A 144179-nucleotide genomic window follows, 5' to 3' on the forward strand; every position below is an offset into this window, starting at 1 on the left:
TGTTCAGAAGACAGAGCTTTCATACGGAGCAAATGTTCACGTGACCAAACCTTAGACATCTCCTGCATTTCGGATGAGACTCGTCTACACAAGTCTATGAGTGCGCAAAAAAAAAACAAATTCTATTCGGATACATTGGAATTCTTAAATTGCATTTGGTCTGGAAAAATCGCCATTTTTTCTCGATTAAAGTCGGATAATTTCTTATTCGGTTGTGTGAACTGAGCCTGAGGGTGGTCTGCAATTTTAGACATGTCCAGAGAAGTCTAGCGAGATCAGTACAAGAGCGCCCCCTCTCTGCTCCTGGCCACGTGAGATGGTGGCCCATTCTGGAAATAGGAGCAGGTCTGAGGTGGGAACCGCATCAATCTGCACCTGTCTGAGATGGGAACAGCAAATTAGAAAGTGCCAACAGTGCAATTCCCTACTAATTATACAATGTTGTCTCTCCTCTCATTAGCTGTGGTTCTCTAGTCCAGCAGGAGGATGCCTTCCTTGTTATGAGAACTCCTGATTACTCCAGCAGTGGCTGACCAGGACAGACATCTGTGACAGGAGAACTCCTCAGTCCTCCAGCAGTGGCTGACCAGGACAGACATCTCTGACAGGAGAACTCATCAGTCCTCTGGCAGTGGCTGACCAGGACAGACATCTGTGACAGGATAACTCCTCAGTCCTCTGGCAGTGGCTGACCTGAACAGACATCTGTGACAGGAGAACTCATCAGTCCTCTGGCAGTGGCTGACAAGGACATAATCTGTGACAGGAGAACTCATCAGTCCTCCGGCAGTGGCTGACCAGGACAGACATCTGTGACAGGAGAACTCCTCAGTCCTCCGGCAGTGGCTGACCCGAACAGACATATGTGACAGGAGAACTCATCATCAGTCCTTCGGCAGTGGCTGACCCGAACAGCCATCTGTGACAGGAGAACTCATCAGTCCACCAGCAGTGGCTGACCAGGTCAGACATCTGTGACAGGAGAACTCCTCAGTCCTCCGGCAGTGGCTGACCCGAACAGACATATGTGACAGGAGAACTCATCAGTCCTCCGGCAGTGGCTGACCCGAACAGACATATGTGACAGGAGAACTCATCAGTCCTCCAGCAGTGGCTGACCAGGTCAGACATCTGTGACAGGAGAACTCCTCAGTCCTCCAGCAGTGGCTGACCCGAACAGAGATCTGTGACAGGATAACTCCTCAGTCCTCCGGCAGTGGCTGACGCGAACAGACATCTGTGACAGGAGAACTCATCAGTCCTCCAGCAGTGGCTGACCAGGACAGACATCTGTGACAGGAGAACTCATCAGTCCTCTGGCAGTGGCTGACCCGAACAGACATCTGTGACAGGAGAACTCATCAGTCCTCCGGCAGTGGCTGACCCGAACAGACATCCGTGACAGGAGAACTAATCAGTCCTCCAGCAGTGGCTGACCAGGACAGACGCCTGTGACAGGTGAACTCATCAGTCCTCCAGCAGTGGCTGACCCGAATAGACATATGTGACAGGAGAACTCATCAGTCCTCCGGCAGTGGCTGACCCGAACAGCCATCTGTGACAGGATAACTCCTCAGTCCTCCGGCAGTGGCTGACCAGGACAGACATCTGTGACAGGAGAACTCCTCAGTCCTCTGGCAGTGGCTGACCCGAACAGACATCTGTGACAGGAGAACTCATCAGTCCACCAGCATTGGCTGACCAGGTCAGACATCTGTGACAGGAGAACTCCTCAGTCCTCCGGCAGTGGCTGACCCGAACAGACATATGTGACAGGAGAACTCATCAGTCCTCCGGCAGTGGCTGACCCGAACAGACATATGTGACAGGAGAACTCATCAGTCCTCCAGCAGTGGCTGACCAGGTCAGACATCTGTGACAGGAGAACTCCTCAGTCCTCCGGCAGTGGCTGACCCGAACAGAGATCTGTGACAGGATAACTCCTCAGTCCTCCGGCAGTGGCTGACGCGAACAGACATGTGACAGGAGAACTCATCAGTCCTCCAGCAGTGGCTGACCAGGACAGACATCTGTGACAGGAGAACTCCTCAGTCCTCTGGCAGTGGCTGACCCGAACAGACATCTGTGACAGGAGAACTCATCAGTCCTCCGGCAGTGGCTGACCCGAACAGACATCCGTGACAGGAGAACTCATCAGTCCTCCAGCAGTGGCTGACCAGGACAGACACCTGTGACAGGTGAACTCATCAGTCCTCCAGCAGTGGCTGACCCGAATAGACATATGTGACAGGAGAACTCATCAGTCCTCCGGCAGTGGCTGACCCGAACAGCCATCTGTGACAGGATAACTCCTCAGTCCTCCGGCAGTGGCTGACCAGGACAGACATCTGTGACAGGAGAACTCCTCAGTCCTCTGGCAGTGGCTGACCCGAACAGACATCTGTGACAGGAGAACTCATCAGTCCTCCGGCAGTGGCTGACCCGAACAGACATATGTGACAGGAGAACTCATCAGTCCTCCAGCAGTGGCTGACCCGAACAGACATATGTGACAGGAGAACTCATCAGTCCTCCGGCAGTGGCTGACCCGAACAGACAGCTGTGACAGGAGAACTCATCAGTCCTCTGGCAGTGGCTGACCAGGACAGACATCTGTGACAGGAGAACTCCTCATCCTCCGGCAGTGGCTGACCCGAACAGACATATGTGACAGGAGAACTCATCACCAGTCCTTCGGCAGTGGCTGACCCGAACAGACAGCTGTGACAGGAGAACTCATCAGTCCTCTGGCAGTGGCTGACCAGGACAGACATCTGTGACAGGAGAACTCCTCAGTCCTCTGGCAGTGGCTGACCTGAACAGACATCTGTGACAGGAGAACTCATCAGTCCTCTGGCAGTGGCTGACAAGGACATAATCTGTGACAGGAGAACTCATCAGTCCTCCGGCAGTGGCTGACCAGGACAGACATCTGTGACAGGAGAACTCCTCAGTCCTCCGGCAGTGGCTGACCCGAACAGACATATGTGACAGGAGAACTCATCATCAGTCCTTCGGCAGTGGCTGACCCGAACAGCCATCTGTGACAGGAGAACTCATCAGTCCACCAGCAGTGGCTGACCAGGTCAGACATCTGTGACAGGAGAACTCCTCAGTCCTCCGGCAGTGGCTGACCCGAACAGACATATGTGACAGGAGAACTCATCAGTCCTCCGGCAGTGGCTGACCCGAACAGACATATGTGACAGGAGAACTCATCAGTCCTCCAGCAGTGGCTGACCAGGTCAGACATCTGTGACAGGAGAACTCCTCAGTCCTCCAGCAGTGGCTGACCCGAACAGAGATCTGTGACAGGATAACTCCTCAGTCCTCCGGCAGTGGCTGACGCGAACAGACATCTGTGACAGGAGAACTCATCAGTCCTCCAGCAGTGGCTGACCAGGACAGACATCTGTGACAGGAGAACTCCTCAGTCCTCTGGCAGTGGCTGACCCGAACAGACATCTGTGACAGGAGAACTCATCAGTCCTCCGGCAGTGGCTGACCCGAACAGACATCCGTGACAGGAGAACTCATCAATCCTCCAGCAGTGGCTGACCAGGACAGACGCCTGTGACAGGTGAACTCATCAGTCCTCCAGCAGTGGCTGACCCGAATAGACATATGTGACAGGAGAACTCATCAGTCCTCCGGCAGTGGCTGACCCGAACAGCCATCTGTGACAGGATAACTCCTCAGTCCTCCGGCAGTGGCTGACCAGGACAGACATCTGTGACAGGAGAACTCCTCAGTCCTCTGGCAGTGGCTGACCCGAACAGACATCTGTGACAGGAGAACTCATCAGTCCACCAGCATTGGCTGACCAGGTCAGACATCTGTGACAGGAGAACTCCTCAGTCCTCCGGCAGTGGCTGACCCGAACAGACATATGTGACAGGAGAACTCATCAGTCCTCCGGCAGTGGCTGACCCGAACAGACATATGTGACAGGAGAACTCATCAGTCCTCCAGCAGTGGCTGACCAGGTCAGACATCTGTGACAAGAGAACTCCTCAGTCCTCCAGCAGTGGCTGACCCGAACAGAGATCTGTGACAGGATAACTCCTCAGTCCTCCGGCAGTGGCTGACGCGAACAGACATGTGACAGGAGAACTCATCAGTCCTCCAGCAGTGGCTGACCAGGACAGACATCTGTGACAGGAGAACTCCTCAGTCCTCTGGCAGTGGCTGACCCGAACAGACATCTGTGACAGGAGAACTCATCAGTCCTCCGGCAGTGGCTGACCCGAACAGACATCCGTGACAGGAGAACTCATCAGTCCTCCAGCAGTGGCTGACCAGGACAGACACCTGTGACAGGTGAACTCATCAGTCCTCCAGCAGTGGCTGACCTGAATAGACATATGTGACAGGAGAACTCATCAGTCCTCCGGCAGTGGCTGACCCGAACAGCCATCTGTGACAGGATAACTCCTCAGTCCTCCGGCAGTGGCTGACCAGGACAGACATCTGTGACAGGAGAACTCCTCAGTCCTCTGGCAGTGGCTGACCCGAACAGACATCTGTGACAGGAGAACTCATCAGTCCTCCGGCAGTGGCTGACCCGAACAGACATATGTGACAGGAGAACTCATCAGTCCTCCAGCAGTGGCTGACCCGAACAGACATATGTGACAGGAGAACTCATCAGTCCTCCGGCAGTGGCTGACCCGAACAGACAGCTGTGACAGGAGAACTCATCAGTCCTCTGGCAGTGGCTGACCAGGACAGACATCTGTGACAGGAGAACTCCTCATCCTCCGGCAGTGGCTGACCCGAACAGACATATGTGACAGGAGAACTCATCACCAGTCCTTCGGCAGTGGCTGACCCGAACAGACAGCTGTGACAGGAGAACTCATCAGTCCTCTGGCAGTGGCTGACCAGGACAGACATCTGTGACAGGAGAACTCCTCAGTCCTCCGGCAGTGGCTGACCCGAACAGACATATGTGACAGGAGAACTCATCAGTCCTTCGGCAGTGGCTGACCCGAACAGACATATGTGACAGGAGAACGCATCAGTCCTTCGGCAGTGGCTGACCCGAACAGACATATGTGACAGGAGAACTCATCAGTCCTCCAGCAGTGGCTGACCAGGTCAGACATCTGTGACAGGAGAACTCCTCAGTCCTCTGGCAGTGGCTGACCCGAACAGACATCTGTGACAGGAGAACTCATCAGTCCTCCGGCAGTGGCTGACCCGAACAGACATATGTGACAGGAGAACTCATCAGTCCTCCAGCAGTGGCTGACCGGAACAGACATATGTGACAGGAGAACTCATCAGTCCTCCGGCAGTGGCTGACCCGAACAGACAGCTGTGACAGGAGAACTCATCAGTCCTCTGGCAGTGGCTGACCAGGACAGACATCTGTGACAGGAGAACTCCTCAGTCCTCCGGCAGTGGCTGACCCGAACAGACATATGTGACAGGAGAACTCATCAGTCCTTCGGCAGTGGCTGACCCGAACAGACATATGTGACAGGAGAACTCATCTGTCCCCCGGCAGTGGCTGACCAGGTCAGACATCTGTGACAGGAGAACTCCTTAGTCCTCCGGCAGTGGATAACCCGAACAGACATATGTGACAGGAGAACGCATCAGTCCTTCGGCAGTGGCTGACCCGAACAGACATATGTGACAGGAGAACTCATCAGTCCTCCAGCAGTGGCTGACCAGGTCAGACATCTGTGACAGGAGAACTCCTCAGTCCTCCGGCAGTTGCTGACCCGAACAGACACCTGTGACAGGTGAACTCATCAGTTCTCCGGCAGTGGCTGACCCGAACAGACATATGTGACAGGAGAACTCATCAGTCCTTCGGCAGTGGCTGACCCGAACAGACATATGTGACAGGAGAACTCATCTGTCCTCCGGCAGTGGCTGACCAGGTCAGACATCTGTGACAGGAGAACTCCTCAGTCCTCCGGCAGTGGCTGACCCAAACAGACATCTGTGACAGGAGAACTCCTCAGTCCTCCAGCAGTGGCTGACCCGAATAGACATATGTGACAGGAGAACTTCTCAGTCCTCCGGCAGTGGCTGACCCGAACAGACATATGTGACAGGAGAACTCATCAGTCCTCCAGCAGTGGCTGACCAGGACAGATATATGTGACAGGTGAACTCATCAGTCCTCCAGCAGTGGCTGACCCGAACAGACATATGTGACAGGAGAACTCATCAGTCCTCCGGCAGTGGCTGACCCGAACAGACAGCTGTGACAGGAGAACTCATCAGTCCTCTGGCAGTGGCTGACCAGGACAGACATCTATGACAGGAGAACTCCTCATCCTCCGGCAGTGGCTGACCCGAACAGACATATGTGACAGGAGAACTCATCAGTCCTTCGGCAGTGGCTGACCCGAACAGACAGCTGTGACAGGAGAACTCATCAGTCCTCTGGCAGTGGCTGACCAGGACAGACATCTGTGACAGGAGAACTCCTCAGTCCTCCGGCAGTGGCTGACCCGAACAGACATATGTGACAGGAGAACTCATCAGTCCTTCGGCAGTGGCTGACCCGAACAGACATATGTGACAGGAGAACGCATCAGTCCTTCGGCAGTGGCTGACCCGAACAGACATATGTGACAGGAGAACTCATCAGTCCTCCAGCAGTGGCTGACCAGGTCAGACATCTGTGACAGGAGAACTCCTCAGTCCTCTGGCAGTGGCTGACCCGAACAGACATCTGTGACAGGAGAACTCATCAGTCCTCCGGCAGTGGCTGACCCGAACAGACATATGTGACAGGAGAACTCATCAGTCCTCTGGCAGTGGCTGACCAGGACAGACATCTGTGACAGGAGTACTCATCAGTCCTCCAGCAGTGGCTGACCCGAATAGACATATGTGACAGGAGAACTCATCAGTCCTCCGGCAGTGGCTGACCCGAACAGCCATCTGTGACAGGATAACTCCTCAGTCCTCCGGCAGTGGCTGACCAGGACAGACATCTGTGACAGGAGTACTCCTTAGTCCTCCGGCAGTGGCTGACCAGGTCAGACATCTGTGACAGGAGAACTCCTTAGTCGTCCGGCAGTGGCTGACCCGAACAGACATATGTGACAGGAGAACTCATCAGTCCTTCGGCAGTGGCTGACCCGAACAGACATCTGTGACAGGAGAACTCATCTGTCCTCCGGCAGTGGCTGACCAGGTCAGACATCTGTGACAGGAGAACTCCTTAGTCCTCCGGCAGTGGCTGACCCGAACAGACATATGTGACAGGAGAACGCATCAGTCCTTCGGCAGTGGCTGACCCGAACAGACATATGTGACAGGAGAACTCATCAGTCCTCCAGCAGTGGCTGACCCGAATAGACATATGTGACAGGAGAACTCATCAGTCCTCCGGCAGTGGCTGACCCGAACAGCCATCTGTGACAGGATAACTCCTCAGTCCTCCGGCAGTGGCTGACCAGGACAGACATCTGTGACAGGAGTACTCCTCAGTCCTCTGGCAGTGGCTGACCCGAACAGACATCTGTGACAGGAGAACTCATCAGTCCTCCGGCAGTGGCTGACCCGAACAGACATATGTGACAGGAGAACTCATCAGTCCTCCAGCAGTGGCTGACCAGGACAGATATATGTGACAGGTAAACTCATCAGTCCTCCAGCAGTGGCTGACCCGAACAGACATATGTGACAGGAGAACTCATCAGTCCTCCGGCAGTGGCTGACCCGAACAGACAGCTGTGACAGGAGAACTCATCAGTCCTCTGGCAGTGGATGACCAGGACAGACATCTGTGACAGGAGAACTCCTCATCCTCCGGCAGTGGCTGACCCGAACAGACATATGTGACAGGAGAACTCATCACCAGTCCTTCGGCAGTGGCTGACCCGAACAGACAGCTGTGACAGGAGAACTCATCAGTCCTCTGGCAGTGGCTGACCAGGACAGACATCTGTGACAGGAGAACTCCTCAGTCCTCCGGCAGTGGCTGACCCGAACAGACATATGTGACAGGAGAACTCATCAGTCCTTCGGCAGTGGCTGACCCGAACAGACATATGTGACAGGAGAACGCATCAGTCCTTCGGCAGTGGCTGACCCGAACAGACATATGTGACAGGAGAACTCATCAGTCCTCCAGCAGTGGCTGACCAGGTCAGACATCTGTGACAGGAGAACTCCTCAGTCCTCTGGCAGTGGCTGACCCGAACAGACATCTGTGACAGGAGAACTCATCAGTCCTCTGGCAGTGGCTGACCCGAACAGACATCTGTGACAGGAGAACTCATCAGTCCTCCGGCAGTGGCTGACCCGAACAGACATATGTGACAGGAGAACTCATCAGTCCTCCAGCGGTGGCTGACCCGAACAGACATATGTGACAGGAGAACTCATCAGTCCTCCGGCAGTGGCTGACCCGAACAGACAGCTGTGACAGGAGAACTCATCAGTCCTCTGGCAGTGGCTGACCAGGACAGACATCTGTGACAGGAGAACTCCTCAGTCCTCCGGCAGTGGCTGACCCGAACAGACATATGTGACAGGAGAACTCATCAGTCCTTCGGCAGTGGCTGACCCGAACAGACATATGTGACAGGAGAACTCATCTGCCCTCCGGCAGTGGCTGACCAGGTCAGACATCTGTGACAGGAGAACTCCTTAGTCCTCCGGCAGTGGCTGACCCGAACAGACATATGTGACAGGAGAACGCATCAGTCCTTCGGCAGTGGCTGACCCGAACAGACATATGTGACAGGAGAACTCATCAGTCCTCCAGCAGTGGCTGACCAGGTCAGACATCTGTGACAGGAGAACTGCTCAGTCCTCCGGCAGTGGCTGACCCGAACAGACACCTGTGACAGGTGAACTCATCAGTTCTCCGGCAGTGGCTGACCCGAACAGACACCTGTGACAGGAGAACTCCTCAGTCCTCTGGCAGTGGCTGACCCGAACAGACATCTGTGACAGGAGAACTCCTCAGTCCTCCGGCAGTGGCTGACCCGAACAGACATATGTGACAGGAGAACTCATCAGTCCTTCGGCAGTGGCTGACCCGAACAGACATATGTGACAGGAGAACTCATCTGTCCTCCGGCAGTGGCTGACCAGGTCAGACATCTGTGACAGGAGAACTCCTCAGTCCTCCGGCAGTGGCTGACCCAAACAGACATCTGTGACAGGAGAACTCCTCAGTCCTCCAGCAGTGGCTGACCCGAATAGACATATGTGACAGGAGAACTTCTCAGTCCTCCAGCAGTGGCTGACCCGAACAGACATATGTGACAGGTGAACTCATCAGTCCTCCAGCAGTGGCTGACCCGAACAGACATATGTGACAGGAGAACTCATCAGTCCTCCGGCAGTGGCTGACCCGAACAGACAGCTGTGACAGGAGAACTCATCAGTCCTCTGGCAGTGGCTGACCAGGACAGACATCTATGACAGGAGAACTCCTCATCCTCCGGCAGTGGCTGACCCGAACAGACATATGTGACAGGAGAACTCATCAGTCCTTCGGCAGTGGCTGACCCGAACAGACAGCTGTGACAGGAGAACTCCTCAGTCCTCCGGCAGTGGCTGACCCGAACAGACATATGTGACAGGAGAACTCATCAGTCCTTCGGCAGTGGCTGACCAGGACAGACATCTGTGACAGGAGAACTACTCATCCTCCGGCAGTGGCTGACCCGAACAGACATATGTGACAGGAGAACTCATCAGTCCTTCGGCAGTGGCTGACCAGGACAGACATCTGTGACAGGAGAACTCCTCAGTCCTCCGGCAGTGGCTGACCCGAACAGACATATGTGACAGGAGAACTCATCAGTCCTTCGGCAGTGGCTGACCCGAACAGACATATGTGACAGGAGAACGCATCAGTCCTTCGGCAGTGGCTGACCCGAACAGACATATGTGACAGGAGAACTCATCAGTCCTCCAGCAGTGGCTGACCAGGTCAGACATCTATGACAGGAGAACTCCTCAGTCCTCTGGCAGTGGCTGAGCCGAACAGACATCTGTGACAGGAGAACTCATCAGTCCTCCGGCAGTGGCTGACCCGAACAGACATATGTGACAGGAGAACTCATCAGTCCTCCAGCAGTGGCTGACCCGAACAGACATATGTGACAGGAGAACTCATCAGTCCTCCGGCAGTGGCTGACCCGAACAGACAGCTGTGACAGGAGAACTCATCAGTCCTCTGGCAGTGGCTGACCAGGACAGACATCTGTGACAGGAGTACTCCTCAGTCCTCCGGCAGTGGCTGACCCGAACAGAAATATGTGACAGGAGAACTCATCAGTCCTTCGGCAGTGGCTGACCCGAATAGACATATGTGACAGGAGAACTCATCTGTCCTCCGGCAGTGGCTGACCAGGTCAGACATCTGTGACAGGAGAACTCCTTAGTCCTCCGGCAGTGGCTGACCCGAACAGACATATGTGACAGGAGAACGCATCAGTCCTTCGGCAGTGGCTGACCCGAACAGACATATGTGACAGGAGAACTCATCAGTCCTCCAGCAGTGGCTGACCAGGTCAGACATCTGTGACAGGAGAACTCCTCAGTCCTCCGGCAGTGGCTGACCCGAACAGACACCTGTGACAGGTGAACTCATCAGTCCTCCGGCAGTGGCTGACCCGAACAGACACCTGTGACAGGAGAACTCCTCAGTCCTCTGGCAGTGGCTGACCCGAACAGACATCTGTGACAGGAGAACTCCTCAGTCCTCCGGCAGTGGCTGACCCGAACAGACATATGTGACAGGAGAACTCATCAGTCCTTCGGCAGTGGCTGACACGAACAGACATATGTGACAGGAGAACTCATCTGTCCTCCGGCAGTGGCTGACCAGTTCAGACATCTGTGACAGGAGAACTCCTCAGTCCTCCGGCAGTGGCTGACCAGGTCAGACATCTGTGACAGGAGAACTCCTCAGTCCCCCGGCAGTGGCTGACCCAAACAGACATCTGTGACAGGAGAACTCCTCAGTCCTCCAGCAGTGGCTGACCCGAATAGACATATGTGACAGGAGAACTTCTCAGTCCTCCGGCAGTGGCTGACCCAAACAGACATCTGTGACAGGAGAACTCCTCAGTCATCCAGCAGTGGCTGACCCGAATAGACATATGTGACAGGAGAACTCATCAGTCCTCCGGCAGTGGCTGACCAGGACAGACATCTGTGACAGGAGAACTCCTCAGTCCTCTGGCAGTGGCTGACCCGAACAGACATCTGTGACAGGAGAACTCATCAGTCCTCCGGCAGTGGCTGACCCGAACAGACATATGTGACAGGAGAACTCATCAGTCCTCCAGCGGTGGCTGACCAGGACAGATATATGTGACAGGTGAACTCATCAGTCCTCCAGCAGTGGCTGACCCGAACAGACATATGTGACAGGAGAACTCATCAGTCCTCCGGCAGTGGCTGACCCGAACAGACAGCTGTGACAGGAGAACTCATCAGTCCTTCGGCAGTGGCTGACCTGAACAGACATATGTGACAGGAGAACTCATCTGTCCTCCGGCAGTGGCTGACCAGGTCAGACATCTGTGACAGGAGAACTCCTTAGTCCTCCGGCAGTGGCTGACCCGAACAGACATATGTGACAGGAGAACTCATCAGTCCTTCGGCAGTGGCTGACCCGAACAGACAGCTGTGACAGGAGAACTCCTCAGTCCTCCGGCAGTGGCTGACCCGAACAGACACCTGTGACAGGTGAACTCATCAGTCCTCCGGCAGTGGCTGACCCGAACAGACACCTGTGACAGGAGAACTCCTCAGTCCTCTGGCAGTGGCTGACCCGAACAGACATCTGTGACAGGAGAACTCCTCAGTCCTCCGGCAGTGGCTGACCCGAACAGACATATGTGACAGGAGAACTCATCAGTCCTTCGGCAGTGGCTGACCCGAACAGACATATGTGACAGGAGAACTCATCTGTCCTCCGGCAGTGGCTGACCAGGTCAGACATCTGTGACAGGAGAACTCCTCAGTCCTGGGCAGTGGCTGACCCAAACAGACATCTGTGACAGGAGAACTCCTCAGTCCTCCAGCAGTGGCTGACCCGAATAGACATATGTGACAGGAGAACTTCTCAGTCCTCCGGCAGTGGCTGACCCAAACAGACATCTGTGACAGGAGAACTCCTCAGTCCTCCAGCAGTGGCTGACCCGAATAGACATATGTGACAGGAGAACTCATCAGTCCTCCGGCAGTGGCTGACCAGGACAGACATCTGTGACAGGAGAACTCCTCAGTCCTCTGGCAGTGGCTGACCCGAACAGACATCTGTGACAGGAGAACTCATCAGTCCTCCGGCAGTGGCTGACCCGAACAGACATATGTGACAGGAGAACTCATCAGTCCTCCAGCGGTGGCTGACCAGGACAGATATATGTGACAGGTGAACTCATCAGTCCTCCAGCAGTGGCTGACCCGAACAGACATATGTGACAGGAGAACTCATCAGTCCTCCGGCAGTGGCTGACCCGAACAGACAGCTGTGACAGGAGAACTCATCAGTCCTCTGGCAGTGGCTGACCCGAACAGACAGCTGTGACAGGAGAACTCATCAGTCCTCTGGCAGTGGCTGACCAGGACAGACATCTGTGACAGGAGAACTCCTCAGTCCTCCGGCAGTGGCTGACCCGAACAGACATATGTGACAGGAGAACTCATCAGTCCTTCGGCAGTGGCTGACCTGAACAGACATATGTGACAGGAGAACTCATCTGTCCTCCGGCAGTGGCTGACCAGGTCAGACATCTGTGACAGGAGAACTCCTTAGTCCTCCGGCAGTGGCTGACCCGAACAGACATATGTGACAGGAGAACTCATCAGTCCTTCGGCAGTGGCTGACCCGAACAGACATATGTGACAGGAGAACTTATCAGTCCTCCAGCAGTGGCTGACCAGGTCAGACATCTGTGACAGGAGAACTCCTCAGTCCTCCGGCAGTGGCTGACCCGAACAGACATATGTGACAGGAGAACTCATCAGTCCTCCGGCAGTGGCTGACCCGAACAGACATATGTGACAGGAGAACTCCTCAGTCCTCCAGCAGTGGCTGACCAGGACAGACATCTGTGACAGGATAACTCCTCAGTCCTCTGGCAGTGGCTGACGTGAACAGACATCTGTGACAGGAGAACTCATCAGTCCTCCGGCAGTGGCTGACCCGAACAGACATATGTGACAGGAGAACTCATCAGTCCTCCGGCAGTGGCTGACCCGAACAGACAGCTGTGACAGGAGAACTCATCAGTCCTCCGGCAGTGGCTGACCAGGACAGACATCTGTGACAGGTGAACTCATCAGTCCTCCAGCAGTGGCTGACCCGAACAGACATCTGTGACAGGAGAACTCATCAGTCCTCCGGCAGTGGCTGACCCGAACAGACAGCTGTGACAGGAGAACTCATCAGTCCTCCGGCAGTGGCTGACCAGGACAGACATCTGTGACAGGAGAACTCCTCAGTCCTCCGGCAGTGGCTGACCCGAACAGACATATGTGACAGGAGAACTCATCAGTAGAGTTGAGCGAAACGGGTCGAAAAAATTCAAAAGTCGCCGACTTTTGGCAAAGTCGGGTTTCATGAAACGAAACCCGACCCTAGGATGAGGTCGGCCACGAGGTCGGCGACTTACGCGCCAAAGTCGCGTTTCAAAAGTTTGTTTTGCGCTCTTTTTCAGCCAATCAGGATGCACGGACACTGTGGGCAACGTGATGACATAGGCACGGGTCACCACCATCTTTCAGAAGGGCATGCAAGTGATTGGCTTGCTTTGGTGGGCGTCACAGGGGGTATAAAAGGGCGTGCACGCCGACCGCCATCTTACTTCTGCCGATCTTAGTATAGGGAGAGGTTGCTGCTGATTCTGTAGGGAGAGCGTTAGGCAGGGAAGAAGACAAAAAAACTGCTTCTGCTGCTAGCGATTTGGCCTGCACAACACACAAGTCACTGTGTGTGCAGTGCAAGGGGAGGCTATATTGTGGTGTATCAGTGGTGTTGGTTGTTGGGCTGCCTTCTAAGGCTTCCTGACACGCTGGCATTGCTGTTTACCCACTGCTCTGCAAACTGCTTTTTTAAAAGCAATCCAATCTCCATTATCCTCTCGTCACTTTGGTCACAGGCAGCTGTGCCATCGAGCGTGTCACATAGCGCTCAGATATCAGTGGGCCGCACAAAATCCACAAGTGTCCAGTGTCCAAAAGTGTACGCAGAGATTCAAAATCTCCATTATCCTCTCGTCACTTTGGTCACAGGCAGCTGTGCCATCGAGCGTGTCACATAGCGCTCAGATATCAGTGGGCCGCACACAATCCACAAGTGTCCAGTGTCCAAAAGTGTACGCAGAGATTCAAAATCTCCATTATCCTCTCGTCACTTTGGTCACAGGCAGCTGTGCCATCGAGCGTGTCACATAGCGCTCAGATATCAGTGGGCCGCACACAATCCACAAGTGTCCAGTGTCCAAAAGTGTACGCAGAGATTCAAAATCTCCATTATCCTCTCGTCACTTTGGTCACAGGCAGCTGTGCCATCGAGCGTGTCACATAGCGCTCAGATATCAGTGGGCCGCACACAATCCACAAGTGTCCAGTGTCCAAAAGTGTACGCAGAGATTCAAAATCTCCATTATCCTCTCGTCACTTTGGTCACAGGCAGCTGTGCCATCGAGCGTGTCACATAGCGCTCAGATATCAGTGGGCCGCACACAATCCACAAGTGTCCAGTGTCCAAAAGTGTACGCAGAGATTCAAAATCTCCATTATCCTCTCGTCACTTTGGTCACAGGCAGCTGTGCCATCGAGCGTGTCACATAGCGCTCAGATATCAGTGGGCCGCACACAATCCACAAGTGTCCAGTGTCCAAAAGTGTGTGCAGAGATTCAAAATCTCCATTATCCTCTCGTCACTTTGGTCACAGGCAGCTGTGCCATCGAGCGTGTCACATAGCGCTCAGATATCAGTGGGCCGCACACAATCCACAAGTGTCCAGTGTCCAAAAGTGTACGCAGAGATTCAAAATCTCCATTATCCTCTCGTCACTTTGGTCACAGGCAGCTGTGCCATCGAGCGTGTCACATAGCGCTCAGATATCAGTGGGCCGCACACAATCCACAAGTGTCCAGTGTCCAAAAGTGTACGCAGAGATTCAAAATCTCCATTATCCTCTCGTCACTTTGGTCACAGGCAGCTGTGCCATCGAGCGTGTCACATAGCGCTCAGATATCAGTGGGCCGCACACAATCCACAAGTGTCCAGTGTCCAAAAGTGTACGCAGAGATTCAAAATCTCCATTATCCTCTCGTCACTTTGGTCACAGGCAGCTGTGCCATCGAGCGTGTCACATAGCGCTCAGATATCAGTGGGCCGCACACAATCCACAAGTGTCCACTGTCCAATAGTGTACGCAGAGATTCAAAATCTCCATTATCCTCTCGTCACTTTGGTCACAGGCAGCTGTGCCATCGAGCGTGTCACATAGCGCTCAGATATCAGTGGGCCGCACACAATCCACAAGTGTCCAGTGTCCAAAAGTGTACGCAGAGATTCAAAATCTCCATTATCCTCTCGTCACTTTGGTCACAAGGAGCTGTGCCATCGAGCGTGTCACATAGCGCTCAGATATCAGTGGGCCGCACACAATCCACAAGTGTCCAGTGTCCAAAAGTGTACGCAGAGATTCAAAATCTCCATTATCCTCTCGTCACTTTGGTCACAGGCAGCTGTGCCATCGAGCGTGTCACATAGCGCTCAGATATCAGTGGGCCGCACACAATCCACAAGTGTCCAGTGTCCAAAAGTGTACGCAGAGATTCAAAATCTCCATTATCCTCTCGTCACTTTGGTCACAGGCAGCTGTGCCATCGAGCGTGTCACATAGCGCTCAGATATCAGTGGGCCGCACACAATCCACAAGTGTCCACTGTCCAATAGTGTACGCAGAGATTCAAAATCTCCATTATCCTCTCGTCACTTTGGTCACAGGCAGCTGTGCCATCGAGCGTGTCACATAGCGCTCAGATATCAGTGGGCCGCACACAATCCACAAGTGTCCAGTGTCCAAAAGTGTACGCAGAGATTCAAAATCTCCATTATCCTCTCGTCACTTTGGTCACAGGGAGCTGTGCCATCGAGCGTGTCACATAGCGCTCAGATATCAGTGGGCCGCACACAATCCACAAGTGTCCAGTGTCCAAAAGTGTACGCAGAGATTCAAAATCTCCATTATCCTCTCGTCACTTTGGTCACAGGCAGCTGTGCCATCGAGCGTGTCACATAGCGCTCAGATATCAGTGGGCCGCACACAATCCACAAGTGTCCACTGTCCAATAGTGTACGCAGAGATTCAAAATCTCCATTATCCTCTCGTCACTTTGGTCACAGGCAGCTGTGCCATCGAGCGTGTCACATAGCGCTCAGATATCAGTGGGCCGCACACAATCCACAAGTGTCCAGTGTCCAAAAGTGTACGCAGAGATTCAAAATCTCCATTATCCTCTCGTCACTTTGGTCACAGGCAGCTGTGCCATCGAGCGTGTCACATAGCGCTCAGATATCAGTGGGCCGCACACAATCCACAAGTGTCCAGTGTCCACAAGTGTACGCAGAGATTCAAAATCTCCATTATCCTCTCGTCACTTTGGTCACAGGCAGCTGTGCCATCGAGCGTGTCACATAGCGCTCAGATATCAGTGGGCCGCACACAATCCACAAGTGTCCACTGTCCACAAGTGTACGCAGAGATTCAAAATCTCCATTATCCTCTCGTCACTTTGGTCACAGGCAGCTGTGCCATCGAGCGTGTCACATAGCGCTCAGATATCAGTCGGCCGCACACAATCCACAAGTGTCCACTGTCCAATAGTGTACGCAGAGATTGAAAATCTCCATTATCCTCTCGTCACTTTGGTCACAGGCAGCTGTGCCATCGAGCGTGTCACATAGCGCTCAGATATCAGTGGGCCGCACACAATCCACAAGTGTCCAGTGTCCAAAAGTGTACGCAGAGATTCAAAATCTCCATTATCCTCTCGTCACTTTGGTCACAGGCAGCTGTGCCATCGAGCGTGTCACATAGCGCTCAGATATCAGTGGGCCGCACACAATCCACAAGTGTCCAGTGTCCAAAAGTGTACGCAGAGATTCAAAATCTCCATTATCCTCTCGTCACTTTGGTCACAGGCAGCTGTGCCATCGAGCGTGTCACATAGCGCTCAGATATCAGTGGGCCGCACACAATCCACAAGTGTCCAGTGTCCAAAAGTGTACGCAGAGATTCAAAATCTCCATTATCCTCTCGTCACTTTGGTCACAGGCAGCTGTGCCATCGAGCGTGTCACATAGCGCTCAGATATCAGTGGGCCGCACACAATCCACAAGTGTCCACTGTCCACAAGTGTACGCAGAGATTCAAAATCTCCATTATCCTCTCGTCACTTTGGTCACAGGCAGCTGTGCCATCGAGCGTGTCACATAGCGCTCAGATATCAGTGGGCCGCACACAATCCACAAGTGTCCACTGTCCACAAGTGTGTGCAGAAATTCTAAAACTCCCCTGTCCTATAGACACCTTGTACCTTGTTTTACATTACTACTATATAGTTTGTTGGATTTTGTCTACATTTCTACCAAAAATGAGGAAGGCTGGTGGAAGAGGCCGTGGAATTGGGCGGGGGTTGGCAGCTGGTAATGATGGTGTTGGTGGTGGATCTGATGGTAGTGGCAAGAGCAAAATAGGACCAAATGCAGGAGGTGCTGACCCTGCGTCATCGTCTGTCTACATAAGGCCTCGAACGCTTAGTTTTCTAGGAGTTGGCAAACCGCTTTTAAAGGCAGAGCATCAGGAAAAAGTTTTGTCTTACATTGCTGACTCAGCCTCCAGCTCTATCGCCTCCTCTTCTTCAGTTGTAAAAAGTAAAAGCACTGAGTCGTCATTGGAGGCTCATGTTCATGAACCACACCTTTCCTTGTGTCCTTCACCCCAACCAAGATTGAAGGATGACGCAGGCCATACTACTGATTACTCCATGGAGCTGTTTTCACATACCATGCCTGGATTATCAAGTCAAATGGTGAATTACCCAGGCCAAGATGAATCTGACATGGAGTGCACTGATGCACAGCTGCTGATGGATGATTCTGCTGGTACATTCACTCAGAGCACTACATTGTCCTCGCAGTGTACAGAGCCAGATTTTGACCCTGATGAGACTCAGGTGCCCCTTCCCGCACACTATACCACCATACATGGTGACACAGAGAAAGGTGCACATGACATAGAAGAGGAGGTGATGGATGACCCAGTTGTTGACCCAGATTGGCATCCATTGGGGGAAGAGGGTGCTGCTTCCAATAGCTCAGATGAGGAGCATCCACAGCAGACATCGACATCGCAACAGCTGTTATCTGGCAGGCCCGGAGCACTCCAAAGACAGGTTCCAAACATCAAAAGAGTTGCTGGACAGCTTGTCCAGAGGGTCAAAAGATCACAGCGTGCTAGGCCGCAAAATGTCTGCCAAAGTAGGAAGAGTGCAGTGTGGCAGTTTTTTGACCAAAATCCTCATGATCAGGCCAAGGTTATCTGTAAGAAGTGCGCAAAGACCTTTAGCCGAGGGAAAAATCTGAAAAATTTGAATACCAGTAGCATGCTTAGACATTTAACCAGCATGCACTTGCAAGCGTGGACACAACACCAAACCTCAAGTGCCACATGTGCAACTGATCACAACGAAGGTAGTCAGCAACGCTACATTGTTTCCCCCACTGTAAGCCCACCGGTTAGCACAGCAGCAAATGTTGAGGTGTCGTTGCAAGGCCACAGCAGTCAGGGAATCCCACTGTTATATCAACGAAAGACTGATTCTAGGCCATCAGAAAGAACACCAACTCCATCACCATCATCAACCCTCTCTCAGTCCGCCCTGTCCACCGCTACTTCCACCATATGCAGCTCTCAAGTCCAGCTCACCCTCCCAGACACTATGAGTAGGTCAAGAAAGTACTCAGTCTCTCATCCGCGTACACTGGGTTTGAACGCCCACATTGCCAAACTAATCTCGTTTGAGATGATGCCCTTTCGGTTGGTGGAAAGCACAGCTTTCCGCGAACTCATGGCCTATGCAGTACCACGCTATGACCTACCCAGTCGCCACTTCTTCTCTCGCAAAGCCATCCCAGCCCTCCACCATCATGTGAAAGACCGCATTGTCCATGCACTCAAGCAGTCAGTGAGCGGAAAGGTGCACCTCACAACTGATGCATGGTCCAGTCGGCATGGCCAGGGCCGTTACGTGTCCATCACTGCGCACTGGGTTAATGTGGTGGATGCAGGGTCCACAGGGGACAGCGGTGGTGGGACAGTGCTGCCTAGCCCACGGTCTAGGAAACAGTTGGCTGTAGGCGTTCGACCCTCCTCCTCCTCCTCCTCCTCCAGAAGCGACAGCTCGTCCACAGAGCGCAGTCGTACGAGCACTCCATCTGCAGCTGCCACTGTTGCACACGATGTGTCCCCCTATCGAGCAGCTAGTGGAAAGCGTCAGCAGGCTGTGTTGCAGATGATGTGTTTGGGCGACAGACACACCGCCGAGGTGCTGGCCGAGTACTTGAAGCGACAAACTGAGTCATGGCTGGGCAGTGTACATCTTGAGGCAGGCAAGGTAGTTAGTGATAACGGCCGTAATTTTGTGGCAGCCATAGCCCTTTCAAAACTCAGCCACATACCTTGCTTGGCTCACACCTTGAACCTGGTGGTGCAGTGCTTCCTCAAAAATTATCCGGAGTTAACAGCCCTGCTCCAGAAGGTGCGAAGACTGTGCGCGCACATCCGCCGGTCGCCTGTACACTCCGTTCGTATGCAGAAGCTGCAGCGATTGCTCCACCTTCCCAACCACCGCCTCATTATCGACATTGCAACAAGGTGGAACTCCACCCTGCACATGGTGGAGCGGCTGTGCGAGCAGAGGCAGGCCATAATGCATTTGTGGGAGGATACACGGCCAGGCACTTTGAGAGCAGACATGGAGTTGACAGGCGTGCAGTGGTCGAAGCTGAAAGACCTTTGTAAAGTCCTTCAGTGTTTTGAGGAATGCACACGGCTGGTAAGCGCAGACGACGCCATCCTAAGCATGAGCATCCCACTTATGCGTCTGCTCATGCAAACTTTGACGCACCTTAAGGAGCAGGCGTCTGCAGCCAATGTTGATGAGGAGGAAGAGGAGGAGGGAATCCTTGATGACATTCAGCCATTGTCTGCTCAGGGACCTCTCCTGGACGAGGTGGAGGAAGAAGAGGAGGAGGAGGAGGAGGATGATGGGGATGATTACTTAGGGGAGGAGGATGCATCTCGTGGGGCAAGTGAAAATGTTGGCGTGGCAAGGTCTGGTACAGGGTTTGTGCGTGACTGGAGGGATGTGGATTTGCCAGAAAGTGCTCCTCCACCCAGCACTCGCAGTGCATCATTGACACCGGGAACATTGGCCCACATGTCAGATTATGCCTTGCGGATCCTAAAAAGGGACCCCCGCATTGCCAAAATGATGAACGATGACGACTACTGGTTGGCCAGCATCCTGGATCCACGCTATAAAGGCAAATTACAAAACATCATGCCACAGGAGAACCTTGACCTAATATTGGCTAATAAACAAGCAACTCTGGTAAATCAGTTGCTTGAGGCATTCCCAGCACACAGCAGCGGTGATGGTTCTCACACGAGCCGTACGGGCCAGGGGCAGCTTGGCAGAGGTGTTCGTGGTGCACACAGCAGAAGTGGCGTTGGAGACAGGGGTTTCATGACAATGTTGTGGACTGATTTTTCAAATACCGCTCACACAACTGGTAATACTGCATCGATGGAAAGTGACAGGAGACAGCAGTTGTCAACTATGGTTACAAACTACTTTTCCTCCCATATCGATGTTCTCCCACACAGGTCATTCCCCTTTGACTATTGGGCCGCTAAACTGGACACCTGGCCTGAATTGGCCCAATATGCCTTACAGGAGCTCGCTTGCCCAGCTGCAAGTGTGCTATCGGAAAGAGTCTTCAGTGCAGCTGGATCAATCCTGACAGAAAAAAGGACCCATCTGTCAACCCAAAATGTGGATGATCTAACCTTCATTAAAATGAACCACGCATGGGTTTCCAAGGATTTTGTCCCACCTTCCCCTGATGACACATAGGGTGACAGAAAAATGGCTTGCTTTGGTCCACCTCTTCCTGGTACTTCACCTATTTCGCCTTTTGCATCAGTTGAATGTCCAACATCAACATATGCCACTTTCTAAAACTCCCTAACTGTGCTGCCTCCCCCCCCATGGCCGGGGTCACCACCTAGCGCACGACACCGTGCGAGTGCCGTTGCCCTGGACAGGTGGGTAGGCCGACTCTTGGGCGCGGGCACTGACACAGGGTCCCTCATAGTGCAATCAAGTGTCTCTGACGGTGGTGGTGCACACCCGCCGTCAGACACACCGCTGTACTATGAGGGGCCCAGTGCCAGTACCGACGCCCACGAGTGGGCCCCCCTTGCTTGGCCAGGGCCCCAGCATTTGCAATCTTTACCTCTCCCTGCTCCTCCACTGTGTAATCTGGGCCGTCAAATCCATACTGTGCCTGACACCGTCTGAGCCTGCCTCCTGATGTATAGACATATATTTTGAATGTGTACGCTATCCATACATGTTATTCGTGGATACGGTACCCCTTCTAACCTTTGTGCAATGACGTGCAATCCATACTGGGCCTAACACCGTCTGAGCCTGCCTCATGCTGTATAGACATATATTTTGAATGTGTACGCTATCCATACATGTTATCCGGGGATACGGTACCCCTTCTAACCTTTGTGCAATGACGTGCAATCCATACTGGGCCTAACACCGTCTGAGCCTGCCTCATGCTGTATAGACATATATTTTGAATGTGTACGCTATCCATACATGTTATCCGTGGATACGGTACCCCTTCTAACCTTTGTGCAATGACGTGCAATCCATACTGGGCCTAACACCGTCTGAGCCTGCCTCATGCTGTATAGACATATATTTTGAATGTGTACGCTATCCATACATGTTATCCGGGGATACGGTACCCCTTCTAACCTTTGTGCAATGACGTGCAATCCATACTGGGCCTAACACCGTCTGAGCCTGCCTCATGCTGTATAGACATATATTTTGAATGTGTACGCTATCCATACATGTTATCCAGGGATACGGTACCCTTTCTAACCTTTGTGCAATGACGTGCAATCCATACTGGGCCTAACACCGTCTGAGCCTGCCTTATGCTGTATAGACATATATTTTGAATGTGTACGCTATCCATACATGTTAGCCGGGGATACGGTACCCCTTCTAACCTTTGTGCAATGACGTGCAATCCATACTGGGCCTAACACCGTCTGAGCCTGCCTCATGCTGTATAGACATATATTTTGAATGTGTACGCTATCCATACATGTTATCCGTGGATACGGTACCCCTTCTAACCTTTGTGCAATGACGTGCAATCCATACTGGGCCTAACACCGTCTGAGCCTGCCTCATGCTGTATAGACATATATTTTGAATGTGTACGCTATCCATACATGTTATCCAGGGATACGGTACCCTTTCTAACCTTTGTGCAATGACGTGCAATCCATACTGGGCCTAACACCGTCTGAGCCTGCCTCAAGCTGTATAGACATATATTTTGAATGTGTACGCTATCCATACATGTTATCCGGGGATACGGTACCCCTTCTAACCTTTGTGCAATGACGTGCAATCCATACTGGGCCTAACACCGTCTGAGCCTGCCTCATGCTGTATAGACATATATTTTGAATGTGTACGCTATCCATACATGTTATCCAGGGATACGGTACCCTTTCTAACCTTTGTGCAATGACGTGCAATCCATACTGGGCCTAACACCGTCTGAGCCTGCCTCATGCTGTATAGACATATATTTTGAATGTGTACGCTATCCATACATGTTATCCGGGGATACGGTACCCCTTCTAACCTTTGTGCAATGACGTGCAATCCATACTGGGCCTAACACCGTCTGAGCCTGCCTCATGCTGTATAGACATATATTTTGAATGTGTACGCTATCCATACATGTTATCCGGGGATACGGTACCCCTTCTAACCTTTGTGCAATGACGTGCAATCCATACTGGGCCTAACACCGTCTGAGCCTGCCTCATGCTGTATAGACATATATTTTGAATGTGTACGCTATCCATACATGTTATCCAGGGATACGGTACCCTTTCTAACCTTTGTGCAATGACGTGCAATCCATACTGGGCCTAACACGTCTGAGCCTGCCTCATGCTGTATAGACATATATTTTGAATGTGTACGCTATCCATACATGTTATCCAGGGATACGGTACCCTTTCTAACCTTTGTGCAATGACGTGCAATCCATACTGGGCCTAACACCGTCTGAGCCTGCCTCATGCTGTATAGACATATATTTTGAATGTGTACGCTATCCATACATGTTATCCGGGGATACGGTACCCCTTCTAACCTTTGTGCAATGACGTGCAATCCATACTGGGCCTAACACCGTCTGAGCCTGCCTCATGCTGTATAGACATATATTTTGAATGTGTACGCTATCCATACATGTTATCCGGGGATACGGTACCCCTTCTAACCTTTGTGCAATGACGTGCAATCCATACTGGGCCTAACACCGTCTGAGCCTGCCTCATGCTGTATAGACATATATTTTGAATGTGTACGCTATCCATACATGTTATCCAGGGATACGGTACCCTTTCTAACCTTTGTGCAATGACGTGCAATCCATACTGGGCCTAACACGTCTGAGCCTGCCTCATGCTGTATAGACATATATTTTGAATGTGTACGCTATCCATACATGTTATCCAGGGATACGGTACCCTTTCTAACCTTTGTGCAATCACGTGCAATCCATACTGGGCCTAACACCGTCTGAGCCTGCCTCATGCTGTATAGACATATATTTTGAATGTGTACGCTATCCATACATGTTATCCGGGGATACGGTGCCCCTTCTAACCTTTGTGCAATGACGTGCAATCCATACTGGGCCTAACACCGTCTGAGCCTGCCTCATGCTGTATAGACATATATTTTGAATGTGTACGCTATCCATACATGTTATCCGGGGATACGGTACCCCTTCTAACCTTTGTGCAATGACGTGCAATCCATACTGGGCCTAACACCGTCTGAGCCTGCCTCATGCTGTATAGACATATATTTTGAATGTGTACGCTATCCATACATGTTATCCAGGGATACGGTACCCTTTCTAACCTTTGTGCAATCACGTGCAATCCATACTGGGCGTGAGAACGGCTGGCGAGCTGTTAAGCAAGCTACAGCACCTGTCCAGACGAGTACAGGGATTCCCTAGCGAGGAGACTTATTTGATTGTTTTCTTTGTTGGGACAGCAATTTTTGGGGAGCACTATACTCTGGAGAATGATAGATGGGGCCCACCATACACTGGAACATTCCAAAGGTGGACATCAGACACTGGAGCAGCATTTACAGGGCCCATTATACACTAGAGCATTAGAAATGGGGCCCATTATGTTTGGAGCATTATTTGGGCCCATAAGACAGTGGAGCTTCATCCATGGGGACCAACATATACTGTAGCATTATGTGGAGCTCATCATATACTGTTTCAAACATTATATGGGACCAATGATTTTGTATAGAGAAATAGATGGGCCTCGTCATGAGATGTAAAAAGTGAGGTATTTTTCATTGTACTATACCGCTATTTCTCTGCCGTATCGGAGCATGATGAGTTGTGGTATGTGTTAAAAGGGGCGCTCTTTCGCCCAGGGCACATGAAAACCTGCAGCCAGCCCTCCCCCCCCACAACTTTAGCCAAATAACCCCCATTTTTCAGTGCGTAACTTGTATTATGAAGTTAATTAAGGTTGACAAGCTTAAGTAAGAAGAATTGATGCTTTTGGCATTCAAATGGGCACTGTAGGTGTGTTTCCTGTCCTCCTCTCACTGCCGACTTTTATTCCCCATTGACTTACATTGGGTTTCGTGTTTCGGGACGACCCCGACTTTTCCCTATAATCGGACGATCTTGCTCGACCCGACTTTTGGAAAAGTCGGGTTTCACGAAACGAAACGCGACCCTAAAAAAGCAAAAGTCGCTCAACTCTACTCATCAGTCCTTCAGCAGTGGCTGACCCGAACAGACATATGTGACAGGAGAACTCATCAGTCCTCCAGCAGTGGCTGACCAGGTCAGACATCTGTGACAGGAGAACTCATCAGTCCTTCGGCAGTGGCTGACCCGAACAGACATATGTGACAGGAGAACTCATCAGTCCTCCAGCAGTGGCTGACCAGGACAGACATATGTGACAGGTGAACTCATCAGTCCTCCAGCAGTGGCTGACCCGAACAGACATCTGTGACAGGAGAACTCATCAGTCCTCCGGCAGTGGCTGACCTGAACAGACAGCTGTGACAGGAGAAATCATCAGTCCTTCGGCAGTAGCTGACCGGAACAGACATATGTGACAGGAGAACTCATCAGTCCTCTGGCAGTGGCTGACCCGAACAGACATATGTGACAGGAGAACTCATCAGTCCTTCGGCAATGGCTGACCCGAACAGACATATGTGACAGGAGAACTCCTCAGTCCTCTGGCAGTGGCTGACCCGAACAGACATGTGACAGGAGAACTCATCAGTCCTCCAGCAGTGGCTGACCCGAACAGACATCTGTGACAGGATAACTCCTCAGTCCTCCGGCAGTGGCTGACGCGAACAGATATCTGTGACAGGAGAACTCATCAGTTCTCCAGCAGTGGCTGACCAGGACAGACATCTGTGACAGGAGAACTCCTCAGTCCTCTGGCAGTGGCTGACCCGAACAGACATCTGTGACAGGATAACTCCTCAGTGCTCTGGCAGTTGCTGACCCGAACAGACATATGTGACAGGAGAACTCATCAGTCCTCCAGCAGTGGCTGACCAGGACAGACACCTGTGACAGGAGAACTCATCAGTCCTCCAGCAGTGACTGACCAGGACAGAAACCTGTGACAGGTGAACTCATCAGTCCTCCGGCAGTGGCTGACCCGAACAGACATCTGTGACAGGATAACTCCTCAGTCCTCCGGCAGTGGCTGACGCGAACAGACATCTGTGACAGGAGAACTCATCAGTCCTCCAGCAGTGGCTGACCAGAACAGACACCTGTGACAGGTGAACTCATCAGTCCTCCGGCAGTGGCTGACCCGAATAGACATATGTGACAGGAGAACTCATCAGTCCTCCGGCAGTGGCTGACCCGAACAGCCATCTGTGACAGGATAACTCCTCAGTCCTCCAGCAGTGGCTGACCAGGACAGACATCTGTGAGAGGATAACTCCACAGTCCTCCAGAAGTGGCTCACCAGGACAGACATCTGTGACAGGAGAACTCCTCAGTCCTCCGGCTGTGGCTGACCAGGTCAGACATCTATGACAGCTCACCAGAAATGACTGGACGAGCCTGTCAGTTTTTCTGCATCAGGCGCGATGCGGCGAAATGTGTAAAAACCGGATCTGGCGCCTGTTGCCACCGGGTCTGTTTTTTTTCCCATAGTTTCATTATTGCGCTGGATGCTTATGCTGCGCGTCCGTTTTTTGCCGGATCCGGTCAAAATTGCCGGTTCGGCGTCTGGAAAAAATGTTGCATGCAACGTTTTTTCCAAACGCCGGACCGGTTTTTCGCACTGCGCATGACCAGAAGACCTTCTCTACCAGGAATATATCCGGCAGAAAAAAGGATCCGGTAGTCCGGTTTTTCGCCGCATTGTGCCGGGACAAAAAAACTGACATGTCAAAGTAGCCTAAGGCTACTTTCACACTTTTTTTGGAATACGGCGCTCTGCGACGAAAACTCTAAAAACCGGATCCGGCGATGTGTCTCGCCGGATCCGTTTTTTCCCGATTGACTTACATTGGCACCGCATGGACACGCGGCGCATCTGGCTTCGGCAAAAAGTGATGGTGCAAAAGTGACGGTGCGGCGTCTGGAAAAAAACATTACATGTAACGTTTTTTGTCTCTCTCTCTCTCTCTCTACAGAGTCCTATTACTTTAAATTTCAGACATTGGTGACGGAAACGGATCCGTTTTTTTAATCTTTGCCGGATTACAACTGACGGCAAAAAGCTGAAGTGTGAAAGTAGCCTTAGGCTACTTTCACACATCAGTTTTTTGCCGTCAGGCAGGATCCGGCTATTTTTAGAAAAAACGGATCCGGCATAAATTTTGGAGAACTGTAGAAACGGATCCGTTTTTTTGCTGGATCCGTCTAGCAGGTTATATCTGTTTCCTGGGGGCTGGCCAATTGGATCTGAGCATGCGCAGACTTAAAAAAACGGATCCGGTGGCTGGATCCGTCTTTTTCTGGATCCGGCGCATTCCGGCGCCCATAGACTTTCATTGTAGCAAAAAGCTGGAAGCGCCGAATCCGGCGCTTTCGGCTTTTTCGCCGGAGACAAAAAACGTTACAGTAGCCGTTTTTTCCAGATGCCGGAATGAGACAAGTAGCCGGATCCGGCAAAAAACGGATGAAACGCAATGCCATCCGGCGCGATCCGGCGCTAATGCAAGTCAATGGGGAAAAACTGGATCCGGCATTGCATTTTGCCGGATCCGGTTTTACAAAAAAAAAGCCGGATCGCGCCTGAAGGCAAAAACTGATGTGTGAAAGAGGCCTTACTCTGGCTCCTTTAAAAAAAATTTTAAAAACCCCTGAGCAGTTGCAGCGCATGCGCAGCTACTCATTGCGGGCCGTCCAGGATGCGCGCTGACGTCACGAGGGTGCTACGTCCCTTCTATTATGTGGTGCTCGCTGTGCGGAGAGCCTTCGTCAGCCGACGGCTTTACTGGTCGCTCACGTTCGGTTTCATAACTAGGATTTTTAACTAAAGCTTGGTTATCGGTAGGTGCCTCCTTATGTCCTCGTATTGCGCATGTGCCGTTTACATCTCCATACGGTGTCACGCATGCGCCTTTAGAGGTCCAACTGCGCAGGCGCGGTTTGCCATCCCCTTGAGCTTGAACTGCGCTTGCGTAGCGTCTACTATTTCCCATATGGAGGAAAGAGCGATGGTCGTATGCGCAGGCGCATTAACGCCTTTCGTCTTACGCTTGCGCAGTGCAGCGCTGCAGGGTTTCTCTCTTGCCAGATAGTGAGCATTCGTTGCTCCCCATATGCTGCTACATTATGAGCTGCCCTGCCTGGTGAGGCTCTAGGGGCTGTTGAGCGGTGGTCACTAGGGGAAGCTGCCTATTACCGGGGTATTGGTACCGCGTAGCTCGAAGAGGAGTGTGTTGGGGCCCCTGGGAACCTGAAAGGGGAGGGGCTACGAACCAGGAACTGACAGCTGCTTAATACATGGAAAGAAGACTTCCTGTGGGTGGTCAGCACTGAGCTAATACTGTCAGGACAGAGGTAGAGTGGCTGAGTGCTGTGTGTGTGTCACTGGTGACAGTATATACCCCTGATGTGTGGTATATAGGGGCGGACGGATGTGGGCATCCCTGCGTGTCGCGTGTGATCGCCGGACCCATTTCCTCCACAATTGTCACTTTCCCTTCCTTATTTTTTCAGTTTCGCCTTTTTATTCTAATTTCTATAATGTTTAATCATCCAAGTTGTTGATCGTTCTGATTGGCGTCCATCATAATCCCTGCAGCGCCTCCTCCTAGTGATAGATCGTCATTTGATGTGTTGGACCATGTCCAGCCCACATGTCCTGCTTGCAAAGTTGCAGGGGTCGGGGTGGGGGGAACGCAGTCAGGGATTGGGGGCACGCAGGCCATTGGTAGGTCGTAACGACACCATTCCTTGCTGTTACAGTGGTGCCTGCGCTCAGTGTGTGGCGCCTGCCTACATCTTAATATGAGATTTACTAACTCTGTTTTGTTTTTTAGGTTACTTTGATCAAAGATTTGGGTTGGAATTTAATCGTCAACAATTGCTTATTTGGCGACTGCTCTGAGTTTTCTACGGTGTTGAAAGGTAAGTTAAAGGGGCTCGTCACCACCTGTGTGTTGGGAGGTGTGAAGCACCAGCAACATTAGGTCTTGCAGGCAGGCAGCGGTTAACAATCCCGTGTCCTGTTCTCATTGGTAGGACAGGTAGATGATACCTGACCGGATGTGAACAAGACCTGCTACTATCTGCCACGTAATCCCCACCTCGTGCATCGAAATACAGAAGTGAGGGGTAAAGGACAGCCCTGCTTAATGTTAGGTGTAAGGGGGCTAAATACTTGAGGTGCTGAATCACCTAATGATGCCTTGAATGGAGGAACTGTGCCTCAGCGCTGCACCCCTTCATTTGAGAGGTTCGAAGGGTTCATGTGTATCAGGAGGTGTGGGGCAACATCACACATATTCATTAGAACACGACAGATGCAAGCTAGACGGCCCGTCACTGGCCCCACTCTCCTCCCAGTATAGAAGTGAGCACAGCCGAATGACCCCTTTAAGATCATGGCGTTTAATGCACTCTGTTGTTTGCCTTCACTTCTTCTGTGAAGAGATGACTAAACATGACAATCCTCCGCAGAGCATTACAACACCTTCATCAATGGTGGTTGCTACTCCAGAGGAGAACCCAATGGCAGGAGTTCTGTATACTTTTAGGTACACGTCACGGACATTGTGTTGCACCCCGCTTTTCCACATTATGTGCTGAAAGATGGCACATGTCCAATAGCAGCCCTATCCACTGACCTTCCTGACGTGTGGTGCCTATCATCTACCAATGTGGAAATGAGAGGTGCACTACAACCCCTTTAAGGCCTCTGTATTACTGCACAGTGTGTTCTGGTATACAGAAAGAAATATCCCCCATAACGTGTGCCGTATCCCAAGTCTGTAGAAAACCGATTTATGGCCACATGGATTAGCCCTAAAGATTCTTTGTTTCCTCAGGAGAAGGCCCTTCGGGCTCCTTCCTCCGCTTCACAAACGCCTTCAAGCTGGCGATGTCGCGAGTTCCAAGTCCCCCTCCCCCGGCTGAGATGTCCAGTGGTCCCGTGGCTGAAAGCTGGTGTTATACTCAGGTGAGTTACCGTACCTTCTTCTACCAACCATTTAATGAAAAGTGTCTCAGACTGCGGATCCACAGTCTAAGGATGGTAATTGTCCTCTTGTATTTCTCACCGCAGATAAAAGTTGTGAAGTTTTCATACATGTGGACAATCAATAATTTCAGCTTCTGCCGGGAGGAGATGGGCGAGGTGATAAAAAGCTCCACGTTCTCATCCGGAGCTAATGATAAATTAAAATGGTAAGAGCACGGCTTTTTTTGCATTTTTGAAGATTCTGCAGTAACGGACATCCAGGAATTCCATAAATTACCATTCCTTAAATGATCTTTTAAGCGGGCAGCATGGTGGCTCTGTGATCAGCGTTTTTGCCTTGCAGAACTGGGTTCAAATCCCACCAGGGTGAACATCTACAAGGAGTTTGGGTGGGTTTCCTCCGGGTTCTCCGGTTTCCTCCAACTCTCCATAGTCATACTGATAGGGAATCTAGATTGTGAGCCCCAATGGGGACTGCAGTGATGATGCCTGTAAAGCGCTGCGGAATTTATAGCTCTATAAAAGCAGACATAATGTAAAATTATCTGTATCACTGATGGAAAAAAAGGAGCTTTTTAGTGTTAGTGTATGAAACAATTATGGGATTCATGCTCTCTTGGGTCTCTCCTATTACATCCTGAGGGGTAGATGTATGGATATATATGCTGAGTGGCAGTGAGATCCATTTCTTTATCCAGATGCGCATACTTGTCACTCATGCTGTGCCCATGTAATCGAGAGGGGGACAGTGACTGTCATGTAACCCTCTGATCCCCGCCTTTTAACTCCTGTGAATCCTGCAATCACAAGGGAGTGATGGAGTGAGGTGCACTTTGGTCACATTACATGAAATACCAATAATGTATACGAGGTCCATATCTACAAATAACTTTTAGTCCCAAAATCTTGAATAAGATGCCTGTGTCTGGTATCGTCATGATTGTAGAATAAAATTATAGAATCTTTTTTAATATTTAAATAACCAGTGTAAGCCATAAAAATAGAAAAAAAAACATGCAGCAGAACTGCATTCCTCTAAGTTGAAGAGTAACTGAACCTTTCTAATGTTCTTTCATATTGTAAGCAGATCAGTGGTGGTCCAGATCCTTAGACCCCCTCTGATCACTCAATCTCCCTCCTTTCTATTTAAGTGCCCAGCTCAGGAGGCATTTAGCCCATGCTTACTATAGATGGTACTCTGTGCTGTGAGTGCGTCCGGGCAGGAGCTGTTGCTGCTGCCTCCTGAACTGCATCCCTTTTTGATGTTTTTTGGCAATAGGTGGGGGTTCTCAGGCCCCCGACCATTATCGATCTGCTTGTAGTTAAGCCAAAGAAATTAGCATAAATGTTACAAATGTTTAGTTACTTTTTAAAATGATGTTCTCACCCATATATTCCCCACAAAAATGGCATACAACTACGGAGATATCAAACAGCTGGAATGCAAAAAGAAGAAGATAGAAAAATTATTCTGGTTCTCAAGTCCAAATTGGTCCAGTCTACAAGGGGGGGGAGTTAAAGGGATTTTCTGGAGTTTAAGACAGCACTCGGGTATGATTATTGGTGGTCAGGCCAAGGTACCCCGCTTGTTGTATTAAATATAGATTACTTATTAATGTTCCTTGAAGTATGTTAACGTTGTCTCCTCTTATTTACAGGTGCCTACGAGTCAATCCGAAAGGTTTGGATGAAGAAAGTAAGGACTATTTATCGCTCTATCTGCTTCTAGTCAGTTGTCCAAAGAGTGAAGTGCGCGCCAAATTTAAATTTTCCATCCTCAATGCTAAAGGAGAAGAGACCAAGGCAATGGGTATGTGATTTTGATGTCCTCTCCCTTTTCTCCTTGTCATTCTGCCCGCACCTTGATGTGACCATACTGTCATGTGTTCTCTTCCAGAGAGTCAGCGGGCGTACCGCTTTGTCCAGGGGAAGGACTGGGGTTTTAAGAAGTTTATTCGTAGAGATTTCTTGCTTGACGAAGCCAATGGTTTGCTCCCTGATGACAAATTGACGCTATTTTGCGAGGTATGAAATTGTGCTAAGCACGGACCCTTAAAGGGAATCTTTCAGCAGGTTTCTGCATTGCAGTCTGAAGACAGCAGGAGATGGAGGCGGAAACCTTATAATCCAGGGATGTGTCACTTGTCAAAGTGTGTGCTCCTGTATACTAACTGTGAAGGATTTATCTCTGAGAGATTAACATTGCCAGAGTAGTCCGACTCCGCCCCCTCGTGATAAGTAACTCACTGTCTATGGACTCTGTACACAGAGAACCTGGTGTGGGCGGGGTTAGCTTCCTCAGCTCTGCTTTATTCTAAATCTAAAAGCTCTGTGTGAGAACTGCTGCACCCAGTAATCTAAGTGGTACATCGTTGGATTCAACTTCTCTTTGACTACATCCGGCTGCTCTCAGATGAGGTATCAAAATCCTGCTGACAGATTTCCCTTTAAAGGGAATCTGTCACCCCTTTTTAGTGATGTCATGTAAAGATGTCACCCAATTGTGCGTCCCATAAGGATTCTTTTAGGATTTTTTATTCCCCCCGACCCCGCACCTTTGATGCAAAAATACCTTTGTTATGTTGGTGAAGAGGTATGCAAATCGCTGCGGTGCGGTCCGGTCCAATGGGCGTGGCTTAGTCGGCTTCCCCCCCCTCCTCGGCTTGCTGAGTGTAATCTTCATCTGTGAATATCACAGATAATGTCGTTTGCCGCGCTTGCGCATTCAAAGAGGCCTCTGGTGCTGCGCAGTATTCTTTGCCCAACTGTGGGCGAAGCATATAAGCGGTACTGCACGTGCGCCGGAATTTTCCAGCACGGTCTATGCCCCGGAAGTCTTCACATGCAGGACACACTTCTGAGGCATAGACCACGCTGGAAAATTCCAGCGCATGTGCAGTACCGCTTATATGCTTCGCCCACAGTTGGGCAAAGCATACTGCGCAGGCGCCAGAGGCCTCTTTAAATGCGCAAGCGCTGCAAATAACATCTGTGATATTCACAGATGAAGATTACGCTCAGCAAGCCGAGGAAGGGGGGAGAGAAGCTGACTAAGCCACACCCATCGGACCAGACCGCGGCGATTTGCATACCTCTTCACCAACATAACAAAGGTATTTTTGCATCAAAGGTGCGGGGTCGTGGAGAATAAAAAATCCTAAAAGAATCCTTATGGGGCGCACAAATGGGTGATATCTTTAGATGATATCACTAAAAAGGGGTGACAGATTCCCTTTAAATGGAGGATACTTTCAGTTAAACGGGAGTGAAGTCTGTAATATAGTGGGAGCACATCAAGTGATTCCTCATTTTGTGTATAGTGTCACTACAGGAGAATTGAGCAACAGGTTCCCCCCTCAGACTAACAGCTTGGGGTTCTCAAAATAAGGGCCACCCAATATGTGCATACTGTCAAGACACTTTTCTAATAAGGGATTGTCTGAAGTGAATAACCTCTTTTAAGGGTTCTTCATTTTATGCAAATGTTACTTAAAGGGTGACCCTCATTTTAATTTTAAAAAACAATAGTACATGTGAAAATAAGAAACTTTATTTTATATATTATCAGAGAAATCCGCTTCTTTCTCCCTCTGCATTAACTATTCAATCTCAAAATTCTCAATGGATGGCTATATCTATTTTCGGTGAATAGAGATTTTCCTTCTACTTAGATGACAGTTAAATATTCAGAATTGAGAGTCCTCAGTGGTTGATACCTTTTAATGGCTAACTGCAAGGATGGTAACACATTGGAAGCTTTCCAGACTACTCAGGTCTCTTCATCAGGCATAGAATAAAGCAAAATCTGAAGAATCACATATTTATACACAACACAGCACAGATATTATTTCTGTGCTGTGTTGTGTATAAATATGTGATTCTTCAGATTTTGTATTAGTGCAGCCTGATGAAGGGACCTGAGTAGTCTCGAAAGCTTGCAATGTGTTACCATCCTTGCAGTTAGCCATTAAAAGGTATCAACCACCGAGGACTCTCAATTCTGAATATTTTTATATCTACTGGCTAACACGATACAAAGATATATATCTTTCCTGTATCGTAGATGACAGCTGGTATTTATAAATTTCTATGCAGAACTGTAATCATCGTCTCAGGAGAACTGGCAGCAGAATGTGTTTGCCTATAGCTCCTTCTCCCTGCTCTCCATAGACTTTAATAAGCACCAACTGTCATCTCCTATCTCAGTAATGGGAAGTTCTGTCTTCACTTAATACAGATTTTACCCTTGAATGATCAGTCGTGGCATTGAAAGAAGCAGATTTCTCTGAGATACATGAAAATAAGAAACTTTTTAATATGTACTATTGATTTATGAAATACAAATTAAAACTATAGATCTTCTTTTAAGCATTGTAAAAGAAACTCAATCTAATATATTTTGTCTTTTGATCCTTTGGCCTTCTCAAGATCTCTGCTGTTACTTAAGAGTAAATTTTGTGTTTAGACTCAGAAGCTGAAAACTGTGTGTATAATGTCTGCAAAAATGTATCTCCTGTCCTGATGGTTACAATGTCCTGGCTCTTTAACTCTCAGATGAATGCCTAGATTAGATACAATTGTATTTAAAGGATCATTCCGAAGATAGTAAGCTAATAACTCTATGGGACTGCTGGAGAAAGCTGAGGACAGCGCTCCTCTATCTGTCAGGTTCATAGACCATGAATGAAGCGGCGGTCGAGCATGTGCACTATAGACGGGACTCGGTAGAGGATCATTGAAGGTCCCAACGATCAGACATCCCCAATTAGTAATGCATTGGACTAATAGCTAGCCATTTTGGCGGCTATGAGTTCAGTCCGGTGACGATAATCGTAAATGAAGTTGAAGGCTTTGCTGTAATGCTCTGATTATTAGTACAGCTGTAAATGATACTATTCACTGACCGCAAGCAGAGATCTTGAAAATAGCGGCCTATTGGACCACAATGTTCGGAATATTAGACGGTTGCTTGACTTCTTCATTATGGCGTGCTTGAATAATGATGTAACCCGTGTTTCATCCCCTAGGTCAGCGTGGTTCAGGATTCTGTCAACATTTCTGGTCAGAACACAATGAACATGGTGAAAGTACCAGAATGTCGTCTGGCTGATGAGCTGGGAGGGTTATGGGAGAACTCTCGCTTTACAGACTGCTGCCTGTGTGTGGCCGGCCAGGAATTTCAGGCGCACAAAGCCATCCTTGCAGGTCGGTGTATTATATGTGCCGTGGTCCTATGTATAACGTGTGTCTCAGCCGAGTTTAGAATAACATACAGTCTTAAAGGGGAACTCCTTTTAAAATGTTTTCTGATATCACTTACTTGACATAAAGAAACCCTAATTAATTTTCACCTAAAGGTGCACTTGACAGAGTATATACCCCTTTGGCGCTGCGCAGAGATTTCTAGTACAGGGAATCTCACACACTGCCATTGATTTGAATTGATTTTGGATAAGAAGTTTGTCAGATTTCTGGTAACAGAAACCCTTAGGAAGCCACAAAATGGGGTGTACAAGACACCAAAGCCTTTTATTCTGCAATAAATGATGATCGGAGATCTTAGAAGTCACCAGTGTGATATCCTCATATGTAGCTATGCCAGGATAGGTGGATCTGCTGGATTTACCCTCTAAACCGCCATATATAAAACATGATCTAGCAGTAATCTCTGCAGTCAGGTGGAAAGTCAATTGAGAGGTTGCTGTGTGTATCCGTGATTCCCTCCATTCACTTCTATGAGAAATCTCTGTTCATTCTTGACCAGTGGAAGTTGTATCCATCAGCTTAGTCCTGTAGATATATCCATTAATATTTGAGAAATATTTATACACTTTACACCTTCTGTCCAAACGATTAAAGATAAGTTTCACGTGTCTTTAATTCTTGGCATGTCTACGGCCTGATGAATTTGGGTCTGGAGATCCATGGCTGGTCCAGACCTTGCAGTCTGCACATGGATCAAGAATGAAGCCGGCCTCAGATGAATAAATTCCTCCTTTTATTGAGCATATATCATGGTGATAATCTAGAACTGTAGCTGAAGGAGACATCCCTCATCCATGAAGACAGAGGAAATCAATACTCAGCCCAGGCCTTATTCGTTATATTCAGGGACATTTCTTTAATCCGGCATTTGATAATCCAACTTGTCACCAGCACAGTAATACAATGTGTCTAAGGATTGCAGATGATGGATCAGAGAGCAGCTACTAGGAAAGTCCTAAATATAGGAATACACACAGAACCATCCCTTTAATATCATGATCAGTCCATATAACCCAGTGATAAAGTCCTGACTGCAGAGTTTTGCTGGTTTTTTAAGAACGCGTCCACAGTTTTCCCTGGTGTCTGATAGGTTGCCGTCTGATTTCCTTCTAATTAAATCCATGCAGTGATAAATTATTCCATCATTGTTAGAAGTAAGTGCGAGAAGAACTGATAGGAACTGCAGCAGTAAAATATCTAAATGTCGCCCATTGTTGTTTATAGGTAATTCATTATAAGAGTGGAAGGCTTAGAAATTGTCTTTTTCCAAAAGAATTAAAGTGTCAGCCTCTATCAGAGTCAGGACCCAGCTTTCCAAGAAACCTGAAAGGCACATGTGTATCGGTATAGAGATGATTGCTTTTCAGTCTCTGTGACAACTAGTGATGAGCATATGTGCTTGGATAAGGTGTTATCCCAGGATGCTCGGGTGCTAACCGAGTGTCCGGTGTGTTTGAAAAATATGTTTGAGACCTCGCAGCTACATGTCTCGCAGCTGTTCGGCATCCTCAACACATGCAGGGATTGGCTGTTTGTTAGACTTAGTTATCAATATTTTTTGATCAAAACGGTGTAAAAGCCATCCCACTGCGACAAGGTGACCCAATCAGGACGGAGATAATGTAACGAATGACCGCTATCACTTGTACATTTATGGCCAATCTAAGGGTACTGTTACACTACGTGAGCACCAGCGATGCCGACAACGATATGACCTGGTAAGGATCGCTGGTACGTCGCTAAATGGTCGCTAGTAAGCTGTCAAACAGACAGATCTACTCAGCGACGCAGCAACGATCCAGCGATCCGTATTACGATCTCGGCGGTCGTTGGGACCTTGTCACACAGCAGCTATTCTGATGACTCACGCTGCGTCCCTGTGTTCTGCGTCGCCAACGAGGTCGCTCGTTGGCGTCAAACACAAAAATGCATGCTGGCCAGCGGGACACCAGCAATCAAAAAATGGCCCAGGATATTCGAGCATGATCAGCGAGATTTCAGCTGGGGCCTGATCGTTGCTATGTGTCACATGTAGCGAGGTCGCTGTTGCGTCACAAAATCTGTGATGTTTCAGCGATCTCGCTAACGATCTCGCTATGTGAGACGGGGCCTTAACACTGGTGAAGTTTCTCATATGTGGCCCACCTACACTCTCACACAAACAGACTGGGGCCAGCTTAAAGGGACACCGATTGACCTACAAGCAGTTTTTAGTCTGAGGGTGGAAGACTCGGACCCACAGGAAGGAGAAGTATACAAACTTCATGCACATGGTGATAATAGAGAGCAACACAATGGTGACCAAGCCATTATGACAGATGATTGGGATTTAAAGGTAGAAGGCGAAACAATATGTATTCCCCTCCCCCATTCTCTAATTTCCTCGCATGTATTGGTATATCAGCATTATTGGTAGTGTGGACTTTAGTGCTCATACTCACTTGCGAGAGACTCGCACGATTCTCATGCGAGTCTCTCGCATGAAAGCCTGGCATTGCCGCCGGCACTGGGACCCTAGTGTGCCGCTGCATAGAAATGCATGTAGCCGCACGCTCCTGTCTGAGTGCCGGCGGCAGTGCCAGGTTTTCATGCGAAAGGAAAAAAAAAACGAGTTATATTATACTCACCCAGGGGTGGTCCTGGTCCGATGGGTGTCTCTGTCCGGTCCAGCGCCTCCCATCTTCTAGCGATGACGTCCTCTTCTTCGCTTTGTCGCGGCTCCAGCTTAGTCGCACTGCTCTGCCCTGTTGAGGGCAGAGTACTGTAGTGTGCAGGCACCGGACCCCTCTGACCTTTCCTGGCGCCTGCGCACTGCAGCAGTACTCTGCTCTGCGTTCAACAGGGCAGAGCAGTGCGCCTGCGTCTGAGCCACGACGGGAAGCAAAGAAGAGGACATCATCGCTAGAAGATGAGAGGCGCCGGACCCGACCGCGACACCCATCGGACCGGACCACCCCCTGGTGCGTATAATATAACTCGTTTTTCTTATCTTTCAGGTTACATCGGGGGCTTATCTACAGCATTACAGAATGCTGTAGATAAGCCCCTAATGGCGGTGGCCGCATCTTATATACGAAAAAATAGGTGACAGACTCCCTTTAATAAAAGTTCTTGTCTTCTGGTTGGTTAGTTTAGTCTTGTCATTGGCGCACTGAAGGGATTGAACGATCTCTCCGCCATCGATATCAGATCAGTACTTGCATGTCACCGTTTTCTGAAAAGTGAGCGACAACCATGGCAGCTTATGCAGTTGCTGGCACCCAACTTTCCTAGGTGCCATAGTGGCAAGTGATGGACTGCCTTTGTGACTCTCGCTGTTGCCAGTTTGCAGCTTTTGTAATGGGAGAAGGTTTTTTCATTTGAGGAGTGTTTGTGTTCTCAGTGTTTTCTCAGTTTTCCTCTTGGGTTTCAATCCAGGGGGAATAGCGATAATGTACGGAAAGTGTTGGCAAAGTGGTTTTACCAGCTGTGACAAACCTTCTACCGCCTCAGAAAGAGAAAGACATGGGCCCCGATTCATCAGATGGTTTACACCACTTTTCTGGCATAAAACTGCTTGTATTGCTGCAAAATGTTGCGTGTCTTGCACCAGCACACATAAAAAAAAAAAATGCTAGACTTTAAAAATTGAGAGTTGTCTCAAATTTTAATTTTTTTAAAAAAATTTTTTTTTTTCCCCCAAAATAGCGCCATTCCTCTCCACAGGCTGTGTCTGGTATTGCAGCTCACTCCATTCAAGTCAAAGGGATTAAAATAAACCCTATTCCTATCATCAATTGGGTCATGTGGAAGCAACCCCTTGCCTTTTGGTTTCTCTTTGAGACCCCTGGTTGACTCGAGCTGTTTTTCTATATCTGAATAGCTGCCATATAATACTTCATTTGGTTTCTCCTGGCAAAATCAGCTATTTAATCAGAAGCCCCTTAAAGGGAATCTGTCACCCTTTTTTTTTGCCCTATTAGCTGCCGGCATAGACATCGGGGGCTTATCTACAGCATCCTGAAATGCTGTAGATAAGCCCCCGATGTAACCTGAAAGAGAAGAAAAACACGCAAAATTATACTCACAGAGGTGGGCGGTCCAGTCCGATGGGTGTCGCCTTCCGTCCGGTGCCTCCCTTCTTCATGTGATGACGTCCTCTTTTCCCGTCCTGAAATGGCTCCGGCGTAGGCGTATTGCTCTGCCCTGTTGAGGGCAGAGCAGAATTCTGCAGTGTGCAGGTGCCAGACCTCTCCCGACGCCTGCGCACTGCAGGACTCTGCTCTGCCCTCAACAGGGCAGAGCAGTGCTCCTGCACCGGAGCCATTACAGGACGGGAGAAGAGGACGACATCGCATGAAGAAGGGAGGTGTCGGACTGGACCGGACTGCCCACCTCGGTGAGTATAATATAACGTGTTTTTCTTCTCTTTCAGGTTACATCGGGGGCTTATCTACAGCATTACAGAATGTAGATAAGCCCCCGATGTCTATGCCGGCAGCTGAAAGGCCAAAAAAGGTGACACATTCCCATTAAGGGGACTGAGCTGCATTACCAGATGCAACCTGTAGACAAGAGTGGCGCTCTTTCCCTTATGAAGTATTTGAAGATGGTTGCAACTTTCTATAAGGCCTGTTTCACACATCCATTTGTCAGCATCAGTCAAGATCCGCCGATTTGGAAAAAAAAACGGATCCGCCATTTTTCTTGGCGGATCCGTTTTTCCCCCATAGACTTGCATTATCGGCGGATCTTGACGGATGTTCATCCGCTGGATCCGATATTTTGCGGATCCGCCCAAATTTTGGGGTCCGCTGACATCACTGGACGGACAATGCAACGTCGGATCCGCATTTATGCTACTCACCGGTGTGTCTCTCTCTCTCTCCCTCTCCCTCTCTCTCTCCCTCTCCCTCTCCCTCTCTCTTTCCCTCCCTCTCCCTCTCTCTTTCCCTCCCTCTCCCTCTCTCTTTCCCTTCCTCTCCCTCTCTCTTTCCCTCCCTCTCCCTCTCTCTTTCCCTCCCTCTCTCTTTCCCTCCCTCTCTTTCCCTCCCTCTCCCTCCCCCTCTCTCTCCCTCCCCCTCTCTCTCTCTCCCTCCCCCTCTCTCTCTCTCCCTCCCCCTCTCTCTCTCTCCCTCCCCCTCTCTCTCTCTCCCTCCCCCTCTCTCTCTCTCTCTCTCTCTCTCTCTCTCTCTCCCTCCCCCTCTCTCTCTCTCTCTCTCTCCCTCCCTCTCTCTCTCTCTCTCTCTCTCTCTCTCCCTCCCCCTCTCTCTCTCTCTCTCTCTCTCTCCCTCCCCCTCTCTCTCTCTCTCTCTCTCTCTCCCTCTCTCTCTTCCCCCCCTCTCTCTCTCTCTCTCTCTCTCTCTCTCTCTCTCTCTCTCTCTCTCTCTCTCTCTCTCCCCCTCTCTCTCTCCCTCTCCCTTGACACCGCGAATTGCCCGCTCTCGGATCCAGCTACATTGGCAGTATTTTTTCAGCGCGGTTCCTTTAACTGTCCCCGGTCGGCGGATCCTGGCGCACCAACGGTCCGGCGGCTCCCGTTGGTGTTTCCATGGCTACGGATCCGTTCTCCGCCTTTTTGGCGGATGACTACTGACAAGAAAAACGTAAGTGTGAAACATGCCTTAGGCTAGTTTCACATTAGCGTTTACGGCCGCAGCTAAGCACCGCCCCCGCCGGTAGCTCCGCCTACGGACGCATGACGCTGCATGTGTCCTGCGTCCCCTATCTTTAGCACTGGGGACGCAGGCCGTGCGCAGTATGCGTTTGGCGGCGCATGCGTCCTTTTGACACTGCGCCGAGTGCACCAAATTGCAACCTGTTGCGTTTGGCGCTGGTTGGCGCAGCGTCAAAAGGACGCATGCGCCGCCAAATGCATACTGCGCACGGCCTGTGTCCCCAGTGCTAAAGATAGGGGACGCATGCAGCGTCATGCGTCCGTAGGCGGAGCTACCGGCGGAGGCGTGGCAGGGGCGGGGCTTAGCGGCGGCCGTGCGCAGCCCGATGCTGCGGCCGTAAACGCTAATGTGAAACTAGCCTAAGACTGCAATACAAATAAGCAATGACATTTTTTTCCTTACACTTTTTTTGTTTAATCCTAGAAATCCCATTGAATGTTGTTCCCAGAGCTGTATAATGTTGCACCTGTGTATTTGCGCTTTTTGCCATAAAAATATAATTTTCATTGAAATGGGAGCTGTTTGCAGCTGGTGCTTTAGTCATTTTATAGAGAGAATTGACAAGAAATATGGCCGCATGTGGGTTTAGCATATTACTAGGCATATCCTGAGTGCAGGCTGATGAGCAGGGGAGGGGGATTTATCTGCTTATTGTCGTTCTGGTGGGGAGGTAGATGGGGTTTAGCTTCCATATACAAATCTAGAAATTCAAAGAGCAACCAATACCTGGAAGATTCTTTTTAAGGGATAAGCCATAAATATCTTGACAGGTGTGTGTGTAGGGGGCGGAGGGTGTCCTTACTTTGCAACCCCTGATCATTATTGCTGCGTGTTGTTACTTTCTATAACTCCCAAAGGATTGAATGCTGAGCGCTACATTCATAAATGGCCATTTTATTCATAGGGTTGGGGTCTACCTCCTTATGTCTTCTTGGGGTATATAGACTTCATAAAGGGGGCTTCCGTTCTGACAGATTTAACGACCAAGCCATTTTGTAGGTTAACCCCTTCCCGACCAATGACGCCACATAGGCGTCATGAAAACCTGTGCCTATCTGACCAGTGACGCCTATGTGGCTTCATGACTTCAAAGCCCCCCCCCTGCAGGTCGGGTGACTGGGGTCACTAAAAGGTCACCCGACCCGCAGATACAGGGGGCTTTGTTCTTCACCACAGGGGACGTGGCTTCGCCCCCACTTGGCTACGCCGCCGTCATCATCTCCTCCCCTCCCCCTTCCCCCTAAACTCATAGTGATCAAAATAGAATGAAAAGTATATAAATCCCCCCTTTATTACCTCCATAGGCAGGAACAAATAATAAAATAAAGAAATTAATTTTATTTTTATTTTTCCATTAGGGTTAGGGTTGGAATTGGGGTTAGGGTTGGAATTGGGGTTAGGGTTGGAATTGGGGTTGGGGTTGGAATTGGGGTTGGGATTAGGGTTAGGGATGTGTTGGGGTTAGGGGTGTGTTGGGGTTAGGGTTGGAGTTAGAATTGAGGGGTTTCCACTGTTTAGGCACATCACGGGGGTGTTTACACGCAGTGGCAGTTCAAAACCATGACGTGCGCAGTCCGTCCTGGTGCGGTAAGTTACAACCGCCCATGACGGACTGTTCACGTCAGTGGACATTAAGGGGTTAAGCTATTAGTGTTTTGCATAGGCCGCCATCCTACACTTAACCTGCAGTGTAATACACATGTGGTCAAAATTGTTGGTACCCCTTGTGTAATGACAGAAAAACCCACAATAGTGACAGAAATAACTTGAATCTGCCAAAAGTAATACAGTTAGGGCAATATATATTTGGACAGAGACAACATTTTTGTAATTTTGGTTCTAGACATTACCACAATGAATTTTAAACAAAACAATTCAGATGCAGTTGAAGTTCCGACTTTCAGCTTTCATTTGAGGGTATCCACATTAAAATTGGATGAAGGGTTTAGGAGTTTCAGCTCTGTAACATGTGCCACCCTGTTTTTAAAGGGACCACAAGTAATTGGACAGATTAAATAATTGTAAATAAAATGTTCATTTCTAGTACTTGGTTGAAAACCCTTTGTTGGCAATGACTGCCTGAAGTCTTGAACTCATGGACATCACCAGACGCTGTGTTTCCTCCTTTTTGATGCTCTGCCAGGCCTTCACTGCGGTGGTTTTCAGTTGCTGTTTGTTTGTAGACCTTTCTGTCTGAAGTTTAGTCTTTAACATGTGAAACGTATGCTCAATTGGGTTGAGATCAGGTGACTGACTTGGCCATTCAAGAATATTCCACTTCTTTGCTTTAATAAACTCCTGGGTTGCTTTGGCTTTATGTTTTGGGTCATTGTCCATCTGTAGTATGAAACGACGACCAATCAGTTTGGCTGCATTTGGCTGGATCTGAGCGCACAGTATGGCTCTGAATACCTCAGAATTCATTTGGCTGCTTCTGTCCTGTGTCACATCATCAATAAACACTAGTGACCCAGTGCCACTGGCAGCCATGCATGCCCAAGCCATCACACTGCCTCTGCCGTGTTTTACAGATGATGTGGTATGCTTTGGATCATGAGCTGTACCACGCCTTCGCCATACTTTTCTCTTTCCATCATTCTGGTAGAGGTTGATCTTGGTTTCATCTGTCCAAAGAATGTTCTTCCAGAACTGTGCTGGCTTTTTTAGATGCTTTTTAGCAAAGTCCAGTCCAGCCTTTTGATTCTTGATGCTTATGAGTGGCTTGCACCCTGCAGTGAACCCTCTGTATTTACTTTCATGCAGTCTTCTCTTTATGGTAGATTTGGATATTGATACGCCTACCTCCTGGAGAGTGTTGTTTGCTTGGTTGGCTGTTGTGAAGGGGTTTCTCTTCACCATGGAGATTATTCTGCGATCATCCACCACTGTTGTCTTCCGTGGGTGCCCAGGTCTTTTTGCAATGATGAGTTCACCAGTGCTTTCTTTCTTTCTCAGGATGTACCAAACTGTAGATTTTGCCACTCCTAATGTTGTAGCAATTTCTCGGATGGGTTTTTTCTGTTTTTGCAGCTTAAGGATGGCTTGTTTCACCTGCATGGAGAGCTCCTTTGACCGTTTGTTTCCTTCACAGCAAAACCTTCCAAATGCAAGCACCACACCTCAAATCAACTCCAGGCCTTTTATCTGCCTAATTGAGAATGACATAACGAAGGGATTGCCCACACCTGTCCATGGAATAGCCTTGGAGTCAATTGTCCAATAACTTTGGGTCCCTTTATAAACAGGGTGGCACATGTTAAGGAGCTGAAACTCCTAAACCCTTCATTCAATTTTAATGTGGACACTAGGGGTCTCATATGGGGGGGAAAAAATGTCAGAATCTTGTTCGTCTGGACCCCACAAAACGATTCCCCTTTCCAGATATTGAGAGAGCCAAAATTTGAGCTCGATCAAACGACGTTAACCCGTGCCGCTCGTCGCTCAAAATTTAAAAAAATCCAAATTGAGGTATTTTAAGATTTAGGTATTTTGCATAGTCTGTTAGACTATAAAGAATGTGACAACAACATTGCAGAAATAGCCCTGACCAAATTTTCGAACCATTTGTGGTATTTGAATGCAGAGTTGGTGGGATTATCGTTTTTTGATCCCACCATTACAGACAATGAAAAGTTGTTAATGGCTAATAAATTGCTCAGTAGCACAGATGAACCATCAGAGCACGCTAACCGACATGAGTTGATAATTTTACATAGTTATCTAATCTATTCTAGAGCTTTTGTTAAAGTAGTTTTTGAAACGTCAGAATATAATGCTCGGCATTTGCTTACAACTTGCAGGACATATTGCTTTTGTTCTTCATCTTTTGTCAGAAGGTCGTTAAAGTCGGTTACTTCCTACCTCTTTTAATTTTTCTTTCCTAACTTTTGGATTTACAACCCTAGCGTGCTCTGATGGTTCATCTGTGCTACTTAGCAATTTATTAGCCATTAACAACTTTTCATTGTCTGTAATGGTGGGATCAAAAAACGATAATCCCACCAACTCTGCATTCAAATACCACAAATGGTTCGAAAATTTGGTCAGGGCTATTTCTGCAATGTTGTTGTCACATTCTTTATAGTCTAATAGACTATGCAAAATACCTAAATCTTAAAATACCTCAATTTTGGATTTTTTTCAAACTTTGAGCGACGAGCGGCACGGGTTAACGTCGTTTGATCGAGCTCAAATTTTGGCTATCTCAATATCTGGAAAGGGGAATCGTTTTGTGGGGTCCAGACGGACAAAATTCCGACATCGATTTTTTGCGGTCACCCTAGTGGACACCCTCAAATGAAAGCTGAAAGTCTGAACTTCAACTGCATCTGAATTGTTTTGTTTAAAATTCATTGTGGTAATGTCTAGAACCAAAATTAGAAAAATGTCTCTCTCCGAATATATATGGACCTAACTGTAATAAATGAAAAATCTATAAAATTAACAAATGAAAGTCAGACATTGCTTTTCAACCATGCTTCCATAGAATAAAAAAACTAAATAAAACTCATGAAATAGGCCAGGACAGAAATGATGGTACCCTTAGCTATTTTGCTGCACAACCTTTTGAGACAATCACTGCAATCAAACGATTTCTGTAACTGTCAATGAGACTTCTGCCCCTCTCAACAGGTATTTTGTCCCACTCCTCAAGAGCAAACTGCTCCAGTTGTCTCGTGTTTGAAGGCTGCCTTTTCCAGACGGCATGTTTCAGCTCTTTCCAAAGATACTCAATAGGATTTAGGTCAGGGCTCATAGAAGGCCACTTCAAAATAGTCCAATGGTTTCCTCTTAGCCATTTTTGGGTGTTTTTAGCTTTGTGTTTTGGATCATTATCCTGTTGCAAGACCCATGAACTCTGACTGAGACTAAGCTTTCTGACACTGGGCAGCACATTTCTCTCTAGAATCCCTTGATAGTCTTGAGATTTCATTGTACCCTGCACAGATTCTAGACACCCTGTCCAGATACAGCAAAGCAGCCCCAGAACATAGCAGAGCCTCCTCCATGTTTAACAGTTGGGACAGTCTTCTTTTCTTGATATGCTTCATTTTTCCGCCTGTGAACATAGCGCTGATGTGCCTTGCCAAAAAGTTCCATTTTTTTTTCTCCTCTGTCCATAGGACATTCTCCCAGAAGCTTTGTGGCTTGTCACCATGTAGTTTGGCAAATTCCAGTCTGGCTTTTTTATGATTTTTTTTTTTTTTTTTTTCCCCAACAATGGTGTCCTCCTTGGTCGTCTCCCATGAAGTCCACTTTGGCTCATACAACGACGGATGGTGCGACCTGACACTGATGTTCCTTGAGCTTGAAGTTCACCTTTAATCTGTTTATAGGTTTTTCTGGGCTCTTTCGTTTCCATTCGTATTATCCGTCTTTGATTTGTCATCAATTTTCCCCCTGCAGCCACGTCCAGGGAGGTTGGCTACAGTCCCATGGAGCTTAAACTTCTGAATAATATGTGCAACTGTAGTCACAGGAACATCAAGCTGCTTGGAGAAGGTCTTATAACTTTTACCTTTAATATGTTTGCCTATAATTTTCTTTCTAATCTCCTGAGACAACTCTTTCCATCGCTTCCTCTGGTCCATGTTGAGTGTGATACACACCATGTCACCAAACAGCACAGCGAGTATCTGTAGCCCTCTATACAGGCCCACTCACTGATTCCAAGATTGTAGACACCTATGATGCTAATTAGTGGACACACCGCGATTTAACATGTCCTTTTTGTCACATCATTCTCCTTACTGGTACTGCTCAGGGTTCCAAGGAGAAGGGCAACCGGGACCCCAATTCATAGAAAGTATAAATCTGAGGGAAGGTCCAATCAGAGACATATTGGAAAAACGCCAATCTTTCCACCCCCCCACCTCTTGAGTTCATCAATGTGTTTTCATGATGCCCACTGATAAGTGATCTGGGCAGACAATGTAAGCTGGCCATACACACGAGATGACTGTCAACCAACATATCGCTGTCTCTCCTGATTCCCCCCATACGCACAAGCACTCGGACAAGCGTTCATGTGTTTTCAATGGAGAAAAAGTAGAAAGCTGCTGCTGGCAGAGGGTCATCTTCCCTAAAGGGTCCGACTTTGGAATTCCAACTTCCTAATCCTTGTCTCCCCATCATCTGTTGGGGAAGAGTCAGGAAGTCCCCATACACATCAGATGATTTCCCCCCCCCCCTTCCTAGTCTGACTTTCACCTAATGTGAAGCTCAGGCTGTTCTCTCTAATAGATATGCTATACTAGTGATGGTATCCTTTAGGGAATTGTTATCTAAGCACTTTTCTGTTGCAATCCTCCATACTGGAAGTGTATAATAAAGTCTTTGTGTGCATGTTCCTTTAAGATAGCTAGCAAGCAGCAGCTCTGCATTTGCTTTGCGTCTTCCTGACAAGTCATCTGGTTACTTCTGCTCTAAGGAAATTCCCGACTTGTTTTTGTAATCCCGCTCGGTGGTTTCACAAAGTTTGCAAATGAGTCATCATGGCGGCCATCAGTGAGTTATTTCTCTGTTGTAAGCACTGCCTGGGACTGTGATCATTGCAGGTGACCCTGAAGCGCGTTAACAGTACGACATTACGAGCGCTCTTGTCATATTGATCTGTGCAGAGTTCAGTGTCACCGTGAACGTGGGCCTTTAATGCAACGGATAATTTCAGCCTTGCCTCTATATTCTGTGACAGATGCAAGTAATGAAGTAATGCGCTCGTTGTGGAGGTTGGAACGGCTGCCTGTCCCTGCAAAGTGCTATGATTCACAGGGAGAAAGCTTCACCCTGTGAACTACCTACAGCCGCCGTACTGTACCCCACATCCACATACAGCCAATTATGATTGTCACCAAGCTTTTCCTGGTTCCTTAATAGTAGAACTTTATCCTCCAGCTCCCACATCCCTGCAGAACTAGACACTTTTGTCATCCTAGAGTTTAGCAGTAGTAAACATGGTGTAACTGGATTTAAAGGGATTTTCTGGGATAATTTTCTGGGATAAATCTGATTAGTGGAGGTGTGACACCTCGGAGGGGCCCAGCAATCCTATATCTGGATTCTGAAACCCCAAGAACAGGGCTCTGCTGCACCCTCCCAATTGGAGTGGAGATGCTTTTGTTCAGCCGCCGCTCAATTCATTGTCTATGGGACTGCCGGTAATAATAATCTTAATATAATCTTTATTTTTATATAGCACTAACATATTCCGCAGCGCTTTACAGTTTTGCACAAATTAATAGCTGAGTTCTGTACTTGGCAGTCTCATAGAGCGAGCATGCGCATGTCTGCACCATTGAGGTCGAGATGGCAGAGCCCCAAATCAGAAGGTAAAGGATAACTTTATTTTTAGGAATAACCGTTTAGCCTAACGGCTCGCTCACTGCTGCACATTTTGCATTTTAATGCCAAGTGCACAGTCACACCAGGATGCTCGTACAGCACAATGTGGTGGTTAATTCGATTAATGCTACATCTATATGATGTGTTTAACTCAAAAGTAAATCACCCTCTATACATGCCCTAACACCACATAGGGGTTCCCTAGGTCTCACTTCTCTGCATGGCAGAATAAAGATCATCTCTGATGAGCCTCGGTGGCCATATATTACTTGCCAAGCCCACTGCTTGGGAAATGTACCGTATATACTCGAGTATAAGCCGAGGCACCAAATTTTGCCACAGAAAACTAGGTAAGCTTACTGACTCGAGAATAAGCCAGGTATGCATCGTCCCCTCATCCCTCTCCTGGTATGTGTGGCTCCCCCATCCTCCCCCTGCTGTATGCATGGCTCCTCCATCCCCTCCCCGTTGTATGTATGGCTTCTCTGTCCCCCCCCCCCAATTGCATGCACAACTCCCCCTGTCATACCCCCTCCTGATGCGGTCTCTGCACTTCCATGTTTCTCCGATGGTCTACGGCGCCGACACCTTTTTCCTGTGTTCAGCGGTCATGTGGTACCGCTCATTAACCCCTTCCTTACCGACGACGGAATAGTATGTCATCGGTAAGGTCTCCTCCTTTGAGGTGGGCTCCGGCGGGGAGCCCACCTCAAAGCCGCAACATGTCAGCTGTTATGAACAGCTGACATGTGCCCGCAATAGGCGCGAGCGCAATCGCCGTCCACCCACTCCTATTAACTAGTTAAATCCCGCTGTCAAAGCTGACAGTGGACATTTACATAGCATTTCCGGCCGCCGGCTTCGCACCCAAAAAATAAGCCCTTACCCGACCCCAGATCACGAAAAATGGAGACACTACAGGTCTCAGAAAATTGCGCAATTTTTTTTATTTTTTTTTTTAAGCAAACTTTAGAATTTTTTTTCACCACTTAGATAAAAGAGAGCATAGACATGTTTAGTGTCTATGAACTTGTAATGACCTGGAGAATCATAATCGCAGGTTAGATTTAGCAACTAGTGAACCTAGCAGAAAAGCCAAACAAAAAAACAAGTGTGGGATTGTTTTTTTTGCAATTTCACCGCACTTGGAATTTTTTTCCCGTTTTCGAGTACACTACATGGTAAAACCAATGGTGTTGTTTAAAAGTACAACTCGTCCCACAAAAAATAAGCCGTCACATGGCCATATTGACAGAAAAATAAAAAAGTTATGGCTCTGGAAGGAAGGGGAGTGAAAAACGAAAAATCGAAAAAAGCTCTTGGAGTGAAGGGGTTAAAGTAATGCATATTCGCTCCACGCCTATGGGAGTGGAGTCCCGTACATATTCATTACATTAATGAGTGGTACCACGTTACCGCTGAACACAGGAAGAAGCTACTGGTGCCGTAGACCATCGGAGAAGCAGAGAAGTGCAGAGACCGCACCAGGAGGGGTGAGTATGATGTGACAGCCGCTGACCCCCGGGACAACGACGGTAGTATAAGCCGAGAGGGGCACTTTCAGCCTAAAAAAATGTGCTGAAAATCTCAGCTTATACTCGAATATATACAGTATGTCTATTGCCTAGAGCCCCCTACACTGTAGTGAAAATAGGCCAATCGTGCCAACTACAGTTAGGTCCATATATATTTGGACAGAGACAACATTTTTCTAATTTTGGTTCTAGACATTACCACAGTGAATTTTAAACAAAACAATTCAGATGCAGTTGAAGTTCAGACTTTCAGCTTTCATTTGAGGGTATCCACATTAAAATTGGATGAAGGGTTTAGGAGTTTCAGCTCCTTAGCATGTGCCACCCTGTTTTTAAAGGGACCAAAAGTAATTGGACAATTGACTCCAAGGCTATTTCGTGGGAAATCCCTTCGTTATGTCACTCTCAGTTAACCAGATAAAAGGCCTGGAGTTGATTTGAGGTGTGGTGCTTGCATTTGGAAGGTTTTGCTGTGAAGGAAACAAGCGGTCAAAGGAGCTCTCCATGCAGGTGAAACAAGCCATCCTTAAGCTGCAAAAACAGAAAAAACCCATCCAAGAAATTGCTACAACATTAGGAGTGGCAAAATCTACAGTTTGGTACATCCTGAGAAAGGAAGAAAGCACTGGTGAACTCATCATTGCAAAAAGACCTGGGCGCCCACGGAAGACAACAGTGGTGGATGATCGCAGAATAATCTCCATGGTGAAGAGAAACCCCTTCACAACAGCAAACCAAGTGAACAACACTCTCCAGGAGGTAGGCGTATCAATATCCAAATCTACCATAAAGAGAAGACTGCATGAAAGTAAATACAGAGGGTTCACTGCACGGTGCAAGCCACTCATAAGCATCAAGAATCAAAAGGCTAGACTGGACTTTGCTAAAAAACATCTAAAAAAGCCAGCACAGTTCTGGAAGAACATTCTTTGGACAGATGAAACCAAGATCAACCTCTACCAGAATGATGGAAAGAGAAAAGTATGGCGAAGGCGTGATACAGCTCATGATCCAAAGCAAACCACATTATCTGTATAACACGGGCAGTTTGATGGCTTGGGCATGCATGGCTGCCAGTGGCACTGGGTCACTAGTGTTTATTGATGATGTGACACAGGACAGAAGCAGCCAAATGAATTCTGAGATATTCAAAGCCATACTGTGTGCTCAGATCCAGCCAAATGCAGCCAAACTGATTGGTCGTCGTTTCATACTACAGATAGACAATGACCCAAAACATAAAGCCAAAGCAACCCAGGAGTTTATTAAAGCAAAGAAGTGGAATATTCTTGAATGGCCAAGTCAGTCACCTGATCTCAACCCAATTGAGCATGCGTTTCACTTGTTAAAGACTAAACTTCAGACAGAAAGGCCCACAAACAAACAGCAACTGAAAACCACCGCAGTGAAGGCCTGGCAGAGCATCAAAAAGGAGGAAACACAGCGTCTGGTGATGTCCATGAGTTCAAGACTTCAGGCAGTCATTGCCAACAAAGGGTTTTCAACCAAGTACTAGAAATGAACGTTTTATTTACAATTATTTAATCTGTCCAATTACTTTTGGTCCCTTTAAAAACAGGGTGGCACATGTTACAGAGCTGAAACTCCTAAACCCTTCATCCAATTTTAATATGGATACCCTCAAATGAAAGCTGAACGTCTGAACTTCAACTGCTTCTGAATTGTTTTGTTTAAAATTCATTGTGGTAATGTCTAGAACCAAAATTAGAAAAATGTTGTCTCTGTCCAAATATATATGGACCTAACTGTATATGATATATTTGGGATCCGAATCACTCTTCCCTGTCAGATGATGTTGAGGAAAGAAAGGATTGAGATTAAGTTGGAATTTCAGGGTCCAGTCCCTCTTTCAGGGGAGAGGAGAGAATCTGCGGCCACAGGTGTCAGACACGGCTTTCTCTTCGCCAATGAAAATGTGCGCTCTTGTTTTAAAGGCGGACATACATATTGAATGACTGTCGGCCAGTCGTTTAGCCAGCTGCCAAGTCTGCCACATTTTTTGCAAATGGTTAATTTTGGGAAACAACGTGATTGGCAGTGCAAAATCGGACATATTCATTTTGACATTTTCTCCGGAGATCACTTGGCCAGTACCGCCATACACACTAGACTGTTGGCAGAACCACTTTTTGGAAGTGCATTGAGCAGCAGGGTGGTGTGCTGGTAAAAGGGAAAAAAAAAATCATTTAAATCTTCTGCCTGAGCGAGTGTGAACGAGCTGAGTGTGACCTGAGCGAAAGTGCGAACTGTGGTAAGTGTGTGACTTGTGATTCAGTGAAGAGGTATTTGGAAAACCTGTAACAAATACCTGTGTGAGTTGCTGAATTGTAGGTTGCTGAGTGCTTTCTACCTGTTCAATTTTTGGGGGGCTTGTTTAACCTATTTTTTCTTTCTACAGGGTTAATCTCTTATTTTACTATCTGTGTTTTTAAGGGTTAACTATATTGCATTTAAATCTTGAGGTGTAACTATATTCACAAGGGGTTAATTAAGGGTGGGAGTTCATAAAGTAATTAAGGGTTTATAAGGGGCAGCTGGTTGGGGCTCAACTCCTTTTTGAAGTGCATTGAGCAGCAGGGTGGTGGTGCTGGTAAAAGGGGGGGAAAAAAAAAATTCTTTTAAATCTTCTGCCTGAGCGAGTGTGAACGAGCTGAGTGTGACCTGAGCGTAAGTGCGAACTGTGGTAAGTGTGTGACTTGTGATTCAGTGACTTTGGATTCAGGAAGTTTCCAAGGGAGGTATTACTGAATTGCTGTTATATTTTATTAATACTTTTTATTTATTTTTGCTTATCTTTTTGTCTGGTGCAATCCCCATTAGGATGTGCTCCACTATTGCCAATGCCATCCAGTGCACGTCTTGCCGCATGTATGCAATCCTTGAACAGCCGGTCAAGGGTGCATACTGCTGTGCGAGATGTAAGCACGTTGTGCATTTGGAAGCCCAGATACTGGATCTGAATGTGCAGCTGGCAACACTGACATCCATAGACAATATGTAAAGGAATCTTCTGCTCACTGAGCAGACGCTCAATGGGATAGATGAGTGGGGGGATGCTAGGTTGGAGCTGCAGGACAATGAAGCAGCTAGCTGGGTGACAGTTAGAAGGCGGGGTAGAGGGAAGAGCACCAGGGAGGCTAGTCCTGATCTGGTACACCCCAATAAGTTTGCTAAGTTGGCAGATGAGGGGAGTGTTAGTGCAGGAGTAGCACTGCTGCAGCAAGACATGTCCTCTGAAAGCCGGAGGAGTGTCTGCTCCAGTAAGGGGGGAAATAGGAGAGCAGGGCAGGCCAGACAGGTTCTGGTAGTGGGAGACTCAATTATTAGGGGAACAGGGCAATCTGTCACAAAGACAGGGATCGTCGAACGGTGTGCTGCCTACCTGGCGCTCGAGTCCGACACACCGCTGATCGGGTTGACAGATTACTGGGAGGGGCTGGTGAGGATCCAGCGGTCATGGTGCACATTGGCACAAATGACAAAGTTAGAGGTAGGTGGAAAGTCCTTAAAGATGATTTCAGGGAATTAGGCTGTAAGCTTAAAGCAAGGACCTCCAAGGTGGTATTTTCGGAAATGCTTCCTGTACCACGTGCCATGCCAGAGAGGCAACGGGAGATTAGGGAGGTTAATAAGTGGCTCAGGAATTGGTGTAGGAAGGAGGGGTTTGGGTTCCTGCAGAACTGGGCCGACTTCTCAGTTGGCGTCAGGTTCTACGCTAGGGACGGACTGCTCCTCAATGGGGAGGGTGCAGCTGTGCTGGGGGAGAAAATGGCTAGAAGGTTGGAGGAGTGTTTAAACTAGGGACGGGGGGGAGGGTATTCCTTTTATGGGAGGGGAAGACAGTGCAGCTAGAGACCTGGGCACAAATAATGACATTGGGGGTGGGGGTGGCATGGGGGGTGGGGTTAGAACAGTTAATAATTTAAGAAAGAATAGAGGTACAGAGAGATACATAAAGTGCATGTATACTAATGCCAGAAGCCTCGCCAACAAGATGGAGGAATTGGAGTTAATGTTGTTGGAACATAATTATGACATGGTGGGGATATCTGAGACATGGCTGGACGAGAGCCACGACTGGGCGGTTAATTTACAGGGCTATAGTCTGTTCAGAAATGACCGTACAAATAAACGAGGGGGAGGCGTGTGTTTATATGTAAAATCATCCTTAAAACCCATCCTTGGTGATAATATATATGAATCTAATGAAAATGTAGAGTCCCTGTGGGTAGAGATAAGGGGAGGGGGGAAAAATAATAAATTACTGATAGGAGTTTGTTATAAATCTCCAAAAATAATGGAAGCAACAGAGAATATCCTCATAAAGCAAATAGATGAAGCAGCGACTCCAGGAGAAGTCATTATTATGGGGGACTTCAACTACCCTGAAATACATTGGGGAACCGAAACCTGCAGTTCCAGCAAAGGTAATAGGTTTTTGACAACTATGAGAGACAATTGCCTTTCACAACTGGTTCAGGACCCAACAAGAGGGGGGCACTGCTAGACCTAATATTATCCAACAGGCCAGACCGCATATCAAATGTAAGGGTTGGGGGTCACTTGGGTAATAGTGATCACAAATTAATAAGTTTTCATGTATCCTTTAATAAGTTGTGTAGTAGAGGGGTTACAAGGACACTAAACTTCAGGAAAGCATATTTCCAACGGATGAGAAATGATCTTGGTGGAATTAACTGGGACGATATCCTGAGACATAAAAATACACAAAGAAAATGGGAGACGTTTATTAGCATCCTGAATAGGACCTGTACACAATATATACCGTATGGGAATAAACATGCGAGAAATAGGAAGAAACCGCTATGGCTAAATAGAGCTGTAAGGGGCACAATAAAGGACAAAAAAGAAAGCATTTAGAGAATTATTTAAACAAGTAGGTAGTGATGAGGCATTAAATAAATACAGAAAATTAAATAAATTCTGTAAAAAGCAAATCAAGACAGCAAAGATTGAGACAGAGAGACTCATTGCCAGAGAAATCAAAAATAATCCCTAAATATTCTTTAACTACATAAATAGTAAGAAGCTAAAAAATGTTAGTGTTGGTACCCTTAAAAATAGTCTGGGTGAAATGGAGGATGAGGAAAAAGCCAATATGCTAAATGACTTTTTTTCAACAGTACCGCATTTTTCGCTTTATAAGACGCACCCCAAATTTTGAGGAGAAAAATAGGAAAAAAACTTTTTTTTTTTTAATAAAATGGTGGTGCATCTTATAATCCATGCGTCTTATTGCTTACCGGGGGTGGTGATGGAGGAGGCCGGAGTGGAACATTGCTGCTGGGATGAGGGGGTGTTTTGATGTGCAGCGTGCCGCTGCCGGTGTCTGATACTGCCGCTGCCCTCTGTCCCCTGATGCTGCCCTGGTGCTGTTCCTCGGTGCTTGCCACCACCGCCGCGCTCTGTCCCATGGTGCCTGCCACCACCGCCGTGCTCTGTCCCCCAGTGCTTGCCGCCGCGGTGCTCTATCCCTGGTGTTTGCCACCACTGCCGCGCTCTGTCCCCGGTTCTTACCGCCACTGCCGCGCTCTGTCCCCCGGTTCCTACCACCACCGCCGCGCTCTGTCCCCCGGTGGTTACCGCCACGCTCTGTCCCGTTCAGCGTGGGGGGGTCTCTGCCGCTCCATGCCAGGCTTTCCTGTGGATTTCTTCCTGGAAAATGGGCGCTGTGCATGCGCAGATGGAGATCTCGGCACGGAAATCTCGGGAGATGAGGGGGGGACAGCGCGGCGGCAAGTACTGGACACTCTTAGCGGCAGCATAGAAAAGGTATATCCTCTTTGTAAGACGCCCCCCCATTTTCCCCTCAAATTTTGGGGGAAAAAAAGTGCGTCTTACAAAGCGGAAAATACGGTATTTACACAAGAAAATCCCATGACGGATAACCTGATCAGGGATAAAAATTCTCCATTAAATGTCACCTGCTTAACCCAGCAGGAAGTATGGCGGCGTCTAAAAATCACTAAAATTGACAAATCCCCGGGCCCGGATGGGATACACCCCCGAGTACTGCAGGAATTAAGCACAGTCATAGATCATTATTTTTTATCTTTAAAGATTCCATAATAACAGGGTCTGTACCACAGGACTGGCGTATAGCAAATGTGGTGCCAATATTCAAAAAGGGGACAAAAACTGAACTTGGAAATTATATGCCAGTAAGTTTAACCTCAACTGTTGGTAAAATCCTGGAGGGTTTTCTAAGAGATACTATACTGGAGTATCTGAAGAAGAATAACCTCCTGACCCAATATCAGCATGGGTTTACAAGGGACCGTTCTTGTCAGACTAATCTGATAAGCTTTTATGAAGAGGTAAGTTCCGGATTGGACCAAGGGAATGCAGTGGACGTGGTGTACATGGACTTTTCAAAAGCTTTTGATACGGTGCCACACAAAAGGTTGATAAATAAAATGAGAACAGTGGGGATAGGGGAAAATATGTGTAGGTGGGTTAAGAGCTGGCTCAGGGATAGGAAACAAAGGGTGGCTATTAATGGAGCACACTTGGACTGGGTCACGGTTAGCAGTCAGTGTTGGGCCCACTTCTTTTTAACATATTTATTAATGACCTTGTAGGGGGCATAGAGAGTAGAATTTCAATATTTGCAGATGACACTAAACTCTGCAGGGTAATCAATACAGAGGAGGACAATTTTATATTACAGGAGGATTTATGTAAACTAGAAGCTTGGGCTGATAAATGGCAAATGAGCTTTAATGGGGATAAATGTAAGGTCATGCACTTGGGTAGAACGAACAACATGTATAATTATGTGCTTAATTGTAAAACACTGGGCAAAACTGTCACTGAAAAAGACCTGGGTGTATGGGTGGACGACAAACTCACATTTAGTGGCCAGTGTCGGGCAGCTGCTGCAAAGGCAAATAAAATAATGGGATGCATTAAAAGAGGCATAGATGCTCATGAGGTGAACATAATTTTACCTCTATATAAGTCACTAGTGCGACCACTCTTAGAATACTGTGTACAGTTCTTGTCTCCGGTCTATAAGAAAGACATAGCTGAACTGGAGCGGGTGCAGAGAAGAGCGACCAAGGTTATTAGGGAACTAGGGGGTCTGCAATACCAAGACAGGTTATTACACTTGGGGTTATTTAGTTTGGAAAATCGAAGGCTTAAGGTACTGTCACACTTAGCGATGTATCAGCGATCCCGACCAGCGATATGACGCGGTCAGGATCGCTGGTACATCGCTAAGTGGTCGCTAGTGAGCTGCCACACAGGCAGATCTCACCAGCGACATCGCTGGGGACGGGGGTCACTACTTACCTGTCACACTAGGCGATCCTGATGTCCTCCCGCCCGGCTCCACGCTCGTCTCTCCACAGGAAGCTGACGACGAGAAACAGTCCAGCCTGTTCTCGCGCGATCAGCAGCGGGGGAGCGGGTCGTAGGTAAGTATCAGACACAGCGATGTCGCTAGCAATATCGCTATAACGTCACAAGTTTAACGATATTGCTTGCGATATCGCTTAGTGTGACAGTACCTTTAGGGGTGATCTTATTACAATGTATAAATATATGCGGGGACAGTACAAAGACCTTTCTAATGATCTTTTTACTCTTAGACCTGTGACGGGAACAAGTGGGCACCCTCTACGTCTGGAGGAAAGAAGGTTTAAGCATACTCACAGATGCGGATTCTTTACTGTAAGAGCAGTGAGACTATGGAACTCTCTGCCATATGATGTTGTAATGAGTGATTCCCTACAAAAATTTAAGAAGGGACTGGATGCCTCTCTTGAAAAGTATAATATTACAGGGTATATACACTAGTTTCCTTAATATTGCGTTGATCCAGGGAGCTAGTCTGATTGCCGAATGTGGAGTCGGGAAGGAATTTTTTTCCCCAATGTGAAGCTTACTGTTCGCCACATGGGTTTTTTTTTTGCGTTCCTCTGGATCAACATGTTAAGGCAAGTTAGGATAGGATATGGGTTGAACTAGATGGACTTAAAGTCTTCCTTCAACCTTAATTACTATGTTACTGTTGTTACACCGCTCCGCCATACTCACCCGGCCTCCGGTCCCACGCCGCAGTCGCCCTCCGCTCCCACGCCGCAGCCTCTCTCCACCCGAAGGCCGCGGCGGTCACCTGAGACAGGTCCGCGACCGATGCCTTCCCTGCATGCTATGCGCATGCGCCATAGGCCGCGGCCGCGCCTCCTTCCTGCTTCTTATGCTCCGGCTGTGCCCTAACCCGGAAGCACCTGTGGACCAATGGCTGACCAGACGGGGCCATATCAGGCCGCTTCCCCCTGAGGGAGGCGCCTGATCGTTTTGTTTCCTGACACTCTGGCCTCGCTCCATCGTGCACACACTGCTGCTGCAGTTCCTGTCTCAGCTGCTCCTCACAGCAGCTTCTCAGTCCCGCTACCTGTGTTCCTGCCGACCTACTCCAGTCCTGCCTTGTGTTCCTGCCGACCTACTCCAGTCCTGCCTTGTGTTCCTGCCGACCTACTCCAGTCCTGCCTTGTGTTCCTGCCGACCTACTCCACTCCTGCCTTCAGTGTTCCTGCCGACCTACTCCACTCCTGCCTTCAGTGTTCCTGTCGTCCTACTCCAGTCCTGCCTTCAGTGTTCCTGTCGTCCTACTCCAGTCCTGCCTTCAGTGTTCCTGCCGACCTACTCCAGTCCTGCCTTCAGTGTTCCTGTCGTCCTACTCCAGCCCTGCCTTGTGTTCCTGCCGTCCTACTCCAGTCCTGTCTTCAGTGCTCCTGCTGTCCAACTCCAGTCTCAGTCTTACTCCGGTCCATCCTGAGCCGCCCCTCTCGGTACCGGCTACCGTGGTACTCGAACCCCTGGGCCTGCTCCTAACGGTCCCTGTATAGGGGTCGGTTCCACCTGGCAGCTCGCCCGGGGCCCCTCGGTGCCACGGTCCAGAGGGTCCACTCTCGGAGTTCCCGCTCCTGACCACCCGCGCTAACAGTACGATCAGGCCATGGACTCCGCCGGTACTACGGCTGCTACCCAGAAAGAGTTGCTATTCCTACGGGAGAATCAGGGGCGCATTATGTCAATCATGAAGTCCATGGACACCCGTTTGTCGGCCTTACAGGTGGCCGATCCTGGAAATGCCACTCAGCTGGCCAGTCTCCAACAGGAGCTGGGTCAGCAGCAAGATACTCAAACCCACATTTTGTCCTACATGGCCTCCTTTGATAGTCGCTTGTCGGCCCTCCAGGCTGCCGCTGCAGTGCCGACACCTCCCCCTGCGTCTACTGCTCCTCCGACGCCCCGCCTCACCAAGCCGCCTCGTTTCACTGGGGATCCCAAGCTCTGTAGGGGGTTCTTAAATCAGTGTAGTCTCCACTTTGAATGGCTGCCGCAGCAATACCCCTCGGACCGGGCCAAAGTGGCCTTCATCATGTCCCATCTGGAGGGAGAGGCCCTTTCTTGGGTAAACCCGCTCTGGGAACGTGACGACCCAGTCGTTTCGAGTCTCCCGGTTTTCCTGGATACGTTTCGTAAGGTTTTCGATGAGCCGGGCCGGTTAGCCTCTCTCACTGAGTCACTCTTTAACTTACACCAGGGCTCTCTCACGGTCGGACAGTACGCTATTCGCTTTCGCACTATTTCCTCCGAGCTCGGCTGGAATAACGCAGCTTTGGTGGGGGCATTCTGGCGCGGTCTTTCTAGTAAAATAAAGGATGAACTCGCAGGTCGAGATACCCCGTCCACCTTAGAGGACCTTATCTCGCTGGCTACCCGCATTGACCTGCGCTTTCTGGAGCGCGCTCGGGAGTCAGTGAGAGACAGGCGCTCCTCCAGGTCAGTTTCTCCTTTCACTCAGTCGGCCAGCTCACGTTCAGTCGGATCTTCTTCCCTCTCTTCGGGTGAGCCCATGCAGATAGATCATCTCAGGTTGGCCAAGTTACGTCAGAGAGAGAGACGGGCACAAGGTCTGTGCCTCTATTGCGGTCATTCGTCACACTATATCCGCACCTGTCCTAAGAGACAGGGAAACGACTCCACCTAGGTCAGGTAAGAGAGGCCTTCCTAGGTGATGATGATGATGATTCCTCTCAACCCCTTACGATTTCTGTGCTTTTGGTTTCAGGAGGGAGGCGTGGTTCCGAGGTGGCCTACGTGGATTCGGGCTCAGCGGGTAACTTCATTCGGCCGGAGGAGGTAGACAAATACCGAATTCCTGTAGTCACTCTACCTAACCCAATTCAGATTGCCACCGTGGATGGCAAACCGCTACAGGTGTCCGTCACCTTAGTCACTGAAGAGGTGGAATTGCAAATCGGAGCCTTACATCGAGAGAAGATAGCCTTTTACATTTTACCTAAGCTCTCTCACGCCATTCTACTCGGCCTTCCATGGTTAAGGACTCATCAGCCTGTTCTCGACTGGTCTTCTGGGGAGATACTCCGCTGGGGGCACCCGTGCCAAGCTCGCTGTCTGATTCCTGTCCGCCTGGCGGCCGCTCCACGGTCACCTCCAGACCTCCCGGGTCTTCCTCCAGCTTACAGCTCCTACGCCGATGTTTTTGATAAGAAGGAAGCGGAGGTCCTCCCTCCACACCGGCCGTTTGACTGCCCAATTGAACTTGTTTCTGGTTCAACCCCTCCAAGGGGCAGAATCTACCCTCTGTCTCCCGTGGAGACCACCGCCATGTCTGAGTACGTCCGAGAGAACCTCGCCAAAGGCTTTATACGGAAATCCTCTTCGCCCGCAGGAGCCGGGTTCTTCTTCGTCAAAAAGAAGGACGGGACTCTTCGGCCATGCATTGACTATAGGGGCTTGAATGAGATTACCATCAAGAACAGGTACCCTCTTCCACTCATTCCAGAACTGTTTGACCGTCTCAGAGGGGCTCGGGTCTTTACCAATCTGGACCTCAGAGGAGCCTACAATCTGGTCCGTATCCGTGCAGGTGACGAGTGGAAGACCGCTTTCAACACTCGAGATGGCCATTACGAGTACCTGGTCATGCCCTTCGGTCTTTGCAATGCTCCTGCAGTCTTTCAAGAGTTCGTCAACGAGATCTTCCGGGACCTCTTGTACTCCTGTGTGGTCGTGTACTTAGACGACATCCTCGTCTTCTCGCCGGACCTCTCGTCCCACAGAAAGAGTGTCCCCCTGGTGCTTCAGCGGCTTCGGGAGAACCGTCTGTATGCAAAGATCGAGAAATGTCTCTTCGAACAGACCTCTCTGCCATTTCTGGGATACATTATCTCCGACGCTGGTCTAAGGATGGACACCGAGAAGTTGTCTGCCATCCTCAAATGGCCTCGCCCCGTCGGATTAAAGGCGATATAACGATTCCTCGGGTTCGCCAACTATTACCGGCAATTTGTCTCCCACTTCTCCGCGATCACAAGACCCATTTCTGTGCTCACCCGTAAAGGGTCTACTTCCAAGGATTGGTCTCCTGAGGCAGAGCAGGCCTTTCTGACCCTAAAACGGGCTTTCTCCACGGCTCCGGTCCTGCATCGCCCTGAGAGCGATCGACCTTTTGTACTCGAGGTGGACGCTTCCTCGACTGGTGCCGGGGCGGTGTTGTCCCAGAGAACCGTCTCCGGTCGCAGCACCCTTGTGGCTTCATCAAGTTGGCCTGGGAGGAATGGCGCCACCTCCTGGAAGGAGCTGTACATCCTTTTGTCATCTTCTCAGGCCAGATTCTTGTGGTCCATCTCCAGTCTGCCCAGAGACTAAACCCTCGCCAGGCCAGATGGTCTTTATTTTTTGCCCGATTTGATTTCGAGCTCCGATTCCGTCCCGGCAACAAGAATTCCAAAGCCGACGCCCTGTCCAGGGTCTTCCAACCACACGAATCCACGGAGGAACCGTCACATATCATTGATCCCACTAGGATCATCACCGTGGCTCCAGTGAACTGGCTTACTCCTCCGCCTGGCAAGACGCTTGTGCCAGAGAATCTCAAGCAAAAGGTTCTTCTATGGGGGCACTCCTCCAAACTGGCCGGCCATGCCGGAACTAAGAAGACTCTTGACCTTATCAAACGTCACTACTGGTGGCCCTCACTTCGCCAAGATGTACTCGACTTTGTGGCTTCTTGTCCATCCTGTGCAAAAAACAAGGTGCCACGGAGATCTCCGTCCGGCTTGTTGCTTCCGTTGCCTGTCCCTACGGTTCCTTGGGAGAACATCGCCATGGATTTCATCACCGATCTACCCTGCTCTGCGGGCTGCACAGTCATCCTGGTGGTGGTGGATCGTTTTTCCAAGATGGCTCACTTCATCCCTCTGCCGGGTCTTCCCTCAGCGCCAGAGCTGGCCAAAATCTTCATTCATCAAGTCTTCAGGCTTCATGGTCTACCTCGACGCATTGTGTCTGACCGAGGGGTTCAGTTTACCTCCAAGTTCTGGCGTTCGCTTTGTAAGCTCATGAACGTTTCCCTCGACTTCTCCTCGGCCTACCATCCACAGTCCAACGGACAAGTAGAGCGTACCAACCAGACGCTTACGGGATACTTACGCCACTTCTCTAACGCCCACCAGAACGATTGGGTCAACTTACTCCCCTGGGCAGAGTTCGCTTATAACAACCATGCTGGTGAGTCTTCGGCCAAGTCTCCGTTTTTCATTGTTTTTGGCAGACATCCTGGTGTTCCTCTTCCGATAACCCCTGCCTCTGAGGTACCCGCGGCCAATGCCTTGTCCTCGGAATTTTCTAAGATTTGGGCTGAGACCAACACATCACTCGAGATCCGCTGATCAGATGAAGAACTATGCTGACAAAAAGAGGTTGGATTCTCCTCCGTATCGTGTTGGCGACAAGGTCTGGCTCTCCTCCAAATTCGTCCGACTAAAACTGCCCTCTTACAAGTTGGGTCCACGCTACATTGGTCCGTTTGAAATTCTGGGACGTATTAACGAAGTTGCCTACAAATTGAGGTTGCCTGCTTCGCTCCGGATCCCGAACACCTTTCACGTCTCTCTCCTGAAGCCTGTGGTGCTGAATCGTTTCCACTCCTCGCTTGATCTTGGTCCTCAGCCGGTGGGGGCCGACAACATTTTTGAAGTACAGGACATCCTCGCTGTGAAAAGGGTTAGAGGTAGGACTTTCTTTCTCGTTGATTGGAAGGGCTTTGGTCCTGAGGAGAGATCCTGGGAGCCTCGGGAGAATATTAATGCTCCCCGTATCCTCAAGAGGTTTCTTGTTAACCTCCGGGGGGGCGGCTTAGGGGAGGGGGTACTGTTACACCGCTCCGCCATACTCACCCGGCCTCCGGTCCCACGCCGCAGTCGCCCTCCGCTCCCACGCCGCAGCCTCTCTCCACCCGAAGGCCGCGGCGGTCACCTGAGACAGGTCCGCGACCGATGCCTTCCCTGCATGCTATGCGCATGCGCCATAGGCCGCGGCCGCGCCTCCTTCCTGCTTCTTATGCTCCGGCTGTGCCCTAACCCGGAAGCACCTGTGGACCAATGGCTGACCAGACGGGGCCATATCAGGCCGCTTCCCCCTGAGGGAGGCGCCTGATCGTTTTGTTTCCTGACACTCTGGCCTCGCTCCATCGTGCACACACTGCTGCTGCAGTTCCTGTCACGGCTGCTCCTCACAGCAGCTTCTCAGTCCCGCTACCTGTGTTCCTGCCGACCTACTCCAGTCCTGCCTTGTGTTCCTGCCGCCTACTCCACTCCTGCCTTCAGTGTTCCTGTCGTCCTACTCCAGTCCTGCCTTGTGTTCCTGCCGACCTACTCCAGCCCTGCCTTCAGTGTTCCTGTCGTCCTACTCCAGCCCTGCCTTGTGTTCCTGCCGTCCTACTCCAGTCCTGTCTTCAGTGCTCCTGCCGTCCAACTCCAGTCTCAGTCTTACTCCGGTCCATCCTGAGCCGCCCCTCTCGGTACCGGCTACCGTGGTACTCGAACCCCTGGGCCTGCTCCTAACGGTCCCTGTATAGGGGTCGGTTCCACCTGGCAGCTCGCCCGGGGCCCCTCGGTGCCACGGTCCAGAGGGTCCACTCTCGGAGTTCCCGCTCCTGACCACCCGCGCTAACAACTATGATATCGACAGGTTCAGCCATCATTAGTCTGTGTATGACAGGCTTTTAACAGAGTTGGCAGAGAGCTTTCTGGTTATCTCACGTGTATAGGCAGCTTTCCCCAGTTGATTACATCTGATCGTGGAGGCAAGTCCCATACTAAATTGGGGTGGTCTTGGTCCCATGTCACTTTTAACATTTTTTACTGTAGGTAGATGGGTGGCATCAACTTGTATGTTCACATTGCTATATACATGGTATACCGTATATATTTACTTCTAGTTAAAAGAAAAAAAAAGGGTTTGGTACCGTGTTAGCCAGTTGAAAAAATAATGCTCTCCGTGTGAAGAACAAGATAATTTTGTAGTTATACCTTTTTAATGGCTAACAAAAATAAAATAAATGTTACAAAGCAAGCTTTCGGGATTTCTTAGGTCCCTTCCTCAGGCATGGTGTAGTGAAGTTTCTGAAGAGACACAAATATATGCACAAACAAAAAAAGAGGGGCATAGTATAATGAACATTTTACATAAACTAACTGAGCTCAGAGAATGAATCCTTAATTGGATTAGATTAGTGGTGTGAAAGTTTTATAGTCCCAATATCCAAGTAAGATCAGAGGCCTGATGCCCTCAACTTTGGAGCAGATTCCTCAGATTCTGTAGTCATACATCCTCCTGACAGATCTAGTCAAGTATGGATGGAATCAAAGATTCTAAAGCCCCCGTTACACATAACGATGTCCCAGCGATCCCACCAACGATCCGACATGGATGGGATCGCTGGGACATCGTTAGGCTGATCGCTGGTGAGCTGTCACATAGCCCCTCCAGCGATCAGGACCAGCGAGCAAGCTGGTTTCTATTGTAAACATTGGGTATCCAGGAGCCGCTGCTCTTGGATACCCGATGTTTACCTTGGAAACCGGCGTACACTTTTCCAAGGTAAACATCGGGTATCTAAGAGCCGCGCGGCTCCTGGATACCCGATATTTACATTAGAAACCAGCGTAGCTGATCGCTGGTCACTCGCTGCCACACGCAGCGATGCGTGCTGGCCAGTGGGAGACCAGCGATCAAAAAAATGGCCCAGGCCGATCGAGCACGATCAGCGATACCCGGCAGGGGGGCCGGTCGCTGATCCCCACTGGCAAGATCGCTGTGGCGTCACAAAATCAGCGATCTTGCTAGCGAGATCGCTGTGTGTGACGGGGCCTTAAGGGTACTTTAACACATTTTTTTGCCATCAGTCATGATCCATTGGCTAGTGGATCCGGCGAACAAACACATCTGTTGCATCATTTATACCATCCATTTCTCGACGGATCCGTTTTTTAAAAGCCGGCAATTCAGTGCGCTGTACAGTAAAATCACACTTACATGTTAATCGAAAGAATAGATATATACCCATAGAATACGTGTGTGTATATATATGTGTGTGTGTGTGTGTATATATATATATATATATATATATATATATATATATGTATGTGTATATATATGTATGTGTATATATATGTATGTGTATATATATATGTATGTATGTATGTATGTATGTATGTGTGTGTATATATATATATATATATATATATATATATATATATATATATATATATATATATACACTCACTGGCCACTTTATTAGGTACACCTGTCCAACTGTGTGTTAAGACTTAATTTCTAATCAGCCAATCACATGGCGGCAACTCAGTGCATTTAGGCATGTAGACATGGTCAAGACAATCTCCTGCAGTTCAAACCGAGCATCAGTATGGGGAAGAAAGGTGATTTGAGTGCCTTTGAACGTGGCATGATTGTTGGTGCCAGAAGGGCTGGTCTGAGTATTTCAGAAACTGCTGATCTACTGGGATTTTCACGCACAACCATCTCTAGGGTTTACAGAGAATGGTCCGAAAAAGCAAAAAAATCCAGTGAGCGGCAGTTCTGTGGCCGGAAATGCCTTGTTGATGCCAGAGGTCAGAGGAGAATGGGCAGACTGGTTCGAGCTGATAGAAAGGCAACAGTGACTCAAATTGCCCCCCGTTACAACCAAGGTAGGTAGAAGAGCATCTCTGAACGCACAGTGCGTCGAACTTTGAGGCAGATGGGCTACAGCAGCAGAAGACCACACTGAGTACCACTCCTCTCAGCTAAGAACAGGAAACTGAGGCTACAATTTGCACAAGCTCATCGAAATTGGCCAGTAGAAGATTGGAAAAACGTTGCCTGGTCTGATGAGTCTCGATTTCTGCTGCGACATTCGGATGGTAGGGTCAGAATTTGGCGTAAACAACATGAAAGCATGGATCCATCCTGCCTTGTATCAACGGTTCAGGCTGGTGGTGGTGGTGTCATGGTGTGGGGAATTTTTTCTTGGCACTCTTTGGGCCCCTTGGTACCAATTGAGCATCGTTGCAATGCCACAGCCTACCTGAGTATTGTTGCTGACCATGTCCATCCCTTTATGACCACAATGTACCCAACATCTGATGGCTACTTTCAGCAGGATAATGCGCCATGTCATAAAGCTCGAATCATCTCAGATTGGTTTCTTGAACATGACAATGAGTTCACTGTACTCAAATGGCCTCCTCAGTCACCAGATCTCAATCCAATAGAGCATCTTTGGGATGTGGTGGAACGGGAGATTCGCATCAGGGATGTGCAGCCGACAAATCTGCGCCAACTGTGTGATGCCATCATGTCAATATGGTCCAAAATCTCTGAGGAATGCTTCCAGCACCTTGTTGAATCTCTGCCACGAAGAATTGAGGCAGTTCTGAAGGCAAAAGGTGGTCCAACCCGTTACTAGCATGGTGTACCTAATAAAGTGGCCAGTGAGTGTATATGTATGTATGTATATGTATGTGTATATGTATATATATATGTGTATATGTATATATATATATGTGTATATGTGTGTGTATATATATATATATATATATATATATATATATATATATATATATATGTGTATATGTATATATATATATATTTTACATGTGATTGAGATATATATATATTTATATTTCATAGAGTTCTATGTAGCATAATAGCTGCTAAATCAATTGCCGTCTTCTGTAAAATCGTGATATGACACATGGTTTACATATAGTGGACCATGCCATATCAAAACAATTTGTATATGTCAGTGTTTAATTAATTTAGTAGTTTGTGTTAGGAAAAATTTGGCACTCTAGGGGTTAAATTTAAGGCTATAATTGTGGAAAAAATTTGTGTTGGCTCCCCCGCAATTTTCTCTGCCAGGAAGGGAAAGCTAGTGAGTGAGGGCAGATATTAACAGCCTTGAGAGGGACCATTGTTTTTGGCTAAAAAAAATCTGCCCCCAGCCACCCCAGAAAAGGCTATAAATATGTTTCAATGACGTGTGTGTGTGTGTGTGTGTGTATATATAAAATTTCTTTTGTTTTAACCTGTCAGGAGCATGCTCAGTTAAAAAAAAAAACGGATCCGTCGATGTCATTTGACAGACGACGAAGGTTCCTGCTCCCATAGGCCTTCATTCTAGCAAACGACGGACAGTGACGGATCCGTTGCTGACCGATTTTTCGATGGACACTAAAAACGTTGCTTTGCGCGTTGTGTTCGGCCGCCAGACAAAAAATTTTCAACGGATCCGGTGAACGACGAACGAAATGTGAGGCCATCCATCACTAATACAAGTCTATGAGAAAAAAACAGATCCAGTGGCATCAGTCGCCGGATTCGTTTTTTTAAAAAAAAACGACGGATTGTGACTGATGGCAAAAAACCTGATGTGTGAAAGGGGCCTAATGGTTTTTATTCCCAAACCCTGCAATGTTTTTGTGATTTAAAATTATCTTTTAATAATACAAGTTTCAGATTGTTTATGTTGTGTCCTGGACTACAGAAATGTTTGGCCACTGGTAAATGTGTTTTTTTTTTTTTTCCAATCTTTAATTGTGTGATGATGAGACCTCATCTTTGTTTTCAGTTTCTGTCCTGTTTCTCCCACATAGAGGCCCCCAATAGGACATATAGTGCACAGAATTAAGTTCTTTGGAAGAGCATGTGACTGTCCCAGGAATCTGCACTTCGGATCTTGTTTCTTAGATTTGAAGATTGCCTGTAGCACAGCAATAGATGGTCTTTAAATATTATTTTTAGCCCGTCATCCTTGTGTTGGATATGGTGACGTTTTTTAGCAGTTTTTCTCGGTACCTCAAGCTGTGGGTTGTAGGTCACCACTTGATGTACACAATTATTTTCCTCTTTTTCTCCGTATTGAAATAATTGACTTCTAGGGATCCTTGTGGCGCTAATGATCTGATCATCAATGGAGATGGGGTGGTAGACTTGATTCAAAAATGTGTTTTTAATATGTGTTACGTGTTCATTCCTATTCATTGGGCCGGAACAGATACGATTATATCTAAGGGCCTGGCTGTAGACAATGGACTTTTTAATGAGTTTTGGGTGGAAGCTGTCCTATGTGAGGTATGTCGGACGGACATATTGTCTACCTCGAGTGGTGACTTTAGGCTACTTTCACACATCTGGTGTTCGGAGTCCGGCGCCGTGCGGTGAAAATTCATACCGCCAGATCCGGGCTGAATCGCTGACACCGGATGTATATGCGTGGCCGGATACGGCGTCTGACACATTTAAAGGAGCCAGCTGCACAACACACAGGTATGGAGAGAGAGAGATTTTCGCCGGGCATGTGTGGGGTTAAAACTTAGTGTCCGGGCGATTCCTGGCATGAGGAACTTATCCATGCAATGTGAAGAGTAGAGTTGAGAGAATTTGTTCCGAATACGCAGCGAATCATTCTGTAATGCTGTAGATAAGCCCCCATGAAACCTGAAAGATAAGAAATACAAGTTAGATTATACTCACCAGAGGTGGGGCGGTTGCGGTGGGTGTCGCGGTCCGGCGCCTCCCATCTTCATACGATGATGTCCTCCTCCTTGCTTCTCCCTCGGCTCCTGCACACGCGTACTTTATCTGCCCTGTTGAGGGCAGTGTAAAGAACTGCAGTGCGCAGGTGCCGGGAAAGGTCAGAGAGGTCCGACGCCTGCGCACTGCAGTACTCTGCTCTGCCCTCAACAGGGCAGATAAAGTACGCGTGTGCAGGAGCCGAGGGAGAAGCAAGGAGGAGGGCATCATTGTATGAAGATGGGAGGCGCCTGACTAGACGGCGACACCCATCGGACTGGACCGAACGCCCGGGTGAGTATAATCTAACTCTTTTTTTCTTTCAGGTTACATCGGGGGCTTATCTACAGCATTACAGAATGCTGTAGATAAGCCCCTGATGGGGGTGGCCGCAGCTGATAGGCGAAAAATAGGGTGACAGACTCCCTTTAAAGACAATATTCAAAGACCATCCTTTGCTGTAACCTCAAATTTAAAAAGCATCATGATCCGAAGTTCAATGCCCTCAGATGCACTAATACACTGAGAGGAACTTATCCATGCAATGTGAAGAGTAGAGTTGAGAGAATTTGTTCCGAATACGATCGGCAGCGAATATTGTTTTTGCAATATTCATCGAACACAGCCGAACGTCATTAGGGTCAATGGGCGTAGAAATTACCGTATATGTTCGGAAACAATAATCAAACATACATTCGGCACGAATAGGGTACCCATATGGCACGAATATGGCACATTCAGATTCGGCAACCGAATCCGAACAAATTTGCTCAACTCTAGTGAAGAGCTGCAAAACCTGCACTGTTATGAATGGGTCACCGAGGAGGATAGCAGGACCAGGCTAAGCCACCAGAAAACCAGAGAGGTTGGTAACTAAGCGGATTGCAGACCCCTGATCCTATCCACACAACTAGCAGTAGTCATGGAGCGTACCTACGATGCCCTAGACGCCTCGGCACAGCCGTAGAACTAACTCAGCCTAAAGCAAGAAAGGTGAAAACTAAACTGCCCCGGAGCAGACCCCAAAGGAATAGACAGCCCCCAAACATATATTGTCGGTGAGACAAGATGAAATCACAAAGGCAGGTAGAAAAATAGACTGAGCAAATGATGGGGCCCAAACTGACTAGACAGGACAGGAAAGGAAACACACTGTCTGCAATCACGCAAAAACCCTGAAAAATCCAACACGTCTGATGCACAAAGAAACACCGAAGTCAAACGACTTCGCCCCCACTATATCAGCACTCTGGTATATACTGAAAGCAAAAAGAGACCAATATAACAGGGGACAGAACAAACTGACACAAGCAGTAGCATATGGGCGGTGATCCAGCACAGCCCCAGCAGGAGCAAGCTGACCCGCACAAAGCAGAGATAGACAAAACCAGATCAAATACAAAAAGATTAGCAAATGAACACTTAGCTGAACCATGCAGGAACAGAGCAGGTGACATCAGACCTCAGAAGGCACAGGAAGAAAATCACCAGCAGGGACTGAAGGAAGTCGGCTGTCTTAAATACACCAGTCAGAAGCCCCAGATCTCCAATTATCATTATCAGGTGGCAAGCCTCTGTCAATCTGACCAGCTCCACTACCTCCAGTAACCACCAGAGGGAGCCGAGAAGGAGAACTCGCAACATCTCTGTCAATCTGACCAGCTCCACTACCTCCAGTAACCACCAGAGGGAGCCGAGAAGGAGAACTCGCAACATCTCTGTCAATCTGACCAGCTCCACTACCTCCAGTAACCACCAGAGGGAGCCGAGAAGGAGAACTCGCAACATCTCTGTCAATCTGACCAGCTCCACTACCTTCAGTAACCACCAGAGGGAGCTGTTATGAATGAGTCACCGTAGGAGGCAAAAACAGAAATACTAGCTAAGTCCAGAAAACCAGAGAAGTTGGCAGCTATCGGATTGCAGACCCCTGAACCTATCAACAACAACTAGCAGTAGCCGTGGGGGGTTCCTACGGTGCCCTAGACCCCTCGATCACAGCCGGAGAACTATATAGCCTAAAGACAGAAAGGGAAATCTAAACTGCCCCAGAGCAGACCCCAAAGCAATAGGCAGCCCCCAACATATAATGACAGTGAAGCAAGATGAAAAAACTTTCACACAGATAGAAAGATAGGCTGAGCAAATGATGGGGCCCAGGCTAACTAAATAGGACAGGATAGGAAAGCTGCTGTCTGCAATCCGCCAAAAACCAAAACAAGGCCAACAGGCTGATAGGGAAAAAAGGCCCTGAAGACGCTAGGCTTCAAAAAGACTATATCAGCACTCGGGTATTTTCTGAAGACAGAGCAAAAAGGAATTCAACTCACCCCAGCAGGGAATGGCAGAAATTCAGAAAAACAAGGCAAAACAAAACACAAATGCAAAAAGCAGTGCAGAAAACTTAGCTTTTGAGGAGCAGGAATCAGACTGGTCTCCTAGAATCCCTCAGAGAGATCACCAGCAAGGCAGAAGGGCGTCGGCTGCCTTATATCCAGTCAGCGATTCCCGTCACCCAGTCATCATCATCATACCCAGGTGCTTGGTAATCAGCCTCACTACCTTCCTTCACCAGAAGAGGGAGTTCATCAGACCTCAATGGTGAAAGGGAAAATGAACTCACAACAGGGAGCCCAGAAAGACAATTCACAACACTGCACTCATGTAGAAACCAAAGACAGGATACAGATTCCCAACACATAGCAGAACTATAAGATTCTTGTGACAGTCACGTTCTTTTTCCAATGTTGTGTACTTATTTGGGTGCACTATATGTCCTGTTGGGGCCATTATACTTTATAGAACACTGTGTAGGGTCTATTATGCTGTATAGAGCATTATGTTGGTCCATTATACTGTATGGAGCACTATATGGGTCCATTATACTGTATGAAGCACTGTGTAGATTCATTATACTGTATGAAGCATTGTGTGGGGCTATTATACTGTATGAAGCACTGTGTAGGGTCATTATACTGTATGAAGCACTGTATGGGGCTATTACCATGGGGGGGGGGGGGGGGTTAGTATTTAGTCAACCACCAATTGTGAAAGTTCTTCCACTTACAAAGATGAGAGAGGCCTGTAATTGACATCATAGGTAGACCCACAACTATGAGAGTCAAAATGAGAAACCAAATCCAGAAAATCATCTTATCTGATTTGGCAAGATTTATTTTGCAAATTTATGGTGGAAATGAAGTATTTGGTCACCTAAACATGCAAGATTTCTGGCTCTCACAGACTTGTAACTTCTTTAAGAGGCTCCTCTGTCCTCCACTCGTTACCTGTAGTAATGGCACCTGTTTGAACATCTTATCAGTATAAAAGACACCTGTCCACAACCTCAAACAGTCACACTCTAAACTCCACTATGGTGAAGTCCAAAGAACTGTCGAAGGACACCAGAAATAAAACTGTAGCCCTGCACCAGGCTGGGAAGACTGAATCTGCATTAAGCAAGCAGCTTGGTGTGATGAAATCAGCTGTGGGAGCAATAATAAGAAAATGGAGGACATACAAGACCACTGATAATCTCCCTCGATCTGGGGCTCCACGCAAGATCTCACCCGTGGGGTCAACATGATCACAAGAAAATCCCAGAACCACAAGTGGGGGGACCTAGTAAATTACCTGCATAGAGCTGGGACCACCGTAACAAAGGCTACCATCAGTAACACACTATGCCGCCAGGGACTCAGATCCTGCAGTGCCAGTCCCCCTGCTTAAGTCAGTACATGTCGGGCCTGTCTAAAGTTTGCTAGAGAGCAGTTGGATTATCCAGAAGAGTATTGGGAGAATGTTATATGGTCTGATAAAACCAAAGTAGAACTGTTTGTTAGAAACAAAACTTGTCGTGTTTGGAGGAGACACAATCCTGAGTTGCATCCAAACAACACCATACCTACTGTGAAGCATGAGGGTGGCAACATCGTGCTTTGGGGCCGTTTCTTCAAAGGAGCCAGGATGACTGATCTGTGTACATGAAAGAATGAATGGGGAAATGTATCGTGAGATTTTGAGTGCAAACCTCCTTCAATCAGCCAAGGGCATTGAAGATGAAACGTGGATGGGTCTTTCAGCATGATAATGATCCGCCAGGGCAATGGAGTGGCTTCGTAAGAAGCATATGAAGGTCCTGAAGTGGCCTAGCCAGTCTCCAGATCTCAACCCCATAGAAAACCTTTGGTGGGATTTGAAAGTCTGTGTTGCCCAGCGACAGGCCCAAAACATCACCTCTCTAGAGGAGATCTGCATGGAGGAATGGGCCAACATGTCACCCACAGTGTGTGCCAACTGTGGGGATGTGACTCGCTTAGGTGCAGCGGGAGACAGGTTCTTCCACAGTGCTTGCAGTTTATTCACGGCATAAACGCACAAGGCAACGTAACAGCAAACAAATAGCCTTTTAGCTCAGGCAAAATAACACAACGTCCGTAGTTGTAGACTCAGAGCAGGAGTCTCAGCACACATGGGAGGCTTAGTCCTCCCCACACACAGCTCCCTGGTTCAGGAGCAGGTCACATTATAAGGCTGTAGCCACACCCACGTTCCCAGCAGCTGACTGGTCACCTGACTGTGACCTCACCACAGGTCCTTCAAACAAAAACAATAACAATATCTGTTATGCTTTACTTCTGCCTTACATTATGGAGATAAGCCATTTATGAGACACATATCTCCCATCAATTACACGACCCTTAGCCCTGCCACATACCTCCCCCCTCTGCCTAAAGCCGTGGGGCTTGGCACTTTCACCTACCAGGCAAGGGATTCTGGAGAGGGCATCGGCATTACCATGTAGCTTCCCGGCCCTATGCTCTACATGGAAACTGAAGTCTTGTAGGGCTAAGAACCAGCGGGTGACCCTAGCATTCTTGCCCTTGGTTTCCCTCATCCACCTGAGTGGGGCATGGTCGGATATTAACCTAAACTTCCGTCCCACCAGGTAGTACCGTAATGTGTCCACTGCCCATTTTATGGCCAAACACTCCTCTACAACTGAGTAATTTCTCTCACAAGAAGTCAACTTCCTACTCAAGTAGAGAACAGGATGCTCCTCCCCACGTATCTCTTGGGAAAGGACTGCACCTACCCCGACATCTGAGGCATCTGTCTGGAGGACAAATTCACGTTTAAAGTCTGGGGCCACCAAAACGGGCTGCTTACAAAGAGCTCCCTTCATTTCTTGGAAGGCTGACTCTGCTTCTTCGGACCAGCTGACCATCACTGACTTTGTCCCTTTAAGCAGATCAGTTAGAGGTGCAGCCATTGTGGCGAAGTTTGGGATAAACCTCTTCTAAACCGCTTCTTTGACAGAGGTCTCGGCCATGTTTGAATTGCCTCCACTTTATTGATTTGGGGTTTGATCTCGCCACGCCCCACTACATATCCGAGGTACTTGGCTTCTTCTCTCCCCAAGGCACACTTCTTCGGGTTTATTGTAAACCCCGCCTCTCTTAGAGCATCAAACACTGCTTGGACCTTTTCCAGGTGAGTCTCCCAGTCCGGGGTAAAGATGACGATATCATCCAGGTATGCGGCAGCGTATAGCTTATGAGGTGCAAGGATTCTATCCATCGCCCTCTGGAAGGTTGCTGGAGCTCCCTGTAGGCCAAACGGCATCCGGACATACTGGAAGCACCCGTCTGGTGTGGAGAATGCAGTCTTCTCCTTGGCTTCCTGTGCCATGGGGATCTGCCAATATCCCTTGGTCAGATCCAAAGTGGTTATGTACCTGGCAGGTCCAAGTCTCTCGATGAGCTCATCAACGCGTGGCATGGGATAAGCGTCGAACTTGGAGACCTCATTCAGCTTCCGGTAATCGTTGCAGAACCTCCATTCACCATCAGGTTTTGGGACCAGGACAATCGGGCTCGACCAGCCGCTCTTGGATTCCTCAATGACCCCGAGCTTCAACATACGCTGCACCTCCTTGGAGATTACCTCTCGCCGGGCCTCAGGAATACGATATGGTTTCACGTTCACCCGCACATGTGGCTCGGTCAGAATTTCGTGCTCCACCACCTTCGTGCACCCCGGCAACTCTGAGAACAGGTCGCGGTTTTTCTGGAGTAACTCCCGGCACTGCTGCTTCTGGGCCTTCGATAGAGTCTCCGCTATGGTAACGGCTCCAACCTCCCCTTCTAGGTTGCCCAGCAAGCACGGAGTTACCGCTGGCTCTCTATCTTGCCACGGCTTGATAAGGTTAACATGGTAAACCTGGTATGGCTTCCGTCTTCCGGGTTGGTGGATCTTGTAGTTTACGTCTCCCAGTTTCTCCACCACCTCATATGGCCCTTGCCACTTGGCCAAGAACTTACTTTCCACCGTCGGTATTAGCACGAGAACTCGGTCTCCCGGATTGAACTGCCTCACCGGTTGTAGACCCTGGCCTGAGCCTCTTGTGCCTGGCGGAGATGTTCTTTAACAATGGGCATCACCTTCGCAACCCTCTGCTGCATCAGTGCCACATGCTCAATGACGCTTCTGTGGGGCGTGACTTCGGCTTCCCAGGTTTCCTTGGCTATATCTAGGAGACCTCGCGGATGCCGGCCGTACAGAAGCTCGAAGGGGGAGAACCCCGTGGAGGCCTGGGGAACTTCACGGATAGAAAACAGTAAATACGGTAAGAGACAATCCCAGTCTCTACCATCTTCCTCTATGACTTTTCTCAGCATGCTCTTCAGGGTCTTGTTAAACCTCTCAACAAGGCCATCTGACTGTGGATGGTACACTGAAGTCCTCAGCTGGGAAATTTGCAAGACTCTGCACAATTCTCTCATCACCTTGCTCATAAAAGGTGTCCCCTGGTCGGTCAGGATCTCCTTCGGCAAACCCGTCCGGGAAAACACATGGACCAGCTCACGGGCTATACTCTTCGCAGAGGAGTTTCTCAGGGGAATGGCCTCAGGATAGCGTGTGGCATAGTCCAGGATGACTAATATATACTGATGGCCCCGAGCTGATTTAACTAAGGGACCGACCAAGTCCATGGCAATTCTCTCAAATGGCACCTCAATAATGGGCAGTGGCACAAGAGGGTTCCGAAAATGAGATGTGGGGGCAGTTAACTGACATGTCGGGCAGGACCTGCAATAGTTTACTATTTCCCGGTGACACCCAGGCCAATAGAACCTCTGTACAATCCGTTCCTGGGTTTTTTCCACCCCCAGGTGTCCCCCCAAGATGTGTGAATGGGCCATGTCCAACACTTTTCGTCTATAGGGGCCTGGTACTATTAACTGCTCTGCCACCTCCTCCCTTATTTTCGTGACCCGGTACAACAATTCCCCACTCAACATAAAATGGGGAAACCTTGTGTCTGCTCCCGGCTCTTGTGCAACCCCATTAATGACGGTGACATTGTTAAAGGCTTCCCTTAGTGTGGGGTCCCTATGTTGGGCAGTCCCAAAATTCTCCCCGGCCACCCCTAACTCCGGGATGTCAGGTACAGGGGACCCTTCCTCTTCATCCCCAACAAGGACACATAAAGGGAACTCGTCTGCCTCTGGTGGTGGCGATACCTCAGTGGGGTGGATTGGTTCCCTGCTCTTGCTAGCACACTCAGAACCCATCCCCCACAGATCCCAAAACAGACAGAAATCCCGGCCAATAATTATGGGATGCAACAAGTCTCGAACAACGCCAACTTCATGCGACTCGGTGCCATGCGCCGTTTCAATCTTCACCCTAGCCATAGGGTAGTCCTTTGCATCGCCATGTATGCACCGAACACCAATCTTTTTACCCGGGAGTATGTTTAGAGGAAAACTGGCCCTCACAAGGGTCACCAAGCTCCCGGAGTCCAGAAGCGCCATTACTGCTCGACCGTTCACCTTCACGGGACACGCTTGTGGCCCCTTGTTAGGTAGCGAGTTCACACTGCAAGCTGGATATGCGTAGTATGAACTACGGCGTCCCATGCTGCAGTCCATCTGCTCGGTGGTCTGGGGACAACGGGCCGCTATATGTCCTGGCCCATGACACTTCCAGCAAATAACACCCGAGGGGACCTTGGGCACCGCCTCCCCCGCCCCTTTTGACCTTGGACGCACCACCCCTTTTTGTGACACCGCCCCCTGCTGGGACCCCCAATATGGAATGGGCTGCTTCCCCAAGGAACCTTCCATCCCCTGGTATCTCTCGACCAGCCCAACCAGTTCATCAGCATTTTGGGGATCACCCTGGGCAACCCAAGTCTGTAGAGGTCTCGGCAGAGAATGCACAAACCGATCCATCACAACTCGCTCTACCATCTGTGCCGGGGAAGCCGACTCTGGCTGCAGCCATTTCTGGACCAGGTGCAACAGGTCAAACATTTGGGAGCGCGGGGGTTTGTCCCGGTGATAGGCCCAACGATGCACTCTCTGTGCCCTGGTAGTCATTGTTACCCCCAAGCGGGCGAGAATTTCCGCTTTTAATTTGGGATACTCTCTGGCATCTTGTACCGTCAGGTCAAAGTACGCCTTCTGGGGCTCCCCCGTTAGGTAAGGGGCCAGTACCTCCGCCCACCGCTCTGGCTGAAGTTTTTCCCTCTCAGCCACCCTCTCAAACACCGTCAGGAAGGCCTCCACATCATCCTCAGGGGTCATTTTTTGTAATGCGCGTCTTACCGCCTTCTCGACGTCGGTGGCATCAGCCCGACCTGGGGTTGGGGCGCTCGTCCTGCCCTCCTGGATGGCGGTTGCCAGAAGCTGCATCTGCTGCCGTTGTTCCTGCTGGGTTTGCTGGAACTGCTGCCGCTGCTCCTGCTGGCTTTGCTGGATCTGCTGTAACAACAGCTTGTTGGTTTCCTGCTGCAGTGCCTGGGACTGGACCAGGTGTTTCATGAGGTCCTCCATGATTCCAGGCAATGCTTGTTGCCCCGCTGCAAACTTCACCCAGGACATGCAGCAACTGTCTCAAGTCTCTGCTGGGACCGCTGCCCGCATTCTCCACCAATTGTGGGGATGTGACTCGCTTAGGTGCAGCGGGAGACAGGTTCTTCCACAGTGCTTGCAGTTTATTCACGGCATAAACGCACAAGGCAACGTAACAGCAAACAAATAGCCTTTTAGCTCAGGCAAAATAACACAACGTCCGTAGTTGTAGACTCAGAGCAGGAGTCTCAGCACACATGGGAGGCTTAGTCCTCCCCACACACAGCTCCCTGGTTCAGGAGCAGGTCACATTATAAGGCTGTAGCCACACCCACGTTCCCAGCAGCTGACTGGTCACCTGACTGTGACCTCACCACAGGTCCTTCAAACAAAAACAATAACAATATCTGTTATGCTTTACTTCTGCCTTACATTATGGAGATAAGCCATTTATGAGACACATATCTCCCATCAATTACACGACCCTTAGCCCTGCCACACAACCTTGTGAAGACTTACAGAAAACGTTTGACCTCTGTCATTGAAAACAAAGGATATATAACAAAATATTGAGATGAACTTTTGTTAATGACCAAATACTTATTTTCCACCATAATTTCAAAATAAATCTTGCCAAGTCAGACAAGGTGATTCTCTGGATTTGTTTTCTCATTTTGACTCTCATAGTTGTGGTCTACCTATGATATCAATTACAGGCCTCCCTAATCTTTTTAAGTGGAAGAACTTGCACAATTGGTGGCTGACTAAATTCTTTTTTTCCCCTCTGTATACTGTATGAAGCACTATGTGGGTCCATTATACTGTATGGAGCACTGTGCCATTATATTGTATTGAGTATTTTGTTAGGCCATTATACTGAATGGAAGGCAATGCAGGGCCCTGTTATACTGTATGGAGGAGTATGTGGGGCCCGTTATTCCATATGGAGCACTTTTTGTGGCCTTTATACTGTACTGAGGGCTGTGGGGTTTACAGTGGCAGAATCATACTGTGATGGGGTCACCGTTCTTTGTCGGGGAGATTGGATTAGTGGGGCACAGTGCAGTCATCATGCTGTGTGTGTGGAGGAGTTCACTGTGGGGGTATCATATTGTGCTATTGTGCTTGTGGGCACTTTTGTTTGCATCATACTTTATCATCTGTATTGTTCACGTTTTATCATTCTTTGTTATTGCATATTTAAACTAGATGGGCATTTCCTGAAGGAAATACATGGTGCTTGAACAGCGCTGCCAGCTTTACAGCAGAGTATCAGGTGTCGACTGTAAGAAAGTAAAGTTAGAATATGAATGTTGTGTATAGCCGAATTGGCACATTAGGCACCTCAGTAGCCACTTTGGCCACTTGGTAGCCACTTTGGCACATTCTGCACCTCGGTAGCCACTTGGTAGCCACTTTAGCCATGTTGACACATGCTGCCACTTTGCCTCGGGGGCCACTTTGGCGCTCCAGCCCCTCAGGGGCCACTTTGGCACACTGGGCTTCTAAAGCCACTTTGGCGTCCGACTGCAGTGATGGCGAACCTTGGCACTTCAGCTGTTGGAGAACTACAACTCCCAGCATGCCTCAACTGCTGCCTCAACTGCTGCAGGTTGCAAGGGCATGCTGGGAGTTGTAGTTTTACAACAGCTGGAGTGCCAAGGTTAGCCATCACTGGGTAGGGCTTTTCAGAAGCCATTGCCACGCTGCGCCTTGAAGACCTTGAATCAGCGATCTGTCAGCTTCTATTAGCTAATACGGGTCTTTTTTGGAAGCTGCATTTGCATAGCTGCCATCTTTGTAAGGTCACTGCACTTGCGCTGTGGCTTCAATCCATGTCATTTGGGGGTCATGGAAAGGTCGCCATTAATTCCTATGGGAAAATTTTTGCTTAAAATGCAATTAAAAAAAAAACCTACAAATTGGATTGACTCCAAAAATGCATAGCACACCTGTCCCCACCAAGGGCTTCGAAACGCCACCTGAACGGGGTCTCTGCACCTAGCGGTTCGGGCCGCATTAATTGCAGAAAACGCGGCGAAGAAGAAGTAGAATAATAATAAACTAGATGTGTATTTCCTGATGGAAGTACAGATAGTGCTTTGAAATGGTGCCCGGGCTGCCCCTTTAAGAGAGACTTGCCTGCTGCCCCTGCAAGACTTTTAACTCGGGATCCGTTTTAACTGTGTGGGTGCCTCTCAGGGGCCACTTTGGCCTCAGGGTCTGATTTGGTGGGTGGGGCCCCTCAGGATCCGATTCGGTGGCCGGGATCCCTCAGGGTCTGATTTTGTGGGTGTGGCCCCTCGGGGTCTGATTTTGTGGGTGGGGCCCCTCAGGCTCCAATTTTGTGGCCGGGGCCCCTCAGGCTCCAATTTTGTGGCCGGGGCCCCTCAGGGTCCGATTTTGTGGCCGGGGCCCCTCAGGGTCCGATTTTGTGGCCGGGGCCCCTCAGGGTCTGATTTTGTGGCCGGGGCCCCTCAGGGGGGTCCGATTTTGTGGCCGGGGCCACTCTGGGTCCGATTTGGAGCCTGGGGTCTCTCAGCTTTCTATTTGGCGTGCCGGCCCTTTAAGACTCATTTTTGTGCGTCGGCCCTTTAAGAGCCAGTTTGGCGCACTGGGCTTCTAAATCCATTTTGGCGCATATTCTCTCTCAGGGACATGCGTCATGTGATGTTGCTAGATTTGCATTTGTGCTGTGAGTTTCGCTATAAGAGCTGATATTATCTGGCAGAAACTCTGTCCTGGAGAGGTCATGTATAGTTAGTAGGCACTGGCATAGTAACTGGGTCTGCCTGCGCATATCAATGAGCTTAACTGCCTTTTGAATCGCCTAAGGGCATGTTTTCTCTATGGCAAAATTTTCCCATTGAAATGCATTGAGACAATTCATTCCAATGACGGAAAAAAAAATTTCAAACGCAAATTGCGCAAAAACTACAAATCCGATCGACACGAAAAGTACTTGGCACACTAGTCGTGGACGCTGGCTTCGAAATGACACCTCAACGGAGTCTGTGCGTGTAGCGGTTCGGGCCACATTAATTGCGGAAATCAACTGAATAATAATAAGAATAAGTTAGCAGCGTTCGGATTACATGATAGTGCTTTCTTCAAAGCACTATAAATATAAGAAATCGGATTACAATATGGTGCTTGAACCTAGAGATTCAAGCACCATAATCAAGCCATTGAGCCATATGCTTTTTTACTGCTCTTATATAGAATAAAATATTGAAATAATATAATGTTAAGATCTATTAATTGAAATGTACTTTTTGGGACTTCCCCTTTTAAAGAAAAAAAAATTGAGAAAGTTATGAAAGATATTTTTTCAATAAATATCAAGTTTGGGCCTCAACTTTTTCCAAGCTTTTACTTTTGATCTTCTGTGTATTTGAGTATGACATCACTGACCTAGAAGAAACCCGCTTAAACATGGGGAGAATAAGCATGAGTCCAAAAATAGCACCAGTAGCCTCGCAAAATTTGCAAGATTGCCAATTTTTTTTTCTTTTAAATAAAGATTGAAATAAAAAAAAAATTGCTAAAAAAAGATACATGTGGCACATAAACCTTATATAAACAATAGGTCATTATCTGATGACTAGTGATCAGCGAACGTGCTGGGATATCGTCTTATCAGACCATGCTCTGGTGTTAATAGAGTATCTTGGGGGTGCTTGATTAATATGTTCGAGCCCTCACGGCTGCATAATTTGCAGCTGTTCGACAGCCGCAACATATGCAGGGATTGTCTGTTTGCTGTTGAACAGGCGCGAGACATGCAGGCGCGAGAACTCGAACATATTATTTGAACGTGCCGAAGCCACTCGGATAGGACGCAAGCATGCTCTGATAACACCTTATCCAAGCATGTTCACTCATCACTACTCTGTGCCCAATGCTGATGTGGAGATCTTCGCTTTTTTACAGGGTGAAAGGACTACTAAAACCTATTAAAATGGTGGCGTAAACTCTGCAATCTCTCCTGTGGGGATAGGTGATAGCTGGCTGATCTTTGGGGCCCTTATTGCTGGGACCCCCACCAATCCCGGTTGTGAAATGCCATCAGAATGAGGTGGTGGCCACCATTGCCTATTGGATTGCAGGAGAAAGCCGAGCACTGTACTCTATTTCTTGCAGTACCAGAGACAATTAATAGGTCAGTGGTTTATTCCATACTGGTACAGTGTCTTGTCATTCTGATGACTGCGCATTTATATATGTGGGTCCTTTTTAAGGAAGACCTGTCATCGGTGGAATATGAACAGTTTTTGCTCCTTATTGTCCCTGCAACTCTCAGTATTTTTTTTTATCTAAATCCCCCATACGGTTGCAGAGATATGGGCTTCCTTCTTTGGCAATCGTTTTTCTGGCCTTTTACTAGGGGGTGTGTCTCACAGGGGCGTGTCTATAGGCTGCTCTGCATAATTCTTCTGTAAGCCACGCCCTCTCACCAAAGACCATTGACAATTTGAGCTAATAAGAAAGACTCATATCTCTGGAAACCTATTTCGGATTTAAAAAATAACAAAAGCTGAATACTCAGGAGAGCAGCCGGAAGAAGCTAACAGGAAGATCTGTCCACTTTTAACCTGGCAACCGGTCCCCTTTAAATTTACAGCAGATGAAAATCATTCATCCTTCAACTTTTTATTTGTATGATGCAGAAAGCAAACTCATAAAGTCGGCGTACTGCTGAAGTGGGTGTGGATGAAAAAGCTAGTAGCCAGCTATCTGATTATAGCTGCCGCTTCCAAATGAGGGAACCAATAATTCAGCTGCCTTGGATCGCAGCCATTGAATATCCTCAGTCTGGCTTCACACGGGCAACTAATAAGAATCATCAATTTGGCTTCGGGCATAGCATCAGCCTTCTGTTTTCTTAATATAGATATACACAGACATGCTTGGCCAAGTAGAACTGCACCTATGGTAATTAGCTTAGTCAGTGCATTGAATGTGTAATGGATGATGATGAGCCCAGGATCATTTTATATATTTTTCTCTTTACTTTTTTTTTTTTTTTTCCCCTCCTCTAGCCCGGTCTCCAGTGTTCAGCGCAATGTTTGAGCATGAGATGGAAGAAAGTAAGAAGGTAAGGTATTGTCCTTTTAAGGTTTGCTTAACCTTATAACGACCAGCCGCCATAAATTTACAGTCCGTGGTCGTGTGCTTTAACCCCGCAACACTCGGGGTTAATGCTACTGCAATCAAGCATACGCAAGTCCGGTCCCTGGCTGTAAGATACAGCCAGGGACCCTGGGGAGGAAATAACGGCGGTTTATAACTGCTTCTGTCTTCGATTTTGCTGGCTACATAGCTCTTAATGAGTTTTATGCTTTGAATAGAAGCATTAGCACCCCGCCAATGCTCCTATAGCACTTCCCCACGCTTGGACATCCCCTTTAAGGCACTTTCAAACCTGGTCATTAGGGGCTTAAGATTTTTCTTGTATACTTGTCAAGTGGATTTGTTATTACCGTTGCTCACTGAAGTTATAGGCTGTGTTCTCATAAACTTGGCCAGTAAATTTGTTGTTATTTTTCATCGGAGAAGTTATAGGCTGTGTTCCTATAAACTTGTGCCATGGAATCATAGCTATCTCTCCAGGCCACAAAAAAAGTTTGCCTGAAGCTTATTTAGGGTGTAGAATGAAGCAGTGAAAATATCATGTTTTATAGTTTTCTTGTGGGGCTTTTTTTTTTTTTTCCAATGAAGAAGTCAGCCTTTTTAGGAGAGGAAGAAAGATTACAGTCTGCTGCTTACGCTGGCCTGCAGTACTGTTATTCACCACTGTGCTAAATTAACCCCATAAATCTCATTGTAACAGAACTTTCATTTCTAAGTTTTGGCCTTACTTATTTTTTTGCACACTCAACAGTGTATTTTTTATTGCTTTATTTTAAAGCACCACTCTGTGTTTTTTTTTGTCTTTTAATTTCACCCCCAGAGTGGTATCAGTAATGTTGGTTCCCTGCCCCTACTAATGTACTTACCAGCCACCCTCTTCTGCTGTTCTTGATGCTGCTCCGGTCGTCTTCTACTACTTGTGAACTTCGGGATCGCTTCGGTGTTTGCTGGGTGAGCCGGAGGCACAACTCAATGGAAGTGTATGAGAGTGAGAATGACGCCTCAATAAGGCTCTTGTAGACTTATTTTGAGAGCTTGTGACCATTACCTCTGGCTTCTGGTCAGTCAGGAGCTGCTGTCACAAGATGGCGTAACGGGACCGAAGCAGTGCCGCGAACAGCTGAAGATGACGGTTGGTAAATATATTACTATAGGCAGGGAAAAGGCATTGTAACCACCAAAAACTGGAAAAATAAGCCCATAATAAATTAAGACTAAATTTTATTAGTGTTGGAGGTACCAAAAACACCAATACATAATTGTATATCTACCACCAAATCACATAAAGTTTTGATAAATATTGTCATTTTTACTGTCTTGTACTTTATTATAAACAATCAATTATACAAAAAATGCAAAAACCCATAAAACAAAACATAAAACCCACATAAAAGGAAAAATTGGGCACTGTGGACAAAATGGTAGTTAGCATAATTATATTTCCATATGTCTGGAACGTGGAGACATAGGAATATAAGTAATAATCAACAGTACACAATGACTTGATTTTATGTCTTATATATACAATATTATTATAACAAGTCTTATATCATAGAAAGTGCTAGAGCCAGAACTAACCGATTATATTGCCATTTAGACCAATAGAAACCTATCAAACCCCCTGCAATAACACTCATATCAGTCAAATAGAAAAAAGCCTATAGGGGTCGAAGCTGCCTATGCAACGTGCGTCGGGGTACTGGGCAGTGTGGTCAGACTCACAATGGCGCATGGTTGGTATAGGCTTTTTTCTATTTGACTGAGTATTATTGCAGGGGGTTTGATAGGTTTCCAAGACTTGTTATAATAATATTGTGTATAAAATCAAGTCTTTGTGTACTGTTGATTATTAAATATTTGCCTCCAAGTTCCAGACATATGGAAATATATCTGCCAGATTTTTACTTTCATGTGGTTTTTTTTTTAATGTATTTTTGCTTTTGTGTATAATTGGTTATAATAAAGGTTTGTTACATTTTGACATTTTTTGTCTTGGTTTGATGGTAGGTATATGATTAGGGCAAAGATATGTTATACCACTCCGGGGGTGAAATAAAACACATCGCCAGAGTGGTGCTTTAAGGATTTGTCATATTTTTCCCTACATATAACTGATGACTTATAATATATTTTGGGGCTGCAGGATGGCCAATTGCACAATATATAACTAATGGGGGGGTCTCCTTGCCTCTGATCTGCTGCTGCTGTTAATCTGCCATTATAACAGGTTGTCATATGCTGCCCCCCTCGCACTAACTGAAAAGTTCAATGATGCCAATAAAAACTCTGCAATTCCATTATGTGATATGTAACCTGATGTGCCGCCCCCAATGCCATGACTTGAATTTCATGGAATTGGCTTTTTACTTTCTGTGCAGTATGCATGTAAGTGATTGCTCCCTGTTACCTGCCGGATTGTACTGCTGAGGGAATGATTGGCCTTCAGTAATCTTTGACTGGGCATCCAGAAATGTGTAAGTGTGTGTGATAAATACACATACAAGTAATTGCTATTAGTAGCTCCATGAATGAGGCTTAATGCCCCTTTAATAGGGGATTAGTGGTGTTAATTTGGCCCGGCCATTATCCTGTATAAACGGGCAGTCTGACAGCTGTGTGCTGCCGGCCCGGTGTAATTTATACTGGGCAAGCACTGTAGGTTTCTCCGTTTCGGTCTATTATGTTGATATACGGTAGAGTTTGTACCCACTTGGACTGATGATGACGTGGAGCGATGAGGGATGATCCGACACGAATAAGATTTGGAACATTTACTATGTGTTTTTCAAACTTAGAATCGTGTGGAGATTAAAGATGTGGAGCCAGATGTCTTCAAGGAAATGATGTGTTTTATATACACCGGGAAGGCATCCAACCTTGACAAGATGGCTGATGATCTTCTGGCTGCTGCAGACAAGGTATGATTATCACCGGCACTAACTGATTTATTAATGAGGACTAATTATCAATCATGATCAGGACTGAGAGTATTCTGTACACCAGGAACCAAAGGCAAGGAGATAAAGGTATTCTCATACCTTCAGGTGAAAGAAGGTCTCCGGTTAGGAGAATACCTGAGATGGAGCTGTGCCCAGAGCATACCATGGTTGGCACCAATCCATGGTGTGGAGGGCACCTGTGTTTCGCGAGGGCAGTTTGGATGCCCAGGAGGGGCATAGGACCTCGACACAAGGAAGCAACAAGGAGAGTGACACCTGTACATACGGAGGGGCACTATGGATGGCACCTGTGAGGGGGTACCCTGGTTGGCTCCAATGCATGGTATGGAGGGGAACCTCTGTATGGAGGTTGGGCATCCTGGATGGGGCCTTGCATAAGAAACAGTGGAGGAAACTTGGAGGCTAGCATTCAGGAGAGGTACTATGGGAGGGCACACTGAATGGCACCATGTATGAGGAAGAGTGCCTATACGCTGGGAGTCATCCAGGAGGGGCATCTCCAAATGAGACGTTGGCACCTGTTCATGGATCAGGACACCTTGGATTGTGCCTGTAAATGGGAGGTCCTAGATGACGTGTTTATTGGGGAGTATGCTAGATGACAGCTGTGCATAGGGATAGCATGCTGGATGATGCCTGTGCTTGAAGGGTGAGTTACCCTGGATGGTGCCAGTGCATTAAGGAGCACCTCTATCTGTCGGGACACCCTGAATGACGCTATGCACTTGGGTGCACTGTGTATTGGAGCATCCTAGATAGCATTGTGCAGTGCATTGGGGAAGGGGTGAAAATGTTACTTGGCATTTTACAATAAGAGCCGCACTGACTCTCTTATGGTTGCTTTTCGTTTTGATGGTTAGTACTGACTTATCTATGAGATACACATAGAAATGATGGCACCCTGGCTGTTACTATGGCATTAGAGCTCATCTAAACCTGTGCAGGAGTACTGGGGGGCAACAGGGGCTTGTGCCACTTTTGGAACCCGTCTCTAGTAGCTTGTGCCGTGAGAACAGCCCATATGTAGACCGCCGGTCTGATATTGGGAGGGAGACAGCCCATTTATTTACCTGCAGTATTGTGCTATTGAATGGTGCTCATCCAAATCTCAGTGTTTTGATGAGAACTCCCCATAGAGCAGAACCTCAGCACAGTTCAGGGTCACATTGTCCCAGCTTTACTGTTTTTTACTGGTTTTCAATTCAATCAAATGATTAACTCCTGGCCCAGAAGAGGCCTGAATCCTCCTAGCACAAATCTTCCCCAGTTCAGCCACAAGGTGCAGTACAGGGGTATTTTTTTATTTCCTTTCGTCTTCTGAATCATCTCCTTGTAAACATTTTATAACTACAGCAGAAGAAAAGTTCCTCATCCTCTCCCTGCTCGTAATCCTTCACAATCTCGCCAGTCAGGAATAACAGACAGCCGGGCTCGCTTCTCTGCCAGTCTCAGGGGCATATCTGGTGATATCTGACACTGCGTTATTGTTTGATTTGCTACATAGACCTCTCATTTATTGAGTCTGTGAAAGCTAAGGCAGCAGAGCTGGGCTGATTACAGCAGGCTATCCACTTCTATACCCATAATGCACCGGGGAGATTTATTAAAGGGGGATTCCAGCACTTGAGTATGCACAGCCTGTCCTCAGGATAGGCCATTAATATCAATCCGTGAATGTCTATCTCCTTGTGTCCCTGACGATCAATGATTGAAGCCTTTCTGAGCAGGCACAGCCCTGTGCTTTCTGTATATTTGAGTAGGACTGAGCCATAGAAAGCTGCAGTACTAGGTTCAGCCACTGCCAAATGTATAGCGCTGTTCTGGTAAACAAATAAAGGGGATGTGGTGCTCCCTGGATCGCTGGCCCCTTTAATCAAGTGATTTACAGGGTGTGCCAGGAGTCAAACACCCACCAATCTAATGGTCTAAGGTAAGAATAGGCCAATAAAGGGACATGCCAGAAACTTGCCCACCTCCAAACCATTAAAAGATCAGCAAGTTATGACCCCAAAGCAATGCTCTTAACACGTTTTGTACTCCTGTATGTTTGTGTCCAGAAGTACATTGGGGCAAGACCGTACACTTCCAACTGCTCAGCCTCACGCTATATTCTCTGCTTAGCACCACTTTCTTGTGGTTAGACGACATGTCTTTCATGCTAATGTCCCATTCCCTCATGATGCCGATCCATCGGTGAAACATGTTTGGGGGACATGTGCTGCATGATTGAATTTGACATGTTCAATCCATACTATCTGATGGACTTTGGTGTCGGCCGGAACTGCTCAGTTACGGAGCTGCGCAGCCCAGCTCTGTCTACTCTAAAGCGGCCAGGCACTGCACATTTGCCTCCTATTGATTTGAATAGGGGGCAGATGTGGACTACCCGGCCGCGGCCCTTATTCCGTCAACACAGGCGAACTGTGCAGCTCCATAACTGAGCAGTTCCGGACGGCGGTGGTGCCGTGTGTGGCACACCCATCGATCAGACATTGATGACCTTTCCTAAGAATAGTGGACAAGCTCTTTAAAGTGCTGTAAAGTGTGGCTGTTGCACATAGCAACCAATCAGATAGCTTCTTTCATTCTTAATTAGACTTCTGAACTATGAGAGCTGGAATCTGATTGGTTCCCGTAACCAAGTGCTCCATTATTTTGCCCCAGCTTTAGTAAATTTCTCCTTTTGACTATTTTTTTTTTTCATTTGTTGAATCTCATTTAATATATGCAAATCCTGTGTCTGTATACTCTTAGGGTAAATTTATGCTGTAGAGGGTGGTCTCCATGAGTCTGAGCGACTTCTAGGCAGTGGATTATGTTGGGGGTCTATGAGCTTCCATTTATGACTTAATTGAACGGTCAGCTGGTCAGAGACTATTCAATAACCTCCGGCTTGCCGTTGGTCACACTATACAGGCACACCTGACCCCCATCTGCGATTGTACCTCACTTAGGGAGTCGCTGATTGATTTGGGAGCACAGGGATAATAGAGGGAGAGACGTTCGGTCTTTGATGCCACCGGGTTATAAATAAGAGGAGGGGATTGCACAGGAGAATGTTTCAGCTACAGGTGGATTTAGCGGCCGTGTCAATAATGCAACAAAGTTGTAGTAATTGCAGCTCTTTGAGGAGAAGACTTCCAGCCGTCTGTATAAAGCCGCTGGGATGCGGCGTAAACGCTGTAAAGTAGTTATATATACGACCAGACAGCGGGGAAATTGAACAAGACGAGTGTTTTTCTGCTGCTCATCAGCTGGAAATGTGTGAAGCCCAGCTCCGGAGGAATGGACGCTGCGTCGCTGCACCTTCTGCTGTCTCAGGTTCTTCAATCCTAGGCCTGAAATGGGGTCATCCTGTAATATGTGGCAAATCCACGCTAATATGTGAGGCGATTGCCTGTATAGTAATTTCTGTATATAATTCTGTGATTGGGAAAGTCGTAATTTTCCTTGTAAGTCCAACTGCAGACATGGGGTTGTTAGAGCAAGTTCTGCTTATTGCTTCTGACAGTTAACAGGATTTTCTGAGAGTTTAAAGCCATTTCCCCAGGTTCATGCTTGGATTGGGAAACCCGGCTTGATTTTTGGGTGAGCCAACTGCCTCGTAGACATACTGTATGATGTAGATAGTTCAGGTCTGTAGACCAGACAGCCAGGTCTTCCGATAGGAGCATGATCTGTGTTTCACTGACTTGGGGAAACTGGCTTAATATTTATGATGACCCATCCTTAGAATAGGACAGTAATATTTGATTGGTGGGAGGCCAACTTCTGCCGCCCTCACAGATCAGCTGATCGGAGGGGCAACAGTGCTGTGGTGACTTCATTGCTAACCAGACATAGTGCCGTATGTTCAGTAGTGGCTGAGTCTGGTACTACAGCTCACTTTATCCCCTTGATCTGGACTAAGTTACAATACCAGGAACATCAACATAAGATGTATAGAGCTGTGCAGAAAGGTCACTGAAGATATATTAAAATGTTTCCCCCACTCCACTCATTTGCACTTTGGGAGGAAATCGGTGCTGACAGCATTGCGTTGGCTACTTCTGTTGGCAAGTGTCTGCCATGACGCATGCATGGCCAGCAGGTATAGTGTACGTGACATGTTGTAATGAATCCGACAAGTGCCTGGTATCTGCCAGTCATGCACACATTGTGGCAGGCGCAGGTCAATGTCGTGTCATCGGCACCAATCTCCTCCCGATGTGGAAATGAACGCCACCGGAGATGATACTTAAGAAATAATTTGGTCCTGATGTTTGCCTTTAAAAATAAAAAACCCTAAAGATTCTAAGAAGTTGGCATTCTCTTTAACCCTTGCCATGCTGCCGGAGACTAAGCAGATTGTTGCTCCTGTCCACAGTATGCCCTGGAACGTCTGAAGGTGATGTGCGAGGAGGCTTTGTGCAGCAACCTGTCAGTGGAGAACGCCGCAGAGATTCTGATCTTGGCTGACTTGCACAGTGCAGACCAGCTTAAGACTCAGGCCGTGGACTTTATCAACTAGTAAGTGATTTTATCTTGTCATTTGTACATATTTTTCCATCATTAGTAATCGAGATTATTATATTATTGCCCATTTAGAGAGCTCCTGTCATCAAACTGTTGTCTTCCTGTGACCACCACTAGGGGGCACTTATCGCTGACTATATTGCATAAGCTCCCTCTAGTGGTGGCTGCAGGAAGCCACAATGTTCTCATTTATGACTAGACAGAATTTAAAGCCGTGCTTCGACCTACAAACCCAATGGACCTTTGTACTTTCTAAGAGCTTGTGACTCTACCCTAAGCCATCTGCATCATGTTCCTCTTCTTCTCTTCCCCTGCAGCCATGCGTCTGATGTCATGGAAACGTCAGGATGGAAGTCTATGGTGGTCTCTCATCCACACCTTGTTGCAGAAGCATACCGTTCCTTGGCCTCGGCTCAGTGCCCTTTCCTGGGCCCTCCTCGCAAGCGTCTGAAGCAATCCTAAAGTCGAGTGCTTGTACAGATAATCCACTCTTGATCTGGAGCCGCTCTCTCCTCTTCCACATCGCATGAGAGACACTGGTGGGGGAGAGGGTGAGAGAGGAGGTTTCTATCTTTACCTCCCCGACATTGTGTGTGTTGCCACCCTACGCTCCTTTGCCACATGGCCAGACTGAGCCTTCTGTCTCCCATATCCTGTGAGGAGCAGGGAGAATAATAGACTTGTCCTCCCTGTGGGTATTTCCCTGCTGGACCTTTACCTTAATTTATAGGGGCGGAGAGAAGTTTCCAATCTCCATGGAGGACTTTTGGAGTAGACGTTCAAGGGCTGAGACTGCAAGCTTTCCACAGCTGCCCTCCAACCCCAAATTTTTGTTTTTCCCGAACAGTGCAGGGGCTAAACTTTTTTTTTTTTTTATTTTTTTTTTTTTAAAAAGCTTTTTAATTTTGCTTTTAATACCGTTCCATAAGATTAGAGCAATCTCCTCACTATAAACTTGCATTTTCCAAGTTCGTTATCATTGACCGTTCAGTCTTCGGTGAGTTTGCTGGATACAGTCTCGGGGGGGGGGGGGGGGGTGTCTCATTTCATTAATTTTCAACTACCCCAGGAATATTAATTTGATCAGGTCCTGTAACTTCATCTATAAATATCATTGAATGATGGGGTACTATATATGCATTTTTAACTAATGGTTGGTGAGATAAATTTAGACCAAGACAGGCCCTCGGGATGTACCTCAGCCTTTATCAGGGTGTGTCTGGCATTGAGGTGCTGGATCCAGCAATCGGAACCACAGACTGTTTGACATGACTGTGATGTTACCTACTTTGATTTGACCTTGTCCTCGCCTTCTCGTACCTGCAGGAGCTTCTATGTTACGTTGTGAGGCTCAGCCACTGATGCTTCAAAGCCAGTAGAGATTTTTGTTTTTGGACACCATAAATAATTCCTATTTTGTATTGTGCATCACTGTCCTTTAAACGCATTCCATCTTCCGAGAGTACTGTGGAATTAAATATGCCTGTCATTAGGCTAATCTCACTATGGGGCACACGGGGAGGGGGGCTTGTCTTCAGAAGTGGTCCGTTCTTTATCATGCGCAAAGAATATGCCGTCCTGTGAAGCTGCGTTCACGCGGTTACGTAGCTGGCATCTTGGGAGTAGAGCGGTTGCTTACAGCTGCAAAACCTTTCCACCTTGAAGGGGAGAAATTGAGAATGAAGATCTCACTTTTTCCATCATCCATGATGGCACCACGATATAAGGGTGCCGTCATGTCTCATGAAAAAACAATTTACCAGGTATGTAATACCCGTGTTTTCACTGAACACAGGTGACGGCAATGTAGGAATATCTCCATACATATTTTTCTGTCCTGGCAATGAGATTTTAACTTAAAGGGGCTGTTCAGGGTTAGGAAAACATAGCTTCTTATTTCCAAGAACAAGCACCACAACCGTCCCCTACTTGCTTATTGGTATTGTAGAGAAAGGGACCCTGACACTTGATTCATGCTGCCCAAATCACAGGCATCATGAATCGGAGCCTCCCTGTGTGATTACAGCTCGGTAGATTAGCCCTATGAAACTCTCCAGCGTTTCATTGAAAACCTAGTTTGGAGAGGCAAGATGAGTGTCGTACGGCCCCAGCAGGCTTCTTCCCACCCTACTCCACGTGATTGACAGGTCTCTGTACACAGATGAGAGACCTGTCAATCACACTCGGTGGTGTGAGCAGAAGCCTGGTGGGAATGATATTGGACTAGTCTCATCTTGACTTATAGTCCCAGTTCGGCTCTGCAACCTATGTTTTCTCTTATATGCTGGAGCATTTCAGAATAAAACATACCTGCCTGCAGTCACAAACTTACAGATTCCTTTACGTCAATGGATACAAGCTGCCAATCCAGACCCAACCCAAGGACAGGTTTGCATATGGAAGAAAACAGCCATATTTTTTTTTTTATTTTATTTTGTACAACTGTGAATCGTTTTTTGTTTGTTCACTTTTTTTCTACAATATTCTTCACAGTCTAAAATTCTGTGTGTCAGGTTCTTAATACATCTTCATAGGGGCCAGTGCTTAGATTTTCTAGTACAGAGCTCCAAATCCTTAACAGTCATAAGAGTTAAAGCGTACATACCAGTCTACTATATCCCAAGAATTGTCTTGATTATAATCCTCAGTAATTTTCTATCCACTCTTTCTGGGTGGGTGGCAGTCCTTTTTCAACATTCTGCCTGCACTATAGGTGCTGGAACTTCTTTTGCCTCACTTCCCAGCATGCACTGCATCGGCTATTGTACAGTGACTTGCTTGTGTTGAACTGATGGCACTCTTCTTTCTTGCGTCTTTATGCAGACAGACAAAAACCGCTTCCTTTGTATTATGTCACAAGCTCTTTGCTACCAGAGCGGGCTTATTCTTGACAACACAAAGTTGAGGGCAAGTTAGATACCTAGGGAAACTCTTAGGGGCTAGCACTTAGGATTCATCTTTTTTTTTTTTTTTTTTTTTTTTTTTTTTTTTTTTTTTTGAGGGGGGATAAAACAACCACATTTTTAAATTAATTGCTTGTCTAATCTATTTATCACATATGTCAAATCAGGGGAAGTTATGTGAAAGTACAATGTCCGTTTTAATGAAAAACTTCAATCTGCCTGCAGCGACCACTAGACGGAGTTTAGAGCTCAATGTAATCTATACATGGAATTTAATAATACAACTTTATTACAGTTAGCTCCCTCTAGTGGTGGCAGTAGGAAGCAAGAATTTTATCTTTTTACAATAAGGCTGTATAGTGATTTTGGGGCTGTGTAACAGAAAAACTCTTAACTATTTCAAAGGTCTAGTGTTAAAAGTTAGACTTCACTATAAATTTGAAGGCGTTATCTAGGACTATGAACTAACAGGCATGAAGTTTCTATCTTCCAGACTGGTCTGCATGGAGATGATCTCTGACTGCTTACCGGGCAACTCTGGACCTTCAATTCACCACTTATCAACAGAGCAGCTCTTTCGGTCTGCTCTGTCGACGTGACATCACTGCAGCCGTTGAGCTGATTGACAACTGGCTCCCCACAGTTGGCTCTCCATTGCCTATCAGCATGACACTGGCAGAGATGTCCCAGCTACAGAAGAGAAGAGAAAACTCTAAGTTGTGCTAATTGACCACTGAATCCCCACAGTTGGCTACCCATCAGCATAACATTTACAGAGATGCCCCAACAACAGATCAGAAGAGACGACTCTGCTCTGTCGACTTGATGTCAGCAGTAGCTGCAGTCCATAAACCGCCTCTTCGTTATATGCCTCATAGCAAAAAATAAGTCCCAAAGAACCCCTTCAATCTTTAAAGTGATTGCTCCCCCCATTGTAACCTGCAGAGAAGGGAACACTACACAAATAATTAGTTCTATATCTGCCTTTTGTCTCTAAATTCTCTGTCTCATTGCATTAAAGCAAATTCAGATTTGTATAGAAGAAGCACTTCACTTTCACTCTTCTAATTAAGCCAGAGCTCTCGTTGGTATACATCCACTCAAAGCTTGCGATACTTTCAGGAGTTACTCGGTGTAAGCAGGATGCCTAACAATACAGTCAGCCTTGTCAATAGCCCTGGAACCCAAGGTTACCCATCACTTTCTTTGACCTTCCATTTTTTTTTTTGCATTCTCAAGCTTCCCCTCAGCTCAGCACAATGTTCAGTCGAGTCGTTACAATGCTAAATGGTTCCATTAAGTAAAAAGCAAGCAAAAGGTTTAGCCTGTGGATGATATTGGGTTCATTTGCTTTTCAAAGAACATGCTGAAAATACAAGTTTCAATTTTATTCGTTTTTTGCTAAAAAAAAAAAAAAAAATCCATGCATTAGAGGGAATGACAATGAAATATGGCATAAGGAGGGTGGTTGGTGGTATCTGGATTGAAGTGAAGAATGAAGGATGGCTCCCAATGTCCTATGTTATAGAACTCTTACACTAATGTTGGCCGATATCGACTGGTTTGGCCGACAGTCTATGGGGGCATTATAGATTCGGCATGTCCAGTTTCAGACAGCATATCCTTTTGTTTGCTAGAGATCAACTGCTGCCAAAGACGTCTGACAGGTGCTCTCATAGGGAACACAGGATCACTCAGCAGGATGAGCGTTCCTGTGTATGTGACAGTTGAGCCATCGGTCGGCTGACCGCTATCGAAAGTGTATGCGGAGGCTCAGATAGGCTTCCATCATCAGACCTGGGCAACGTTCAGCTTGCAGGCTATGTGAGGCCCTTTTAGCTGTCCCTGTGTGGACTGAGACAGCTAATGGACTGGAAACCGTGATATCGCGCACCATGCAGCCATCCCTCCGCCCAGCAACTCTTCCTCTGCTGAATACAATCCTGGATCACAGAGCCATCAGCAGTAATGATCTCTCATGTCTTTACCTCAAAAAGTCGCATGCTTCGGAAAATAGTGCAAAATTTCCACCCAAACCACTGGCATATATCGAATCACTCCGGTGGGCACTGAAGCATAGTTGTAGCCAATCTTGGCGCAATTGATGAGTAAACCAAAATATCTTGAAACCAAAAGCCCACTCTGCAATGGCAAACAAAAAATAAAAATGGCCAAATGCATATAAAACAGACTTGAGGAATTAAAAGAATTGGGCGCAAATTAAAAACAGGCGAAAAACTAGAGAAACAACGGCGTAAAATGCAATATGAATCGGGTCCATAAACGATTCATACTGTTTTTCTTCATTACCTCTTCATCATTGGGCTTTACGTGCCAGCTCTCTACAATTATTTTGGAGACTCCCAGAAAAACAGATTGATCTGAAACATTAGAGAAATCTTTGTGCCCCATGTCCTCTCTGAAATTATCCCTAGTTCCTGCAGTCTTCCATTCCCAAGCAACCTTGGAGACAACATCCTGATGCTGGGTCCAAAGCATAAATGCCTTCACTATTCAACTGCACTCTGCAAACCTATCAATGAATTACACTTTTGTTATTGAAGTAAAAATAGGTCTAGTTCATATTTTGATCAAAGTGTGTGAGCCCACCTGCCAGCAACAGAACAACTCGTTTTAGATGGGACCACATTAGATGGTGCTGTCTGTGACTAGACCTAAACTGAATCGGAGAAGAATAAGGTACTGTTATACTTTGTTTTATTTGAGCAGTTTTGGAAAGGTGGGTGTATAATAGGGTACATGGACCTTGGAGATGGGCACACCCCAATATGTTGAGGCCAAAGTTAGGCCGGGATCACATATGCGAGAAACACAGCCGAGTCTCGCATGTTAATACCCGGCACTGCCGCTATCACTCGGGAGTGGAGTGTTCAACTGCATGTATTGCTATGCGGCCGCACGCTCTGCTCCAGAGTGCCAGGAATTAACATGCGAGACTCGGCCGTATTTCTCGCATGTGTGATCCCTGCCTTAGGACGTTTTCTGTGCTTGCACCAACAAGTTGAAGCACTTCTCCCACCAAAGTTTTTATCCTCTTCAATACATTGCACCCATCATATTATATAGCATTGTGTTCTTATAATTGCTCATTTTACTTTTCTACACAGTTAATTCTTCTCTTTTCTCAGTTTCAACATTCTGGTGAAGTTTGAATGGAGCATGTTATGGCGTCACATGAAGCCTAGTAATCAGATGCTGGCATTCCATTTCTGGCCTAAGAAGTTGGCAGTGCATTGTCAAGCTGCCATGGAGTGCTGACTTAGATGCTAAACCAGGGTCCTGCAAATATTTTTCCCCAACGCTAGTGATTGCGCATGTGCACTATTGCTCCATTCAATCTATAAGAATTATGCTAGTTTCACTTTATGATAATGAAGTGCTACTACACTCATGAAGTGTTTCTCATAAGCAGCTGTATGGCATAACTGTCCTTAAAGGGAATCTGTCACCAGGTATTTCCTACCCCATCTGAGAGTAGAATGATGCGGGGAAGAGACTGATTCCAGAGATATAGGACTTACTTTACTGGTTGCTGGAGTTTTGATAAAATCACAGTTTCAGATCTAGCAGTTCTGTATACCCCCCACGCATCACTGATTGGCAGCTTTCTGACTATGCACGCACATGCAATAATCTGCAGGTACTGATGATGTCACCACGGATCAGAGACAGATCAAGAGTTAAAGGGTTTATTTACAGGGGATAGACTCCACGCAGGGAGAAACAGTGGGGGTTAAAAGTGACAGGGTAAACGGTACACAAAAACTAGGTAAAGCTATGAAACATTTAAGCAGAGTAGAAATGGTTAAACGGGAATTCTTGTAACATCAGTCCGGTGAAGTCTTGATTACAGGGCCTCTTTCTCCAACGTTGGCACAGTCAACAGCGGCATTTGATGTCTCTGTAGTCTTTCCTCTCTCGGAAACCGGGATCTCCGGGGTTAAAGCAGGGAGACGCTGTGAACCTGAGTCTCCCCTGCTCAGTCTCTGTATGTTAAGCTAACAGTCTCTCCGCAGGAACGATGCTGCGCACACTGAAAAGTCTCTCTGCCACACTCGGGCTCTGGCCTGTAACAGTGGGCACTGGGGCTGCACGCACAGGTCACTGTTTCTGCACTGTCAGGGGGAAAGCCTCCTCTGTTCACAGGGGCTACCGAGTCCACGTACTCACAGACAGCGCTTTCTATATCTCGTCCTTCAGCCCCAGTCCCCTGACGGGGAGTTCTCTCTCTCCTGGAGCGTGGTGCTGCAGCCTGCTTCTTACGTGACGCAAGTTGCTCTCCCTCTGGCGCGCTCTGCTTTCACTCCCTCAGCCTGCACAGCTTCTGGTCCACCGCCCCTTCTCTTCTCCCATTGCCCCTTACAGTCACATGCTTCAGTCGCTCCAAGTCAGTAAGTCTTCCCCCAGGCAACCCTACTGCCCGGCTATGTGGTTCCGAACATGGAGCAGGAGAGGTAACCCCTTTCTGGCTCTTCATCCTCTTCACCCCCTTACGTACAGATAAAGTCCAATTAGTGGTGTGGGCGGGGTTATACTGAGCTCATGAATATGAAGGACTATATGACAGCAGGTTTACTAGTCCTCAAATGATAATTTAATGCTGATAAGACACTTGTTATCAGAAGTAAAGTAAGCAACCTACCATGTGCCACATCGCTGGAATCAGCGTCTCTATATTATGCTGCTCTCAGATTAAATGAAAAAAAATACTGGTAATATATTCTTTTTAAGCACAGATATTTTGGGCAGTCCCAATTTCAAGTCTTTAAGACTCAAGTGATACTGCTATAAACCGTCAGCTGTGCCTGCGACGTTCAGCTCTACATGAGATAATGCGAGGATTTGCGCACGTTATCTACTTGGGATGGAGGTAGCCGTTTATCTGAATCAATTTTCACGAGCTTGCTTCCTATCAATTTACGAGGAGCCAGTATCTCATGATTATTAGTCATAAAATGCACCGCTGATGTTAATGGTCCTTGGTGAATAAGTAGGCTGAATGTTTCTTCAGAGACGACTGGTGATCTGTGATGTGTACGTCTACATACAGCCAATGGAATCATAAGAGAGACATCACTATCTTCTCCCGTCATGGGTCCTCGATCATCTCCAGTTATGGGTCCCCTTAAGTTTTTGACATTAAAGAAGTTTTTCAGCAACTGAATTTCATGACCTTTCAATAGGTATTTGACCTTTGGGATCCTCAAAATGTATTGTTTCAGGACAAAACTGGGTATTGGGAGAGGACTAAGCTGGTTCCTCATTCTTTTTGGAGTAATTGTTTTTTAATATACGTTTTGGAATTTTTATTTTTGCTTTATTCATTTAGTTTGGGAAGAATTGCAGCACAAGTATTCGTTTCTATGTGGTACAGATCAAAAGCGGCTCAGCCTCCAGCATGCTGGTGGGGCAGACCGTTTAGACCGGCATGAATAGTTTCAGCAGGACACAATGGGGGAGAAAAGCTCTTGATCACCACATCGGTTGAAGTGGTTTTCCTGATTTAAAACAGATCTCCTATACTCTGAACCTCGGGTCCCCCGATGAATATCACTCCTGATGAGGGCTGTGGCCCCTTAAACTACTAGAAAGTTAAGGGGTTTAACCAGGACAATTTTTTCTTATTACTATGGTTCTAAATACTAACAGGCAGGTTGTTGCTAAATACCTACCTGCTGTATCTGGTGAGTGGATGCTAGTAATCAACAGCAGCAAAACCAGTTTAATAAATATCAAATGCATCCTCATAGTCAGAGATGTAATAATTGCTACTCAAAAGGGACTAAAATATGGACCAGTCGATATTAATAAACTCAGAAAAGGAGGGCAGGTTTGTGGAAACCACAATTACGACCAATTGGCATGGACCTTTGGTCGTAATTGTGGATTTCAAAAACCTCCCCTCCTTTTCTGTTCTATCTGGTGTAGAGTGGCCATTGACCCCTAACGCTGCACCAAAATTAACAGAATAGCTCTTGCTGCTCTGTATGACAGTCGGCTCCCTGCATTTAGGCAGTGAGGAGACGGCTGTCAATCAGCATGATGTCGGCATTCACGCCCTGTCAACAGAGTGGAAGAGGAGCAGCTCCTCTGTCAAGGTGACGTTAGTGGAAGAGTCTGAATCGCCAGCAGGAGTGGTCTGAGGACAATTTGCTGTTGGGGATCGGCGTTGGGCACAACTAACAGCTCATTCTTACGCCTGTAGTTAAAAAAAAAAAATAGTCCACGATAACTCCTTTAAAAGGTCATTTAAACTTTTTTATACTTTTCAAGTAGTCAGGGAAAGCTGACAATAAGCGTTGAATTTCCCTGCAGTGCCCCCACAGGTGAGACTGAGTATTGCACATCGCCCATTCAATGCAGGACAAGTCCTACAAAGCACTGATATCTTATAAGGTATATGAAAATGATTTACATAAAGTAGACAAACCCTTTAAAAATAATTTGTTTCGATGAACTTTATCCCAGTGGCTGGAAATATCCTCTTGTTTACTTCTTGTCTTGCAGAAAGACTTCAGTGTAGAATCGGAAACTTTATTGGCTCGTATCCTGGCAATGCGAGGCTCCTGCAGGAAGTGGTTAGGAAACAGAGGCCAGGGCTGCTGCAGTCTGTCATAACAGTACACCCCACTCTTCGCACACTGCTGCTATACGCGTGTTCGCACCATCTGCTCGGGAGAACAGCAGTTTGGAGCGAGCTGCCTGCATCAAACACGAGATGCCAGCTCAGCTCTTATGTGCTATGGGTAGTAGATGACATTTTGCTGTTTCAGGAAAAATTTTGCCTCATTTGGAACGATTTCATCAGTTCTCTGCTTTTTTCGGCGGCGATTAGAGATGAAATATTTCAGACCTCTACTTTCATTTCAGGTTTGCACAAATGAGGGCATGTGTTGGGTGAATCTGCTTTCTTCTCCGATTTTCGTTTACCAGCAGCTACCTTAGGCCGTCCATTGTTGATAGCCCGCATGAACAAAAGTATGTGGACGCCTTCAAGCATCCATCCAGGTCAAGATCATCCCACTACAAGATCACGGGCCCCGTCTGTTCGGACACAAAAGTGTTAGTGGTGTTGCGGAGACCTGGCCCAGTTCATCATATACTAAATGTTGAATCCTAAAAATGATAAAATGCTCCAATCCAACACCTCGCTCTTGCAATTAGAGAATTCCCTTTTTTTTGACCCTCCGGTCATCTGTGATCTGCTGTGGAATGTGGCAGCAATCCATCGGTCTCTCTGCAGTACCACCACAAGAGAAATGAAAGAATTCCAGTTAAAACTAATTGTTGCCTATCCACAGGATGAGCAACTGTTCCACTAATCAGAAGATAGGGGAATTTTTATCCCCCCGACTACCAACTTCATTACAAGATGTCATCATGGCAGGTCAGACTCTCGAATGCCTCTCCATTCATTCCAAATCGGGCTGCTGCAAAAAATGAGCACAGCGCCCTATAGAGGATGAATGGTCACACATGCACACTTCTGGAGGCGGGGATAAAAGTTCCACATTCTGCCAATCAGTGCGGGTGGTCCCAGATGTTGGCTCCCCCATGATCAAGCAGAGGCCTCCAAACAATAGAAGGGTGTCACTACTAGGCTGTTAGCCTGGATGCTGTGCATTGCAACAGTGTGAACAGCGCCGCATACAAGTTTTTATTGTGCAGCAATATACCAAGCAACCGCCCCCTCCATGTATTGGTAGGCTGTGAGCAGTTGTTTCATCGGTATTCTTGCACCTGTGTTGCCATCTTAATTATATGGGTCCACTGCATGCTGATAGTGCATTTGTCTGGAGGCCTGGACGGGTAAACCTCTCTGCTTTTTTGCTGTTTTCTTGTATTATTGGAGGATTTTTAAGTCCTCTTTTTGTGCTATTTCAGCACTCCCCCATGATCAACAAGTTATTATCTATCCTACAGATAGGTGGTAAAGTGTTTTAACTGGACAGCCCCTTTAAATACTAACTGTACAATAGGTGTATTACCGTGTCTGAGTAGCTGATGATCTAGGCCTTGAAGCTTCTCTTAATAAAACTGGTAGTCTAGGTTGTTTTTTTAATTACTCAAGACAGAGAATGTGATAAAGAAAAGATCTAGGGATACTATTGAAGAGAAATAGCACAGTAGTGCATTATCCAGTGTAGGTATATCAATTTAAAAATAATACACTCACCAGATGGAGCTTGTAATAAGCATGTCGGATTCGCTGCTGCAGAAAGCACAGATCCACGAGGGACCGACGTAGAAGATGCAGGATAGGAAAAAAGTGGTCAGACAATCCGTGCTGCGAATCACTATAAACCATTATTATTACAGTGGTCTTTAGTCGACGCGTTTCAAACTTTCACAGAACTCCTTCCTCAGGAACAAACCACCTCCTTTCCTGAGGAAGGAGTTCTGTGAAACTTCGAAACGCGTCGAATAAAGATTGTTTATAGTGATTCGCAGCACAGATTGTCTGACCACTTTTTTCCTATCCTGCAAAGAAAAGATCTACTAATAGTCACCTGGAAAAATCCCTTCAGCTCATGGCCCACTAAGGCTAGTACCCAACACTAAATATAGGGTACGCTGGTCACATGCAGCGTCATTCGCCCATAGGAGGCGCTGACCAGAGGAGGCGCGGCTGGGGGCGGAGCATAGCGGCGGCCCTGCGCTTCACTTCCTAACGCCACTGTGAAACTAGCCTTAGTTGGTAAAAAATTTTGGATTGCTTCTTCCCGACTATTAGCCCATCTAAACAAATCAGAAATCACCCAACAAATGAGTAAATTGCTCATTCATCAAAAACCACAAGTTTTAAGCAGGGCTAAAAATCATCATTATTGGTGGCACATACCTTCTTTGCACACAAATGATGTGCTGCTGATACCATGATGTTATATGAGCACAGAACGATCATATGAATGATTGTTCTGTGTCTATGGAATGTTCATTGGACGATTGCTGATCACCTGGTATATAGGCGATTGGCGGTCTTATACCTTTCCAGATCTGCCCTTTGGAAAGAATCAGCTGGTCTTGTCCTGAAGTGATAACATGCCATGATATTCATGGGACGCTGCAGCCAATCACTGGCTGCTTAATGGTGATACCTGCATGCAGGGGTCGTGTGTGCACTGAAGCCCAGGACACATAACAAGCAAGTATAAGTTATTTTCTTACATAGCTACATTTTCTACTCTTAGGACAGTTTTAAGAAACCCTGAACAATTTTCTGTCATAAGAGGGCACGTCATAATGGGTTTACTGATGGTTTCTATCACAGATTATGGATGAACAGACAAGCTGCGATCCATTCTAGACTACAGAGACCCCAGTAGTGAAACTCTCAGTGCTTGCCTCCCCACAGCTCCTGTATACAGTAATGGCAAGTAAGGACAACTCACACAATGGGTGAAGGTCGGTCACAGCTTTAATTATTATTATTATAGTGCTTTAGAAGAAACCACTATATTGTAATCCGAACGCTGCTAACTTATTCTTATTATTCAGTTGATTTCCGCAATTAATGCGGCCCGAACCGCTACACGCACAGACTCCGTTGAGGTGTTGTTTCGAAGCCAGCGTCCATGAGAGGTGTGCTAAGTATTTTTCGTGTCAATCGGATTTGTAGTTTTTGCACAATTTGCGCTTGAAAATTTTTTTTCCCATCATTGGAATGCACTGTCTCCAATGCTTTTCAATGGGAAATGTTGCCATAGACAAAACATGCCCTGAGGTGATTGAAATGGCAGTTAAGCTCATTGATATGTGCAGGCACACCCAGTTACTATGCCAACGCCTACGAACGTCACATGATGCCCCCAGGACACAGAATCTGGCAGATAATATCAGCTCTTAAAGCGAAACCCACAGCACAAATGAAAATCTAGCTTCATCACATGACACATGCCCCTGAGAGAGAATGTGCGCCAAAGTGGATTTAGAAGCCCAGTGGGCAAAACTAGCTCTTAAAGGGCTGGCGCGCCAAAGTGATTCTTAAAGGGCCTGCGCGCCAAATCGAAAGCTGAGTGACCCCAGGCTCCAAATCGGAGGCTGAGCCAACCCGGCCTCCAAATCGGAGGCTGATCGACCCTGGCCTACAAATCGGAGGCTGAGCCACCCCGGCCTCCAAATTGGGCCCAGAGTGGCCCCGTCCACCAAATCGGACCCAGAGTGGCCCCGCCCACCAAATTGGACCACAAGGGGTCCCCGCCCACCAAATCGGACCCAGTGTGTCCCCGCCCACCAAATCGGACCCTGAGGGGCTCCGCCCACCAAAACGGACCCTGAGGGGCCCCGCCCACCAAATCGGACCCTGAGGGGCCCCGCCCACCAAATCAGACCCTGAGGGGCCCCGCCCACCAAATCAGACCCAGAGTGGCCCCGCCCACCAAATCAGACCCAGAGTGGCCCCGCCCACCAAATCGGAACCTGAGGGGCCCCGCCCACAAAATCGGACCCTGAGGGGCCCCGCCCACCAAATCGGACCCTGAGGAGCCCCGCCCACCAAATAGGACCCTGAGTCGCCCCGCCCACCAAATCGGACTCTGAGAGGCCCCGCCCACCAGACCAGACCCTGAGGTGCCCCACCCACCAAATCGGACTCAGAGGGTCCCTGGCCACAAAATAGGACCCTGAGGGGCCCCACCAACCAAACCCTGAGGGGCCCTGCCCACCAAATCGGACCCAGAGGGTCTCCGCCCACCAAATTGGACCCAGAGGGGCTCCGCCCACAAAATCAGACCCTAAGGGGCCCCACCCACCAAATCAGACCCTGAGGGGCCCCACAGGCCAAAGTGGCCCCTGAGAGGCACCCACAGTTAAAACAGATCCTGAGTTGAAAGTCTTGCAGGGGCAGCAGGCAAGTCTCTCTTAAAGGGGCAGCCTGGGCACCATTTCAAAGCACTATCTGTACTTCCTTCAGGAAATACACATCTAGTTTTACTTTAACAATAACAAGGAAGGCATTTATTTTTTTTCAAAGAACAAAACTTTTAACCAAATGCCCTGTTCTACTTCAACATTCAAGTCAGCTTACACAGCCAAAGCATCTTGGTGCTTCCTTTCTTTTAATTCAACAGCTTAGGAGGATCCTGTGTAAACCCACACAGTATTCCAACCCCCACCTATCAAAAACAATGTTTGCTTGATACTGTCTTTAAGGCCAAATAAGAAAATATGAAGATCAACGTCTGGAAGATGTACACCATCTGATCTTAAAAGGGTTGAATTGTTACTTTTGAGCTGCCGATGTCTTACCATAACACCAAATATATCTCATGGGTATTTGTTGTACACCAGGTCCGTTCAACAGCCATACCATCTCAAATTCCCTGTCATAAAGCCATCTCAGACCATTCTAGAAGGAGTTCAGCCAAGAAACTAGAAAAACATTCCAGGTCCGATCTCATCATAGTGATTAATTCATCAATTTATACGCAGCTGGGAATGAAATAAGGTCATTCCAAGCCGCATATAAGACCAGTATGACAGGGCCAGATACAGCTCTCCCAATTTCAAGTACCTCAGGGAGAACCTGAAGCCACTGCAAACCTAAACAGTAAACACTATAAGGCGTTAGGCCACCAAAGCAAGACGTATGTGAAACCTTTAAAACATTTTGTTAAAAAAGGGCAATTTGATCAAATTATTTAGGTGAAAATTTTTTTTTTTATGTCTGAAAATTGTGACTATTCAGAACAAAAAGCTGGATTCATGTATAAAGTGAAGTCGTGAAGGTTATGTGAATTAATGAAAAAAAATACACATTGCAAAAGTAAAAACAGCAGGGGGAGATTAATTGTTTGAGAATAGTTGACTTAAGACATTGGTAGCCCACTGAATTGTTGAGCATTGTTTAGTTAACACATTGGTAGGGCACTGACTTGGTAGGACATTGTTTACCTAACGCATTGGTAGGGCACTGAATTGGTAGGGTATTGTTTACTTAACACATTGATAGGGCACTGAATTGGTAGGGCATTGTTTACCTAGCACATTGCTAGAGCTATGAATTGGTATGGCATTGTTTACTTAACAAATTGGTAGGTGTCACGCCGCGCTCACCTGGGGGCGGGACCTTGGTCCCGACGTCATCTCTCTCTGAGCCGCGGTCGCTCCAGGGGTCCCGCCGGGTGCGCACACACGCACCTCTCGTACCTAGGTTCATGTCTCCTCCATGTTATGTATGCACATGCGCGCTCCTCTTAGTTCGGCCTCCAGGTCCGTCCTCTCTATGGTACTGGAGGACTTAACCCGGAAGCCCTAGCGATCTTGTGCTACATCAGGCTACCTCCTCCTAGGGGAGGTGCCTGATTATTGCTGTGCTTCCTGGCTTGGTCTGCCGTGTCCCTGCCTGGCTGTGCGCTGTATTCGGGTCCTCTGCCTTGCACTCTATTGTGCCTCTTGGACACGCTCTGAACCTGCACTCTGCCTTGTACTCGGTTGTGCCTCCTGGCACACGCTCTGACCCTGTACTGTCTCATACTCAGTTGTGCCTCCTGGCACACACTCTGATCCTGTGCTCTGTCTTACACTCAGCTGTGCCTCCTGGCACATACTCTGATCCTGTGCTCTGTCTTGTACTCAGTTGTGCCTCCTGGCACACACTCTAATCCTGTGCTCTGTCCTATGCTCAGTTGTGCCTCCTGGCACACACTCTGATCCTGTGCTCTGTCTTATACTCAGTTGTGCCTCCTGGCACACACTCGGACCCTGTGCCTTGTCTTATACTCAGTTGTGCCTCCTGGCAGACGCTCTGATCCTGTACTCTGTCTCTTACTCAGTTGTGCCTCCTGGCACACGTTCCAATCCTGTACTCTGTCTGATGCCCAGTTGTGCCCTCTGGCACACACCCTGCTCCTGTACTCTGTTACACCTCCTGGCACACCTGCTGCATGACAGTGCTCTGACGTGCTCCTTTGCACGCATCCTGCTCTACTCACACCTGGACGTACGAAGTCACTGTACACTACGTGTCCCTGTGCCCACGCTTTACACGTTCCTGCAGACACACTCATACGTGTCTCCTGTGAGCCGGCCACCTGGTGCCAGCAGTCATGGTGCCTCACCCCCTGTAGCTTGCCCCTGACACTCCCTGAATAGGGGGTGGTCTTCACTAGGTCAGCTCACCCTGGGAGGGTTGGTGCCACGACCCAGAGGGTCCACTCCAGGAGTCGTCACAGTAGAGCACTGAATGGACAGGGCCTTGTTTATGTATCACATCTAATTAATGTAATCATCACTAATTTAATTAATCCATACTTGGAGTCCTGAGAAACAAATGATTTACTTGAAAAAATAAAGTGTAAATTGCATTACAGTAAAAAAATACTAACATCCATGGTCATGTGAAGATACCAACACATTATTGATTCTGTAGTATATGTGGTTATTTCACCAAATCGCTGCAAAAGCTGTTTGCACTTGCTCATTGCTTTCTATGGGTGAAAAAAAGCTGAAAGAATTGACATGCTGTAGATTTAATAAACACAACAGTTTTCCAAATCAGTCAGGAAATGAATTATTTCATGTTTTCTTTTGTATTATTTTACATTGACTATTTAATATCTAACTTCTGTGAGTTTATGGCACTGTGCCATGGGAGAGCACATATTATTTGATATTTCTGCAATTCTTCCTCTACTATCTTTATTCTATCTGGGCAGACCAATGCCCTGTACTTTTTCGTATTTACATCTCTAATTAACCATTTTCGGTGGTGCACACTCCCACTTACTTCTCTATGGGCGTTTATTTGTGGCTATTTATATGTGCCTCTACCAATGTGACATTTTTGGGACTTTTTTGTAGTCCACTTTTGGATTCGTCCTTTGCGATGGTGCAGCCCTTGCTGACACGTACTCTATTGCCTAGGTTTGACATCCGGTGATGTCTTTCTCCCCAGTCTGATCCATCTCTCATTGGCCACATCAAAGGGGACATACCAGTTTTCCAAGGGGTAGAGGAGTGGGGAAGGAAACCTCAAATACAAAATGCTCCTGGACCGACAACAGAATAAGGCGGCAAGTATGCTCTTGTCCATATGTTGTGTCTGGTATGGCTGCTCCTCACCCCTCATATAAAGTAAAAGATCCATCAGCTCCCTGTGCAATTGCCGATCAATGACATTTCAAGTGTACTTGATGGGAGAAAAGTCCTTAGTCACTGCAGGTCATGGTAGCACGTTTAGGCCAAACAGGTTGCTCACAGTAGCACAAGCAACATGGGGCCTGGTGTTGTCTATTGATCTTGTGATTTCCATAATTCCACGACTTTTCCTTTTTGAGGGTTATAATTTCAGCGGTGAGTAGTGTATATAAATGTACACATCATAAACCCCCTGACGAGGAATTGATCCTTTGACAGACATTGTCAAGGGCCTTGTGTCATGACTTCTCTCCGGCTTCTGACTGTAGCCAGTAGTGATGGTTTTGTCACATAATATTTTAATTAGTGCAGCAGCGTTCTTGTTTGGTGAACATAGTTTCTTTTCTCATCATTACCTTAGCAAGTCAATAGAGCTGAGCATGATCTGTGCCGTGTGTACCTACTCCCTGGCACCATGGTAACCAGTGTTTGCCCGTAATCACCAGTATTCCTGGCAGAGCTGCATCAAGACAACAAGAAAAGAAGCTCGTTCAATTAAAGAAATGGAGAAGATGCATTCATTAAAAAGTTTTATTTTAATTCCAAATTATTATCCTTCACTGAAAAGTCCCTTTTATGCGAGAAGGGTTCGCAAATGATGAACTGTTGGGAAATTTAGCAAAAAACCCCTTGATCACATACTGAGGTAATTGACAGGAGTTTCCTATTCAGGAGATATTCGTCGATTAGGGAATCATCTCAGAAGGACCCAACATGGTCATCAGCATATCTAGTGCTTCATTTGTCCTGTAGTGGCGCTGCAGGAGATTTGAGTAATTTCACTGCAGGGTACAGATGATCACTAATGGTTCCAACTTCTGGACAACTTGTGATCAATTCATTTTTGAGAAATTCTCTAAAAAAGGATTGTAAAATAGATAATAGGTAAGAAAAAATGCCACCCAATATATAATTTTCAAAGTTTATTAGCAGGATGTTAATGGTCTGAAAATTTTCAACTGCTATTTTTTTTTTACATGATCCCTGTTCTGTGCCTCTGACAACTTATGATTAAAGGGTCACTTTAAAGGGGTGTGTACAAATTTGAAAGTTGTCTTCTATACAAATGATAAGGGATAACGATTTGATCACTGGGGCTGCCGAGAATCGGGGATTGAGCTTCGGCTAAATAGAGCGGAGGTCGATCATCTGTGAGCAGGTGATAACGTCCAGCAGCAACGGACCGGAGACAGAGCAAGGGTTAATGTGGGGTTTAATTTAACAGAGGATACTCCACGCAGGGAGAAGAGGAGGTAGGGTTGAATTAAGGGAGGAATTTGGAACTTGGGAAGAACAGGTGACGGTAAATAAGGCAATGAGTTCAGGGGTAATTGACTTATCACTCAGGCGACGTCAGAAGTTGGATTCCTGGATGCAGGCGGTGGTGCCAAGGCCGTGGCACGTAAGGGGGTCCGGTGTAGTCCTGGAGAAAAGTACGTCCTGGATCCTGGTGGCGGCGGTGATTCCTCATGGTCCCAACAAGGGTCCTGGGTCTGGAAGGCGAAGAGCAGGCAAGGTTAAAGTCTTTTAAACTGCCAGAGTCTAGGGATACTCAGCGGTTAAATGCGGGCTTATCAGGAAACAGCTCACAGCGGGTCACCCGACTTCCCTGCGGGTACGTGCGCGCGTCTGTGCTCTGACCGTGGACGTTATCACTCACGGTCAGCGGTGTCAGCGGACACGGGGCATATCTCTGTCGACAATCTCTAATCGTGGATCTGCGGCCCCTCAGACTTAGGCCTGCTCCGTCTCAGTGCTAAGAGGTCGGAGCACTGACACTGTCCTCCTGCGTGCTGTACGTTCCTGCCAAGACTGACTAGTTTCCCGCGCACCGCGGTTTTTTTAGCTTAGCCGCGCCCCCTAACTCAGTGCAAAGGTCGGTCCGGGGCCTTAAGCTTTCCCCCATGCAACATAGGTGACAGCCCCGACGGTTCCGGATCCGTCACGGAAAAGGGGCGCCTGATCCGGTCCTTCTCGTTACACATGCGCACTACCGCTTCTTTCATTCTTAATGGGGGGCCATGACGGTTGGACCCCCAGTGATCAGTAATGCATGGTGATCAGTGGATAGCACTGTTCCTTTGCAGATCTGGGGTCCTGGGTTCAAATCCCACCAAGAACAACATCTGCAAGGAGTTTGTATGTTTTCCATGGATTTCCTCTGGGTTCTCCGGTTTCCTCCCACACTCCAAAAACATACTGATAAGGAATTAGATTGTGAGCCCCAATGGGGACAGTTTGTCTGTAAAACGCTGTTGAATTAATGGCACTATATAAATGAGTAAAATGAATAATGAGTAATATTTGATGTGTAGGGCAGGCAATATCAAATGTAGGAATCTTGGTGGTTCTCAAAGAATCAATAAGCGTTTTTTTTGGCTTATGTGTGTTTGATATGGTGACACATACCTATAAAGTTTATATTATGAAAATGCAGTGAGTACTGTAGGATCTGCCTACACATTGATTACAGATGAACTCATGTTTAATGCACGACCATATTTCTTAGTTATGCAATCTCCATGTGATGGATAATCATATATCTATTTTCGGTAACTTGGATCTTGTTGGATGATATCTCAATTCAGAACCCATAAAGAGAGATACAGATATGCCAAGAAGATTGTTGTTACATTATGTAAACACGAGTTGCAGTATTTGCCTTCTACCACGTAAAATGTTGGAGGAGTCTTAATACAGTAGAATAAGGATGGAAAATTCTAAGTGGACATCCATATGGGCAGCAATATGGAAAAGGTGTTGGCCCAAATAAACATTGCTCTGGTCTACCATAATCCAAAAATCTGTAAAACCAAAAAAACAGGTAAATCTAAAAGACTTGTAGAACCTAGTTGAAGGATAGTTGGGATGGGTTGGTTGCTTGTTGTATTTCTGAGCTCCATTCTGGTTCCACGAATGTAAGTGCTCATTAAAGGGTTATTCCCAAGATAACCGCAAGATAGGTGACATCTTGATGATTGCTAATGATCTGACCTCTGGGACCATTACCATTCTTGAAAATGTGGTGCTGAAACTCCACTCCTTTCATTGTCCATGGAGCTGAAGGATATTTCCGAGTACAGCTCTGTACTTTAGGTCGTTGGGGTCCCAGCAATCAGACCCTCTGTAATCAGCATGTTTTCACACATCCTGTGAAATAATCCTGTAAGATGGGCTATTAGTGTCAATGTTTTAGAGTCCATAATTTGAAGGCGATGCTTTACCTTGTAGTTCTATTAATCCAAGATATTGATGGTTCTGTAATTTCGATTTTGTAGATCAGAGGGGGAAGATCGGGGTTACATCTGGAATAAAGACTTTAAAAGTAGGTTGCAATGCACCTCTATTAATATAAATTTGATTAAAGGCTATCTGATGTCGGGGAAAAGGAGAATCAGGCAGTATAAATTTAAAGGCCCAATCCTTTTGTTCCTAGATGAAATGACTAGAGTCTGGCAAGAACTTTTTTCTCCTTTCCATTGTGAACACATGAACACTCAACGAGCCGACTGTTCATGTGTATGAGAGAGGTAATAGAGATAGCTGGCTTATGTGTATAGGCACCTTAAAGGGGTTGTTCCCTACTTTTTCATTGACCTATCATTAGGATATGTCATCAGTATAAGATTGGCTGCCATTGGGATGCATGGGGCCTTTACTAGAGATCAGAAATTCAATTTGCAAGGCCCTAGTCCAGCATCAAGTAAAGTCCTATATGGCATCTGGTCTTCATTTCTGTGTCGGGCATGTACAGCCCAGCCTCTAAGGACTTTGCTTCCACTTACAAAGCACCGCAACATCATGACTGGTCAATGTCATAGTCATTGGGCTTACCACAAAGTCATGACATAGTGGGGGCTAGTAAGTTTATTAAGTTTGGTGCAGAAGAAGACCATATATTGGACCTGGGTAGCGTGAGTGGAATGGCTCGCTGCTAGCCTCCACTGTGCATCCATATGCTTGGACGTAAAGCTTCTAGGGGGAAATATCTCCATACGTACAGCATCACATGGGGTCTGTACCGCTCTGTACTAATGAGATGTAAGGCCTCCATGTACAGCTCTAATCCCAATTTTTCCGATAACATTTTATACTGGGAAGTCTTTGGTATTACTACTTACTTTTATTAAGTGCCGCCCTCCCCCATGCCACAAATGTACTAGTACAGTGCACATAGACTGTTGCCTGTACATAGGGAGCTCCATTGCGCTCACTCTTATATTGCCATTGGTAATGTGATTTCCTGTATGTCCCAATGATAAAATAGAAAGCTGTGTAGGATTAATTGTGCATTTGCTTCTCGCTAAGTTACCATTTGTCAGGAGACCTGTTCACTTATGCTAATAGCTTTTCGCCACTTAACACAACTAGCAGAGATTGTCTATCTGAAAAGGCAGAAAAAAAGAGCAATGTCCAACATTGTCTTTTACAATAGTGTAAATTTATTTTGTCCAGTGAGAACATTTCTATACTTGATTTTCAACAGCTTCCTTTCCCACTTAACACAATGTTGAGAAAGGGATAGTAGCCAAACCACGAAGGTAATGGCCTTCGGGTAAAATACAATCATTTAAAGGGAACCTGTCATCAGGTTTCTCATTATTTACCACATTAGGTCTTTCCTAAGTAGGATCCTAAAAATCCGTTCCAGGCACCCAGGCTGTAATGCTGCTGCAGTGCAGTATAGCGCAACCTCCACCAGAGGGTGCTGGTGAGGGAAGAGAGGTTGCACACACAGCGTAGCACTCCTGAGCAACAGCACAGGCGCCACCAGGTGGTGAAAGAGTGGTCAAACGAGCCGAGTCAGAAACAGTCAGGAAAAACAGGACCAGAGGAAAAGCAATACGCATGGTCAAATATAAGCCAGAAGTTATAGCCAGACGGGAGCAGTGATAACAGAGACGTGACACAGTCAAACAGGTCAGGAGACAAGCCGGGTCACATGCCAAGAGGTCCAAGCACAGGGAGCAAACACTAAGACAAGCGGGGTGGCAGGTAAGGGAAGTCACAGGAACAGAGTAAACGGGCAGAGGACAAAACACGGTATCACGGGGTCAGCTGCTCTAGCCTGGGAGCATGAACTATCACTGACGCTGGTCAGCAGGCCTCAGCAGACTGAAATAGCCACACAGAACCCAAAACGAGGTAGAGAAGGTTAACCTAGACTGGGGAGAGAAAAACAAGAAACAAACCCCGGCCTGGATCATGACACTGGCACTTCGACATACCTCAAGAATGTTCTGTATGTACTGCTCCCCTGCATGATACTCAGCACTGAGTGGTCCTGTGGGCGTGAACGGACCGCCTGAGCACGGGCATGACCTCGCTAACCTCTGGCTTTGATTGACGGGGCTGGGATGGGACCCACAGGCTATGATGGTGGTCGGCACATGCCAATCTGAGTACCATGCATGAGAGCATTGAATGAGTATTATTTTAGAGGTATGGCGAGATGCAGGGATGTATGGAATGGATCTTTAGAATCCTAATTAGAATGGACAAAAAGTGCTGGCAGCAGTATAAAGGGATTACCCACTACTGGACAACCCCAGCTGAATCAATTCAGTGCCCCATAGAAAATAAAAGCAATGAATATTCACTTCCTACAACGGCGCCCTACCAATGATGTTGGTGCTCCTGATCCAGGTGTGTGATGTCACATTGTTGTGTCACATAACCACTGCAGTCAATCAACAGTCATGAATTGGCTACAGCTTCTTAGTATTTTTGTTTGAGTGGACAAAAATGCAAAGACTGCAGCTCATCACAAACAACTGATTGGCTGCAGCATGTGACACAACAAGGTCACATCACGCCTGGGAACAGGAATGCCAACATCACTGGAACAGCGCCGTTGTAGGAGGTGAATATCCATTGGTCTGAACTATGAATTTTCAGAAGCGCCTCCCCATCTCCTAGAAAGCAGGATGCTGGGAGGCAAAGAAGCCGTGCACTTCTAAAGAAAGAAAATTAAATGAAAAATGGAATACTCCTTTACTGGGTGTAAAGAATAGGTTATGAACCAGATGCACTTGCAATATGGACATCTAGAGAAAACCCAATAGTTTTAAACAGTAAGAAATATGTGCATCCACTGAATAATATAGCCCCTGGCCCATGCATATCAGCTTGGTGGTCTTGTACATGTGTAGAAGGTGTCGAACACCCTCCTAATGTAATATCTTGTGTGACCAGTTTGTTTTATGTATTTTATCCTCATGTAAAGTTGTGTAAAAAAGTGTTTGCTCCCTCTCTCATTTCCTATTCTTTGTATGTTTGTCACACTTAAATGTTTCAGATCACCAAACAAATTTAATTCTTAGACAAAGATAACACAAGTAATCACAAAATGCAGTTTGTAAATGAAGGTCTTTATTTGTTAGGGCTGGCGGAACGCACCAAATTATAAAATAATAGTAGGTGGGTTCGCAGCCCGGGGTCCACCGTGAAGAGGTGGTACACTGCTGTTAGGTAATGGCGGACACTCTATATGGCGGTACAATGGCGGAACACACACGGGTTAAACGTCACCCAGTGTGCACAGGGCGAACTATGTTGCTCCACAGAGCCGCACTACCGCTAAACACAAATACAGAGCCTGTTAAAGCTCACAGAGCTCGAGGAGATAAACGCTCAGTATATGGTCACAGAACTCAGGCCCAAGGACACAGGGCCAGCGTCCCTCTAGACCTACTGAGCGTGCGGTGTCGCAACCGCTGCTAATTGAGGCTGACTGCAGCAGAGAGACAATGACTGCCGCAGTACGATAGTGCCCTATAGTAGGCGACACCATCGGACGCTAGTGCTGTGGACTGATGTGGACTATAGCTTAGCTACTGACTGGCGCTGACTCTCATACTATTACCCTAACCACAGGCGTAATATCCAAGGTAGGGAAATCTTAATAAGTCATTCACCAGGTACATGCATCCGTCATCATCCACACATATAGCAACTAGAGTCTATACTAGCGTATGGCCGAGCGGCCATGCAAGTCTTTTATAGCCAAGACCTTCCGGAACTTTCCAGATCCCCCTGATGGACCAATCAGAACTGGAGAAGGACCTGAGCATGTGACTCCCGATCCCCAATGGGGAATCGTCCCGTGAGCATGCTCAGTGGAGCGACGGAAGGACTTAGATTCTGGAGTCTTTTGCTGCTGGCCAGGCTGCATTGTCATACCTGAACCAGAGGTGGCAGCAGCAACCGATCCCTCACTGCTGGTCTGGGCAGAGCACCGGGACCGACGAGTCTGCTGAGCAGGCTCCACTGCGGCTGAAGGAGAATGAGGGACCACAGAGTGCAAATCTCTGGATTTCTGCTGTGCAGTGGCAGGAACCTGACGCCTAACATTTCTTATTAAGGAAAAAAGAAATCCAAACCGACAGAGCCCAGTGTGAAAAAGTGATTGCCCCCTAAGCCCAAAAACTGCTTGGGCCACCCTTAGGAATAACAACTGCAATCATTTGTGATAACTGACAATGAGTCACCAGTGAGCTATGACATTGGGTATTGTGGATGTTGTGTTATTTGCTGTGTAAATAGGTGTTACATGTCACTGAAATCCTGCCTGTGATGATAATGGCACTTCTGAAAAGTCTTGTGTATAAAACAGGAGTTTAAAATTACCCAAGTGGCCAGTGTAAAAAATGTAAGATTTCTATTTTGCTTAATTCAGATTGTGATATCGATTACAAAAAAATAAATTGCGACAGAAGCCTAATTTAACCCATTTGTTATTATCTGATGATACATTCCCTTTAAAAGAGGATTTTCCAATGAAGACCTAACCAACCACATAATCCAAGACAACGATCTCCAGACTATGGATTTTAATGTATTGCAAAACTACAACTCCCAGCATGCTGACAGTTGTGGTCCCACAGTAGCTCGAGGGCCATTACTGTAAAAGACAAAGTGATGAAGGCTAGCTGAGAATTTCCAGGCAGCTGTATGAGTGCTGCTCCATACAGAACAGTTATGGCGGTGTAAGTGTTTGTCCAGCAGTAATTACTTTGCTTTAATTAGGTATTTTCGATCTGTCCTGGGACACCCATTAGAATTTGCTGTACATTCACCAGGTTTGTTTATTTGTAATGACTTTCAGCTTAATTTAATCACCCTAAATATCAGTCGTGTGACCTCGACCCAGTGTCCTTACAGTGGGGACAGCCATTTTGGCAGTCGAACAACACTGCGGCCGATCTCCAGGGAAATGGTCACTATTAATAAATTGGCAAAATTTTACACATAATTGTGATAATGAAAAAGCATAAAAATATCTAGCAATTGGTAATTTTGCAAAGCAGGGTGGCTCCGAGGTTGGCACTGTTAGTTAAGTCAGCAGCGACACTGGGATAAGGACTGATGCGAATAGTGGCAATACAGCTCTGCAGTATATGTTGGAGCTATATTAGGCCTCATTCATATATCCGTTTTTCACAAATTTGTTTTATCCGTGAACTAATGGTTAGCCTTTATAGTTTATGGTGCTGTTCACGTCTGTGTTTTTTTTCTATACCCTGAGTCCACAAAATACTCAAGGGGACATGTCCGTTTTCGATTCAAGTCACTGATGAAAATCAGCCATACAAGCCTATGGGTTCATGAAAATAAAGGACTGCATACAATTGCCTTTCATGTGCTGTCCGCTACAAACTCTATAATGGGCAGCTGGAGCTTTGCAAATTATTATTTTTTTCTTTGCATTAGAGAAAATCACTGATGAAACGCCGTTGCTAAAAACTGACCAAACACTGTCGAAAAATGGTCCATTTTTTTCAAGGGCGAAAAGAAAACACAGATGTCTGAACGAGGCTTAAACAATGGAAATAAATATGACTGAGGCTGTGTGCACACGATGCGTTTTGTTAAGCGTTTCCGCAGCGTTTGAGCCGGATCAGACGCTGCAGAAACGCTTAAAAGATGCATCAAATTAATTAGCATGCGTTTTTGGCTTTCTGTGCCAATGCATGCGTTTTTAACCGCTCAGGAATCGCTTAGCGGCTAAAAACGCAGCATGCTCATTAATTTCCGCATTGCTGAGCGTTTTTAGCCATCCCCAATGATCCCAGAAATCGCGTGTCAAAAAAACGCGTCAAAAACGCGTCAAAATAGCGTCAAAAATCGCGCAAAAACGCGCGGAAAAAGACGCGCGATTTCTGGGAAGGGGATCCTTTTCCTGAGCGTTTAAAAACGCTAGCGTGTGCACATAGCCTGAATCTTCTTTTTAGGGTTTATGGGATGACTAGTACCATAATGGGGCTTTAATGTGTGGCTGAAGTCCATTAGTCCATCATACTCTGGTCAGCTCGCACTTGGCCTACTGACAAAATCTAAGGCCTACTGAGAGAACTTCAGTTTCCCATGGTGGTCATTTTCTTTGTTTTTAGTGACTGAGTCTGATTATGTTAAAGAGGATGTCAGGTTTAGAAAATGAATTGTAATATACCCTATTAGGATAATCTATGTTAATAGAAAAAGGTTTTTCATTTGGGACCTCCATCAATCAGGGAGAGACCTGTGGACATACCTTCACAAGTCAGGGTCTCTCTAGCCATGCTTTGTACTATGTTCCTCGCTGAAAAACTTTTTTGGACAGCATGTATCAAGTGACAGGTTCTGTTTAAATCTCTTCTCTGTGATTTTTACTTTTTCCTCTTTCCTTTTTTTGCTCGCCTTTTTATTATTTGTTTTTTTGTTATTTGGAACGTACACATACACACCAAAGAGCGCAAGAGCCATCCAACAACGGCAAGGTGCACCTTTTAATATGGATGGTCCCCAAACCACTACATGTCCTACCTCTCCTTGTGTCAAACCAGCCTGATGTGAATAGGGAGTGAAAAGGAAACCAGGCATACCCTGAAGAAGGCTGGAAACTGCTGAAAAGCGCTGTGGATTTAATTTTTGTGACAAACAAAGAGGGCATCACCTAAAAATGGTATTGAGATCTACATGTCACATAATACAATGAATGCACAATATATAAAGAAAAGAGGCAATATGAAATTACAGTGTTCACCAAAATAAACCAAAAAACATTTATTAACAACGAGCCAAACCAAAATGATTAAAAACATTTAAAAGCATAATTGTAGTGTTGTGAGCCCAAATCCCAAACCTGAAGACGACGTGGGTCAAAATATTGTAGCTATAAATAGGAGTTTGCATTGTATTAACATTACCACCCCTGATGAAGCCACCTTTGTGAGCGACGATACACGCCAGGTTGGGGTTTCACATCACTATCTGCTCATTGACATGGGTCAACTTTAGTTTTTTAGGTTCTTTCTCACCTTTTCCATATTGTGCCAGCAGCAGAGGGTAAGGCAGGTTACAGTGCAAACGCCTATCTGATTTTCCATATGCATACAATTGGGTATATATTTGCACATGCACTTTGTTGTATTTGTATATGGTACTTGACAGTCTATTAGGGGTTGAACATCTATTATATTGGTTGCTCTGGCTATTGTCTATATGCTTTATCATGAATATATAAGATTAATTATCTCCTTGCTTGCTAATGGAAGTATACCCTTTGCCCATGTGTATCACTCTTTGTCACTCTGGCTGGAATGGTTTGGGCCGATATACCATTGCATACATTTTTGACATATCTACAATATTTTGATCCACATCGTTTTCAGGTTTGGGACAATTTTTACTTCATTTTTGATCAGTTTGACCTAGAAGAAACCTGAAATTTCTGTGCCTTGATTTTTCTCGGTGGCAAAGACAGAACCATTCCCTGGTCCTCCTGTCTGGCATCTACTTTGTGGGATAGTCCTGTTTCAAAGTCCAATCCCTCTTCACCAGGTCGACAGTGGTCTCTCGCAAATACATTCATACTTCAAGTGGGAGTTGTGCCTCTGTTTGCAAACATTACGTATTTGGCACATAAAGTTCTGCACTATTTCTGCATCTTATGGCAGGAAAAAACCACAGCAGTATTGGGGAAATCTACAGCAAAAACACTGAAAGAATTGACATGATACAGATTTAAATGTGCACCAAATCTGCAAGGAAAAAATAAATAACTTGCAAGAGATATCAGGAATCTCATTCACTTTGCTGGCATCAGGAAACCCTTCACATTTGTATTACCTGTACACTGACAACATATACAGTGTTCCTGTGCATAATGGCACTGGTGAGCACTACCTGTACACTGACACTATATACAGAGCTCATGTGCATAATATCACTGCTGATCACTGTATTACCTGTACTCTATACACTACAGGGCTACTGTGTATAATGTCAGTGGTGATCACTGTATTACCTATACACTATACACTACATACAGAGCTCATGTGTATAATGGCACTGGTGACCACATCACTGTATTACCTGAAACTACTGTATATACAGAGCTCCTGTGTATAATGTCACCGGAGATCACTACATTACCTGTACACTATACACTACATACAGAGCTCCTATGTATAATGTCACTAGTGATCACTCTATTACCTGTACACTGACACTATATACAGAGCTCCTGTGTACAATGTCACTGGTACTCACTGTATTATCTCTACACTGACACTATATACAGAGCTCCTATGTATAATGTCACTGGTGCTCACTGCATTAGCTGTACACTGACACTATATACAGAGCTCATGTGCATAATATCACTGCTGATCACTGTATTACCTATACTCTATACACTACAGGGCTACTGTGTATAATGTCAGTGGTGATAACTGTATTACCTATACACTATATACTACATACAGAGCTTATGTGTATAATGGCACTGATGATCACATCACTGTATTACCTGAAACTACTGTATATACAGTACATTTTAAAAAATGTATGTGACACATACCCTAAAGCTATGTGCACACGCTGCGGATTGGTCGGCGGATTTTGCGGTTTACCTGCGGATTAGCGTGCGGTTTAGCCCTGCGGTTTCACACCTCTACAATGGATCAGGTGTGAAACCGCTCCGGATTCCGCACAATTGACATGTTGCGGATTGGAACCCGCAGCAAATCCGCGTGGAAAAATTCACAGCATGTGCACAGTGTTTTTGGTTTTTCATAGATTATAATGGTACTGTACAACGCAGCAGAAACTGCTGCGGATTCGCAGGGCCAAATCCGCAGCGGATCCGCAGCGTGTGCACATACCCTTAAAGAAAAGTTAGTAAAAAAATATTGATTATTTTAACAAATGTTTAATAGGTTAGAGTAGAGTAAGGCCCTGCCAAAAGAGTCTACCTTGTCGTGGTGGCAGTCTTAAAAAATCTTTTGGTCAAATCAAAAGCTGATGGCTATGTATGTGTGTGATGGTGTATGTATATGTATATGGTGTTTGATGGGAACTGTTACTGTGTAATTGGTGAGGACGTGGTGCAGAAGTGGAGTTTTTCCAAGAGTGAGCGGTGGGACTGTGGAAAGTTTGAGGTGTAAAGGTAGAGCTGGGGTGGAGCAGGGGCGGAGTCTCAAATGGGTTTCAAATTTGCCAGTGTGGGGCCCTGAAATTCCTGGGGGCAGCCCTGGGTGTAACATCGGCAGTGGGAGCTTTGTGTAGATTACTGCTGCTGGGATTACACAGACAATCACAGCAGCAGACATTAAGGGTAGGTCTCCACGCTGCGTACTGGCAGCGCCGCCCCCTGTTGTACGCGCGGTGATTCCGCATGTGTTCATTGAACACATGCGGAATCATCGCATCGTATCCATAGACTGGGCTATTTATCTTGCTGAGATGGAGCGTCACCGCAAAATAAATAGACATGCTGCGGTCTAGAAAGACACGCCGCATGTCCGCTTACGCAGGGCCGCCATATGCAGCCCTGCACGCATAGTGGAGACGGGATTTCATAAAGTCCCCTCCACTATGCTGTAACATCTGGACGCTGTGGATTGGACGCTGCGGCTGTACGCAGCGTCAAATCCGCAGCAAATACTGAAGTATAACGCCCCGTGGAGACATACCCTTATGCTTCTTTTGTAGCACTGACCTGGACTACAACTTCCAGCAGCCTTTGCATCTCTTTACAACCTGCAGAAGAGGGGTAGCAGAGGAAGAGCCTGATTGACTGAGCAAGTTGGAGGAGATGTGCATGATCCTCCATTGCAGGCTGGTGAGAGCCTGACACTGGAGAACAGACAGCAGAGGCACAGAGTGAGTGCAGACATCCCAGCAGCTCAGTGTGTGAGTAAAGAAGATAATCCTACAGCTGAGCCATGTCTGCAGACCTGTCCGGTTAGCAGATGTCCTCCTGGCTTACTTCAGAATTCTGCGATCCAATCCCTGTGTCCCAGGCATCTAGATGCAGCAGCCCCAAGCTGGATTCTTGTGTCACCCCAGACCGGCTAAATCAAGGAGTGAGTAGCTACTGCTGAGATTTGTGGTTCCATGTGCGAGGAGTTTATAAGAAGAGCATCCAGGAAGAAGATTTTGCTCTTATTGAATTATTAAGTGCCCAATCAATCCTGAAAGAGTGCCAACATCTGCACAAACCAGGCCTCAACATTGGACTGCATTACTTGCAGTGATGCAGCTCTTTGTGTTATTAGTTGTGAGAGTGTTTGCTGTCACTAAAGGGGATGTATCTTCCTGAACTGTGGGCCAGCAGCATAGGTAGAATTGGGGAATTTGTGGTGTGATAACTGTACTGTCGTTCCCCCTAGGTATAGCCTTGCGCTATTGCAACATCCAGGCCTGCTGCCAAGCACATCCTTTAACTTCGAGAGTCGCATATCTGTTGTGTATATGTGATATTATTGGTTTGCTGACCCTTTTTTTGCTTTCTGTTACACCTTTTAACCCCTGTATATTAAACCTGTTGGGTTGTTTTAATTTAATGTCTTGTCAGTGTGTACAGAGCATGGACTGGGGTTTCCCACATCGGCCCTTGGCAGAAAATGAAGACCCGACTGCATTTCCCAGCAAGATTCGGATGGAGGCACTGCGCCTTATTGAGGTGAGAAATACCGGACACCCTGCCCACAGAGGTGGCCTAAAGGGGTGTTACACGGGGGTTCCCTCTTTACCTCCATTTGGTATTCTCGCACCATGCACACTCACCACACTATTGCGCCCAGCTGCAAGCCCCCTCTAACTGGCACTATCATTCGACCTCCAATATTTATCCTCCCCTCCCCACCAGTATATGCACACACCAGATCTTCTCTTCTGTGCAGGACTACTCACAAAAGTCACCATCTGAAGACCTGTTTTCATATGTGTGTGCTAAGTCTGGCGTTAACACAACAAATTGGCAGACCACCGCGAGTCAAACAACATTGAACCCCAAGCCACAGGTTGGGGACCATTGGCTTTGGGTATTCCTAAAATCTCTCAACCATCTTTTATCTAAGCGACCACATGAGTAGAGCGCAGTGTGAGGGACACATATTATAAATGCACAGCATTATTGGATCCACAGAGGAGATAATTCCTCTACTTTGAATCTTGGCACCGAGGGAATTTGCATTAAATTAATTTCCTTACATCCGCTGATCTTGTGTTCTGATGATCTGATTATAGATACACCACTGAGTCCTTGTTATATTAAGGGGAGATGGTTGCTGAAATCTTAATTTTCTGTCCTTTTATATATGTCGCCTATGTACTGCCGTCTCGTATTTATTATGTTTACTGGATTTCTTTGCAGCGGATATACACGCATATTGAATGTTTGGACAACTGCTTAGCTCCACATCTTCAGATCTGTTTGCTGAATTTAATGACCATGTTCCTTCTTTATTCTCATCATGTTATAACTTTATCAAGTTGAGCTTTCACATTAGCGTGCGGGAGAAACTCGCAATCAGTCTCCATGACTACCAAGAAGCTTCGAGACGGACGGAGAAGTCATGATTGGGACTTTACTGATATGTGTCGTCTACATTTGGAAACCTTTCATAAAAGGTTATTTTAGGGCATCTGGCCTAATAACTGTAGTCAAAATGAACAGAAAGGTCCCTAGGTGTCCATAGAGCTTTAATATTTAGCTATATATGGGCTATTAATGCCAAGGAAGGAGTAGTCAAGTCTTTGTTACAGAAAGATCGATGGTTAGGGCTATGAAAAGAAGAGGAAACTGTTGAGAAGTGGTAGGTTGGGAACTAGCATATCATAAGTGAACATCCATGTGTTGGTTGTTTACTGTTGATGAAAGCCACGTCGTTCCTCCAAGGATCATGTTTGATGCGTGCACCCAATAGGAGTGATAGTCCCAAGAGGGAGATCCTGTTATCAGGAGGGAACAAAGGAAGTTTAGAAGACTCAATAAAGGAAAATTCCTATCTATAGCACTGAAATTAAAACTGGAGGTCTAAAGGCCCCATTACACTAAACGATGCACCAGTGATCCCGACAACGATACGACCTTTTCAGGATCGCTGGTGCATCGCTACATGATCGCTGGTGAGCTGCCAAACAGGCAGATCTCAGCAGCGATCAGCACCAGCGAGGACGCTAGTTTCTAAGGTACACATCGGGTTACTAAGTGACGCGCGTCACTTAGTTACCCAATGTGTACCTTAGAAACCTGCGTGCTCGTGCCGGGAGCTGCAAGCACGCAGGTTTCTAAGGTACACATCCGGTAACTAAGTGATGCGCGTCACTTAGTAACCCGATATTTACCTTAGATACCAGCTCCCAGCGCCTGCTTAGAGCGCTGGGAGCCTCGCTGATCGTTGGCTCCCGCTGCCACACGCAGCAATGAGCGCTGGCCAGCGGGAGAGCAACGATAAAAAATGCTGCACGATCAGCGATACCCAGCGGGGGGGCGGTCGCTGATCCCCGTCACAGCGATCTCGCTGGTGAGATCGCTGTGGTGTCACAAAATCAGCGCTCTCGCCTACAAAGGCAGTCCAAAGTAAATAATGTGCACATTGTTTTCGTGCAGCGTGAGTCTTGTTTACATGGGATTATGCACCACCGAGAACAATGATTTTTTTATGCTGCATTTCACACCATAATTAAGAAATTTGCTCGTTCATTGAGTGATCGGCAGCCTGTTTACATGGCAAGATAATCGTGATATGAGCATTTTAATAATGCTCGTTCAAGATTTTCATGCAGTATAAATGTCCCATTAGGTCTAAAGAAGTTCCAAAGAGTATATGACACCACTACAATTGATAAAAATCTTTTATAGGTACGTAATGAAACTGAAGCACCCCAGGGGCCGTGGGTTACTCGGTAGCGGACCGGTTGTCTTAAAGGGATGTGTCACAGTGGCAGTGACCCGGTCTGTGGCCCCAGGCGTTCATGTAAACTAAGGGACGAAAGATGGTGAAAGTAGCAGCTGGCTCTGAGGTGTCAAGCCACTGCTGAAAGCTGATCTGGTGCTGCACTCTGCTGCCTGGTGACTGCAGCTGAGAAAGATAAGTGTTTTGGTGTTTCCCCCTTTTTTCTTGGTGTGTATTAGTGCAGCGGTGGAACCAGTGTCCGCACTATCCAGTTCCCTAGTAAGGGATAGGTGCAGGGATAGTGAGGGATTCAGGTATCCTGCTTGGCGACAGGTGAAGAGCCTGTATAGGGAACGTTAGGAGTGTTCAGGGACACTGCCTCAGGGGAGTGCAGAAGGACTCCACGTCCCCGCTGTCCATAGCAATGTCAGCCACTTACATGCCTCCCTACTTAAAGATGGTCATCCTCGGCCATCACGGCATCAAGGTTGCAGTGAAATGAAGAAACTTGCAAAGCAGGAACAGCACCTATAGTGGAGGCAACAAAATCAGTAAAACAGACAGAGAACACTGTTCTACGTTTCGGACTGCTGAAACCCCTGCAGTAGACATCTGGGATCTCCGGAGCTCTTGACTATCTTCCAGAGGAACACTTGCTGCAGGAGTTGTAGTAGGTTCTTTTTGGGACTCGTCGTCACGTGGCGGTAGTGGTACATCCAGAAGATTACCTTCTCTGTGCGCCTGAGGATCCCCTACGGTGTCAGGGTCGGTCCACCATTCATCATTGATTTCATTAGTAGGCAAGACAGGTTCAGGAAGTGGGGCAGCGTCTTCAGGCGGCAATGGTACAGAACGGGCCTCAGACCGGCATGGCCACAGCATACTTCTGTGGAGCACTCTAGGGGTGGACGCCCCATTCTCAACCTGCACCTTGTAGACCGGACCGTCAGCATACACACGCTCGATGACTTTGTAAGGCTGTACTTCCCATCTCTCGCTTAGTTTACCCTTGGGGCGTTTCTCCCTGACTAATACTCGTTCCCTGGGCTGGATCGGTATCTCTTGAATCGGTTTACGGCCCGTATGTTCTTTGTCCTGTTGCTGCTGACTCACCAACCGCCGAATTGTTTGCAGTCGCTTCCGATGTTCTTTCACCCATGAAGTGATGCTTCGCTCTATCAGCTCCTCTGGCTGTTCCAACATCAATTCAATGATCTCTCGTCCAGCTCTTCCAAACAGCAGCAGATAGTGGGTGTAACCCGTGGTGGAATGGACCCGATTGTTGTAGGTCCAGACCAACTCTAGCAGGAAATCTGGCCAGCATGCCTTCCTGTCCTCTTCCAACGTCCTCAGCATTTGAAGTAAGGTTCGGTTGAAGCGTTCACATGCTCCGTTGCCTTGAGGATGGTAAGGGGTGGTCCGCGACCGTTCGATGCCATACAAATGATACAGTTCTTCCATCACCTTGCCTTGGAAACATGCACCTTGGTCAGAGTGAATGCGCTTTGGTCACCCATACACTCTGATGAAGTCTTGATGGCCCGTGCCGCCAACTCGGCAGTCTGATCTCTAATCGGGGTGACTACCGCGAACTTGGAGAAATGGTCGGTCATCACCAAACAGTACTATGGACCCCGGGCTGAGTGTCTCACGAGGAGATAGTCGATCATCAAGACTTCTAGCGGTTTCTTAGTATGTATGGTCTGGATGGGTGCCCTTTGTTCAGTACTCTTAATGAGGTCGCATACCCGACATTGCCGGCAAACCTCTTCTACCACGGTCTCCAACCGGGGGCAGTACACGTGCCGCTTTAACCACTGGTAGGTCTTTAGCCACTTCTTGGGCCATTCCTCCTGGGATGACCACCTGCCACCTTACTTCAGTATCTTTCGGCTGTTGCCTCTTGCGATATAGCACCTATTCTCACACCTCTAGCCAGGGCCGGACTGGGACTGAAAATCAGCCCTGGCACACAAGCCAAAGCCGCCCACATTCAAATCAATTAAATAGGAGTGTATCTTCTATGCAGCCTTTTCTGTACAGTTTGTGGGTGAGAACACTAAGGGAGTTAAATAGGTGAAAAATTACAGTATACGTCCCTCCTTGTCTTTAAAAGTTGGGAGATACGGCATTCTATGACTGTGCATATGCCCGAGACCCTGCTGACATTTTTGGTTTTGAAAAAAAAAAAAAAAATTGCAGCATGCTACGAGTGGCTCCCAAATCGGATCACGTGCACCTATACAAGTCTGTGGGTGCATGTGACACATCGGACTACAGTCTGATTTAAGTGGACACAGAGAATGGAGAAGATGGAATAATGTACAGTAGATTCTCCGTCTCCTCCGCACCTGTGATACCGTTATCTCATGCGAGAGAATCAGATCACAGTAACCTGACACTGATCAAACTCTGATCAGAATGTGATCAATGTCATTACCATAATTGATCCGATCCTCTGGCATCATCAATCGTGTGAACGAGCCCTTAACGATACACCACATAAAGAAAAAATTGAAGGGATTGTCCACCTACTAAAAATGGCCAGTCCTGCATCAGGAGCTTACTGTATTTGGCCCAAATGATCTGATTTATGTAGAGACTGATTGTCCAGCACTGATAGAAATCAGATATTCTTGGCTAAATAAGCTCCTGGTGCAAAACTGGCTGGAGAACTGGGAGAAAATATAATTCTCATCAAACCCAAAAGTCAGCCAACAGCCAGTTCTGAAACAGAGAATGGAAACATGAATATTTAAAGGGGTTGTCCACTACTTTAACACTGATGATGACCGATCCTTAGGATAAGTCATCATGTTTGATCGGTGTTGATGCGACACTTGGCACCACCGCAGGTCAGCTGTTCTCAGTGCTGGCGGGAACTGCACACGTTGCGGATTGTGCTGCGGATTTTTCCGCACAAATCTTGATACATCCGCAGGTAAAATGACCTGTGTTTTATCTGTGGATTTTCTGCAGATTTTGTGCGGATTTCGCCTGTGTTTTTACACCTGCGGATTCCTAGAATGGAAGAGGTGTAAAAACGCTGCGGATTCCGCACAAAGGATTGACATGCTGCGGAAAATAAACCTCAGCAAATCTGCGTGGAATTTTCCACAGCATGTGCACAGCGGATTTGGTTTTCCATAGGTTTACATGGTACTGTACACCGCATGGAAAACTGCTGCAGGTTCGCAGGGCCAAATCCTCAATGTGTGCACATACCCTTACAAAACTGCACAGCACAGCTCAATCTACTGTAAAGTGGCCACAATCGAGTTCTGCATGTCCGCCCCTTTATTTGAATAGGTACCAAATGTGCAGTATCTGAGCAGTTCCCGCCGGCACCGAGTACAGCTGATCTGTGGTGGCGGCAGGCGTTGCACCCACACAGATCAGACCTTGATCACCTATCCTTAGAAAAAGTCATCAATGTTAAAGCAATGGACACCTCCTTAAAGGGAACCTGTCACCCCCCAGGCGTTTTTAAGTAAAAGAGCCACCTTGTGCAGCCCTAATGCTGCATTCTGTCAAGGTGGCTCTTTTATTTAGCGTCCCTTCCACTGCAGAAATAAGCTATTTTAAAATTTGTCAGACATACCTGAAGTTTGTCCGGGGCCAGGTCTTTCCCCCTTGGACACAGACGCTCCGCCTCCTCAGCGTTCATTTCAATTCCCGGCACCTGCGCTGTAATATCTTTTCTTGGGCATGCGCAGTTAGCGCTGTACGTCCTCTAACATCACATGATGTCCTTCCTATTGCCCCTGCGTGGATACGCGGCCAGAGATCCCGCCCCGCAGTCTCTTCTGATTTGTTCACACTGCGGGGCTGGGAATCTTGGGCATGCGCAGTAGTGCTTGGCGGCTCTCCGACTCCCTCAAATCCCTCCACCTCTTTCCTACTTTGCAGCGTATGCCACAGCAATTAGGGATGAGATGACGATTCCTCCTATGACGCTGCACAGTAGGAAAGAGGCGGAGGGATTTGAGCACTACTGCGCATGCCCAAGATTCCCAGCCCCGCTGTGTGAATAAATCAGAAGAGACTGCAGGGCGGGATCTCTGGCCGCGCATCGACGCAGGCGCGATAGGAAGGACATCATGTGATGTCAGAGGACGGGCAGCGCTAACTGCGCATGCCCAAGAAAAGATATTACAGCGCAGGCACCAGGAATTGAAATGTCCGTGGCCCTGGGCATCCATGTAAGGGAGTGAAGTGATGGAATAAAGTTTATGAATAGATGATTCGTGACGCCACCTGTGGTGTTCGGCAAATGTTAAGCCGACACTGCAGAAAGATCCTCTGGGACAGATGGTGTAGTGCAGCAATGATGTTATAGCTCTCCACAGGCAGGGCTGTAGACCCAGGGTAGTGTAGGTGGGTGTTGGGAAGGAAGGTGCAGTGTCAGGCACAGAGATGTAGCAGTGCCGGGGAGGTTGCAGCAAGAAGGCAAGAACACATTAGGTTGCAGTTTCTTTACCCTTACTTGGCAAATGCAGTCCAGGGTCCTGAGTACAGATGGCACAGGAGCTGGTTAGCCTGGAAGCAAATCGGGAATCACTCTGGCAGATGGGTTGTGCAGTCTCCTTACTAGCGCTCTCTATGAAGTACTCCCAGTACTGAGTTACACTGGAGTTCCTCCTTTCTGATGTTAACCACACTCCATTCGCATGGCGTAGCCTTCTATCTCTCTTGGCTCACCCGTCGCTGTGGTGCCTCCGAGGATTATGTGGGAATAGGGCATTTACAGCTTCCTATTCCTCTGGTTTCTGTTGCAGGACCGTTAGTATCCATACACCCTTGGAGACCAGGCTCCAGATCATGCGCTATCACTGGGACTGAGCTCTCCACTTTCCTCAGTCTCCCCAGCTCTTCTCCTCCACGTCTGCACACGACGCCCTCCTCACACTAACTAACTCATTTCCCCTCCTGGTCCCCAGAGAGAAGCTCTTCCCCTTCGTATTGGTTCAGAGCTCCCTCTGCTGGCCCGGAGTGGGAACTGTGTAGCATGTTATGGTTAACTGCCAGAGAGACCCTTCATTGCTTCCAGGCATGACATCACTCTCCCTAGGAGGAAGGCAATGCCACTGTGGCGACCATACGCCAGCCAGCTGCACTGAGCCCATCTCCTGTATACGCCAGCCTGCCGCTCTGAGCCCATCTCCTGTATACTCCAGCCAGTCCCACTGAGCCCATCTCCTGTATACGCCAGTTATCCCCACTGAGCCCATCTCCTGTATACGCCAGCCAGCCCCACTGAGCTCAACTCCTGTATACGCCAGCCAGCCCCACTGAGCCCAGCTCCTGTATACGCCAGCCACCCCACTGAGCCCAGCTCCTCTATACGCCAGTCAGCCCCACTGAGTTATGCCAACCAGCCCCACTGAGCCCATCTCCTGTACACGCCAGCCAGCTCCACTGAGCCCATCTCCTGTATACAGCAGCCAGCCCCACTGAGCCCATCTCCTGTATACGCCAGCCGCCCCACTGAGCCCAGCTCCTCTATACGCCAGCCAGCCCCACTGAGTTACGCCAGCCAGCCCCACTGAGCCCATCTCCTGTATACGCCAGCCAGCCCCACTGAGCCCAACTCCTGTATACGCCAGTCCCACTGAGCCCATCTCCTGTATACGCCAGCTGCCACACTGAGCCCAGCTCCTGTATACGCCAGCCACCCCACTGAGCCCAGCTCCTCTATACGCCATCCAGCCCCACTGAGTTGCGCCAGACCCACTGAGCCCATCTCCTGTATATGCCAATCAGCCCCACTGAGCCCAACTCCTGTATATGCCAGCCAGCCCCACTGAGTCAATCTCCTGTATACGCCAGCCGCCCCACTGAGCCCAGCTCCTCTATACGCCAGCCAGCCCCACTGAGTTACGCCAGCCAGCCCCACTGAGCCCATCTCCTATATACGCCAGCCAGCCTCACTGAGCCCATCTCCTGTATACGCCAGCCGCCTCACTGAGCCCAGCTCCTCTATACGCCAGCCATCCCCACTGAGTTACGTGAGCTAGCCCCACTGAGCCCACCGCCTCTATACGCCAGACAGCCCCACTGAGCCCAGCTCCAGTATACGCCAATCGCCCCACTGAGCCCAGCTCCTGTATACGCCAGCCACCCCACTGAGCCCTGCTCCTGTATACGCCAGCTGCCCCACTGAGCCCAGCTCCTGTATACGCCAGCCAGCCCCACTGAGCCCAGCGCCTCTATACGCCAGCCCCACTGAGCCCAGCTCCAGTATACGCCAGCTGCCCCTCTGAGCCCAGCTCCTGTATACGCCAGCCAGCCCCACTGAGCCCAGCACCTGTATTCACTCACCAGGTTCCAGACACGACTCCAGACTCAGCACTGCAGCCTGGAGCAGGAGAGTAGAGGAGCGTGCTCTCTCCGCCCACAAAAGAACGTCCTGACGTGCAATGTCAGACGTTCTTAACCCCTCCTGTGCCACTGACTGGTGAGTGATAATGCAGCTGAGCTGCTGCCAGCACGCGTACCTGTGTTAACCGCCGTGCCCGCAGATTTAAAAGGCCGGCGGCAGGAATTTGAAAGGGACCGGTGCCATCACTCCAGCGGCCCACTGAGGCACATATATCGCGGCCCAGCGCAAAAGTGCCCGGTTGGCCAGATTACCAATCTGGGCCTGCCTCTAGCCTATCCCACTGGTGTAAGACACTCTTCATCACAGCGTCCAGACTATCTCTCTCTCTTGTTTGCCTGGCTTCCGCTTCTGTGCTACCCAGCATTTCATCTTCATCTGTCTCAGCCCTCCATCTTCATCTTGAACATTTCCCCACTCTTCATTGGTTCTCCCCAGAGATCGGGGTAGTGCGCAGGCCTCCCTACTTGACTGGACCGCAACCACTGGGATCTTGAACTTACGGAAGTCTGGTGTTTCTTCCTCTTCAAGTTGTTCATCGAGATCCCCCACTGGAGTTTTCACCGTCACTCGTGACAGGCCATCAGCATTTGCATTTTCAGTAGCAGAGCGATAACGGATGGTAAAGTCAAACTTGGCCAGGCGAGCCACCCACCGTTGTTCTAAGGCCCCCAATTTAGCATTCTCAAGGTGGGCCAGGGGATTATTGTCCGTTCGAACTTGAATCTTGGTCCCTGTCAGGAAGCCCACAAACTTCTCTGTCATGGCCCACACGAGGGCCAGGAGCTTTAACTGGAAAGAGCTGTAATTATGGGGATTTCGTTCACTGTCCCGCAGGGACCTACTGGCATACCCGATGACTCTCTCATGTCCATCCAGTATTTGGGAAAGTACTGCACCGAGTCCATGAAGGCTACCTGTGTACAACAGGAACGGTTGATCAAAATCTGCGTAGGCCAAAATCGGGGCTGAAGTAAGAGCATTCTTTATAGCCTGGAAGGCCGTCTCTCGCCTTTGGTCCCAGGGGATGCACTGGGTCTTCGGCACTCCGGCGGTCCCCCTCAGCAGTTCATTCAGAGGACCCGCCACTGTTGCGAAATCTTTGACAAACCGTCGGTAGTACCCGGTGAGTCCAAGGAAGGCCTTGAGTTCCCGCACGGTTCGAGGAACTGGCCACTTCTGGATAGCAGCCACTTTTTCTGGTGAAGGCAGAACTCCGTCTTGTGACACTGTAGCCCAGGTACTCGATATCTCTCTTGAAGAGGTGGCACTTCTTTGGCTTCACCTTCAGCTTATGAGCCCACAGTCTTCCGAGTACCTGTCCAAGCCGGGCAAGATGGTCTTCGAACGAGGCATAGAACACAATGATGTCATCCAGGTAGATCAGGGTAGCCTCAAAGTTTAAGTCTCCCAAACACTTTTCCATCAGCCGTTGAAACATGCCCGGAGCATGGGAGAGACCCAAGGGCATCCGGTTAAACTCCAACAATCCCATAGGGAGGATGAAGGCAGTTTTTTCCTTGTCTTTCTCGGCCATGGCCTCTTGCCAGTAGCCGCTTGCTAGATTCAAAGTGGAGAAGTGCTTGGCTTTCCCCAACGCTGTCAAGGATTCCTCGATGTGGGGTAATGGATATGAGTCTTGCACAGTGCAGGCATTGAATTTCCTGTAATCTACACAGAACCGGATGGTTCCATCCTTCTTCTTGACGAGCACCACCGGTGCCGCCCAAGGGCTCTGACTACTCTGCACGACTCTTGAATCCAGCATCTGCCTCAATAATGTCTTCACCTCTTGGTACATCTTGAGTGGGATTTGCCGGTATCGTTCTCGAATTGGACGAGCATCCCTGGCCGGTATCTCGTGTGTGATTGCTTCAGTACAGCCAAAATCTTTGGCGTGACGGGTGAATGCGGCCTGATTTTTCCACAGCATAGCTTCTCTCGCCCGCACACGCTCAGGGCCAAGAGCCTTCACATCCACTTCCATTTGGTCAAGGATGATCCGCTCATTCAACTCTGGGGATGGCTTCTCTTCGGGCCCCGCAGTGACTGCCAGGGTCCACCCCACACCTTTGATCTGCAAAAAAGACATCTCCTTGTGACTCACCACTTCGCCCTTGTGTAGGTACACCCGGGCCAGATCTGTCCCCCGGGGCAAGGTGACTTCCCCGGGGCCCACGTTCAAAGCTCTTATGGGGAACGTGTCCTCGCTGGACCACAGCTATCGTTCGAGCTATCATGACTTCTTGATCCTCTCCTCCGCCTACCACAGGCTGAACTATCACCTCCAGCCTGTCAAGGTTGCGATGAGTCCCCACTGGAAGGTGTAATATATTTTCTCGCATGGGAGGCAGGATTACAGACTCCTTCCCAGGGGCCCTGATGACCCCTACCGCCTGATAAGACGGCACACTCTTGTGCATCCCACAGACACGGATCAGTCGCTGAAGGGCTTCTTGAGTAGGCTTGTGTGTGGCAGCCTTCTTCCAATAACTGGGTCCCTGTTTGGTGAACATTATCTGATCGAGTTCTCTAGGATATTCATTCCCAGTACTACAGGCACATCTTCTTTAATGGGCTCAGGGACTAGCCGGATCCCTTTCTTTCCTACTTCTTTCCCACAGATTCAAATATTCATCCACATGACTCCTGTGACTGGGATCGGCTGTTGATTGGCAGCAAACAACCGGATCAATGTCTCCTTCTGTGGCTTGGCCAGGGCTTGAAAATGCTGTTTGAAATATGATTCTGGCATCGTTGTCACTTGTGAACCGGTATCTATCATGCAATCCACTGGAACACCCTCAAATTCAGCACGCAGGATGGGACTCCCAGCAATCAGGTGTTCATTATGATAAGGAGCGGCCTCTCTTCTTGCTTCCCCCACAGAGTGCCACGTTACTGCGGGGGTTTGTAGTTTATCTGCAGCTGTTGCTGGCTTTGAGCATAATTCTGGTAGTCCCTGGCAAAGTGCCCTTGTCCTCCACATTCCCAGCATTGGATGCCTCCTCTTCGCCGAGGGGCACCCCGAGCCTGTCTTCGTGCCTCTGATGCCTGGCGGGGGGAGCTTGCACCCACTGACCCCTTAAAGGTCGGGCCGAAGGATGGTTATATGAGTGAGTTGAGAGACTGTTGTTCTCCCATTCTTTGTTCCATCCAGGTTAATTTGTCTTGCATACTGACAAGAGACTGCTGCAAGTCGTGCACTACCTGGACCAGTGCCTCCTGATGATTTGGGTCTCCTCTGGTATTGGCACCCTGGACATGCATCACACCAGACGCATAACTGTCTTCCTTGCTTCAGGCCACTGCTTCTGCCAGGATTTGACGGAATGAAAGAGTTGGATCTACACGGACTCGTTCTGACAGTGCTCTCCTCAAGGATGTGTTGTGCAGTCCCAGAATGAATTGTTCCCGGAGTATCCGGTCTTTGGAGCCCATGCCACCGAGCCCATCCGTCTCTTACCTTTGCACTTCTGCCAACACTTCTTGCAGTGCTGTCGCATACTGAGAGATCCCTTCTTCTTCCTGCTGCAGTCTAGAGAAAAATTTGGAGCGGAGGTGTCCTGAGCTAGCAGTCTCGCCGTAGATCTCTTCCAGGAATTTTACTAGCTCCTTCAGGGTACTACGGGTGGGTTCCGGCTGTAGACAGAATTTTTTACAGGCCTCGCCCTCCAAGGCAGTCAATGCAATGTCCACTTCAAGGTCTCTGCTGATGTTATAAATCTTCAGGGTGCTTTGCAGCCGGGACACCCAATCAGACGGGGGCATATTATTGCCATCAAATTTTGGAAGCACACTAAATATGGTGCCCATAGGGAGTGTCCTTGCACTAGCACTAGCACTAGCATTGTCGCCGTTGCTGCCTTCTGCCTGCATCTTGGTGATAGTCACCCTGCTCGCAGCGCCACTTGCAGTGATGGCCAGGGGACCACCACAATGCATGGAGACTATGGTATACAAGATGAGGTGCAAACAACAAAGGGCTAATTTATTTACAGGCAAGGAATGCAGTGTTAGGAAAGTGTAAACAGGAGTATACAATGACTTAAAACAATTTACAAAAGTGATATTCTCTAGCTGGGCCGTACAAATGGCACGGTGCACCAACTACTACAGATCAGTCTATTCTTTCAAAAGGCAAAACAATGCAATAAAGTACAGTATGCTGCTGCTCTAACTATAGCCTGACTGGCCGCTGCTGCTCCGGCTGCACGGCTACCGTGCTCTATCTATTGCAGCCTATCTTAAGCCCTAAACATGTGCGCACACGGGGTTAACACTCACGGTAAAGTTGGTGCCTCAATTCCTTCCTGGGGGCCCCCTGCAGTTCTCTGCAAGATGATGCAATGTCCTCCCTGGAAGCTCTGTGCAATGTGATCTTGTCCTTGTGTGAGGATTCCGAATCTATTCCTAGACACGGTGAACTCCCTCTTCTGAATTCCTTCCTTGTAGATCTTCGTGGCTTCTCGCAGTAACACAGGAAAACCACCTTCGTTATCCCCAGAAGGGTATACACAATCCCACAGGTTCAGTCAGTTCTAAGCTGCACGTTTTTCTCCTTATGTCAGTCTTCTGCAGACTCCCAGCTCCAAACACTCACTGGGAAAACAGCCCCTCCCCTCTCCATTGCTGGAAAAGCAAACCAAAGCAGTCTTTTTAAGGGTAGAATCGAATGTACCATCGCATCAGCCAAGGGGGTGCTGTCTCTTAAAGGGGCAGTGTGTCCCTGCTGTCCATAGCAATGTCAGCCCCTTACAGGGGCACCACAGAACCATATTCTTAAAGGAATTGTTTGAATACTGTAATCCTTTCTTTATTAGAAAGACCACTCTAATAGTGTCCTGCTGCTAGGACCTCCAGTGATCAGCCATCATCTTTGAAGAACATGCTAGCAAGTGTTTAGCTTGTTTCCTTTCAGTGCCACTACAAGTGAAACTAAACATTATACTGTTCCATTTCATTTCAAGGGGCTGTTGATGTACTATGCAGGACGGTTAGGTCCTCCTGAATGAAAGCCAATCATTATAGCTGAGAGATGAGGGTCCTAAACTCCCACCCTGCAGCTCATAACAACCTCATACATAAATTCTAGGGTTAGTCTTGCCGATTGCAGATAAACAACCGGTAATCAGCTACAAGCAAGTCGATTGGTGGTAAATTATTAGGCTAGCTTGTTCTTCAGGTATTTCCCAGCCCATTAAGATTGGTTAGTAGTCAGGAACAAGTGTTAATTTGGACGCTTCTTCCCCGATTATTGGCTTATCTAAATTGACCTTAAACTAGACACCCTTGCATTTACTAGAAATAAGCAAATCAATTTAATGCTAATTGAATTTGTGATAAAATTTAGGAAATTTGGTGGACCCTGCAGATTTGAACAATTTGGAATTTGATTTGCACCATTCGCCGAAAATATTCTCACCAGCATTTTACACACAGTAGAAGATTGTATGAGAGATAAAAGGCTCAACTGATCTAAGGTGTGACTCTGCCAGCTTCCCACCTAATAATAGTCAGCAACTATAACATTGCATGATATAGCACAGGCAATCTGGTGGGGCTACCATAGCCTGTATAAAAGCCATTGCAGGAAATGCAGCAGCTATTTTGTAATGAATCTGTATAGTGAGAGGACATCACAGCTCACAGTTTAGCAATACAGACATATTAAAACACTGATTAAGCATTACAGATAGTAATGTATGTTACGCCCCAAAAAGGTCTCAGGATGAATTCAATGGCATAAACAGAGAAATTGGTGGCTTGTCTACTATGATTGCTTATGAAATGTTTTGATGCATTCAATACATTATGGTTAGATGGATGTATGATGTCATATAAATATTCTCTAATTCTAGATTTGAGTTTTCTGGTAGTAGAACGAATATGCTTCAAATTACAATACTTGCATTTGATGATATAAATAACTCTTTTATTAACACAAATATAGTTTTATGTTGCTTTCATACTGCTCTTTGTCCCACGTTCAGTGGTCCCATCAGCGCTCACATCCGAACCCCCAGAAAATGGGATTCGGGCATATCCACCAATGGGTCCATTGACTAGAATAGTACTGAGGTGGTCAACGTGTTTTCTGTCATGCATAATTTTTTGAAGTACAGTACACACCTACTGGAGGCGAACACATAGACACAGTCTACTAAGTCCGAGTGTCCGCCTCCAGTAGGTGTATATGCCCGAAAATGAAGCACGTCAGAACACATGTTCACTCTACCAGCACCACTATAGTCTAGGTCCCCGTCAGTTGGCGCATACACCTGAATCCCGTTTTGTGGGTGGATATGAATGTAAGCCCAACTGGGCCACTGAACATGAGACAAAGCGCAGTATGAAAGCACCATACAGCTAGGTTTGTGTTAAAGAGACTAAAAAGTGTTTACTGTAGTATTAAGAGACCTCAGAGTGTTACACAGGTATTTTCAGGGCATTTAGAGACAAATCAATGCACTGTGAAATAATTTTTGGGGAAAAATTCAACAAAGCAGGTGAATTCAAATTTCATAGCATGTGCTCATCTCTTGCATATCCTAAAAAAAACACTTTAACCCCTTACCGACATGCGCTGTACATATACTGCTCTGCGGGAGGTGCTTTCCTTCAAACTTGAAGAATATGTACGGTGCACGGATCGCTCGACCTGACGCTGAGTGCCGCGGCATTCGGGTGCAGGCGTCAGCTGTATGTGACAGTTGATAGCCCGCAGCAATGCCCAAGATTGGTGCTAGCACCGATTGCAGGCATTTAACCCCTCTGATGCCGCTGTCAGTAGTGACAGCGACATAGAGAAGCATTGCGCAGGGAGGGGGTTCCCTGCGCGCTTCCATCAGGACAACGCAATGCGATCATGTTAGCCTGATTGTCTCCATGGAGACCACCGATGGCCGTGGGGTTCTTCCAGGTCCTTCAGGGAAGGTAGCTTGCATGCGCCTGCTGAGAGCAGTCGCCGGCATGCCTCCTTCCTTCCCTGCCTGTCAGATCCTGATCTGATACTCTGCTGTGCAGAGTGTCAGATCAGCGATCTGACATTATATAGTGATGTCCCATACTGGGACAATGTAAAAAAAAATTTTAAAAAAATATTATAATGTGCAAAAATATTTTTTAAAAATATCCCTAAATAAAGAAAAAATAAATGTTTTTCCAATAAATACATTTATTTATGTAAATAAAGCAACTATAAAAGTACATATATTTGGTATCGCCGCCTCCGTAATGACCCGCTCTATAAAACTGTCCCACTAGTTAAGCCCTTCAGTGAACACCGTAAAAGAAAGAAACGAGGCAAAATAAAACAATGCTTCTTATGCTGAACAAAAAATGAAACAACACGTGATCAAAAAGACCGATATAAATAAAAATGGTACCGCTGAAAATATTATCTTGCCCTGCAAAAAACAAGCCGCCATACAGCTCCATCAGAAGAAAAATAAAAAAGTTATAGCTCTCAGAATAAAGCAATGCAAAAATAATTATTTTTTCTATATAATAGTTTTTACTGTGTAAAAGCGTCAAAACATAAAAAAACTTTACAAATGTGGCATCGCTGTAATCGTTCTGTCCCAAAGAATAAAGCGGAATGGTATAGAAAAAAACAAAAACAAAAAGCAAAATTCCTGAATTGCTGTTTTTTGCTCCCTTCCAAGCCCTGCCGCGCAACCAAACAGTAGATTTCCCCCATATATGGGGTATCGGCATGCTCAGGTGAAATTGCACAACAAAATATATTGTCCATTTTATCCTGTTACCCTTGCGAAAGTAAAAATAATTAGGTCTAAAGGAAAATTTTTGTGAAAGAAAAGTAACTGTTTATTTTTTCCTTCCACATTCCAAAAATTCCTGTGAAGCATCTGAAGGGTTAATAAACTTCTTGACTGTGGTTTTGAGCACCTTGATGGGCGCAGTGTTTAGAATGGTGTCATTTTGGGGTATTTTTTGTTATATAGGCCCCTCATAGTCACTTCAAATATGATGTGGTTCCTAAAAAATGGTTTTGCAAATTTTGTTGCAAAAATGAGAAATCTCTGTTTTAACCCTTATAACTTCCTAACAAAAAAATTATGTTTCAAAAATTGTGCTGATGTAAAGTAGACATGTGGGAAATGTTATTTATTAACTATTTTGTGCGCTATGACTCTGATTTAAGGGCATAAGAATTAAAAGTTTGAAAATTTCAGAACTTTCTAAATTTTTGACAAATTTCTATTTTTTTAACAAATACACGCAAGTCATATCAAAGAAATTTTACCACTACCATGAAATACAATACAGTATGTCAGAATAAAACATCTCAGATTCATTGGTGTCTGTTGAAGCCTTCCAGAGCTAAAACCTTATAAAGTGACAGTGGTCAGAATTGTAAAAATTGGCCTGGTCAGGAAGGTGAAAACAGGCTTTGGGGCGAATAGGTTAATAGCTAATAAACTATACATATGTAAGGAGGAAGACCGGGCTGCGGGTACCTGTACTGAACCGGGTCCGAAACTGTCGAGGCTGCGTCCCATGTTTCCCAGGGGGAAGGATTATGGGATTGGACACACCCCATGACGCGGGCAGTGGGGGCGTGTTTTAGACAGGGAACCCGGCCGGAAACTGAGAGAAAAGCGAACGAAGCAGCAATGGGAGCAGCATGTGAGCAGCAAGGTGGGCAGCGTGCTTGGCACCCGAAGCGTCGGTGCTGTGACAAACTGCAGCAGACAGCTCCTGGTACCACCAGCGCGACAGCTAGTATAGGAGGCACTGCGTGCCTACTGATGGTAAAGCTGGTGCACATGCAGAGAGCCCAGGGCCGGTTACAGGACAGTGCCCTGCAGACCTTATTGCTGGACAGCGTACCACAACCCCCGTTTAACCCCCGGATTGCTGCAGCTATTGTTGCATTGGTTGCACCAGCTTGTGGACTAGGGGCTCAGTGGAAGGTACCGGAGACTGACCGCTGCCGCCAGAAGATGGATCGCTATACCTTGGATCCTCCTTGAGGACTTTTCGTCAACAGCTACAAGGACTACTACCCTCATTGGAACATTTGTGGCTGAGGAAACCATAGACACGATAAGTTTACTGAGTGAACTGTTGCTATTTTTGCTATTCACCTTCATTTTTTCAGTTTAACTGTTTATCTCCCTGCGAGGAGTACCTTTATTATTAATTAAATTTTCTAACCCTTGCTCTGCCTCCTGTTTGTCACTGCATCCCGCAACCTGCTTAGACATATACAAAGGCTGATGTGTCATGCTAATATAATAAGGTGGCACGGGGTGCTCGTCATGGGCCAGTCCACTGAGGAACAGGCAGTGAGCTCCTCGGCCCCTTGCACGTAGAAAGACAGATAAAGTCCCGGTCCTGTAGCATAGTCAGTTACCTCTATCACCGGGTTGCTCTCCACACTGGAAACATGTTCTCAGATAAATCACAGGTCACGATTCTGTCCAAATGTTAGAAAATTTTAATGAACATGAGGTAACATGAGGAAAATAAAGTAATGCTTCCTGCGCTTTCCCTGCTTCTTCAACGAGGTATATGGCTCCCATCCGGATTTTGGGAACCAACAGTCCATCTGCAGTCACTCCCAGAGAACCTAGGCCCATCCACACTGCCCGGAAGTCCTTGGCAGCTAATGTCCACCCTGGACCGGGGTAACCTCTGCTCCTGGCATTGAAACATGTCCTGCCTCAGGCAAGCCTGCCTGGGCTCTGCTCTCAGAGCAGGAAATTCCTTCCACCCAGCTTGCTGGACCGCCCCCCTTTTTATTAACCCCTTCTATCCCTAAGTTAACTTTATACACTGACGTAGAGTATATAACACATTACACATCACATGAATAAAACAGCAATAAACACTAGGGTGCCCCATGGAATGTTCAGGAGAGAGGAGGTTTGTGAGGGTTCCTGCCACCTACTTACACTAGAAGCATAGAATCATAGAGTGTTAGAGTTGGAAGGGACCTCCAGGAGTACCGTGTCCAACCCCCTGCTCAATGCAGGATTCACTAAACCATCTCAGACAGATGTCTGTCCAGCCTCTGTTTGAAAACTTCCTTTGAAGGAGAACTCACCACCTCCCGTGGCCGCCTGTTCCACTCATTAATCACCCTCACTGTCAAAACGTTTTTTTCCAATATCTAATCTGCATCTCTTCCCGTTCAGTTTCACCCCATTGCTTCTCATGTTTCCATGTGCAAATTAAAATAATGATGATCCCTCTACACTGTGATATCCCTTCTGATATTTGTAGACAGCTATTAAGTCTCCTCTTATCCTTTAACTATTCCTCGTAGGACATACTTGTAGTTTGCAGTGCGCTCACCATCCTGGTCTCTTCTCTACATTTGCTCCAGTTTTTCAATGTCTTTTTTTAAATGTGGTGCCCAAAACTGAACACAGTATTCCAGATGAGGCCTGACCAAGGAGGAGTAGAGGGGGATAGTTACTTCACATGATCTAGACTCTATGCTTCTCTTAATACATCCTAGAACTCTGTGTGCTTTTTTTTCTGCTACATCACATTGTTGACTCATGTGCAGTCTGTGATCTATTAGTATACCCAAGTATTTTTTTTACACGTGCTATTGCTTAGTTCTATTCCTCACATTCTATAGATGTAATTTTCATTTTTCTTGCCAAGACGTAGAATCTTGCATTTCTCCCTGTTAAATACCATTGTATTAGTCGCTGCCCATTGTTCAAGCTTATCTAGGTCCTTCTGAATCCTCTCTCTAGTGTAAGCCATCCCTCCTAGTTTTGCACCGTTTGAAAATTTAATTAGTTTACCTTCATTTCCCTTATCTAGATCATTTATAAAAATGTTGAACAACACTGGGACCAAGAGAGAGCCTGGAAAGTTTGTATCAGTTGGGCACTTACCTCAATAAGTTAGGCGTCATTCACTTCAGTAATTTTGCATCAGTGTGTGTATGCCAAACCCAGCTCAGATAGTGTTTCATCCATGCATGTTCACTCATCACTAATCGCTAACTAAAAATATATTTCAGATGCATTTTTGTGTGATATTAAATGAAGTCTAAGGATAGGTTAATTCCAGCACATAAAAAAATATGTATCACATGGAAAAAAACGGAAAATGGAAATTATTTACGGTCTATGCACTGTTAAAGTACACTATGCCATACTATGCTATGAGAATATCGTTGACCATTTCCGCTATTAAATTACAGAACATTTTGGGGTTGAGATAGAAAATTAATTGGTTGTTATAGGGAACTTTATAAACTTTTTGTAATTATTGCATGTTAAAAAATAAATAAAAATAAAATGTATCATTTTTTGCAGTACCACTATTGGCTACTAGGTGGCAGTAACTAAACCACAAATGCCTAAATCAATCTTATGGTTGTGGATTTTTCACTTACAGAATTGCAGTTTTATTTTCTAGTTCATGAAATATTTTGGGGTCATACGAATTGTTAGCATTTGCCGCTGACCAAAACTGTGGTGCACAATCACACTACCACTTGAGCAGGAATGTTGCACAATTAACCAAAAATCTGGGTAAACATTTTTTGAGGGCTAAAAATTGAGGGATTTTTAAAAATTATCTTGGCGCTATGGACCTTTTCAGTGCTATTAGATACCTTAATAATAGTATACCAAGGTATTTTTTAAATTTAAACATACTGCGAATATAAATTTTTAATAAAAAATAATTGTTCAAAAATGTTATTTCATGAGAGTTATAGATTTTTTTGCCAATAAACATTAATTATGATCCTAGCCATGTCTAAAGCAAACCTAGGCATCGTTCACACCTCCTCAAAATTGATGTGACACATTTGCTGCCAACGTGTAACCCTGATAATAACCTATCATGAACATCGTTACCTTACCACAGTGGCACAGATTAACACATTTCAAGATCCAAATTCAAAATTTATATCAAGGTCCTCACTTATTATTTATTATCTTCTTTACAGAGGAAAACTGTCACCAAGTCTTAAGTGGCCAATGTTTGCCCCTATTTTATTCTCTCTGCTCCCCTGAGCATTCAGTTTCTTTTTTATTTTTTTAAGTCCGCCATATGGTTCCAGAGATATGGACCTTTTTTATTCAGTGGTTATTACTTTGGTCTAGGGGCAGAGCTCATATGCTTATAATGCTCAGCAGCTTAAAGACACGCCCCTGAGAACCCTCTAAACCACACCCCATTAATAAATGCCATAAAAATGAGCACTAAATAAAAAGGCCCATTTCTCATGAACCGTATGGCAGATTAAAATCCCCCCGACATGGAATACTCAGGGAAGCAGCAAGAATAAAAGAAGAGCAAAAACTGCCCACTTTTGACCTGGTGATAGATCCCCTTTAAGGACGAAGGGCACTTGTGTCCCATTGGACACCAGGACTGGCAGAGATTGCTACTTCTTTACCCCCTATAGCTATATCCATGAGTTTATAGCAGATTTTCTTGCCAAATGTACTATTTTCAGAAGAAAGAAAGGGTATGGAGGAAGTTTGGGTTAACCATAGTCATAGTCTATAGTCATAGAATCATAGAATCGTAGAGTTGGAAGGGACCTCCTGGGCCATCTGGTCCAACCCCCTGCTCAAAGCAGGATTCGCTAAATCATCCCAGTCATATGTCTGTCCAGCCTTTGTTTGAAGACTTCCATTGAAGGAGAACTCACCACTTCTCGTGGCAGCCTGTTCCACTCATTGATCACTCTAACTGTCAAAAAGTTTTTTCTAATATCTAATCTGTGTCTCCTCCCATTCAGTTTCATCCCATTGCTTCTAGTCTTTCCTTGTGCAAATGAGAATAAAGTTGATCCTTCTACAATGTGACAGCCCTTTAGATATTTGTAGACAGCTATTAAGTCTCCTCTCAGTCTTCTCTTTTGCAAGCTAAACATTCCCAAATCCTGCAACCTTTCCTCATAAGACAGGGTTTGCAGACCGGTCACCATTCTGGTCGCTCTTTTCTGAACTTGCTCCAGTTTGTTGATGTCTTTTTTAAAATGTGGTGCCCAAAACTAGTCATAATAGTACGCCGATGCTAGACTCCTTTTGTTTGGTGCGGGCTCTGGTGCTGAGCCCGCACTTTTCCGGGCACATGACAACTGATCTATACAGCTGACATGTGCCCGCAACAGCCGCGGGTGTAATCACTGTTAACTAGTTAAATGCCGCTGTCAATCTCTGTCGGCGGGATTTAACTCGCACTTAATGGAAACGCGTTGCTAATCCCGCCCATTGGTGATCCCGTCACACAATCACAGGTCACCAATTTGTTAGCATGACAACCAGAGGTCTGCAGCACACCTCTATGGTTGTTATTGCCAGATTGCTATGAGCGCCGCTCCGTGGTCAGCGCTCTTAGCAAGTGCATTTATGCTATATGCAGGCGATTTGATCATTGCCTATGTGTAGCAGAAGCAATCAAAGTACTGCAGCTTCTGCTCTTCCATGGAGACAATGGAAGCACGCAAAAAGTAAAAAAAAATATGTTTTTAAAAATATAAAAAAAATAAAAATATATAGAAGTTCAAATCAACCCCCTTTCGCCTCATTCAAAGTTAAACAATAAAAATAATCAAATATACACATATTTGGAATCGCCACGTTCAAAATCACCGATCTATCAATATAAAAAAATTAACCCGATTGCTAAACGGCGTAACGTGTGCCTTCCGTGTGCGCTTTTAAAGTCATATGGTTAAACTTGAAACAAATTGTTTCAATACTAGGCTCTGGTACGTATCCACATAGACAGCACACGGATCACACACGGATGGTACACACGGACACACGGATAGCACACAGATGTGACAAATGGACACATGGACACAGATATCTCCAGTACCGTTTTTTCTGGTACCGGAAATATCAGGATGTGTGAAACCGGCCTTAGCATTTAGTGAACATGGTTAGAAAAACAAAAACAATTGTGGAATTGCACTTTTTTTGCAATTTCACCGCACTTGGAATTCTTCCCATTTTCCAGTACATGATATGTTAAAACCAAAGATGTAGTTCAAAAATACAACTAGTCCTGCAAAAAACAAGCCCTCAAATGGCAACTTTGACCAAAGAATAAAATAGTTCTGGGAAGAAGGTGAGTGAAAAACAAAAACGCAAAAACAGAAATACTGCTGATTGTTAAGGGGTTAAAAGGTTTCTCTTTTTATTTGCCGCATATACAGCTCTGGCAAAAATCAAGAGACCACTGCAAAATTTTCAGTTTGTCTGATTTTTCTCTTTATAGGTATATTTTTGAGTAAAATG

General features: G+C 47.2%; 1 protein-coding gene across 3 annotated transcripts; it reads left to right on the forward strand.

The window, feature by feature from the left end:
- Nucleotides 1–27813: 27813 nt before the first annotated feature.
- SPOP (speckle type BTB/POZ protein) lies at nt 27814–91778 on the forward strand. 3 transcript variants are annotated; one of them, XM_073572829.1, is made up of 11 exons: nt 27814–27952; nt 28948–29035; nt 29956–30086; nt 30192–30313; nt 31766–31917; nt 32005–32132; nt 35135–35312; nt 82751–82806; nt 85637–85759; nt 90168–90310; nt 90634–91778. In XM_073572829.1, exons 3-11 carry the CDS (start codon nt 30009–30011, stop codon nt 90776–90778), a joined length of 1125 nt encoding a protein of 374 aa, XP_073428930.1. In that variant the 5' UTR covers nt 27814–27952; nt 28948–29035; nt 29956–30008; the 3' UTR covers nt 90779–91778. The 3 variants fall into 3 exon arrangements, with proteins under 3 accessions (XP_073428930.1, XP_073428928.1, XP_073428929.1); XM_073572827.1 differs by lacking the exon at nt 27814–27952 and adding an exon at nt 28101–28254; XM_073572828.1 differs by lacking the exon at nt 27814–27952 and adding an exon at nt 28111–28465.
- The last annotated feature ends 52401 nt before the right edge of the window (nt 91779–144179 follow it).

The sequence above is a fragment of the Dendrobates tinctorius genome, unplaced genomic scaffold (genome assembly GCF_039654945.1).
Source record: "Dendrobates tinctorius isolate UK_male_01 unplaced genomic scaffold, ASM3965494v1 ptg000032l, whole genome shotgun sequence".
NCBI classification, from domain to species: domain Eukaryota; kingdom Metazoa; phylum Chordata; class Amphibia; order Anura; family Dendrobatidae; genus Dendrobates; species Dendrobates tinctorius.

What these genes read in the sequence shown, in the direction of transcription:
- SPOP (XM_073572827.1), top strand. Translation starts at nt 28,225, where the DNA reads ATGCTGCTACATTATGAGCTGCCCTGCCTG. An exon ending in GTTTTCTACGGTGTTGAAAG is followed by an intron (nt 29,036 to 29,955) that starts GTAAGTTAAAGG and finishes TTGTTTCCTCAG; the next exon opens with GAGAAGGCCCTTCGGGCTCC. An exon ending in AATTGACGCTATTTTGCGAG is followed by an intron (nt 32,133 to 35,134) that starts GTATGAAATTGT and finishes TTCATCCCCTAG; the next exon opens with GTCAGCGTGGTTCAGGATTC.